Source organism: Vitis riparia, unplaced genomic scaffold (assembly GCF_004353265.1).
Source record: "Vitis riparia cultivar Riparia Gloire de Montpellier isolate 1030 unplaced genomic scaffold, EGFV_Vit.rip_1.0 scaffold615_pilon_pilon, whole genome shotgun sequence".
Taxonomy (NCBI): Eukaryota; Viridiplantae; Streptophyta; class Magnoliopsida; order Vitales; family Vitaceae; genus Vitis; species Vitis riparia.
This window is the reverse complement of record NW_023269712.1, coordinates 23591-167769: the sequence shown is the minus strand read 5'-3', so window position 1 is coordinate 167769 and position 144179 is coordinate 23591. Positions and strand designations below refer to the sequence as shown.

At 32.1% G+C, this 144179-nt stretch overlaps 3 protein-coding genes and 1 long non-coding RNA gene across 4 annotated transcripts; 1 reads left to right on the top strand and 3 right to left on the bottom strand.

Moving 5' to 3' along the window:
* Nucleotides 1-31255: 31255 nt before the first annotated feature.
* Nucleotides 31256-96213, bottom strand: LOC117910128 (disease resistance protein RPV1-like). Its single transcript, XM_034824187.1, has 28 exons — nucleotides 95393-96213; nucleotides 92092-93178; nucleotides 91639-91956; nucleotides 89942-91537; nucleotides 89727-89776; nucleotides 89121-89543; nucleotides 88075-88362; nucleotides 87932-87974; nucleotides 86038-86136; nucleotides 84982-85219; nucleotides 84600-84633; nucleotides 84397-84498; nucleotides 83407-83801; nucleotides 83160-83272; nucleotides 82920-83066; nucleotides 81833-81919; nucleotides 80443-80533; nucleotides 80159-80297; nucleotides 76117-76215; nucleotides 75223-75335; nucleotides 74931-74983; nucleotides 39593-39883; nucleotides 37294-37332; nucleotides 37092-37193; nucleotides 36114-36509; nucleotides 35867-35979; nucleotides 35630-35773; nucleotides 31256-31343 (listed from the first exon to the last, which is right to left on the bottom strand). The coding sequence occupies exons 1-7, from the start codon at nucleotides 96211-96213 to the stop codon at nucleotides 88299-88301; spliced, it is 4359 nt and encodes a 1452-aa protein (XP_034680078.1). The 3' UTR covers nucleotides 31256-31343; nucleotides 35630-35773; nucleotides 35867-35979; nucleotides 36114-36509; nucleotides 37092-37193; nucleotides 37294-37332; nucleotides 39593-39883; nucleotides 74931-74983; nucleotides 75223-75335; nucleotides 76117-76215; nucleotides 80159-80297; nucleotides 80443-80533; nucleotides 81833-81919; nucleotides 82920-83066; nucleotides 83160-83272; nucleotides 83407-83801; nucleotides 84397-84498; nucleotides 84600-84633; nucleotides 84982-85219; nucleotides 86038-86136; nucleotides 87932-87974; nucleotides 88075-88298.
* Nucleotides 50950-58962, bottom strand: LOC117910129 (disease resistance protein RUN1-like). The gene is made up of 2 exons (XM_034824188.1): nucleotides 58362-58962; nucleotides 50950-51062 (listed from the first exon to the last, which is right to left on the bottom strand). The coding sequence occupies exons 1-2, from the start codon at nucleotides 58880-58882 to the stop codon at nucleotides 51032-51034; spliced, it is 552 nt and encodes a 183-aa protein (XP_034680079.1). The 5' UTR covers nucleotides 58883-58962; the 3' UTR covers nucleotides 50950-51031.
* Nucleotides 96214-98007: 1794 nt separating the features above from the next.
* Nucleotides 98008-100161, top strand: LOC117910131 (40S ribosomal protein S12-like). Its single transcript, XM_034824189.1, has one exon. The coding sequence runs from the start codon at nucleotides 98593-98595 to the stop codon at nucleotides 98962-98964; it is 372 nt and encodes a 123-aa protein (XP_034680080.1). The 5' UTR covers nucleotides 98008-98592; the 3' UTR covers nucleotides 98965-100161.
* A 42203-nt stretch (nucleotides 100162-142364) lies between these two features.
* Nucleotides 142365-144069, bottom strand: LOC117910132. Its single transcript, XR_004650547.1, has 5 exons — nucleotides 143723-144069; nucleotides 143520-143621; nucleotides 142738-143020; nucleotides 142556-142636; nucleotides 142365-142421 (listed from the first exon to the last, which is right to left on the bottom strand). It is a non-coding gene; the product is annotated as an uncharacterized LOC117910132 (long non-coding RNA).
* Nucleotides 144070-144179: the final 110 nt, after the last annotated feature.

Here is a 144179-nt window from a genome sequence, read left to right as displayed (position 1 = left end):
AAAGTGTGGGGGTGTTTAGCCAAAGTTCTTTTCCTTGAACCTAAAAAATGAAAATTAGGTCCTAAAACCTTTGATGCAATATTCATTGGCTATGTTGAGAATAGTGAGGCATATAGGTTTCTTGTTACTAAGTCAGAAAACAGTCTTGTAGATGTCAATACCATAATAGAAACAAAGAATGTAGATTTCTTTGAAAACATCTTTGTGAAACCAAGGTTTGGTTAATCTCAGTTTTGATGATAACAAAACAAGGTTTAGAACTAATGATTATATTTCAAGTGTGATTAGGCAAGACGATTTCCAAAGTGGCAATCACAAAGACAAATCAAGCCAAGGAGAAATCATGAAGAAGAAGATCACCTCAAAGATAAGTGTTTTTGAAGACCCAAGCTTCAAAAAATCTCTTTGTAAGGTTGTTGGTGTACTAGGATTTTCATGCATTACATTCTTTACTTATGCACCAAATCATCCAAGAGTTATTTTGTTTTAAATATTTTAAAAATTGGATGATTTCATGTTTTCAACTAAAACCTTGTATCAAATGTCTTTCCAACTTGTTTAAAAGGCTTTAAGTTTAAAAAAAAAACTAGTTTTTTGAGCCAAAAATGGCTCAACTGATTGAATCGGATGAGGTCCGGGTCGACCCTCTGCTTAATCGGTCAAGGGTATGAACAGTAACTGGTCGACTCCCAACTCAACCGGTCAAGGGTATGAACAGTACCGGTCGACCCCCCAACTCAATCAGTCGAGGGTGCAAAAAACTTTCTCTTTCTTCCAGAACGGTTGTTCAACTGGTTGAGGTTTGGTCGAGGTCCAACGGTCACCTGCCAAGCATTAAATGCTAACGGTTAGTTAACCGGTCGACCCTAGCTCACGGTTGAAGCCCCAACGACTAGTTTGGCTTTTTTCTTCTATAAAAATGCTCCAATCTTCATTATTTCAAAAAGATTAACCTTCCCAAACCTTTCTTGAATATATTTAAGCTTTGAACGAGTGTTTTTTAGTGCACCATTGTTCAAAAACTTGCATATCTTTAGTACACCATTCAATCCTAGTTTTCTTGTATCATTTGAGCTTAAAGTTTTTGTACTAGGATTTTGTGAGATCATTTATTTGTAAATCTTTGAGAAGAAGTTTCTCAAGTGTGGGGTATCACTTGAGGGGTTGTTCAAGAGTGGGATATCTCTTGAGAAGTGTAAAGGATGCTTGGAGCCAAAAGTCCAAGAGGGTGAATTGGAACAACAATCCAATTGTATTGCTTGAAGGCTTGGTTTGGAAGCCTTGAATTAGTAGAACCTAAAGCTTGGGATTGAAGTTAGAGGAGAGTGGATGTAGGTAGGGTCGTGCTGAACCACTATAAAATCTTGTGTTTGCATTCTCTCTTCCCTACTCTTTTAATTTATATGCAACTGTCTTTACATTGCTTATTATATACTTGCATATAATTGTCTCTTACATTCACATAGTTTAAATTTGTAAAAAAAAAAAACCATCACCCTATTCACCCCCCTTCTAGGGTGATTACTATAGGTTGGATTAGCCTAATTTTTCTAACAATCTTTCCTATGAAACTAAATGGTGAACAACAAATTCAAAAAACAAGTAGAGACGAGTCTATTGAACCTTCTGAATTTGAACCTAGAAGGAGTTAAAGATATAGGAAACAAACAAACCTTGGAGATGGTTTCTACACATTCCTAATAGATGAGGACCCTAGATCCTAGAAAGAAGCTATAACTTCTCTTGATGCACCATTCTAGAAGGAGACCATTAACAGTGAAATCGAATCAATCATGTATAACGATACATGGGAGTTAATAGATTTACCTCCTAGTGCAAAGACTATTAGTTGTAAGTGGATCTTTAAAAGAAAGTTAAAACAAGATGGGTCCATAGAGAAGTATAAAGCTCGTTTAGTTGCTAAAGGCTTTAAACAAAGGAATGATGTAGATTACTTTGACACCTTTGCCCCTGTGACTAGAATAGCATCAATTAGAGTATTGATTGCTCTAGCTTCCATTCATAATCTAGTGATACACCAAATGGATGTCAAGACTACATTCTTGAATGGGGATTTGGAAGAGGAAATTTATATGGAATATCCTGAGGGTTGTGTAGTTCTAGGGAAGGAAAAAAAGGTGTGTAAGCTAGTTAAATCACTATATGGGTTAAAACAAGCTCCCAAATGGTGGTACAATAAGTTTGATCATGCATTAGTAACTAATCGATATTCCATTAATGATGTTGATAAGTGTATCTACAGCAAGTATGAGGATAACACATGTGTAGTCATCTGCCTTTATGTTGATGACATGATGATCTTTGAACTACCTTAGAGTTGTGTGTGAGATCAAGAAATTCCTAGGTTCTAAGTTTGATATGAAAGACCTAGGAGAGGTAGAGGCAATTCTAGGAATTAAAATAACTAGAACACCCAATGAGCTTAAACTTTCTCAAGAGCACTATGTTGAGAAGATCCTAAGAAAGTTTGAACACTTTGATTGTAAACCAGTGTCAACTCCTTATGATCCCAACTCACAGCTGAAGAAAAATAAAAAACACAGTGTTGCCTAAATAGAGTATGCTCAAATCATAAGGAGCCTAATGTACTTAATGAAATGTATTAGACTTGACATTACTTATGCAGTAGGTAGATTGAGTCGTACACCCAAAGTCCTAATCAGGACCATTGGACTGCTGTTCATAGAGTCCTTAAGTATTTGAGAGGCACCATTAACTATGGTTTGTGCTATAGTGAATTTCCAAGTGTCCTTAAAGGATTTAGTGATGCAAATGATCTCAGATTCAGATGAGATTAAATCCACTAGTGGATATGTTTTCACCCTTGGTGAAAGTGCAGTTTCTTGGAAGTCTGCCAAGAAAACTTGCATTACTCGGTCTACTATGGAGGCTAAGTTTATTGCCTTAGAAAAGGCAAGTTCTGAGGCTAAGTTACTTAGAAACCTCTTAGAAAATATCCCTTTATGGACGAGACCAGCCTCGTTTATGTCTATGCATTGTGATAGCCAAGCTGCAATTACTAAGGCTAAGAGTAAAATATTTAATGGGAAGAACATGTATATATGCCTAAGGCACAATATTGTACGACAACTGCTTGAAATAGGGGTTATATCCTTAGAATTTGTGAGATCGGAGTTGAACTTGGTCGATCTTTTGATCAAACCACTAAATAAGAAACTAGTGGAAGAAACATCGAGGGGGATGAGGCTTATGCCTATTACAAAAGTCAAGAGTGGTGGTAGCCCAACCTATTAGAATGTAAATTCCATGAAGTAGGTTCATAAGGGTAATAACAAATCACTTGTTGACTTGAGGTGCTCTATCAACTTTAATTGTATGAGAGTTTATTCCTATGGTGTAGATAGAGCGCATTTTGCATTTACTAAGGTTGAGTGTTTACTCTTAATGAATACCATATTCCTTATGGATGGTATGTTTAAATGCAAAACATACTTGATGGATTCACCTATATGAGAGTGGAGGTGGGGCCGCTTCCTATGAGAACTTAGGCAAGTTCTCTAGAGCTCTCATGAATATCCAAGTAGGGTGCATGGCTTACTTGTGACAACCTGTTTTGTACAGCTCGTAGTGTAGTTGAGAAAACCAATGTAGATAAAAGTCCTTGGAGTTACATCAAGAAACATTGGTTCATAGAAATTTATTTTCACCGTGTTTTGTGATTCAATACTTATTTGTCCTAAGATTGGTTCATGGCCTTTAGGCACTAGTACTGATGCATTGGATTATCTTTTTCTCCAGTTTTTCTTTCACATATACACTTTGTGGGGGATTGTAGGAAGAGTGTAAATGTGAAAAAGTGTTTTAGCGAACTCAGCTATTTTTTTTTTACGAAATTCAAAATAATATTTTTTTAAAATTTTAATTTTTTTTTCCATTTGACTTAGTATTTTATCTCTAGGAAGAGTCCCATTGGGATTGTGCTAGTAGAGTCCCGTTCTACTTACAAGTAGAATCTTGTTCCACTTACAAGTAGAGTCCTATTCTGATTACAAGTAAAGTCCTATTGGGACTGTGTTACTAGCCTATAAAAGTAGGTCACCTTTCACTCTCTACATACCAATTTTTCAGAGACCCTTTCATACATCTATTTGGAGGAATATTTTAGAACCCGAGCTATACATGTCTTGCTTACAGAGTACACCCAAGGCGAGATTCTCTGGTTGTTGAATCCTGGAGGTAGACCACTGGTACTCTAGTGCATCGAGTTCGTCTTCAAGGAGGGTAGATCTATTTCAAGGATAGTGTTTGTCACACCTTAGCCGATAAGATTCTTTATTATTCATTATGTTCTTTGTTTGTTTGTTTTGGGCTAGTCCTTTGTTTCCATACCCTTAAAAACAACACTATTTGTACCATGTTTTTAATTAACAAAGAGATGTCAGTCTCATTGAACATTTGAGCAAGCTTTTATGATGCTTTGGTCAAATCATATGTGTGTAATTCTGATCACTCTTTGGCTTTTCTAGTGCATATATCATTGCAGAAACATCATTTTAAAAGACACCACGCATAGCATATAAAAGGATACCATAGTTGATTTGTGAAGATGGAGATAAAAAGGTGGCTATTTTATGGGCCACACGTATCCAGAAGAAAAAGATACCACACACAAGAGATTAGAGGCAACAGGATATTGAGTAGGGGGCTTTCTTTGGAAGGAACACAAATTGGTCTTGGATTAATGGAAGAATTCTAATAGGACACACCATACAAAAGGAGATCTTTTTATTCTCCCTAAAGCATCGGGCCGCACCTTTTAAGGATTACACACCATTGAGGACACCAGTTCTTTTTAAAAGGGCACCATCAGTTTCGAAACACAACACGGGTGGGAATTTGGAAATAGCCACAACGCATCACACACCCATCTTTAGGAGGAGCACTCTGCATGAATCAAAAAGGCTGCCACTTTGGAGACTCCACAAAGTAACATGCACAATTGAAAAGAAAGAGCACACACACAGTTGCACCAGGGGATTTTTTTTCTCTATTATGCATGGAATTGATGGCCACTTTGAGAGCATAAGAAATACGCATTGCCTGCATGTGGAGAGCAACCATGGCTGCATTCTTTTGACAAAACGCACACATCCACGAGATTGGAGACTACGCGATCGAATGTGAGTTTTTTTTGCTTTTGGGATATTTGGTTCTGATTTGTTTTTATTTTAATTGCATTTTGGTCCATTAGTTTACGTATTGTTTTTTTATTAGTTGTTAATTCTTGAATGATCTCATGATAGTTTACTTGCTTTAAAAATCTTTAATTGTGAATTTTTGAATTGTTCTTAGGTTAGTTTACTTATTTTAGAATCTTTAAAGTTTAGTTTGATCGATCCCATGTTAAGATATTTATTCTTTTGAATTATTAATTTTAGTTTTGATCCATATCATTTAGTTTATAATTCTTTTATAATTTTAGTTAATTAATTTAGTTGATCTCATGTGACAATTTTTATGTTTCAAGTTTATTAGTTTTAAACTTTGATTTATCAATATTTATTTTGTGTCTTTGGGAATTTTAGTTAATTAATTTAGTTGATCTCATGTTACAATTTTTATGTTTCAAGTTTGTTAGTTTTAGATTTTGATTCCTCAATATTCATTTTGTGTTTTCAAGAATTTTAGTTAATTAGTTTGATAGATTCCATGTTATGGGATTTTAGTTTTAAATTTGTTAAACTTTAGTTTTTTATTCATCTAATTTGGTTTGAATGTTTTGCTTTTAGAATTTTAGTTGATTAATTTGATTGATCCTATTTTATGATGTTCATGTTTTAGAAAGTAGTTAATTTTAGTCGATGATCCATCCTATTCAATTTATATGTTTTTCAAAATGTTAGTTAATTTAGTTTAATTGATCTCATATTATTATTTTCATGTTTTAAGTTTGTTAGTTTTAATTTTCGATTGATGGTAGTTTAGTTCATATGTTATTCAAAATTTTAGTTAATTCTTATGTAGTTTTGCTCAGGTTTTAGAATTGTTAATTTTAGTTTTTGATTAACCCTTAATTAGTTCATGGGTTTGATTAGAATTACATGTTTGTTTTACTATATTCACATTATTATATTCACATGTTTATGTGTATAGTTGGTCTTATGTTAGTTCTCTTTTGACCTTATCTTAGTTTATATGCTTTTAGAATCTTAGTGGTTAGTTCATGAATAGATATTTTGTTAGTTTGTTTAATCTAAAATGCTTTGTTTGCTACTTTAGTGATCCTTCATTTAATTTGATTTTTTTTTTTTTTGAAGCCTCTGAAAAATAATGAAGATTGACCTCTACTCTCACCATATTAGTTTGCTTGGTTGCCAAAAATTTCACTTTATGATTTTAGTTTCTCTTGTAGTGTTTGGTTTTAAATCCTTATGTTTTGTTGTTTGCAAATTCTAAATTTTATTTTCTCTTTTAAGAAGCAAACCTTTTCTCAAAAGATTCTAATTAAAATTAATTTCAAAAACTCACTTAAAATCCTTATGGGAAAAATCTCTTTTTGTAAAGATATGCAACCAAATTTCATTCGATTTTCAATAAAATTTTATTTTTGAATGACACATGAATCCAAGCTTGTGGCCCCAAATAAATGGTATAATTCCTAGCTTTGATGAGTTTATCAATACTCATGCGAGCCTGAGAATGCATAGACTAGATTTGTGTATATCAAATGGGGACTTGGTGAAACCCCTATATAAAATTATTTTCAAAAACCTTTTATTGCTCGCTTGTTGGATTTGTTGCGTCTCTAAATTCAAAATTTGATTTGACTATCTTAGGATGTTTTAAAGCCTTTTTCAAATAAGAGTTATGAATTCATCTTTTGATAGGTTCAATTTTTACCTAATTCTAGACATCTAGGCTATTTCTGTGTTTTAAAATTATTAGATGACCTTGTAAATTTGATTTTATAATTGAAAAATGTAATTTTTCGTTACTGTACTCATTGTATTGTTCTAATTTTGAATAGATGAATTGTTTGTTTGTTTTTAAAATTCATTCTTTTGCTTGCTGATGTTGTCATTTTTTTTCTTGTAAGTCTAACATTCTAAGCATGTTGCATGATTTTTTGTATGATTTTATCATACTTTTGTATTGGTTAAAAATTTTGGTTTATGCATGCTATGACATTTTGTGATATTCTAGACCTTCTTAGATGTTTTTGTAAACTGGAGTTAAATGAGGCCTTAATAATTTATTTGTTTGCTTGGATGATAATAAAAAAACATAAGGAAAGGTTCCCTAAAAATTTTTATAATTAAATTAAAAAATAGTTACCAAATTAGGGTTGTGCATTAGATTCATTAATGAGACTAACAATTTTTAACAATAACTTAAAACTTAAATAGTAATCCAATTAATATAAAAAAATTATGAACAAAAATTGATCTAAAATGACTATATTAGTTCTTTTCTACATAAATCATATTTTGTCGATTTTTTTACTAGGCAAATAAACTCGAATTTAAATAAGATTTATTGTGTTGGATTTATTAATGAGTCTTATAATTTTTAAAAACAATATGAAATGCAAATAGTGAACCCATTAATGTAAAAAAATTATAACTACAAATTGATTCACAATGACGCTATTATTTCTTTTCTACACATAATTATATTCTTATAAATTTTCTTATTAGGGAAATGAACTTCAAATTAATTGAATTTATTAATGAGTTTAACAATTATTAAAAATAATTTGAAACTAAAAAAATAAATATAATCACTACAAAAAATAATAGACCAAACTGATATATTATAAGTCATGATTTAACTATTTCTCCTATACACACAACTATATTTTTTGAATTTTTTCACTAAGTAAATAGATTCTAAATTGAGTAAGACATAATTAATAATTTAAATTCTCTAATGAATCTTTTAATTTTTAAGAGTAATTTAAAATTAAGAAAACCTATCCAATTAATTGCATACTAAATCAAAGCATTCTAGAATATTGTGTTTATAATCAAGAGTACTAAATGTGTGCACATAGTGAAAAACTTGACTCATTTACATATTAAAAATGTTAAACTTTATTCATTATTCATTTTGAGTAAAATATTTTTAATAATTATTATTATTTATTTTTAACAAAAAAAATCAATTATGCTTTTACAAAGATGTTAATATCATATTTTTCTAACATATAAAGTATATTTTCTTATAAAAAAAGCATAATTTATGATTATATATTACTATTCATATTTTACTAAAAACTATTTATTTTTAATTTATTACAAAACTATTTTAATTTTTAATAAGACTTGAATTAAGTTTAATTAATATTATATAAATTCAATTTACATTGTTTTTACAAAATCAAAATAGAAAAATTATTTTAAAAAAAACTTATCTAAACAAGTTTTTTGTTTTTTATTTTGAAAAACTATTTTTAAAAATAATTTTTCAAATATCCTTATTAATATAAAGTAATAAAAAAAATTGTTTTATGTTTTATGTTGTTTAACTTGAAACAAGTATTAAAAAACACGAGGAAACCTTTATATCTTACTACGTGGGGCAGAACATTTCAATTTCAAATATTTTGCTTTGAAATATTTTAAAGGTTGGTATATCTTACTAGTTATTAATTAATTCCAAACAAGTTAAGGATTAAATTATGGCATTGATTTTGCTAACTAAAATTGTTGTTTGAATTAATTCTTTTGTTCAAAAGTTATTACTTTCAAAGAACTAAACATTCTGTTAAACAAGTTTAGTACAAAAAATTGTATAATCTAATGTCTTAGCCTTGAGTTCGATTGATGTCTAGATAAATATCTCAAGTAATTGAAGATGAAAAGCTCAAAACTCGATCAATCAATTCATGCATCCTTATTCATTGAGGCAAGTAAGATGTTTCAAGTAAAATTTAAATTTTGATTAAACCTTTATCAATTTGTACTCACACCCTATTTGATTTTATCAAAAGGAAAGAGAATCTCAAATTAAGAATAAACTATCAAATTCAAGAGGAGAAGTACATCTCAAATACAAAATTTTCCTTTCAAATGTTTTTGTAAGGGGCTATGATTAAGATAAAATTATGATATTGATTTTTCAAGACTAAAACTTTTTAAAATTCATTCTTTAATTCACAAGTTAACAAGAATAGATGTATATATGTTTGTGTGCATATATAATTATTTTAAATTAATCTCTGATCACTTCGTTATTTGACTATTTTGAAAATATGATTATATATATATATATATATATATATATATATATTATGTAAATAAATTATGTTATTATGAAAAAGGACAAATTAATTAACTTATCTATTCATAATATTCAAATTAAGTTAACGAAATTTAAACTATTATCACAAAAGTCAGGATTACATTCACAAAAGTAAGACATCGATAAAAATTGAATTCTTTTAATTTGTAGAGGACCTTGAGGTCTTAACCAATTAAGTAAGATTATGAATGCCTCCTCATCTAGATTTTCTTAGTGTTTTAAAATTTAACCATAAAAAATGTTCTTAGGTTTATTAATTATCATGATCAATCAAATGACAAACTTTATTTCTAGAATTTTTGGTTTTTTTAATGGATGTTTTGTTGTACATGATGTTAATTCTATTTTGGTGTTTAAGTTAATGATTTGCCATTTTTCAATCTCTTGTCAATGTCAATATCTCCAATAGAATGTTCTAATGTAGCTTCTCTTGCTCATGCTTAGTATTCTCCATCAATGGTTAGCTCTCCAAGTTCCTCGTGCCTCCAAAAACCAAGTAGTAGGTCTTCTAGCAACTTCAATATGCAAACGCCTTTTGATTGGCCACCATTTGCCAAGGTCATAAGCATTATCAAACCTTGATGAGTTTATTCTTAGATTTACAAATTTGTTATGTTTTAGTATACTAGCTTGGAGTATAGTATACATTACACTAAATATTATTCATCTAAATGGCCTTAGAAGGAAAGTAAAGAGGTATACAAATTTTGTTATGCTTTATAAAAATTTCTAATAACTCTCTTGTTTTAGTGGCAAGGTATTATGGAAACTTTTTTCTAATAAGGATGCATACATCCAGTTCTATGAGGTTAAAATTCAAAACAATGTAAGTTGGAATGTTGTTTCTGCAATCTACCTTCATTGTGATCTTATTACTTTAGAATTTTTGCGCATTGGTTTGCTATAGTTTGGTATAATATTCCGCTTAAACAAATCAACCCCACCTCTCTTTAATTTCTGGTGTGTGCATGCACGCGACCTTAAATCCAGGGTTTTATCTAAACTTGATAATTGATATCACATGCATATACAATTATTTGACTTTGATGAGAACCCCAATGCCTTTGTAGCAAGATTGGCACCACACATTTCTTTGAATTAGGTTTTCAAATTTTAGTATTATCGAAGAACCTAGTCACAAGGTAGTGAGACCTTGAAGATTGGGTGATTCACAAGTAATAGGCTTTCTTATAGCCATTGAATTAACCATAAATATGTCAAGACCTATGATTGCATGTTTTACATCTCATATTTTATTTAAATGCTATTATGATTATTCTATGCTAATTTCTATTTACTAAAGTTATTATATGATATGTTTTAGAACTATCGTTGACGTAGATTGATCATCTTAACACTTGTGTATCATGACTATTCAATTGATCTTGTAGATTTAATGTTTTACAGGTGAAGACTTTTGTATCCCAATTAAGGTAGTACAATAGTTTCAAAGAGTAAGTCACTTGACATCTAGCTCAATTGATTTCAAAGAGCAAGTCACTAAACATTTAGCTCAATTGATTTCCTTGACAAACCAACATCTAACTCTAATGCTTATCTTGATAGACTCATGGGACATATAGTCTATTTTCATTATGTATTTTAGTTCAATAATTTAGTTGTTTTGAGCATTGTGACTCATCTTGTAAACCTTTGCTTCCGCTAGCAATTTCTCTTTTTATTGATGTTATTGTTATTATATTAGTAGTATTTGGCTATATTACATCTTTTTTCTACTTCAAATTTTTTTTTTTTTTAAGGTGGTGATTCCACTTTAAATTCATATTTTTGTTAGGATGGTGATATGTGGCATATTATAAATGTTGTAATATGTGATGAAGACTTTTTTCAAAAAGTGAATTGGTGTGATAAAATAACTATTGTCATCACCTAATTCATATCTTAATGCCATCCACATTATCATTGTATTTAACATTTGAATTATTCTTTTATAAGAAAGGTCTAAAGTGTAAGAGTCAAGATGGATAAAAGGTTAGATAAATGTCTTACCTAATCACGCCTTTTTGCCTTATTCAATTCAATGATCCTAGGCCTTTTCTTTTTTTACCAAAGATATTGTGTTCAATATATTTTCTAGAAGACTACATCTAACTCTAATATCCTCCCACACCTATAAAATTTTGTAATATCTTTTCATTACTTGTTAAAATATAATGCTAAAGGAATTCACATTAAATAATCAAATCTTAAAATTAATAATTATTGGATTATGAATCTAACTCAGTAAGTTGTTTAATGTCTAAAATATTCTCAATGGTGGATGCAAATTTGATTACATAACCAAACCAAAAAGCATTCAATTCAGCTTCTAAAGAGAAAAACAATAATATGCAACAACCTCAAGCCATTTTGTAAAGCATAAAAACTAAAATAAACGGCTTTTTGAGTAAATGAGAACTAGCAATATTATGCTCACTAGATTATAGGAGTTCATAATCATCACACTATTAATAGTGTTTTCTTGAGTAATCCACACCCTCTCCATGGACAAATTTTACTAAAATAATTATTTTTTTAAGGTAATGGATTTGATTTCTTTAATTAATTAAATGGAATTGATGAATGGAGAAGTTTAATGTGGATAAGAGAAGTTTTTTATAAACTATAATGGACTCTTTTTGAAAATGAAATTATATATCATATATGATGCATATCTCATATGTACAAGTAAAGAAATAAATGTAGGTAAAATATTCAACTTGTTAACATTATTTAATTTGTATAGGAATTTTCACTACATGAAAAGTACATTAATAGCGAACAAAAACAATTGGGAATCAAGTTTTAAGATAATTGGTTTATGAGACTTCCTTATGGCTCTTGTACAAAGTAAAATTTATATATAATATTTGGATGTAAGAATCATTTACTAGAGCTGCACTTAATTTTTTAAAAATGAATTTTTATGTATCACATACAAGTTATAAAGCAATATGGACATCATCATGAAGGAAGAAGAGCTCCTCTTTTAGCTATTTTTTTAAAAATTTATTTTCATTACATATAGAGTCAGTTTTATCATAGGAAGACTATTTTATTATCCCTTATATAATCTAAAAATTAAGTATGAGATTATTAAATTTGAATTTCATTTATTCTAATTTTATTAATAAAAGGATTTTATCAATGTTGGATTAGTATTTTCCAAGATCTAATGTATAGATTTTGGTTATTGAATCAAACCAAACTCCCTTTGGATAAATAAATTGAGTAATCAAATTGATCAAGTCTCAACCATCTCAATACAAGATTAAGAAAATAAAAAAATAAACAATGTATACAAAATTATCGATCCAACACAAAGTAGGTTTTGTGTGTACTTCTAAAAAAATCCACAAATAATAGTAAAAAATTATTACAATGCTTCTTAGAATTTTCATCTTTTGAGAGCATCATTGATCAAAGTTTATATGCTATTAATACTTACAAAAATTAATCAATAAATCAATGTGAAAAATTAAAGCACAAGAACACATGTGATTTTCTTATTGACAATATTTTTTCCATGTCTTTCCCATTACACTTTTCCTATTTTATATAGACTACTAAAGAGAAATAGAAACTTAATCAAATAGAAACTAAATAAAATAAAATATAATCCTAAGAATCCTTTATTCATTACACTAAATAAAAACTAATTAAGAATATAAACTAAATAAAATATAAACTAATCCTAAGGTTCCTTTATTTCCTAAACTACGTAGAAATTAATAAGGAATAGAAACCAAAGATTGAGGGATCCTAGGGATCCTTTATTTGGGTTGTAACATTCTCTTCCCCATCAAAAGAAGCCTTCTCCTCAAGGCTAAATTGTGAAAACTTTTGTTGAATCTTGTAAGCATTTTTCATGTTATGTCTCTTGGAAACAAGTTAGACAGCTGCCCTATTGTTCATTTTCAAGTTTATTTTTCTCATCCCCTTGTATAGAGAAAAGTTGAACTATAGATGTTGGAGATATACGCCTTGAATCCAATATGTTGACACTAACTTCTTGGGACTTTTAGTTGCACCACTCAACATGAATTTCCTTCTATTAACAATAAATTCCATTCTCAAATTCTTGAAATCATATAATATGGGTCTCAATTCAACTAGCCATTGAATTCCCAATACCATGTCACACCCACCCAAAGATATGAGCCTCAAATCTGCCTGCAATTCCTTCCCTTGCATGCTCCATGTAATTGTCGATAAATTACATCACTAGTAATTCTAATTCCGTCCACCACTGCCATCTTCATGGAGTTGGTAGTTTGTATTGAGCATCATGTTCTTTTGGCCACTACAAGATCAAGGAAATTATGGGTGCTTCTTAAGTCAATTAGTATGGTGAGAACCTTTTTCTTGATGTTGCCACAAATTCTCATGGTTTGATGAGATGTTAAACCAAATATTGCATTGATTGAAACCATAAGATCATCCTCCCTGATATTATTTTCAGCTTTGCACGTCGCTTCCACTTCATTTTCATGACCATCTAATAGAAAATTTTGCTTCATTTTACATTTATGACTAGGTTCATACTTCTCATCACAATAATAACAAAGTCTTTTGTCTCGTATCTTTTGCATCTCTACAGTTGAAATCCTCTTAATCGATGGTAATTGGCTATTTTGAGTTCCATAGAGTTCACTGTACTCTCCCCACTTTCGTTAGATTCCTTGACTTCCTTGAGAATTTCCTTCATTATCCCTTCTTGCAACAAGGCTAACCCAATGGTTTGGGTTAGTGTGTTCGATCAAAACATGGTGACTTGATTTTTAATTATCTCTTTCAAGCCACTAATGAAACATTGAACCAAACTTCCTCTGACAATCCACTAGTTCAGACCATCAACACTTCAAACTGCTCTTGGTATGCCCTAACTGTAGAAACCTATTTCAATTGGTTATTTTTCTAATAGGGTTATCATAAACACTAGGGCCAAACCTAAAAACAACATTTAAAGAAAACTGTGTCCGATCGATTTCCTTGTTACTAGCCTCATACCCTTGAAACCATTCCAAGACCCTTCTTTCTAAATGTAAGGAAGCCAATTCTACCTTCTCTTGGTCCCTAATTCCATTAATTTTAAAAGGTCTATCACATTTTTAAATCCACCCACTAGGATTCTCACCTTCAAAATTTGGAAAATTGAGTTTGGAAAACTTGGTTTGAAAGGAGTTTGTGTTGTGTGAGTGATAACCTATCCTACTTCTATTTATTGAAGCATTGTTCCCATTACCTAACTCTTCTATTCTAGAAGTCATATGTTCGAATTTTAGGTTTATTGCTACAACCATTCTTGATAGTTTTGCTAAAGTAGCTACTTGTTTATTCAATGAATCTTGCAACTATGATAAAGTGGATGCTTGTTTATCCGATGAATCCTATAATTGCTTAATAATATCTTCAAGCCTTCATTGTCCTTGCACCCTAGTCCCTTCTTCCATGATTGGTGCCAAGACTGTGCTCTGATACCAATTCTTATAACCTAAGGAGAAGATGCAAAATTTACAAAAAAAAATAAAATAAAATTCTTATTGACAATATTTTTCTATGTCTTTCCTTTACACACTCCCTATTTTATATAAACTACTAAATAGAAATAGAAACTTAATAAAACAGAAAATAAATAAAATAAAAACTAATCCTAAGAATCCTTTATTCCCTAAACTAAATAGAAACTAATTAGGAATAGAAGCTAAATAAAATATAAACTAATCCTAAGGATTGTTTATTTCCTATACTAAATTGAAACTAATAAGAAATAGAAACCAAAGATTGAGGGATTCTAAGAATCCTTTATTCGGGTTGTAACATATTTATAGTGGTTCACTCTTAATGTGAGAGTTACATACACTTGTAGCTACTATAGATTTTCACTATGATGAAAAAAAGAGTACAAGAGAATCCCAAAATGCCTCACCATCTAAGTTTTTCTCATTGTGTTTTTATAATATTTCTCAATACTCTAAAAAAGGCCCTCTCAAAGTTGCCTACCCTAAAAATAATATAAATAGGTTAACTAAAATATAATTAGGCTCTTGAATTAGGCTCCGCACATCTTAACATTTAGATCATTCTCTTGAATCCATGGATGACTTGAGAAGACCAAGAAAGTCTTTGCCTTCTCTCAACAAACCATGTGGTATCCTCTACTAGGTCACATAGAATTGATAAGAACACAATAATAAATAGTAATAATTTAATATGCACAATAATATAAAAGCATATTGAGGATTTAAACTTTCCTAACTTTTCAACACTATCATTTTTTGTATGAAATTTTGAAAAATTTTCATATTTCCTTGCCCCATTAAGATTAAAGTTTTCTTTACCTTTTAGTTATTACTTTGAGCTTTAGTCATCATACTCAAATTTTCCATTCTTTCAATTATTTAGGGTAAATCCTTCATAAAAAGAACTTCAATTAATGAATCAAGTAGAAAAATTTTAAATTTCATGATAGTACTGAAGGAGACCCGATGCAATACTCTCCTTAATTTTAATCTTGTAATAATCTTAAAAGATAAGTATTTAAAAACAAATAAAAGAAAAAAAATATTTCGTAATGATAATTTCATATAATCATTTTAATAACCTATTTATGTAATCCATTTCCTTAAAGAAATTATACCAACTTAGGACATTCACATGTGTAACAATAAATTACTAGAACTTTCTCTTATTATTTGTCAACCCAATTTAGAAATCATGCAAAATAAAGCCTATGCTTACAAGATAGTTCTTGTGAACCCTATCAAAGAAAAACTATAAAATGAAAAGTAATTAAGAAAAATGGCCTAGTCGCAAATAAAAGAGAAGACAAAGAGATATTTTCAATTGTTGAGGATGTGAATTTATGTTTTTATATTTTCTTCTCACTACCAACACTAAAATTATTTTGAAAAATGATAAGAAACCACTCAACTTTTCACTTGTTTATAGGGTAAAATAATATTTTAATATACAGGAACTTGATAAATACCTTTTACCTTAAAAATTAGAAGAATGGATTTGGGTTTACTTAAACATGCGTTTTAACTACATAAGAAAACATTAATATTATTTTAATTTAATAAAAAAAATTGAACTAGTTATAAAAACAATTCTCAATTATTTTTAGAAAAAAATATTCCAAACTCAAATATGAAAAATAATTTTTTTATCTATTATTTATAAAGGTACTCTATATTTATGTACAATACAAAATTTTCTAAAGAATTTTGAATTTTGAATTTTATTTTTATTTTTTATTTAGGAAACCCAACCGAAAGCAATTGAAAGCATATCAAAATTATTCTAAAAAATAACATTTTTTTCAAAACAAATTATGAAGAAATTTTATTTTATTTTTTGGTCAAATTAAACTTGTCAAATACATTTTTTAAGTTAAAAAAATAATTTCTTGTTTCAAGGATAAAAAATGATTTTAAAAAATAATCACAAACACGTCCTTATTTCCTCAATTACTTTAGTAAAACTTTAATAAATAAAGTGAAAAGATTTTAAATTTTATAATTAATAATAAGAAACACATAATTGTATAGTTCTATAAAAATATATTATTACAATAAAGATTGAAAAGATAATTTTCGATCAAATTTAATATAGGGGGAGTTATGTCATTGAGTTAAATTTATTCAAAGGTGGACATGTGGATGAAGCTAGATTGGACTATTTTATTTTTCAAATTTTATTTTTTCCTAGTGTACCCATTTTAATTCTAAATTCATTAGTAGGTGCACATGTGGATCTAGCTAGTTGTGCCATTATGTTTTTTAGTTTAATTTATTGAAATGTGGAGGCTAGCATCTTTAGTTGGATTAGACTACTCTATAGTTCTATAAAAATATATTATTACAATAAAGATTGAAAAGATAATTTTCGATCAAATTTAATATAGGGGGAGTTATGTCATTGAGTTAAATTTATTCAAAGGTGGACATGTGGATAAGCTAGATTGGACTATTTTATTTTTCAAATTTTATTTTTTCCTAGTGTACCCATTTTAATTCTAAATTCATTAGTAGGTGCACATGTGGATCTAGCTAGTTGTGCCATTATGTTTTTTAGTTTAATTTATTGAAATGTGGAGGCTAGCATCTTTAGTTGGATTAGACTACTCTATAGTTCTATAAAAATATATTATTACAATAAAGATTGAAAAGATAATTTTCGATCAAATTTAATATAGGGGGAGTTATGTCATTGAGTTAAATTTATTCAAAGGTGGACATGTGGATCAAGCTAGATTGGACTATTTTATTTTTCAAATTTTATTTTTTCCTAGTGTACCCATTTTAATTCTAAATTCATTAGTAGGTGCACATGTGGATCTAGCTAGTTGTGCCATTATGTTTTTTAGTTTAATTTATTGAAATGTGGAGGCTAGCATCTTTAGTTGGATTAGACTACTCTTTAGTTTCAAATTTTATTTATTTTTTAATCTTTCCCATGAAATTAATATTTTCATTTTACCACTAAGAACCGAATAACTTATTATTTTATTTACATTTATATTTATATTTATACTATAAACAATTTATGATAAAGTTATATCAATATGAGTAAAAATTTGTATCACATGGAAAAAAAGAGTAATGCTATGACAAACTCTCTACTTAAATATAAAACTCATAAAAAAATGTAATTCAAAATAAACAATATATATCACCAAACTTGTAAAAAACAATAATAAAATAATACAAAAAATAATAATAAAGTTATTTATGGACACCTTGAGCCACTTAGATGATTAATTAAAAAAAAAACTGAATTTACTTTTTCAAACAAATGCTCTAATAAAAAAAAACATCACCAATTAATTAATATGCTATGAACTAGTAAACATAAAATCCATATATACTTTCATAATTGTTTTTTTTTCTTATTAAGATGTAAATTTCAGTTTGATGTTTCCATTCTAAATATCCAAATATAGGTTTGAAATCCATGGTATGGTTGCCTAGTAAATGTAAAATGATATTATAGAAGTCCTTGAGGATGCAAGAAAATTGAGAGATCACATATTTGAATGCATTGGGAGAGACCCAATTTGCTTTCTACATGTAAATCCAACCCAACAAATTAATGATATTAAAAACAGAAAGTCAATAGGGAACACCTTGAGGGAGTAAAAGGGTGACTTTAAAATTTTATAATAAAGATTTATATGTATTATCCCCAATTTTTACCCTAAGAGATCCTAGGGATATCCTGTATAACCAAACGAGCTATATTTGAAATCTTTTAGTATAAAAATATGATTTTATCTTCTAACGATTACCTGTAAGATGTTAGGAATAATCAATTCTTTTGTATTATAGGAATAATCATGGTTTTTTTTCCTATTAGCAGTATAACAAGTTGTGTTAATGGCTTTAGCCCAAAAATAGATTAGAGTGTCATGAGTGTGGAGTATCACTCAAGCGATTTCCTGAAAGACATGGGTTCTTTCTCTTAAGCACTCCATTTTGTGGGGAGTTCTAAGGGCAATTCATGTTTTATCTCTTTAAAGTCTTAAAAATGATCTATTTCTACAATATCAAACTCTCTCCCCCTATCATTCCTAATTCTCACAATAGGATGCCTTTTCTCTACTTGAATTCTAGTTCAAAGAATCTTCAACTGCTCTATAGTCTCATATTTTTCTATCAAGAAAAACATAAAGGAATATCTAGAGAAGTCATAAACTACCACTAGAATATATTTTTTTCCATCTTTGCTTTCAATTTGCCTAGGACCCATTAGGTCCATGTGGAGAAGATGAAGTGTTGTTGCCCTGAATCATTTTATGACCCTCTAACTTGCTTACCTTTCATGCATTCACCACAAATGGCATTGGGTTGTCCATTAAACATAGGGATATCTTTAATGAGGTCTTTATTCGCTATGTGAACAAGGTCTCTATAGTTAATGTGTCCTAACCTTCTATGTCATAACCCTAAGACATCAAGTTTGGCCCTACTATAAACTAGAGAGGTATTAGAATCTGAATTAATTGCATAAAAATTATTCATAATTCTATGCCAATGAAAGTGATTTCTCTCTTTCTATTAAACACTTCACACATATCTTGGGAGAATTTAACACTTAGTTCACTATCACCAATTTGACTAGTACTAATTAGATCAGCCTTTAGTCCATAACAAAGAGGACTCTATTTAAATTAGGACATCTAGGAATAGATACACTACCTCCACCTCTCACACAAGCAACACTACCATCACCAAAAGTGGCATTGCCTCCATTGAAATCTTTGAAAGAGGTGAAGAAGGACTTGTCACCTGTCATATGCATTGAGTACCCACTATTAAAGTACCACTCACTAGGGGTTCTATCTCTTAGTGCAATAAAGACCACATTGTACTTAGGCCTATCCTTTCTCAACCACACTTGTTTAACCTTAGATGATGAACTAGAGGAGCTTTTCAAAGTCCTAGGCTTAGTATTGTCTTTCTTTCCATTCTTAATACTCGGAATTTAATTCTTTAGGAATTTTGACTTACTCACTATCCTATTTAAGTGCAACTCATACCTCTTAAATAGTCTACTAAAACATCTACCATGTGAGTGTCCCGATTTCTTACAATAAGTGCATTGGGAAATTATGCTAGAAGAGACCACAAGGCTAAGAGTTTCCTCTTTGCTTTTAACAAAAATTGTTTCTCTACTTAGTCTACTAAAGCATCTACCATATAAGTGTCCTGATTTCTTACAATAAGTGCATTGGGGAGTTATGCTAGAAGACACCATAGGGCTAAGATTTTCCTCTTTGCTTTTAGCAAAAAATATTTCTCTACTTTTAGGAGTCTTAGTCTTGTTAATTTAGCCTAGGCCTCTCTTATCTTCATGGAACTTAACATTACTAATTGCGTCATTTAAAATTTTTGTCCAATGATGAAATACCTCATTTTTTGAAGAAATATATTTTCTTCAATATTTAACTTCTTGAGATAGAGCATTGTTTCTCTCAATGAGAGATTGATGCTCAGTCTCAAGAAATCAAAATTTTTCAATATAGTTCATTTTTTCTTCATTTGGCAAACCGATATCAATTTAGGTGATTCATAGGTAGTGTTGACTTTAATGTGACTTTGTATCAAATGTTGATATTCATTAACCATATTTTCAAGAAAATAAGCATTCTTATCATCATTAAATTCACAGTCACTATCTAAATCATGCTTAGAATCAACATAAGCAATAAATGGAAGGTAATCATTCTGTAGTCCCTAGAATGCCATGGAATCACTCTTATCGGAGTTCATGCCATTCTAAGTAGCCTACATAGACTTTTTAATATCCTTAGGACTAGGATAGTCAGAAGACAAATGTCCTAGTCCTCCACAATTAAAACACTCAATCTTTCTCCCTTTAAAGAATCCCTTATCTATTTCTTTAAAATTATTTTCAAGTCTTTTGCCTTTTCTTGAGTCTTGTTTCCTATTGATCTTTCCATAGAATTTCATAGCTTCTTTGCTTCATTTTGATATTGGGGCAAGTTCCTTTCTTCCTACTTTTTCAGAATTTTCAGGCCATTTCTCCTCATTTTTTGAAGCCTTAAAGTAGGACTCTTTAACCTTTTAAGAATTAGGAAGCGTCATTTTGTAAATATAATGAGAACCAACAAGTTCATTGCCTCTCATGGAATAGATATCCTTGCTTTCCTCTATGACCACTGTTGGGAACCCTAGATCTCTCATTTCCCAAGCCCTAGATCATATAGTTGTATGCAAACTACCCTAGGCCTCTAGATCATATGCAATGGAAGCAAAAAATATTTTTTTTTTAACTTTCTAAGATTAAGAGAAAAGCCATTAGAAAACCTTACCTTTGATTTGGATGTTTCCAAATCAATTCCGCTTAGTGAATATGAAGCCTGAAGAGTTAGAAGGTCTCGTACACCCAAGATCTTCCACCCGATAACTCCAACTACAATCTTGGCACTCCAAAGTGTGAGCTTTGGAAGAGATGAATCCTAAGCTCTCTCTCTTTAGAGGTGGAAGATGACTCTTACACCAAAAAACGATGGAAACCCTAACTCTGAAGGAGTATTTATAAAGTTCCCCTATTGGGTTTAAGTAACTTACGCCCACCAAGGCTTGGATTACTTAATCTAGCCCAAAATGGGTCCTAATTGATTAATTAACTACATAAGGTTATCTAATTAATCAATTAGCCTAATCCGATGAATTTATTCACTATCCCCTATGCAACCTTGCGTAATTACCAAAACACTGTTATGCACAATAGTGAACCTATAGTCAATCCAATCCCTCACAAATCGTGTCATCATGATATATGAGCTCAGAGTGGGGACTGTTAGAACCCATAGGAGTACTGGCTCTCTCAAAATCCAATTCTGAAGTTGATTCAACATTTCACTAAAGAGAATTAATTCCACTCTGGTATGTAAATAACAATGAGACAAAGTTCGGATTCATGACCTATTATCCACTACATGCCAACTTCTCATGAACTGGTGTTCATAATCTAACAAGGTAGTGCTATCACCTATCAAGATTACTTTTCCAATCCTTGAGTTACAGATCCCAATTATTATGCAATCAATTGACATACTCTAACTTAAATGAGCATATGTCAAATTTCCACAAAAGAAAATGTTATGCCCTTAGTCTTCTAAATCATATATCTTTTGGATCACCCAATGGGACTCATTGTCTCAATCCAAGAGAAATCATGGTGCCTCTATTGAGAGTACCCATTGCCACCAACCTTCATCAATAATGACCCAATCTATAAGGATATATGACCACTTTAAGGTCTCACCATTAGATTAAAGCCTCTTATTGACTTAGGCACAGGTTTAATATCTTCTCAAGGTTGAAAGTTCATGCAATATAGTAGCTTGGTGAATCATGACAATTGATAGTCTTATGTCATGATTCACCATAGGTCCTGTCTAATGTGGACTACATATACTAGTGCACTCACTATGAGAAAACCATCCCGATGACCAAGACAAGTCATCCCTCTAATTAGAAAGTAGTGCACTATAGTCTCAAATGTATTGCCCAAATCCAAGAATCAACTGTGGACTACTCATCACTCTACAAGGAACCCATGACTTGGATCTTCTGTGCAATTCCTAATACCCCCAAGTTATGTACAATGTAAGTGATGTGGGGTATGTATGCTCAAATAATTGATTAATGCAAAAAGGGATAATAAATGGGAAAGTAAGAAACATAAAGAAATAAATTTATAAATAGGTTGTTTTTTTTGTATGACCACTTTAGGTTCTCACCCTTAGGCCAAAGTCTTCTATTGACTTTGGCACAAACTCAATATCATCCTTTCAAGGTTGAGAGTCCATTTAGTATAGTATCTTAATGAATTATGAGAATTGATAGCCTTACATCATGATTCACCATAAGTCCTGTCTAGTGTCCATCACATACACTAGTGCACTCACCATGGGAAAACCATTCTGATGACCAAGATAAGTCATCCTTCCAATTAGGAGATAAGGCACTATAGTATCAAATGGATTGCCCAAATCCATGAGGTGGCTATGAACTACTCATTACTCTGCAAGGAATCCATAACTTGGATCTTCTGTGTAACTCCTAATACCCAAGTCATGTAAAATGTAAGTGATGTGAGGCGAGTATGCTCAAATAACTTATTAATGCAAAAAGGGGATAACAAATGGGAAACCAAGAAGTACAAATAAATAAATTTTAAATAAATAATGGAAAGAAATAATAAAAACTACTCAAAAAATACAAATATTTTCAAACCTTAGAATTTTTATTTTTCATTATTGTTGTTATTATTATTATTTCATGTCAAACCTTTCACGGAGGGGAGACACTTCATCAATATCCATCTTCTCAAAACTCTAATCTCCCACCGACTCACTCACCAACCCCACCATTTATGCTTATTTGTTTACTTTTTATTTTTTATTTTTTATTTATCTATTTTAGGCTATATAAAAAATCTCATATTTAATTTATCAATCAAATATAATCAAAATTAATACAAAAAATTAAAAAATTTAAATTATTCAATCTTTATATTTAAAATGAAAAATATATAAGTAAAATGAGTTTGAATGAGAGTGAAAAAATAATTTATTATCTATCAGTCTATTCTTTATTTTTTCTTACTTTTTTTTAGTATTTTTTCAAAAATCAAATTTTCCAACAAGTACAGAATTCATATATTTTCTCTTTGACATATAATAACCATCATGCTACTAGTGCTGATCCAATATCTTTTTTTTTCTTGGATTCTTTTTTTTTTCTTTCCTATATATATACAAACAATAAAAAGAATAAAAAATAAATACAATAAAAAAATTTTCTAAATCTTAATAATTCTTTTAAAAAATGGTATCACCAAATTCATTTATGTTCGAAGAAAAATAGGAATGAAAAAAAAATATTTGTTCTCATTCTTCATTCCCATGTACAAAACATGACCTTACATATGTGTCAATTCCATTTTCTTATATTTTCTATTTATTGTTTTCATTATTTTTTAATTTTTCCAATGAAATTGTGAGATTAATCTTTACTCTCATTGGTTTAATTAATGAAAATTTGTCAAACTCGAGTGATTAAAGTTGAATAAGGATAACATACTACATTTCATAATATATGCATCAATTATATAATTAATGACAATTTTAATTATTTGGTTTTTCTCCTAGACTATGTTTGGTTCCAAAAAAATACTATGGGAGGAAAAAAATCTTTCAAAAATGATTTTCTTATGTTTGGTTTGTCATAAAAAAAATGAAATAAAATTAAATATAATTAAAATTTTATAAAATTTTAAATTATTTAATTTTTATATAAAAAGGGGAAAAAAGGTGAAGTGGGTTTGAAAAAGTATATAAAAAAAGGTGAAGTGGATTTTTTTTCAATGGAGTGAGACAAAAATTGATTAAAAAAAACAATAATACACGTATTAAAATTGCTTTTATAAAAAAAAATGTATGACATAATTTTTTATCCTAAATAACAATAAACAGAACTTAAAAACATATTTTATATTCCTCTATCTAATTTGGATAATTTAATAAAATAAATTAAATATGAATATGACCTTTTATTTAAAAATGTTTTAAATTTTATTTATAAGCTTTTATTTCTTTTATATTTAATTAGCATATAAAAAAATTCAAAATTATGATGATAGTTTTTAAATTGGGAAAAGTGTTTTTGCATATATACGTAAAAAAAAATACAAAATAAGAAGTATTTTTTTTAGTCAAATGTACTACCTTTGAACATTTTAGGTACTCCTCTTTGAGTTGAGAGTGAATAAAATTTGAATAATTTTTAGAGGATTCTCATTTTATGATTTTTTTTTTTTTTTCAAATATGTGTATGAAATCACTTTTTTTTTATTTCATTTTTTATATAAATATAATATTACCATATAAAAATTATATGCTTGAAATTTAAATCATAGGCAGCATAGCCCAAGTGGAAAGGTCAACCATTCCAAACTCAAGTGCATGTGCATGGGATCAAAGCCAACAGCCTAGTCCCCACATCCTTTGATATTGGATAAAAAGACAATCTGACATCTCGCTCAAAACGCGTGGAGTGTGGATTGCAAACCACGTGAAACTAGGGCAGTGTTCATCATGGAGCATGCCGATGCAAGGATAAACCAAAAATTGAGAAAGTATGGACAAAAAATTCGATTTTTTAACAATATTAAAGTAAGTTAATTTTCATTAAATATAATAAAATGAAATAATTTTTATAAAGTAAGACTACACTTTTTTAGGTTAAAATTAAATAGAAATAATTCATTAGAAATGATTTTTGAATAATATTAGCAATTTGTTTTTCAACAAAGATTTTTATTATTTTTACAATTATTTTTCTAATGCACTTATCTTTATTTTTGTTTTTGCTTTTTTTTTTTTTTTTTGCAAACTTACCTTTGTTTATTTATTTATTTATTTATTTTATATAATTAGGATTAATTTATTCCTCTCCTTCTTTATACTAATTAATTTTTATTATATTTTGTTAAATTAATGTATAGAAATACATACAAATCCATGCACATGTAATAGACATGTCTTCACATGCACACACATATTTGTTTATTTATTGAAATATAATGTAATGTATTTCTATATAATCATATTTTTCCCTCTTTTTTTTATTCTTTTCCCAAAATAATCATTAAGAAACTCTTATTATATTAATTTTGTATACAATTTTTTTTTCCAGAATAAACAAAGAATTCCATGACTTTTATTCCACATATAAGTGTTGCAAATCAAGTTAAAATTCTTCTTGCTATATTTCCATAATATTGAAAATTGACACTAACTCATACTTTTTTATGTTTCCATAATATTGGAAACTGGCATGTATGAGTTCTGTGTAAATTTCCAATATTATGAAAACATAGAAAGAAGAAGTTCAATTTGATTTGCAACACTTATATGTGGAACAAAAGTCTTAAAATTCTTTATTGCATTGATATGGAAAAGTAAACCTTTCTTCCTATCATACTCAATAATATACTATTTCGCTAGTCAAACTTTAAGTCATTCAAAGATTAATATCATAAATAAATTTATGAACATAAATATTTATAGAGATTATATGAAATTGATAATTAATTACTTCAAAAAACTTTCATCTCTTTTTATTTAAATAATATATTATTACCAATAATTTTTTTATGATTGAATAATATTAAAAATTTAGGATAAGACGATATTTTTTAAATTCAACTCATTTTTTTGAATGACATTTGCTTGCATAGCTTTATTTGTAATTTTTTTGTTTGTGAATACATTTAAATGACAAGGGTAAGGTTGGAGATGGAGGTGACTTTGTCATCTATGAAGGTGACTATATCATGCTTAAGAATGTAATCTTCTAAAAATGCTTTTGATCACTTCAATATTGTGACTTTCAAGATAAAGATCTTTTGACACGACATTTGCATCATGTGTTATATTTCTAATGGAATCCATTAGTATAAGTTAATTGATATCATTATTGAATACCCAAGTCAAGTGCATCCAAACAAGGTCATTGCCACTAATGAGTTAACTTCACTATTTCACCATTATCTTTCACTTTTTATATCAACAATTTTAACATTTAAAATACAAAAAGTTCTCTCATTGATTCCTTTCATGTAAGAATTAAACTCTCTATTTTATGATTTTTGAAGCCATAATTTTGGAGCTAGAGATAGTTTGCTAGGGCTCTAATAAGATTTGATTTTTTTTTTTTCCCTTCTATTGAGTAATATACTTTCCTATCTCATTTTGGCTTGTTCACAATGGATTCCTCCTACCCCTCATATGTATATACTTCAAAGACCAATCATATGGATACGATATAAATTTTTTTTGTATCCTTCCACATAAAGGCATTACACAAAGGATAGATCCTAACCTAGATCATCATGGGTTAGAGGAAAATGAAAGAGCCCACACAAACATATCTAAAGAATCAAGCCCAAATGAATGTCCTTAGCTCCACTTACCAAAACCTTCATTGGCCAAGTACTGGTGAGCCAATTGATCTAGAGAATGAACCCAACTCTCCAACAAATTGGGCTTACCTTTTCCTTTAAAAGCCTATAAATTTCATTTTTAGTAAAATATTTTACGATGGTGAGAACAAATATATTTTTTTAATGAAAAATGTGAATTTTAGCAAAATCAAAATTACACTTTTTGATATATAATTTCAAATAGAAGCAACTACCTAGAGATGGTTAAAATCATTGTGTTAAATGATTTCTTCTTCAATTCCATCAATTGAAGATGCTAACTCGGTCATCTAGCCTAACATTGTAGCAAATATCCAATCATCCAAGTTGAATGAAAAGTACAAAACATAGTGTTGAGTTTTTATCCAAGTTCCTCAATGAATTGAGATTGAACACCAAGAAGACAAAGAAAACAAAACCATAAATCAAAATAAAATAATATCTAATATCAAAACAAGCCGAATTTACGTGGTTCGGATCCAAGATTGAATCCTACATCCATGGATCAAGATCACCTCCAAAAATCCATTAAAATTGAACCATTTTACACCCTCAAGAATCTTTGAGAATCATCAAGCTCTCGCTACAGTACAGTGCCGCTATAGTACAGTGAAGAAGACTCGCACTCTGAAATCCTCTCACTTCTTTTCTACAATTCAAAAAACTCTTTTTTTTTTCTTCACATTTTTATACACGTGTACATGAAAAAAAAAATGCTAAGCCAACAGGTGTGTCAGCTCACACTTTCAGTTAGTTAATTAACTAACTTTGCTTACGTGGCCAATCAATTTGGACACAATTTTCACACATGGATTTGTAGAAGAAAACACGATGATTGCATGCACTGGTTCATCGATTGCTGATACAGTAAAGAGACTTTCATCCTTTATGGAAATCAGTTTTATATCCTTTCATTACTCACTTGGAGACTTCGGGGGACAAGGCATCTGTTGGCAAGAATAAACCACCATTTAGATATGCATTTGGCAACACACTTGTAGATAAGAAGTATTTCATTACCATAGGAGCAAGATAAAGAAAACGAAAGAACCACAATAACCTAATGGAGTGAGTAAAAACAACCACAAGATCAATTCTTGAACTTGAAAAGAAAATGAAGTATTCACTGTGGCCAAGTACAACTCACTTACCTAGACTAGAATCATTTATGACCACCACAGATGGTAGAGGAATTGACTCCAGCAATATCAAAACCATACCTTAACTAAACCAAGTAGTACTAAATTTCCATGGTATTGCTTTACTTTAGCTATGTTACAATGCAACATTCAGAAGGTGACAATGACACTTGTATTGTCTTGTCTTGATCCTAAAAATAATGTCACTAGTCTGATCAAGGCTTTTGGAGAGATAGCCAGACTAGCAAAAAAGTTTCATTTCAAAGCGCTTTCCCATGATCCAAATAGAATACAAATACAATTTTAACATTGACTCTAAGCTATGTTTCTTGTTGATTTGGTTTTGTTTTTGTAGACATTGATTTTAGGAAACAAAGACGACATAGAAGAAATGTCTAAGAGTAGCTCGGTTTCCCTTACAACAGTGCTTAAGTTCATAGAGAAGTGTGACTTGTGTGGTCAAGTGCCTTATCCAAAGCATCATAGTCCAAAGTTCCAGGAACACATACGTTGGCTACAAAAACTAAAGTGAATTTCATACTCCTTGCAGAATATTCAACACATACATTATGATCCCCCCTCAAAGATTAGTGGGCCATTAACAAAGCTGTAGCAAGTTCTAAGAATTCATATTGATCATGGTCTACCAAAATGTTTAGTATTGATGAAATAGCTAACAGAAAACATACGTCCCATCATCTCTAAGTATCAATGGCCAAATTAGGCTACTTCATGTCGATAGCAAGACCCACAATTAATCAGCCTGGGTCCCTGCTTATGGTTTTCAACACCTAAACCTTTTTGTTATTTTCATTGTGACATACAAACATCTAATGTTACCACTTTTGTGGTGGATTTGCCTCTTGAAATGGGTTTTTATCAACCCGGTTCTTGTGGAGCCATTTGGTCCCAATCTAATCCATTTATTGCCTTATAAGTAGGTACTTATGGTTTACACCCCTTTTTTTGGGTTAGAATATAGTTTATCTATTGTTGCTACAAAAGATAGTGGGCATGGGGATATTATCAAGGTAAATTTTAGATCAATACAATTAGGTGTTAGACTAGCAAGCCCGGTGGATTCTGCTTATTTAGATCTTAGCCCATCGTCATAAGAGTTTATATATTGAACTTTCAATAGTTATTTTCTATAGACCTACTTGTTTTATCTAACAAGGCACATAACAGTTAACTCCTCATTAGACATGACCAAAAAGGCACAGCAAATGCCCTCCTAAACCTCCTTACTGACAATAACTTATGACTTCAGTTCCATAAAAATGGGCTAAAGAACATCCATTAGTTTTCATGGCTAGAACATACTGTAACTACTTACCCATGTTGAGCACCACTGGAACTGCCACCACAACACCCATCTTGGGATCATGCCAACTATTGAAAAACCCATGAGTGACTCCCTAAGGGATGTAGAAGACCTTCTTTTAAAGGTTTCTCTTTATGGATACTTTAAGATTAATTGAGCACTTAATATAGAAACTAACAGAAGGAACTCATTGAAACTCTAACCCACATGGCTTCCTCTAATTGTAATTATAGTGTTAGCCACAATCCTAAAAAAAAACAAGAGTTGTATGTAATAGATTGTTATGATAGCAATAGAGATTGCACTAAGAGATTACTGACAATTATAAAAAATGTGATGAAAGTTATCAACTCTAGCTTAAGTTGAATAAGATTGGTATTGTTGATTGGTTTGAGTTTACAAGAGAATAGTAGAAAATTTAAGATGTTATCAAGTGAACTTAAAAGAATTTGATGCATTGGTTTATAATTGTGGGAGGGAAATTTAATGTCCATTGAGGGATTTTGTAGTTGATTTGTAGTACAAATACTTGTACTGAAAAACAAGTAAGTGTAATTCCTCCTAGACAATAAAATATGTTGACATGAGGAGGAACATATTTACTAGTGCATTTGACCGTATTGCATCAATATGGATCAAATAATCCATTGGGTGCACATTCATAGATGGATAAAATTTCTTCTTTACCCTTATTTTTATGTAAAAGATCTAGTAGGCCCATGTTCAGTATTGATGACCTGCTGAGAATGTTAGATCAATGGTTGACATTGTGGAGTATGACATGTGGGTGGCTGTAGGAGAAACCAAAAGTTAAGGTAAGATTGTTACTAACCACCCTTTGGCAAAAAAGTTGCAGAGACTAGTACCTTGGATATGAACTGATTGATTTTCTAGTACTATATTTCCAATAAGAATTTAAACAAATAAATGATAAACTTAGAGAATTGATGGCCTGTAACAAAAGGATGCAGATAAGAGGCTTCCTTTGTTGCCTTGTCCATATGCAAATTGCATTAAGGTTGAATGTGGTACCCTTATCTGCGTCAAGGGTCTAAGCACCAAGGTAAGATCTCTTCCCTATGCATATAGCACACATAAAAAACACTACCAACTCTTTTACATTTATGTCTTCTGCAGGTATGTCTCAGTCAGGTGGGGAATTGACCTCTTTAAAATGGTGGTGTTTGTTTAGAAAAGATGGGATACAAATTATGAAGACCTAGTTGTTGGCCTCCACAAGGCCATTATTCTAAGAGGTTTAGTGAGGTATGGTGGGGAGAAACTTCTTTGCAATGAAAGACAACTTCAAAAGGGAAAACACGATCCCACAAGATAGCCCTCACATTGCCTTTGTAGAAGAGGGTTATGAAGCTCAGGATATTTCTGCAGCTCTATTGGCCCTGGGGATCAAGTGATTTGCTTCCCACTTTGTATTATATTTTCTCTTTATTTAAGTTTTGATGCATATGGATTTCATATATAATGAAAAAGCCAAAATCTAAGTATCTGATATAAGAAGAATATATGTGTCTAAACTAGAGTATAAAATTAGAGGTTATGCAGAATGACATAATTCTTTATTTCATTCCCTAAACCATAAGACACCCTCAATGAAATATTTATTTTCCAACTGGAGATAATATGAGTTTCAATGTGTGTGCACTCATATATGATGCCTTTCATAATGATGAATCACAAAATTTAACACATCTAATATATTTTAGACTCAGTTAACAAAATTAAGAACCAAATAATGATAGAAAGGTAGCTCTATGTTTGTACTATTTCAATCAATATATGTATAGCATTAGATAAAAGCACTATCAAGCCTAACATGGTTTTCGCAAAAATGCTATGCTGGTTATTCAAATTCTCTCTCAAGTCAATCATGTTTGTTGAGCATCTATTATAGTGTTGACCATCTTGTAAATATTTACCTGTTCAATGTCTCCATATGTTCACGAAATGCATTCCAGAGCTTGCATTTTTCCCAACCTTTGAAGAAGTCTAAGATCATGGAAGTGTTTGGCATTTTTTTTGCACAAAGCTCCAATTCTACCTTGTGTTTAGCACTGCAAGAACATTCAACATGGATTAGTGGGACATTTTAATATGAACACATTAAAATTGGAGAAATGAATGAATTTAAACTTAAAATAGCTTACTCTTTCAATTTTCAATCATTACAAAGCATAATGCTAAATCAATTTGATAAATATTTGTCTAGTTAAGACCTTTGTCCTGGGAATCCAACTATTTTGCCTTCTTCGATTCAATAAACATCTATCTAGTGAACCGGGTAAATACATTTGCCTTTGGTTTCCCAATTTGGCCATGTAGAGAGTGTAAATAGTCAACTTCTCCAGCTTTACCAGATAAGACACTACTACAAAAATAGTTTATGGTGTCACTATTTACGGTGTCACTTTTAAAATAATGACACCATAGGATTTATAATTAATAAAGGTGACACATCATATAAAAAATCTTCAATTGAGGTAGTTAGATGATATTAATTTTATATTTATAGTGTCATTTTTTGGGAAGTGACATCATATAAAATAATTTTTTTTAAGTATTATAACTCATTTTTAGAATTAATAATGATGGATACTATATAAAAATCCCATTGTTACCATATCTCACCCACAATCCAAAAAATCTCAATATATAAATCCTATATATAAAATCGTGATCTTCTTCAACCTTTTCTCTCACCCATAGTCAACACGCTCACAACCGACATTCTTCACTTTGTGGACTCCCAGGTAACCCAAAATCTCTTGGATCTATAATTTTTTTTTCTTTTATTAATGTCATTATATTAATTGTTTCAACATCTTTGTATAATGGTTTTTGTGAATTGTGTATTCTTGAGTTGTAGGGAAGAAAAATTTAGGTTTAATCTTCTAGCATAGAAGAAAAAACTGTAGATTAATTGATTTTTTAATCTAAACCAAACACATGATCAAATCCTTAAAAAAAGTGAAAAAACAGGAAAAAAAAATGAATGATTTTTAATATCTATTTGTATGAGAATGACAGGTACAAATTTTTTTTGAGATAAACTATCACATAATCTTCATCCTTTCTAAAAAACGAGAGAGGAAAAAAAATGATTTTTCTGTTTGTATCTAAGTGGGAATGAGATATAGAATTTCGTTGAGAGTATCCAACCCCAAAAGGACCAATTCGGGAAGGCATGTGTGGTATTGATGGGAGATGATAAGATGGAAATCATAACCATAGCCATGTTCGATCTCTCTATGTCTTTCTATCCTCTTCAATTAATTCATGGGCATAGATATTTTATTTAGTTTCTAAAATCCAATTAGCTAGATATTTTATTTGATTTTATTTTTATATTTAAGTAGTTGAGTTTTGGAAAGTTTTTATATTTTGTTAATAGAAATAGAAATTTTTATATTTTTTATTATTAGGAATTTCTATTTTGTTAAATTGTAAGTATCTATCTCAATAAGAGATTATTAATATTCAAATGAAAGTGATGAAAGAGTAAATATTTTAATGCTCAATTATATTTTAATGTTTTTTTTTTTTTTTACATAAGGGTTTATTTATGTTTTCAATTTTGAAGTTCCCTTTCCAAGTCCATCAACAAAAGTAGTGTCCAACCTTAAAATGGGCATGTGCAGTATTGACGGGAGATGATAAGATGGAAATCATAACCATAGCCATGTTCTCTCTGTGTCTTTCTATCCCCTTCAATTAATTCATGGGCATAGATATTTTATTTAGTTTTTATATTTAGTTTATTTATAGTTTATTTAGTTTCTAAAATCCAATTAGCTAGATATTTTATTTGATTTTGTTTTTATATTTAAGTAGTTGAGTTTTGGAAAGTTTTTATATTTTGTTAATAAAAATAGATATGAGGACTTAAAGGGTTTATATTTAGGTAGTGCTTGAGCCAAGGAAAATGATAGTCCACTATCTTGACCCTATGCATCACAAACCATGTGAGGACTTAAAGGATATCGTAAACATGTAAGTTCTTCCTATTATTTTTCATAGTATTATTTTTAAATAAAAAAAATACATTCACCTCAAACACATTTTTTTATTATTTATATATATTAAAAAATATTACATTTACTTATTTTTAAAATGTACCCATTGAACTTATTTACATAGGACTCTTCGAATATCTGCAAAGAAAACATCTAAGAGGGAGTCATCTTAGCAACTAGTGCAAGTGACATCCAAAAATTTTCTTTACACATTAGCTTATGCATTTGCACCATTTATATATGTGAGTACTAATGTTATTTTATAATTGATCGATTAGTGTCCAAGACAAGAAGGAGGGTTCGAATGTGGCTACTTTGTTATGAGATTCATTAAAGAGATAATTTTTGATCCTACAATTATTGCTTCAAAGGTATTACTTATTTAATGAATTGTACATAGTTTTAGGCTTCCAAATGTTATGCATTTTAATGTTATTTTCTTATTTGATTTCAGTTTTGTGATAAAAAAAACATATTCTCAAGTAGAATTATATTTCCATTTATTCATCAGAAGAAGCGCCCTTTGATGAAATTAGAGGAGAATGAGCTACTTTTGTGCTACAACTAATCATGAATCATGTTAATGCATCATGATCACCATGCATGGTGAGTCCCTTAGCTACTACATGAATTTTTCCATAGGTATTGTATAGTAATGCTTATTCTTTGAATAATGTTTCTATTTGAAAAAAAAATAGTTCTTAGATTTGTTCATTTATGATAACATCGATCCATGTTTATTTTCTTCAATAAAAATCTCTAAAACTCATTAAATTTTGAAATGCAGGTATACACTCTTGGGATGGTGAAATGGAGAATAAAAAGAAAGAAGAAGGCAACAAGATTTTGGGTTTTTAAATGCAACTCTTATGTTATACGTTGTAGGACATAAACGTTACTTTAATTGCAACTGAGAAATTTAGATTTTTAGATGAGACTTTTATGTCATTTTATGGTTAGCCGGTTTTATGCTTAGGAAATGGAGGTATACATGAATCTTGGGATCTTTAACATTTCTAAATCATGTTTTGGTATGTATTCACTCTTCTTTTTTAGTTTTGATGGGTTTGATATGTTGGACGTACTATCCTTTTGTGAACATTTGATAAACAAATATTATTAGATGATCAATGTATTATGAGTTATTCCAGAAACATTACAGAAAAATGAGTTAAATATAATATGATTGTTATATTTATGGACAAAATATAAATAGGTTAATCTTATTAATTCATAAGCATTACAAAAATCAACAACTAAAACCAATCATATCTTCGACAATAATTTACAATGATGTGATACCATAACTTAAAGGTGATGCATTTAATGTGACATCATAACTCAAAGATGATGTATTTAATGTGACACCCTATCATCACTAGAAATATATGGTGTCACTTCTGAATGGGTCACCATTTATCTACTTTGGTGTCACTTCCAAATACGTCACCAATTGGTACCCTCTATGGTGTCAGTGGAGAAGGTGACGCTATGTTATAGTGACACCCTATGTTTATGGTGACTCGTTATAAATGTCACCATATACCTTTTTCCTTGTAGTGAGACAACTTTGTGTTCCTCTTCCATGTTCTTTTGATCCACTATCCTAAGCTCAGGCTATAGTTACACACCCATTAACAATAATACTCCTATGTAGAAAATTATAGGCATATTGCATACATGAATCATATATAAAAGCAACATTAAGATATCCTAGTTTCCAATTTGAACCACATAATTATTAATTCACTAAAATTAACACGATTGGCCAATCCAAATTTTCTTTACACTGTTTTGCTCAATGAAGAAAGAAATATAAATCGGCCTTGTATATTGGAATATAAATTTGTCCTCATTCTACACATAGGTTTTCATTTAATTTGATTTTTTTTTAAATTAAAATTCTATGAACTCCTCCCACGATAATAATACTCACCTAGCATTCAAAATATAGAGGAATTTGTTACATTTTACAAAATAAAACATAAACATTTTTAGACTAATTTTGATGGATAATGCCATTAAACATAAACCGACTATCAGCAGTTGACATTAGCTCAAGAAGGTCAACGTCTTCACAAGAATGAGTTTCAAGCAACGATTTGAGGGTTTTAGCAGCAGTTTTTAAGTTTACAACATAGGGATCAACAGAGCATGGTTTAGCCATACTCTTGAATTTTGCTTTGGATCTCTATGGAGGCCTGTGAGGATACCACATCAGAGTGAAGTGAGTTGAGAAAGCAGATTATGCCATAGCTTTTTGTTACCCAAGTTAAATCAAGTAATCTAAAGGCAATGAATTTTAGTTTGTGAGTTGAGTTTACTACCGGGATATGAGAGTGAGGGTAGCTGTTAAGAGCTTCAATGAGATAGGCGCATTGGCCAGCTAGGGATCCAATCTTTTGGTATTGTTTCTAAGGATGACGAAACCTGAAACGACCATGTCCAGGCTCCTATCTTACAAAATTTGTCTGCAAATTGAGAAATTTAAACAAGTTGTAACTTGATGTAGTCTATGAATTTAGATAATTTTGACATTGAAATAGATCAATCTTTCAACTCACCAAGGAAACTTCAATGATTTTTTAAGTCAAAATACTTTTGTATCCTTGAAGAAATGTTTTGCTATCCTTGGATTCTCCATCTCCTAAGACTCTAAAATATTCCCCTGAAAATCCTGCAAATTCACTTACTTATAAGTCATCAAAATGAGATTAGAAAAATGTAGAAGGTATGGTGCTCTTTGGGTTTATCTCGAGCAATCCACATATTCATTTGGGGTGTAATGCCACCTTTTTATTTTAGGCATACCTTCTAAGAAGTTCCCAAGCTTTTCAACATTGCCAGCAACCAACTTGTGAAGATCATCACCAGCCCACATTGGGCAGATGCCTATGGATACAAACACAGCTGTGGTGCTACTAATGAGGATGGTTGAGGATAGCCTGTTACAGATACCAAACTGAATGTCAATATAAACGTCAGCAAACCATAATCATATCGACACTGCCATTTAGATAATCTTTCAGCAAACATCAGCAAACGCAACTGCATCACAAGTCGACAACTCTATCAATCAGTTAATCTTCAGGCTATTTCAAGAAACTCTTGTAACCATGGTTCTATAAGCAACCACATGTCCTTTCAACAAAAACTCCAGCATGTCCCTGCCAAAACCTCCATCAACCTTAGCTTTTAGATATTGGCCTGAAAAAGAAAATATCACCAACAAATACTCTAATTAGTAGCAGAAGTTGAGTAAAACTGCATGCTCAAACTCTATTTGGTATTTGGTAAAAGTAAGGAAAGGAAAAGACTAGTCAAAAGAAAGAGACATGATGCCATTTAGATTTAAAGAAAACATAAAACCCAATTGCCTCTTAAAACATTCTATAAACACATAGTTGAATTGATCTTCATTTTATCTAATTCAGTCAATTGCCACTTGGGGTATCTTCAACCACCTGAATCTTTGCATTTTTGTTTTTTTTTTCAGATTATTTCTTACAATTTTTGCAAAACAAGTAAAAAAAAAAATATTCATCTTTCAATTCAGTCAAAACCAAAAATTCAACTCAATATGTAGAATGGTACAAGCATGTGTCTAAAACCTGAATGACATTCTCTGAATGCTTCTTAGGTGGCAACCTCTGAACCATCCCTTGTACAATTTAATAGTATTCACAAGGATACTGCTTTAGTTGCCTAGAAATGCATAACAAATCAATGCAAATTTTGGAATCATATTCGATTAAGAATTAAACCCGAGTGAGTAGGGGGAATAATCACCTCATAAAGCTCATATGATAGAATTCCTACTTGATGAGTGTATGCAATTCTTGAATTGAAGTCACTAAAGTGATTTGTTATTGGGTTTCCAATGGTGTATCCCTGAGTCCGATTAAAAGAAGATCAAATGCATTCAAATATAATGTACAAAAGTTAAACCATAAGGCGCAAGTCACTGGAATCATATAATTAGATTACATACTTGAATATTCATTTTTTGGCTCTTTCCCTGCATCATTACCTGCAGCCAAAAAATAAGAAGAAAGGAAACTTCAATTGGACGATTAGGCACCTTATTAGAAATATATGTAGTCTTTTTGGAATCCCAAAGGAAAAATGAAAGCATGGGCTCAGATGGAGCCTAATCCTGAACCATCATGTAGAATTATAGGAAGATTTAATTTGATGATCTGTCAGCAATGTTAGGGGCTAAGATTGAGGTAGTTTTGATTTTTTCTAGGTAAGTTGTAAAGATCCCTAAAATAGATGAGTATTATCATCTATATATATAGAGGGGAATGTAATCAGTATTTTTAATATAATGGAATGTTGAGTTTTTTTTTCTTCCACATCAATATGGTATCAGAGCATTCTCTGAACCCTAATTCCCTCATATGACCAAATACGGCAAACGTGATTCAACTGCTACCGTTTCCCAAATCACCTCCAATCAGGAAGCCATGGCTTCCAGCAACAGTAGTGCAGATAGTAACCTCATGCCCATTACAGGACACAAACCGAATGGGAACAACTATCTCCAATGGTCCCATTCATAATGATGTTCATATGCGGAAAGGGCAAAGACGATTATCTCAATTGAGTTGCTGCCAAACCGAACAAGTCAGATGAAAAGTTCAAAGTCTGGAATGCTGAAAATAATATGGTCATGTCATGGCTCATTAATTCCATGACAAATGACATTGGAGAAAATTTTCTTCTCTATGGAACAGCAAAGGAGATTTGGGACGTTGCCAAGGAAACGTATTCTAACAATGAGAATACGTTGGAATTGTTCGAGGTGGAGAGTGTTCTCCATGACTTCCGCCAAGAAGAATTAACGGTGACTCAGTACTTCAACACACTCAATCGCTACTGGCAGCAGCTGGACTTGTTTGAGGAGCACAATTGGAGCTGTCCGGGTGATGGAATCAGGTACAGACAGATTATTGAACGGAAAAGAATATACAAATTTCTGATTGGATTAAATAAGAATCTCGATGAAGTACGAGGAAGAATCTTAGGATCCAAACCACTACTAAATATCCGGGAAGCATTTTCAGAAGTTCGAAGAAAGGAAAGTCGAAAGAAGATCATGACGAGCTCTCAGGATTCTGTGACAAATCCTAAGAGCTCAGCCCTTGCAGTTAGAGGAAATCCATCCAACAACAATGATCACAGACCAAAGAAAGGGCGACCATGGTGTGATCATTGCCGACGTCCTGGTCACACCAAGGACACATGCTGGAAGATTCATGGCAAACCTGTAGACTGGAAGCCTTCCCGGTTTGCCAATGACAAAGAATCACGGGGCAACCTTGTCTCCATGGATGAAAAACCATCACCTGAACCCACTCCCTTCAGCAAGGAACAGATAGAAGTCTTACAGAAATTGTTCAACCAATCCTTGCCTGCACCTGCCCCCACTGTGGTTGGTACTAGTTCCTTGGCACAAAAAGGTAATTTTTTGAGTGTTCTAAATGTTAAAAAGGAGAAGCTAAGTCCATGGATCATAGACTGGAGATGAGAAGCTTTTTTCCACTTACAATCCATGCTATAAAAATTTAACTGTGAGAATAGCCGATGGTTCACTCTCAAAGGTAGCAACAACTTTAGCACAAGAAGTCTTTCATCAAAACCCTCTTTCTATATTAATAAGTATAAAACTCTGCTCTTATAGAGTATAGTATGGAACCGTCGACTAAAAAGAAAGAAAAAAAAGATCCCTACCGTTCGTTTCTGGAGGTAGCCCAGGTGGATGAGAAAGAAGAGCTGACATTCTTACCAAGGCTCTACCGAGAAAGGTGTTTGATGATCTAAGTTCCAAGCTGGGGTTAATAAATATTCACCACCCAGCTTGAGGGGGAGGAGTGTAGAATTATAGGAAGATTTAATTTGATGATCTGTCAGCAATGTTAGGGGCTAAGATTGAGGTAGTTTTGATTTTTTCTAGGTAAGTTGTAAATATCCCTAAAATAGATGAGTATTATCATCTATATATATAGAGGGGAATGTAATCAGTATTTTTAATATAGTGGAATGTTGAGTTTTTTTTCCTTCCACATCAATACATCATGTCCTTCTTTTCATCTCCATTTACATGTATTATTAGTTCCTCTAAGAGTTGAATTGATTAGTCAATCTTAAAACTCTGTTTGGGTGTTCAAAACAAAAGGAAAATTGAACTTAAGTAATGCAAAATCTTAGGTTAAATAGTGTTTTTATATAACTCATGAAACTATTCTCCTTTCCTCAGCCATATAGAGAAGTCATGATTAACATACCATTGGATATATATTTCTTGAACCACCATGGGGATGATTATGCCTGAATATGAGTCACCACTGATGTAAAGTGGATTTTTCTGAAACTTGGGGTGATTAATAAGCCACTGTGTCACAACAAAAAAAATTGGAGGTATGAACTGTTGAATAACCATTTAACAGGGTTGGGCCTCCTGTAATTGATGCAGAGGATCTTGGATGCTCCATTGATACCAAAGCCAGTTCATTTCTGGTTGAATCCATGCCAAATTTTGCGGGCCAATATCCATCAAGTTGCACCTCCAAAAAAATCTGCACAAGCAGGATGCATATATAGATTGACTACAGACAAATTAAAACAAAGAACTAAACAAAAAATTTGATTGTCTTTTTGAAACTTAAAGGAGAACTACCCAGCCAGAAGAACAAAGTATACGAACTTACATTGCTGCCACAATGTATTTATCTACATAAAAAATTAAAGGACATGTCTTTTTATTATAGAAATCAAAGAAAAAAAATATAATCATAAAAAAAAATTGATATGGAAATCCATGGATAAGGAACAAAAACCCGGAAAAATAAAAATAAAAATAATTCAAAATTTACTTTCCCTTTTCCTCAGTTTTTCAGCAACCAAACCATGGATATCTTATAAAGCAGCTTTTCATCCGTGAATCCATAACATAAAAACTTCACAAACCTTCACTCATGTAAACCATACCTAATGACTGTTTGGAGAAACAATCATTATGTTTGGGTCATTTTCAAGCCTCAGAAATTCAAGAGCCTTGCTACCAGAATCAATTGTAGTCACTGCCACAAAACAAAGAAAAAATAACCATCAATCAGAATCCATTAAAAACAGGACTAAATTTGGAAAGAGAAAACAACCCATTAATGAATCTTCCTATTCTTTCCTCTGGTTTTCTTCTCTGTTTGTTGGCTAAGAAAGTATACAATTTCCTATAAACAATAGCTAGCACATGAAACTGGGACTCTGTTCTATTCTACAAGATGCAAAGAAAAGGAGCTTTGTATACAAATAAGACCTACTAAAATCCACACCCCTCAAAGCAAGATCTGACTAGATTTGATCCAAAATCTTCCAAAATTTCCAAGTTGATTTCAATTATAGGGCAAGCAAAATTTTTATTAATCCCTATCAATTTAAAATCTAATTACAAATGTTTTTACAAATAAACTTCATAGACAAAAATAAATAAACATTAAAATCATCCTTAAATTTTGTCTCTATTTGGTAATACTATTTTAATAATTATATCTTGTTGAACATATTTTATAAGAGATGTCATGTAGACAAGTTTTATAACTTGTTAAAATAGATCCAAACTGGCAAATGTTAAAAACTGGAAGAGGTTTTAGATCATCATGTAGACTAGTCATACTCATTGCAGAATAGAGCCTTATAGTGAATAGCTTTTAGAAGCACTAATCTCATCTTTATATATATCTTGAACAACAAAAGCAATTACATAACAACATGACATATTTTCAAATGCTACTGCAGAAGAATCAAAGTGGACTAACTTCACTTCTATCTGGTGTCCAAAATGCAGAACTATGAGAAGTTAAAGATTGAAAGACTTACAAATCAATCTATGACTTGAGACTAACAGAAACTAGGAGTCCTTTGTATATATGTCCAAGTGAAAGATCTTTTGTATATATGTCCAGAAGGGATCTCAAGCTGTTGAAGAAAACTGAAACATGATTAGTGATGAAAGCATCCGTAGTCTGAAAACAATAAGGCTTGGAATATGAAACTGAGATGCATCAACCTTATAATATCTGCCAAACTTCTTTTTTTTTTTTTCCCTCCTTTTCAAGGCTAAAGTGCAACATACACACTAGCATCCACATTACAATATAAACTTATTTCATATAATTTTATATTCTATGATTGAAAAATGTTGGGAAAATCTCTTGAGAATAGGTTGGATGAGAACAGAAAAATGGAATGGAGAAAGCCAAATACCACTAGTGTTTCAGGATGGGAGAAAGCCAATTTTACATTCATGATGGGAGAAATGGATAACAAACAGTCTCTAAAAAATTTATGAAAATTTCAGGAAGGAAGAGAGCTAAGAAAAACCACCTAGAGAAACATATACTAATATCACTAGTGTTTTTCTCCAAAATCTCCCCACAATTTTGGCCTGTGTGACCATTAGTAAATGAAACACAATTTTTGAACACCAAAGAAATTTTAATTACCCTTTTTAGTGTCAATCTACCCACCTATTTGGTTCTGTACCTAAAGATTTCCATGTATAATATCCTCCATTCAAACCCGCTTTGCACCAGTGGTCTTACCATTAGGAAGAGCCCCCTGTTTTCCCTTTTGGGTGGGAGTGGCTCAAGTTTGACCTATGAAATGGGGGGAAATTGTGAACAGTAGAGTAAACTGATCAGAATTGGGCTTTGAATTACCACTAACCTTTCTTACCACTGATATCCAATCACTACTCACCATATTAAGCCACTTCATATTGAGGCATGGTGCAAAGCCTGATGTCACTAAGTGATTACAACATTTTTTTTTTTTTTTCACACCCAAATGTCCCTATTCTTCTAGAAAAGTATCCTTACCATTTCAGGTGATGTGATTAGGGAGTGGACATTAATAAAAGATCTCACCACTGCAGACATTGTAACATGATAGATATATGCTATTACTAGACATGAAAAATACTCTTTTTTTTCACTGATTATTGGATTAGAGTGAATAAAAGAACATTTTTTTTTTTTTGGAAATGATATTAGATATTTTTTATTTATTTTTTACTCTACTTTATTTTATTCTAATTTAATTGTTTTAAATTCTATACAATTTTTTATTCATGGACATAGACTCAAATAAATCACCCTGCATCCAACCCCAAATACTAAAATCTCCCCACAGTTCTGGTCTCAAGGAAGCATACTGCAATAAAAAATCTCTCCATCAAAAATTTCCCCCAACTGGCATGCAACTCAAGCAGCCCAAGGCAATCTGAAACTTCATCAATTACCCAAACAACATACAAATCACCTGTAGTTCTACTGGGGACAAGTGATGATGCATGGCATCATTTAATTTCCCTCCATAAAAAAATTTCTCATTCTAAAAATCTGATCATTTTACTGGGTACAAATTATATTTGTCTTGTCTTAGAAAGAAGGAATGATGAGAAATCCATCAAAAGAAAACCCAAAGGAAATCAAACCAAAAAAGATATGGGGTCCCAACATAATCATAGAATGTGGAGAAATAAAACCAAAAGATGGAGAAAGATACCCTAGCAAAAAGAAAAAAAACCCTAACAATTGAAACCATATGGTGAATCAGAAAAATAAAATAAAATAAAATGACATGTTTTGGTGAATCAGAAAACTACAAGTCATTTGGTTGAAAGAATAATGAGTGAATCAAAAAAATACCAAGCCTCTTCATCCACACTCCGATTATCTCCATTATTGACTGCTGAGAAATAAAACCAAAAGCATTTTGGTGACTTTCAGTCAGTGAAAAGAAGGTTGTACTGCTCATTATTAGAAGAAGGGAAAGGGAAAGGCATGTTTACCTACAAAATCTCTTCATTTGAGTACTGCTCATTGTTAGAGGAAGGGAACGGGAATGACATCAGCACCGTGAATGGGTTCTGCAGTGGGGGCGAGCAGAAACAAGGGTGAGCAGGAGCCACTAGTCTATATATAGTGATGTTATTGTAGCAGTGAAGGCCCACCACTGGTGCATATATGGTAGTGACTACTTATGTCCCACGGCAACAGGGAATCTTATACGGTAGCAACCACCTTTCTTCCATGGCAATAGGGATTTTATTGCTGCTTTCACTCGAGCCTGCACCCATAGGCCTACCAATTCCTTGTGGTTTGGTTAATCTTGCAACCATAGGCTTCTCGGGAAATTGCTCTATCTGTAGCTCAATTAGCCTCGCAACTATAGTCTTGACACCACTTTCCATTCCCTGCAACCCAAATAGCTATGAGGTTGTAAATGTTCTTTAGTTATGGATTTTACTGACCCTTCCTAAAACCATGTGACCATATCACTGTTCTTGTAGTGAAAGCATCTGTTTGTAAGCATACATGACCATTTAGATATGCTTTTGGCAACACACTTGTGGATAAAACAAAAAAGAGGTATTTCATTAATTAGTATAGGAGCAAGATGAAGAAACGAGAAGGAAGAACCACAATAACCTAATGGAATGAATAAAAACAATCATGAGATCAATTCCCAAACTTGAAAAGAAATGGAAGTATTCATTACTGCCAAGTACAACAGAGAAAGTGACTAAATTTCCTTGGTATTGGGTTACTTCAGCTACGCTACAATGTAAGATTCAGAAGGTGGCCTCAAGTCCATGATTGGCTGCAATACAACTCAAAACAAAAGGCATCTATGTCCAATTTGGTCTGAGGTAGACATTCTTTTCGTTTTGTAGTTTTTTTTAAAAAAATTTTGCATACTGTCTCTTTAACCACTTAAGTTAGGGGAGAAATTATTTAACCGAGTACTATGCACATGATGCAAATATTTGCATTGTCTTGTCCTCATCCCAGGAATAATGTCATCACTCTGCTCAAGGCTTTTGGAGAGTGTCAATACCTTCAAGAGATAACTAACCTGGTAAAAAATTGCATTTCAAAGCACTTTCTCTTGATCCAAACAGAAAACGAATACAACTATAATATTGAGTCCGAGCTAAATTTCTTTTTGATTTGGTCTTGTTTTGACAGACACCTATTTTAGGAAATAAGGACGACATAGAAGAAACGTCTAACAACAGCTCTGTGAGTGCTTATGTTTGGGGTTTAGACTATGGTTTAGGTATTGATGCTACAAAATATGGTGGCTTGTAGATGTTATCAAGGGAAATTTTATACTAGTATGGTTAGGTGTTGGGCTAGCAGGACCAAGGAATAATGCTTGTTCAAATCCTAGCCCATGATCATAAGACTTTCAATGGTTTTTTTTTTTATGTAAACCTGCTTGTTTTATCTAACAAGGAATTTGCAATTATATATACCAGACACTTAACAATGATATTCTCGTTGATCCACATGACCAAAAAGGTATAGCAAGTGTCCTTCTAAAGCTCCTTATTGACAATAACAAATGGCCTTAGTGACGTAAAAATGAGCTAAAGAACACCAGTTTTCGTGGCTAGAACATACACCATAAAAATGTGATGATGTTGATTGATTTGAGTTTACAGGAAATAATAGAAAAGTTAAGAAGTTGGCAATTAAACTTAAAAGTATTTGATATATTGGTTTGTAATAGTGGGTGCAAAATTTACTATCCATGGAGGGATTTTGTGGCTGATTTGGACTATGAAGCCCATGTAGAGTATCGATGGCCTAGTGAGGATGTTGGATCAATGGTGATGAGGCTCCAGAAGAAAGTGGGGCTGATGATGACATTATCTAGTTTGCAATGTGTGTGGTTCTAGGTACTACTTTTAAAGTTTGAAATGTTAGATCAATGCTTCTCATATATGATACTTTTCATAGTGATGAATCACAAAATTTACCACATCTAATATATTTTAGACTCAGTTATCAGAGTTAAGAACCAAATAATGATAGAAAGGTAACTCTCTTATATATACTACTTCAATCAACATATGTATAGCATCAGATAATGGCACAATCAAGCCTAACATGATAAAAATTTACCTGTTCAATGTCTTCATAAGCTCACAAAATGCATTCCAAAGCTTGCTTTTTTTCCCAGCCTTTGAAGAAGGCTAATTTGACATTTTTTTTTATGCACAAAGCTCCAATTCTACCTTGTGTTTAGCACTACAAGAACATTCAAACATTGATCAATGGGACATATTGATCCATAGGGAAATACAAATTAACATTAAGTGTGCACAGTTGTCATTTTTAATATGAACACATTAAAATTGGAGAAATCAATGAATTTAAACTTGATATAGCTTACTATTTCAATTTTCATTGATTCATGGTAATGATTTTTCAATCATTACAAAGCACAATGCTTGTCAATCTTCAAGAGCTACTTGTGCAGTTCCCTACAGATAAAAAACCCAGTTCAAATTACAAGGAAAGTATAAATTTGTAATGGTTCTATAAAAGAATATACTAAATGGGTTAGGATACCTATCAATCTATGGATAAAGATAGAGAACCTGAGATGAAATCATGTTTAAGCGTGTGAATTGCACTAATGTGCATCTGTTCTTTGACTGAGACTTTCACTGCTTCATCCTCAACACCTATGCCATTCAAACAAAAAAAAAATCACAAAAATATTTGAATCGCTCACCATATGAAGTATTTTAGAGAGATAAAAGCCAAACAAAGAGAAATGTACCATTAATTTGAGATTGCAAATACTTTTCCGTCTTCCACACTTCTCAATTTCCTTGAGAAATTTTGAAGAAAACAAGAAACATGTGGCTCAAATTCTTCTTCAAATCCAGGACTTGAAGGAAAATTCTAGAGAGAGAAATGAGAGAGTCGGTATGAATATGAATGAGAAGGATAAAACTGCCATTACATTAATATGACAAGGATAAAGCTGTAATTTTAATTGGTAATCTAAATAAGTTATTTTTAAATAATATATTAAGATATTAAAAAATAATCCAGGAACTTTTTCTCAACTAAAAACATGAAAATCTTAAAAACTTAAATAATTTATCTAATTATTGAAAAATGGATGCATCATCAATTTAAATTTTAGTAAGAGATGTAAAACTTTAACAATTGAATAAATTCTAAAATTTGGGCTCAAGGAGTCCTAGAAAAAGTTGTAAAAAAAACAGCATTTTGCAATGATTCATAAAAATTGTTAATGATTTATAACAATGGAAAAAGATTATCACAAAAAACATTTTTATTTTTAGGCTGGTTTGTTTATTCTAAATTCTATTTTGTTTTTATTTCTAAAAAATAAAATCTAAATGGGATTGCACCCATAATTTAATATGCACATGCCTTATTCACAAAATATATGATAATGAATTTAGTAAAATTTTTATAAAAGAGTTTTGCAAAAAAAGTTATTCCCAAGTCATATTTGTGATATTCACAAGTTATGAGCTAAATAGGATATGACTCCTACAAGTGTAAATTCTTAATTTGTGATATTTACGCTATGTAACAAATAAAATTTTCCATATTTGCAACTTTTTTAAAAAAATAAAAAAAAAAATTTAAAGATATTATAATATGTATAGTGATGTGCTCTAAATCATGAAGTAACGAAGAAGAAAAAGGAAGATGACCTCCTAATAAATTTACATGATAGCTTAAATGAGCAAACTGAAGATGTATAGAGATGGTTAAATATAAATTAAGAAAGTTTTGTTGATGTACCTGCTGGTTGGTGTTTGAGTTTAAAGCTTGAGATGGGTATTGGGTTCTCTCGATCTTTTATGGTGTGGTTCCTCCGCTTGGTTATATTCTGCGTCTTCACGGCTTCTCTTCATAGCTTTTGTTGTTGATATGTTGTCACCAAAATTCTCAAGAAGATTCAACAACATAGGCATATGGTTGTCTTCACCATCTTGGGTGCCAAGAAAATCTACCGACGAGATATGGTTCTGTTGATCGTCTTGAGAGTATATAAGATGGACCCCACAACTTTTGATTTTTGATTCCCAATAATAATATGAACTAAATGAAGCTTGAAGGTGCATATATTGATTGGAGTGGAACTCGTCCCTAAAAGAAATCTTAGGATAGTACACTAGCAACACTTGATCTAATTCACTATCATTAATCTCGTGGCAATGGTAGCATTCACTAGGGAGAATTTCTACTACATTTTTAGCATATTCTCCTTCATCAAATTTCAAAGATAAGGAAAATTTTTTTGATTGATGATGAAGACAGAAAAATCCAAATCCAAGGAAGTGGTCATCTTCATACCAATTCATAGGAAGCTCTATTCTTATTTGCCTTCCCATTTCCTGATGCAGTACCCACCCTGGAATTCCATTACCTCCTAGATTAATACTTCTCCATTTCAAAGGAGGCTGCACAGTTAAAAGTAACATTTCCAGAGGTGGGTCAGCTTAACAAACAAAGTAAATTAGAACTATTAATTGCAAAGAAAATAGGAAATTAAAATAAATATCAATTAATTCACAATTACCTGTAATTAAAAGAGAGAAAAAAAAAAGTTTAAACAAAAATTGTACCTCAACTGTCTTGAACCATTTGAGGAGAAAAGACCAGAGAAGAGTAGATGAATTTGATAGAGTTCCAAAGATCGGGCAATCATGTGCATCTATTTCTCTTAGACTTGATGGAAGCTCTGGAAATTCTTCAAGCATCTTGCAGTGACTGATATTAAGGCGTCTGAGATTACATAGTTGAGTAATAGCAGTAGGTATGTGACGCATATTGTTTTGACTTAGATCTAATTCTTCCAGCAAGGATAGGCACCATATATCACTTGGGGCTACTCCATCCATCATATTCTGAGTTTCTAATAAACCAAGATTTATTAAATTTTCCTTGTCCCCTGTGACTAGGTTTGGACAGTCACTGAAATGAAGTTTTTCAAGGTATTTCAACCTACAAATGCTGCTCGGAAGACTCCTCAAGTTTTCACACTTCACTAACAGCAAATAAGCGAGATGTTTTAGAAACTCAATTGATGATGGAAGCTCTTTTATACACGTTCCACTTAAATTAAGCCACCTTAAGCATTCCATATCCTCCATGATTTCCGGAAAAGTCTCCAAGTTTGAACAACGATAGAGATTAAGATTTGTAAGGTATTTCAACCTACAAATGCTGCTCGGAAGACTCCTCAAGTTTTCACACATCACTAACTGCAAATCAGCGAGATGTTTTAGAAACTCAATTGATGATGGAAGCTCTTTTATATACGTTCCACTTAAATTAAGCCACCTTAAGCATTCCATATCCTCCATGATTTCCGGAAAAGTCTCCAAGTTTGAACAACCAAAGAGATTAAGTTCTTCAAGGTATTTCAACCTACAAATGCTGCTCGGAAGACTCCTCAAGTTTTCACACTTCACTAACCGCAAATTAGCGAGATGTTTTAGAAACTCAATTGATGATGGAAGCCCTTTTATACACGTTCCACTTAAATTAAGCCACGTTAAGCATTCCATATCCTCCATGATTTCCGGAAAAGTCTCCAAGTTTGAACAACCAGAGAGATCAAGTTCTTCAAGGTATTTCAACCTACAAATGCTGCTCGGAAGACTCCTCAAGTTTTCACACTTCACTAACCGCAAAGAAGCGAGATGTTTTGGAAACTCAATTGATGATGGAAGCCCTTTTATACACGTTCCACTTAAATTAAGCCACCTTAAGCATTCCATATCCTCCATGATTTCCGAAAAAGTCTCCAAGTTTGAACAACCAGAGAGATTAAGTTCTTCAAGGTATTTCAACCTACAAATGCTGCTCGGAAGACTTCTCAAGTTTTCACACTTCACTAACCGCAAAAAAGCGAGATCTTTTAGAAACTCAATTGATGATGGAAGCCCTTTTATACACGTTCCACTTAAATTAAGCCACGTTAAGTATTCCATATCCTCCACGATTTCCGGAAAAGTCTCCAAGTTTGAACAACTAGAGAGATTAAGTTCTTCAAGGTATTTCAACCTACAAATGCTGCTCGGAAGACTCCTCAAGTTTTCACACTTCACTAACCACAAAGAAGCGAGATGTTTTAGAAACTCAATTGATAATGGAAGCCCTTCTATACATGTTCCACTTAAATTAAGCCACTTTAAGCATTCCATATCCTCCATGATTTTCGGAAAAGTCTCCAAGTTTGAACAACCAAAGAGATCAAGTTGTTCAAGGTATTTCAACCTACAAATGCTACTCGGAAGACTCCTCAAGTTTTCACACTTCACTAACCGCAAAGAAGCGAGATGTTTTAGAAACTCAATTGATGATGGAAGCCCTTTTATACACGTTCCACTTAAATTAAGCCACTTTAAGCATTCCATATCCTCCATGATTTCCGGAAAAGTCTCCAAGTTTGAACAACCAGAGAGATCAAGTTCTTCAAGGTATTTCAACCTACAAATGTTGCTCGGAAGACTCCTCAAGTTTTCACACTTCACTAACCGCAAAGAAGCGAGATGTTTTAGAAACTCAATTGATGATGGAAGCCTTTTTATACACGTTCCACTTAAATTAAGCCACCTTAAGCATTCCATATCCTCCATGATTTCCGGAAAAGTCTCCAACTTTGAACAACCAGAGAGATTAAGTTCTTCAAGGTATTTCAACCTACAAATGCTGCTCGAAAGACTCCTCAAGTTTTCACACTTCACTAATCGCAAAGAAGCGAGATCTTTTAGAAACTCAATTGATGATGGAAGCCCTTTTATACACGTTCCACTTAAATTAAGCCACGTTAAGTATTCCATATCCTCCACGATTTCCGGAAAAGTCTCCAAGTTTGAACAACCAGAGAGATCAAGTTCTTCAAGGTATTTCAACCTACAAATGCTGCTCGGAAGACTCCTCAAGTTTTCACACTTCACTAACCGCAAATCAGCGAGATCTTTTAGAAACTCAATTGATGATGGAAGCTCTTTTACACACGTTCCACTTAAATCAAGCCAATATAAGCTTTCCATAACCTCCATGATTTCCGGAAAAGTCTCAAAGTTTGAACAACCAAGCAAATTAAGTTCTTCAAGGTATTTCAACCTACAAATGCTACAAGAAAGACTCCTCAAGTTTTTGCATTCACGAATAGATAGCAACTGAAGTGAGGTGAGATGATAGATTGAGGAGGGTAATTCTTCAATAGCAGTACCATCTATATAAAGACTTTTAAGAGAGACCAAGTTTTGAATTGTACTTGGCAAGCTCCTAATCTTTTGGCACCCACTCAAATTCAACAAAGTAAGCTTCTTCAAGAAACCAATAGATGAGTCAACATTATCCAAACTTCCACAACCTTCAACATCTAGTTGCTCCAAATTTGACATATTTGAGAAGTGTGGGATTTCATTGAGTTGCCGAGATTTTGATAAATTCAAGATCTTCAACTCTTCAAGATACTGCAACAAAAGAAATTAATTATTTTATTTTAGCAAATAAATTCTCATGAACTTCAAAATTAATCTAAGGGAAGACACAATATAACTGAGTTTAATACTACCTTTTTCCCTTGCCAAAGGTGTTCTATATTGCTATGCCGCAAGTTGAGTTCAATGAGGTTCTCTCCATCAAAATTTGAAGGCAAGGATTTCAAAGAGTATCGTTCCCAATGAAGATATCTTAAATAATGTGAAGGAAATTCAAAGTCTTCAGGAAGGAGGAGCTTTTGACATTGTTTTCCCATATAATTAAGAAAACTCCATCTCCAGTAAATTTTTAATAATCTAAGTCTCTTCATCCTTTTGAAAGCTTCAGTAGTAAATGAGATCTCTCTTGATGTACACATGTCTAGAAATATCGCTTCAACTGCTTTCGTTCCCTAAAAATTAAAAGTACATGAAAATAAATAAAGAATGAAACATATAAAACCTTAGAAAAACTATAAAGATATATAATTTCTTAAACAAAAATAATGACACTACATATCAACTAAGTTAATGCATTTGATCCATACCATTTTTTTTCTCAATACAAGGGAAATATCCTTAGGGTCCCATAATCTGCTCCATTTCCCAGGCTCTTCGGGATGTTTATGTCGAACAATTTCTCTACCCATTTCTTCTACCAAATCATGCATTGTTATGGTATTACCACAAAGAGTTATGAGGCACTTGTCACTAAGAACTGTTATTCCAATCCTTGCATGCTTTACTAGTCTTGTTACATCATTTTCATTCCATTTCTTGAAGAAGCACGCAATGTCAAGGAATATTTCTTGCTCTTTCTTGTCCAATCCATCAAAGCTTATCTTAAGTACATTTTGGACTTCTATGTTGGGGTTTTCCTTTAGTTTTTGTAATGCACTTTCCCAGTTAGGCACACTTTTATTAAAAAGAAAGGAACCCAAAACTTCAAGAGCTAATGGTAGGTCTTTTACATAATTTACTACATGATATGAGAGGTTTACATAGTCACTTTTAGGAATGTTTTGTTTAAAGGCATGTTGACAGAAAAGTTGAATAGACTCCTTGTCATTTAGTGCCCCAACTTTATATGATGCATCGACTTCATGCACATTTAGACATTGTTGATCTCTAGAGGTTATGATGATTCTACTTCCAAGACCAAACCAACCATGTTCTCCAGCTAAGAATTTTAATTGGTTCAAATTGTCTACATCATCAAGAATAAGAAGAACCTTTTTAGAGTGAAACCTGTTTCTTATCACATTAATCCCTTCATGAACACTACTTATTTCTAGATTTTTTCCCTTCATGACACCATTAAGAAGTTCTTTCTGTAATTGAAGTAGACTTGAGGAGTCCTTGGATCTTTCTCTAACATTTTCAAGAAAAATTTCTACTCTCAAATTGATGTGAGATATTCTTATATACAGCTTTGGCAATTGTGGTCTTACCAATTCCACCAAGCCCATAAATCCCAATCATCCGAACCTCATTTAACCCAATTTTTATCAATGATTTCAATTTTTCCAAATGAAAATTCATTCCAACTATGTTCTTGCTAACATGTAGTAAGAGATTGCAGTTCAATTCTTTGAGGATGACATCAATAATTTCCTTGATAAGTCTTGTCTCATACCTGTCGAGTACAAAGTATATATGGTTAGTTAAAAAAAAAGTTGTAAAAAATAACAAATGTGAAGTAAATTGGCAATACTTAGTATTCTCCACTATGATTGAACTAGTGGCTAATCAAATGTGAACCCCTACCCCCCACCAAAAAAAAAAAGGAAAAAAAATCACCCAATTTACTAATTTAAGTACTTTTTCAGTTAGTGAAGTATAATGCTAATTGAAAAAAAAAAAAAAGGCAAAAAGGGGAAACAAAACTTTCCCTACTTGAGGAGGAGGAAGGGGCGTAATTTTCTTTCTATACTATTTTCTATGTTATTCAAATATAAGGAAATCATTTTTTTTCTCTTAGCCATGGTAAAATAAAAAAAATAAAAAAAGGAAAAAAAAATTAGTATGATATCCAACAAATGGGTAGCTAGAAAACCAATATATTAATTCCATGCTAACACAATAGGAATATGAAAGTATTATGCTTATCAGAAGAAGGAGATCAATAGGAGAAACTAATGGTGACTTTCTTTTCGAGTAATTGATAATTTTTAAGATCACAAAATAAAATTAAGATTACAAAGAAGAGGGGAAAAAAAACATTATCAGTGTGAGGAAATGCTGAATTGAATAGAATTTTCAATTAAAGTGAGCATGAATTTCATGGGCTTAACACACATGGAATAACACTTCAAATTTTTTGTGGAAGTTGTTATGATGGTTCTAATGATTTTTGTCTTTTCAACTATTTGTCTCCATATATTTGATGTAAGAGAAGAAGGAGAGTAGCAATTCAAAAGTAAATATTCCTTGGAGAAAAATTGGAATAAGGTATAATGAGATGAAATATTTGAAAAAATTATGATTAATTTTTCACCTTTTTAGTTGGAAAAGATTAAAATATATTTCGTTTTATAGAAAAAAATAATTTTCTATTATTTTTTATAAAGACTAAAATAATTTTATTTGAACTTTTCATAATTTTCAAAGAAATAATTAATGTAATATAATGTATGTCATTTCAATTTCAAAAATTATAAAAAGAAAAAATAATCTAATATTTTCTCATTTCATTTGTAATAAAAAAAAAGATATAATAAAATTATTTTAAATTTATATATATTTTTAAATTATTTATATGTTCTTTATAAAGTTATAAAAGGCTGAAATTTATATTTTTTTTTATTATTAAAGTTAGTTTGGGCATATTAATACTTTAGTATTTTTTTCAATTATACTTTATTTTTATATTTTATTATTGACAAAATAAAATTTTTAGTGATAACTATTTTTTAATTTTAATTTAATTTATTTTATTTTATAATTTACTTTTATTAATAAATATTTTCGATATTATTGATAGTAGTCAACGAACTCTTTGTTAAACTTTAATATGAAAAGATATGAAATGATAATGGATAAGACATTGGATAATTATTATAATAAGTGTCAATCTAATATTAAATACTTAATCCTTAAGGATTGATTTTCCTGAGGTGATGTATTCCCAATAAAAATTAAATCCTATTGGCTTTCAAAGAAAATTAAAAAAGAAAAACAATTCATCCATGTCATCACCAAAAATAACGTTATCAAAATTATCAAAATAAAAAACAACATTATCATCAAATAAATTTAAGATTCATTGGAAACCAAATAAAAAATAGCAGTTTTAATATCTAATTATCAATTAAATTCAAAAAATAAAATATATTTTAATCTTTTTAGATTGAAAAAAAAAAAGCTATATTCACCTCACCCCAATATTTTCTTTTTCTAATACTATATTTTGTTACAAGAAAGTATTATGATTTCTTGTATTTGATTTACTAAAAAAAATTCCAAAAAAAACAAACTGTAGACCCCCTCTTTTGTTCTTTTTATATACGTATATATATATATGCATATTTATTTTGGGGATTTGCCGCCACCTTTGAGGAGTGGCTGAAGGGGGGGACCCCTTCCTGACACGTGAGACAAGCTGCATGAACGGCATGGAGATGGCAGGGGGCCATGCTGGTGGAAGTCAAGGACGCCATGCTGGCTGATGGGGCAACAGTGGAGTCGGTAGTGGCTTCTAGAGGAAGATAGAAACGGGGGGGAAGCCATGAGAGTGAGGGAGAAGGTATTCGTTCAGCGGTGAGGGGGAGATATTTGGTGAGAGCTTCAGAGAGGATTCCAGGGAGGGGTGCTGCCGTTAGAGATATTTTGAGAAACAGAGAGAGAAAGGAGCTTTTGTTGGGTTTCTTTTGGAGAGAAGGGTTCCAGAGAGTGACTAGAGAGGAAAGAAGAAAAGAAATCAGACGAGGGGGAGATATTTTGTGAGAGCTTCAGAGAGGATTCCAGGGAGGGGTGCTGCCGTTAGAGATATTTTGAGAAACAGAGAGAGAAATGAGCTTTTGTTGGGTTTCTTTTGGAGAGAAGGGTTCCAGAGAGTGACTAGAGAGGAAAGAAGAAAAGAAATCAGACGAGGAGGAGTTTTGGCTAGGATATCCAGGGAGAACAGAGAGCTTGAGAAGCAAGCTAGAGGAGAAAGGTTTTTTAGGGAGTCTCTGCAAGAGCTATTGAGGAGAAGCAACAGATTCACTTACCATCATTTTCCTAGTTCCGGTATGATTTCAACTTGTTTTACACTTCCTACCTTGAACTGTTTTCCTCAGCTTCTTGTTATGCGTGGTTCCTCTTGATGCTTGAAGACCATTTGTGCATCTCCCTGTTCTGGAATGTTTTGAGCATAGATCCATTGCTGTTTTATTTTATTTCTTTTGAGATCATGCCCATGTTTCCTTTTGGTTCCACCTATACCCCTCTCATTGACGTTTATGGAGTGGGATGAGATTTAACAGTTTTCTTTTTATATATATGCATGCTCTGTTTTCTTTTCATCTTTTTCATTTAGTTTTTTTTTTGGGATGTTGAGTATCGCATTTGAACTGGTCATCTGGGTTGAGATGTTTCTGGAAAAGCTCAGGTCCGTTTCATAGATGCAGCTGCATGAGAAATTAAGCAATGGATTCTTATGGAAGCAATAAGCTACAGCCCAGTGTTGCTTGGTATCCAGGGTAAATGTCTCTCGTGTTTATTTATCATTGGGAGTCCTTGGGAGAGGTTGCTCCTAGATGTCACAAGAGGATCCCAGTTCCATGCCTCTGTGAAAGGAACCATTAAATGTGATAATATGGTTAGCATCTGAAACTAAGTGCAGAAGGACTTCCAGAGGACTTGCAGAATTTATGCGAAGCAAGCAAAGCTGCCTTCGAACGACGCCGGCGGCTTGCCGCCGGCGGCGAAACGCCTTCGCCATCACCGGACAGTGATCCCCTCCTGTAGGCAGTCTCAGGCCGTAGTTAACTCTCACATGAGTTCGTCATTTGGGAACTTGTCAAGTTCTATTCCTGGAATGGGGTGTTCTAATCTTGATATCGGTTCAAATATTGGGAACATGAAGATGAACAGAGGAAGGACTCTAGTGAGAGTAAAATACATGGATAGACACAGCTTTGAGGAAGCTGAGCTGAGCAATCCGGGCAAAGAACACACCCTCAAATCTGGTAATGCTGAGGAGGTTGAAGCTGTTCAAACTTTCAAGAATATCTGGACTTTGAGAAAGCCGTTATTGTGGCAACTGGCTGTTGGAGTGGGTCTTTAATACATGGTTTGCTTAGAAATTTAGAAGTTGAGTTGGATGTCCCTGCAAAGTCCCGGAAAGCTCACCTGCTTGTGCTAGAGAAATTCAATTTCCTCCAACTGAAACAAGGTCTGATGGAGGTGGGATGTACTAATCATGTGGTTACAGCTCAGCATACCATCAGTTCAGCATCAGGAGACCAAGGGCAAGCCTTATCTATTTCAATGACCACCACCAGTCCCAGCTGGGCCGGATTCCTGAGAGATCGGCATGCCAGGGCTCAATTGCAGAATGGTGACTGGAGCAAGTCTCGTAGCCGCAGTCGTAGCCTTGAAAGATACAACAAGGCTCCACCTGTACGTGAATGGTCCCCTAGTGCAGTTCTCATAAATCAGCCATGGAGCGGAAGCTTCAGTCATCACCAACGCTCACAGCAACCACGGTTGGCAGAAGGTCACCTATGCCAGGTGCAATCGAAAGTAGCAGTCCAAGAACTCAGATTCCGTTGGGAATTCTGAGAAGGTTTGTGTCAATGGAACGCTCGCCACCAGGGACAAGCCTAACGTGTTCCGATCACTCGAGCAACAGGCGGAGGAGCGGCGCCGGAGGGTCCTGGAAGTTCAGATGGTGGCTGCTGCTGCTGCCTATGATCATCAGATTTGTGAGATTTGCGATACTGAATAAGAACGGAAGAAATTGCTCCAATGTTCCAGTTGCGTCCAACTAGTTCACCCATCATGTTTGGTCCCACCTATGATTGAGTTAATATTTGAGGAATGGTCATCTCACTTGTGCAAAGAAAAGGAAAACTGATGAATATCTTCAAGCAAGGCATGCCTATATAGCCGAACTTTTGAAGAGGCATGAAGCAGCCATGGAGCGTAAGTCTAAGATTTTGGAGATAATTCGTTTTTTGGATCCCCAAACAACCCATTGGATGATATTATTGACTAGCTTGGAGGTCCAGATAATGTTGCAGAAATGGGAGGGAGGCTGCATGCAAGTGTCAAAATGGTGAAGAAAATAAAATCTGATCGTGGGACCCATTCTCTTTCTCTCATGGGATGCATGGCCACCTTTGGTGAGCCATTCTTGAAGCGAATGGATATTTCATTTCCTAATTTCTCCATTTCTACTTCCAAAAATTGATTTTCAAAAATCTGATTTTCAAGTAGTTTTCATTTACTCTTTAACCTTTTCATTATTTTACTTTTATTATTTCATTTATCATTTTATTTTAATTTATTTTACTTATTTTATTTTTATTATTTTTGGTAATCTTAAAGTCAAAAAAATCGTTTTTTTTAATAAAATTTGCTTCCACTTTTTATTCGGTAAGCAATTTTCAAGTCCTTCATGATCTTTTAAAATGTTTTAAAAATAAGCAAGAATTAAATTTTGTAATTCCGAATAATGGAATTCACAAAATTAATTCATGCAAAATAAAACAGGGCTTTTGGTGGGGGCCCGACATATGTGATTTTATAATTGATTGATTAATTGATTGATTGATTTAATTGCCCTGAATGATCGGTTTTATTATACTCTGTGACATATCTCGTGATTGTTATTGCACACTAACCTCCTCTCTTGATAGCGCATGATGGTTCGTTGCCCAGGTACGCGTTCATTCTCACTCTGGTTAATCCATATGCATTTTCTGACTTCCATATGTGCATGATCAATTCGGGTATTCATTGATTTCTTTATTAGATGCCACGATTGCTTCATTTTATTAGTAGAGACCCGTTTTTAGGGACTTAGAGGGGTGCTACGGTCTTTACCGTACCTTCCCGATAAGTAACCTGACCCCCGAACCCGATCCAGTTTTTCGTAGACCAACCTTTTCCAAAACAAGGAGTCACACTTAGGGTTTTTCTTTCTTATTTTGTTTACCCTTTAAAAATAAAACAAAAATAAGTGGCGACTCCAAGTCATTTTTCAAACAATAAATAAAATCAATTTTTCAAATACAAATCGAGCTCGCCATCGAGTGGGAAACGCATGAGCCGAAATGCGGGGTCCACACAAACATAATTAAAATTAGTTAAAAACATATACAATTTCATATTATTTAATATTAATATAAAATAGGAAAAACAATTGAGATGAGTTTCTAGAAGCACATCAAATTTATTTGTTGTTTTGAAATCTATTTTTATTTTCTTTCATTTTTTATTTTTTATTTTATTTTTCCCTTGATTTTCCCTTAAATTTTTAAAGAATCAAATAAATGTTAAAAAAAATATTAAAAAAAAAATTCAATTTTATTTTTTTGAAAAGTAGTTTGGATAAAAAAAAAATTCAGGATTTCTTTTTTTTTTTGGGTAAAGTTGGATGTTTAATTGATAAGGTTTAATTAAAATTTATAACATCTTGACCCAAGTTTAATAAGTAGTACAAAGGTCAACCCAGATTGAAAGAGAAAATGTTGCAATGAAAGATGAGAGGAAATTATAGTTACTGATATTTTTGTAGATCATATCCAGCAAGATTGCCAACTTTTGCCAAGGCACTTCTCCACTTTTGAATCTTCTCCCTTTTCTCCTCATCTGCTTCCTTTTCGTGATCAACAAATGCCTTTTCATAACTCCCTCTTTGCTTCCGCACATGGGATGGATCCACATGATAGAAAATTGGTAGAATCAGTCGCCCCTCCGTTGCCCCACACTCACTGATCTTCACGAGTTCATCTAGACACCACCTAGAGGCAGCATAGTTTTCCGAAAAAATGAAAACAAAAATCTTTGATTCTTCAATAGCTTTCAGCAGCTCAGATGCAATTACTCCTCCTCTCGCCAGTTCTTCATCATCTCTAAAGGTGCGAATTCCACTGGAAATCAAAGCCTCATAAAGATGATCAGTGAAACCATAGCGGGTGTCTTCTCCTCTGAAACTCAAGAAGACTTCATAAGTGAATTGATGGGTTGATTGAGAAGAAGAATAAGGAGAATAAGAGATGATCTGGGTGTTTGTGGAAGTCATGGTTGTTTTGTTCCCCTCTTTCTGTGTCACAACTAGAAGAGATTTCGAAGCGTGATTTCTCAGGGGTAGCTTAGCATTTAAGCTATTTCTTGAGAAAAGTTCGGGGAGGTGAATAGGGAAGAAGGTGGGATGAAATTTCAGAGAAGAAAGGGTAGTATTGAGAGTCAACAGAGAAAAGGGCTGGTCTTGTGGGTGGGAATTTCATGTGAGACCTTTCACATGGGGGAAACTTCATCGATATCTAACTTTTATGTTTGTTTTATCATAAAAGTTATCTAAAAAAATTAAATATAAGTAAAATCAGTTAAAATTTTATAAATTTTTAAATTATTTAATTTTTATATATAAAAAAAAAAAAAAAACGGTGGAGTAAGCTTTTATATAAAACAATTTATTAATTTTAAATCTATTTTTTATCTTCTTTCAAATTTTATTTCCTTTTATTTTTCATCTTAATTTTTTTGTAATTATTTTTTCTTTTAAAATTTTCAAGAACTGAGAATACAATAAAAGTCTATAGGAAAGGATAAAAATTTTAATTACGACAAAAGTATCAGTTTTTTTATTAAGGTAGTGAAACAAAAATTGATAAAAAATTAATTAAGAAAACAATAATTCAAATATTAAAGTTGTTTTTATTAGAAAAATATATATTACATAACTTGTGATGCTTGATAATAATATACAAAATATATATATATATATTTTATATTCCTCTATCTAATTTGAATAATTTAATAAAATAAAATAAATAACAATATAACCTTTTATTTAAAAATATTTTAAATTTTATTGATAAGTTTTTATTTCTTTTATATTTAATTAATATATAAATAATATAAAAAATTTAAAAATCATCAAGATAATTTTTATATTGGGAAAAGTGTTTTTCCATATACATTCTTAAAAAAACACAAAATAAGTACTTTTTAGTTAAAGGTACTATCTTTAACCATTGGTTACTCTTATTTGATTTTAAAATGTATAAAATTTAAATAATTTTTAGAGGTTCTCAATTTATGAATTTTTTTTTCAAATATATATATGAAACCACATGCTTTCTTTTTATATTTTTAAATTTTAAATAAAATTTAAAAATAAAATAATTAATCTATTAAAATTTTTTTCTTCCTCTCATTTTTTTTATAAATATAATATTACTATATAAAAATTATGAGCCGAAATTTAAATCATAGGTAGCATAGCCCAAGTGGGAAGGCCCACCATTCCAAACTCAAGTGCATGTGCATTGGATGCCCCCCACATCCTTGTCTTGGTCAAAAAGCATGCAACGAGGGCAACCACGTGTTTTGCAAACCTCGTGAAACTAGGGTAATGTTTGTCATGGAGCATGATGATACAAGGATAAACCAAAAATTCAGAATGATAATAGTAAAGTAAGTTAATTTTTCATGAAATATAATAAAATTAAATAATTTTGATAAGGTAAGACTATCCATACTTGTTTTAGGTTAAGATTAGATAGAAATAATTCATTAGAAACAATTTTTGAATAATATTAACTATTTTTTTAATGTGCTTATCTTTATTTTTATTTTTTATTTTTTATTTTTGACACAAACTTACCTTTGTTCATTTATTTATTAATTTATATAATTGAAATTAATTTGTTCCTATGCTTTTTCATAATAATTGATTTTTATTATATTAATTAATAGACATATTATAGATCCCAAAATTTGTCTCAATTTTATCTTTATATTAATTTTGAGCCCAATTTTAAATTCCGATTACATGTGTTATTTAAGGCTCATTCACCCTTTAATTTTTAGTTTTCATTATTTTATAAATTATTTTATCTTTTTTTTTTACTTATTAATTTTACTTATTATTATTATTATTATGATTATTATTATTATATTATATTTTTATTTATTATTTTATTTTATTTTTTCTCTCTCCTCTCTCTTCCTTTTTCTCCTCCATCGACCCTCACCCACTCACTTATTCTCTCTCCTCCCATACTTCTCACCATCTTTTCAATTTTCCCTCAATTTTTTTCCCCTCCCACTCTTCTCTCTCTTCCCCAAGACTCCATTTGGCCGGGCCCGCTCCCATTTTTCTTTTTTCCCCCATCTTTCCCTCCTCTCTCGATTCACTCACACGGCCGACACCCCACACGGGCTTCTGGGCATTTTTTTTCTTTTTCTCTTTTCCCTGGAACTCCCACAGTCGCGGCCCCCAGATTTTCTTTTCCTTCCCCATCTTCTTCCTCCTTCACAGCACTCCACCGCACCTTTCTTCCAGCATCACGACCCCAACGCCCACTCCGGCGTCCCTCCATCCTCACTTTTTTTCTCCCATTTTATTTTAATTTTAATTTTTTATTTTATTTTACTTCCCGAAAACCCGTCCACCCTCACTGTCGCCGGTAGGGCCATCGGCCAGTCACCGCCGGCGAGCTACTGCCGGCCGGCGACCCCCTTCCCATCTCATCCATTCCCGATATTATTATTATTATTATTATTATTATTATCATTGTTATTATTGTTATTTTATTTTATTTTAATAGTAATTGTTTTTTATGAAATTTGGATTGTTGAATTAATATGAAATTTGAGGTTAATTTGTTGTTGGTAGATTAATACATAATTTGATTTAATTTATTGTTAGTGAATTAATTTGAAATTTGTTAATTTGGGTTTGTAGGCATATTGTATTTGATGTTTAATTTGAGGATATTTAGATTATATCAATTACATATTATTTATTTGGACATAGGCCTATTGTTAAGTTGTTATTTGTTTGGCTTATTGGATTAGACTTGAAATATTATTTTTCTTGATCATGTAATTTTTTTTATTTTTTATGTGGGCTTGTTAATTGATGTGGATTTTGGGCCCATAATGTGGGTGAGATTTGTTGGATTATTTGAATATTTGATATGGGTTTGACCAATTTGAATTATTTAATTTAGATATGGGACAATTGTGGTGTATATTAAACTAGACTTAAATTATAAAATATTAAATTTAGGTCTAGTAGAATTTATTTTAATATATCCAATTTTAGGTTTGGTTGATTGTATTTGTATTTTTGGTTATTAATTTGGATGTTATGGGTTAAGACCTATAGTAATTTGAGCTCATTTTAAATTGACGAAATTTATGGGACTAATCTGAAATTGGAATTTGGGTTTGAATATTTGTTTGGGATTTTATACATCTCTTGATATTTACATCTGTGCTATTCTTGTTTTTGCATGGAGCTATTCTGCAATCTTGTTGGCTGAGTACGAATTGATGACATGTGGAACTTATTGTAAGTTTATTTGGGTACATATTTTATTTCCCACTCTTATTTGGCTTTATTTCTGTAAATATTTATCTGCGTATATTTACTTGTGTGTACAGAATTGAACATCGAACAAACTAGAAATTTTGTTTAAATGAGAGGAATAATTCAGTAAATGTGTTTTGATAAAATATTATTTTTAATAATTTTTTTATTTATTTATAAAAATTCAGAAAAATGCATTTAAAAAAATCCAAATGAATTGTTTTTAACAGAATTTGAAAAATTATTTTTAATAAAATCGTCCAAAAATTTCTTTGTTTAATAAAAATTGTCCAAAAATTTTTTTGTAAATAAAGTTGTCCCAAAAAAAATAATTTTTAATAAAATTGTCCTAAAAATGTGTTTTTAAATAAATTCTTTTTTCTTAATTAAAATATGATTAAAATTAATTTTTAGAAGTAAGAGATTGAATTTTTTTTTAATTAAAAATTCTTTTGCAAATAAAGTTATTTTTTAAATAATTTGTACAAATTACTTTTCTTAAATAAAAACAAATTGAAATACTTTTATAAATAAAATTGTAAAAATTCATTCTTTTCTATTAAAAGCAAGTAAAAATAATTTTATAGCAAAATTGAAATTTTGTAATAAATTCTTTTAATACAATAAGTGTAAATAGTTTTTTTTTTTTTTAATTGAATACAATTGAAATTGAGAGAATAAATTGTTTCTTTTTATAAGTAAATAAATGGAAATCATTAATTCAAAATCATTTTTAATAAAACCTTTGAAATCTCTTTAAAACATTTTTTTAATATCTTTTATTTATTTAATCCAATAAATCATTTTGCATAATTCTCTTATCATTTATTTTGTGTATTTTTGTAATTAGATTTCATCATTGTTTTTGTGCATATTAATTTTCATTATGACTTGTATATTGATTTTTTTTTTTTTTGTATCCATAATTAATTAATTAATTGCCACAATTTCCTCAATTCGTTTAGTAGAGGTCGTACGTATGCAGGTTTAGAGGGGTGCTACGGCTCACCACCGTACCTTCTTAATAAGTAACCTGACTTCCGAACTTAGACTTGGTTTTTATAGACCCGTTTTTTTTTCCTTTAGAGTCACATTTAGGGTCTTCTTTCTTATTTGGTTTTTCCCTTAAAAAAAATAAAACAAAAATAAGTGGCGACTCCAAGTCTTTTTCTAAAAATCAAATTTTCATCAAATAAAATAAAAAGTAAGTTTCGTCATCGAGTGGGAACGCAACGAGCAAAATGCAAGGTCCACACATATATTTGTTTATTTATTTATCTAAATATAAAATAATAAATGTATTTCTATATAATTTTATTTTTCCCTCCTCTTTTAATTTTTTCCCTAAATAATTACTAAAAACCCCTTATTATATTAATTTTATATATCAATTTTTAAAGGATAGTCCCTCTTCCATGTTGTCATTCTCTAACTATTTAACTAATTAAAAATATTATCATATTTTTAATTCTTGTAATTAATTTTCATAATATTTACATAGCAAGATGCCATAATTATGAATACGAGAAATCTCCTATTAATTCTTTATAAAAAAATTGCATAAATTTAAATCATTACCCTTTTTTTTTAATGTTATATTCGGTTTTTCTCTAAAGAATTCATAGCATAAGAGAAGATATTTTTAAAATTCAACTTATTTTTTAGGACTAGGAAATATAAGCAACATTTTTTTGAATGACATTTGCATGCATAGCTTTGTTTGTAATTTTTTTTTGTTTTCTTTTATATGATTAATATTTATTCATATATTTTGCTTTTCTCATATATTTCCCTTATATTATAAATAATCAATATCTATAAACACATACAGAGAAACATGCATATTTATTTATTTATTTATATATTATTATGTCCTTCTATGTAATTGTATTTATTTCTCTTTATTTTTTAGTCAAAAGAATCTTAGAAGATGTTTTTTTAACGAGTATAAAAAAATTATTTTAAACTATTTCTAGTTTGAGAGTTTTTTTTAAATAAAAATAAATATTATTTTAACTATATATAAGGATATTATTATCATTTTTTTTTTGTCAATTCCCAGTTCCATCCTTACATAACCTTAAAATAAAAATAAATAATAATTTCAACTTACATTTTTAACTACATCCAAACACATGACTTGATATTGCAAAGTTCATTCCTAGTTAAAAAAAAAAAGGAATTGATAGAAAATATTCACTTTCTCAATTTCCATTTATACTGTAATTTAACCTTGAAATAAAAACAAATATTCATTTCAACCTTACGCTACATCCAAACACACAAATTGATATAACCAAATTCATTTTTATTGAAGAAAAAATAAGAATGAAAACAAAATATTTATTTTCACTACTAATTTCCGTATACCAAACATGGTTATGTAAAAATGATATGAAATTAATAATAAATTGAATTTAAAAGTCTCTTCACATAAGTATGGTAAGTCTAGTTAATAAAATAGAGGGTGTAATCCCTATTAAAAAGTTAGGGAAGTAAGTGGCTTCCAGTGACTTTCCTAAGCAATTTTAATCTCGATGGGTAGATAGATAAAAAGAAAAGATGCTGAAATTTCTTGGAAGTGTAGTGTTAAAGAGTCAGGAAAATAGGAAAAGGGTGTGATTCTTATCTCCCCTAATCTTTTTGACATTCAACCATAATGGGTTATACAGAGAGGATGGTAGGTGTGAAGGCATCATGAAATTTCCATAAAGGCTAAATTGGCTAATACAGGTAGGTGTACTCTCTACTAATCATTTTCTCACTTTTCTCTCTTATCTTTCTTCCTTACATTGTTTTTCTTTATCACTTTTTCACTTTTCTTTTGTTTGCTTCTTACTTTTATCTTTTCTTTTTCTTCCGTTTTCTTGGGCTCATTCAATGGCATCCTTGGATCTTTTTTCAAGAAGTGGAATGTGTTTCTTTTCTTATATTTTTGTGCGTCGGTGAGGAAAAGAGGATTTTTCTCAATAGTACGGTAAATTAAAAAAGTTATGCTTAAATTATTGTAGTAGAAGAAGTTATTACAAATATACGATAGTTTTTGCCACATAGGAGAGAGGATTTGCCACTTAGGAAATAGGAGAGAGGAGAGAGGGTGAACGGATAATTTTTTTTTAAAACCAAAATCATCTTTTCAAATTTCAAAAGTCAAAAGGGAAATCGTCTCTTCAAAAGACGAGTTCCATGAAAAAAAAAATTTAATATTTAAAAAAATTCCCCATTTACAAGGGAACTCGTCTCTTCAAGAGACGAGTTCCATGAAAAAAAATATATATTTTTTTTTAAAAATTCCCAAATTATTATTTAAAAAAAAAAAAAACAATTCCTCAAGGGAACTCGTCTCTTCAAGAGACGAAGAGACGAGTTTCATGAAATATATATATATATATATATATATATTAAAAAAAATCCCAAATTATTATTTAAAAAAAAAAAAAAACAATTCCTCAAGGAACTTGTCTCAGACGAGTTCCCATGGGAAAAAAAATTCCCAAAAATTCCTCAACGGAACTCGTCCCTTCAAGAGACGAGTTCCATAAATATATATATATATATATATATATATATATATATATATTAAAAAATTCCCAAATTATTATTTAAAAAAAAAAAACAATTCCTCAAGGGAATCTCTTCAAGAGATGAGAAAATAAAAATATTTTTTTAAAAAAAATTCTCAAATTAAAAAAAAAAAATTGAACTCGTCTCTTCAAGAGACGAGTTCCATAAATATATATATTTTAAAAAAATCCCAAATTACTATTTAAAAAAAAAAAAAAAAAACAATTCCTCAAGGAACTTGTCTCTTGAAGAGACGAGTTCCCATGGAAATTTTTTTTTTTGTTTTAAAAAATATTTTTTTTATAAAAAAAATTCCCAAATTTTAAAAAAAAAAAAACAATTCCACAAGGGAAAGTTCCCATGGGAAATTTTTTTTTTAAAAAAAAATACTCAAATTAAAAAAAAAAAAAAAAAAAAAACAATTCCACAAGGGAACTCGTCTCTTCAAGAGACAAGTTCCCATGGGAAAAAAAAAGTTTTAAAATATTTTTTTTTAAAAAAATACCCAAATTAAAAAAATAAATAAATAAATAAAAACAAACAAACAATTTCTCAATGGAACTCGTCTCGTTCCCATGGGAGAAAAAATATTTTTTAAAAAAAAAAATTTTTTTTTTAAAAAGTTCCCAATTAAAAAAAAAAAGAAAAAAAAAATTCCTCAAGGGAACTCGTCTCTTGAAGAGACGAGTTCCATGAAAAATAAAAAATATATATTTTTTAAAAAAATTCCCAAATTATTATTTAAAAAAAAAAAAAAAAACAATTCCTCAAGGGAACTCGTCTGTTGAAGAGACGAGTTCATATATATATTTTTTAAAAAAGTTCCCAAATTAAAAAAATAAATAAATAAAAATAAATAAATAAAAAACAATTCCTCAAGGGAACTCGTCTTCAAAAGACGAGTTCACATGGAAAAAAAATATATATTTTTTTAAAAAAAGTTCCCACTATATATATATTTTTAAAAAAATTCCCAAATTATTATTTAAAAAAAAAAAAAAACAATTCCTCAAGGGAACTCGTCTCTTGAAGAGACGAGTTCCCATAAAAAAAATATATTTATTTTTTTAAAAAAATCCTAAATTATAAAAAAAAAATATATTAAAAAAAAAATTCCTCAACGTAACTCGTCTCTTGAAGAGACGAGTTCCCATAAAAAAAATAAAAAAAAATTTCCTCAAGGGAACTCGTCTCTTCAAGAGACGAGGTTCCATGAAAAAAATATATATATATATATATTTTTTTTTAAATTCCCAAATTATAAAAAAAAAAAATTCCCAAATTAAAAAAAAAATTCGTCAAGGGAACTCGTCTCTTCACATGAAAAAAAATTAATATATTTTTTTAAAAAATCCCAAATATAAAAAAATTCCAAAAGGGAAATCGTCTCTTAAGAGACGAGTTCCCTTGAGGAATTTTTTTTATGGGAACTCGTCTCTTGAAGAGACGAGTTACGTTGAGGAATTTTTTTTTTAATATATTTTTTTATAATTTGTTATTTTTTTAAAAAAAATAAATATATTTTTTAATAATAATTTGGGAATTGTTTGTTTTTTTTTTTAATAATAATTTGGGAATTTTTCAAAAAAATATATATATAATGGACCCTTGAGGAATTTTTTTTTTTTTTTAAATTTGGGAATTTAAAAAAAAAATTTTTAAAAAAATATATATATATTTTCTCCCATGGGAACTTGAGGAATTGTTGTTTTTTTTTTTTTTTTTTCTCATGGGAACTTGTCTCTTCAAGAGACGAGTTCCCTTGTGGAATTGTTTTTTTTTTTATTTTTTTTTTATTTTTTTAATTTGGGAATTTTTTTATAAAAAGAAATATTTAAATTTTTTTTTCCCATGGGAACGAGTTCCCTTGAGGAATTGTTTTTTTTTTTATTATTATTTAATTTGGGTATTTTTTAAAAAAAAAAAATTTCCCCATGGGAACTCGTCTCTTCAAGAGACGAGTTCCCTTGTGGAATTGGTTTTTTTTCCCATGGGAACTCATCTCTTGAAGAGACGAGTTCCCTTGAGGAATTGTTTTTTTTTTTAAATAATAAATTGGGAATTTTTTTTTTTTAAATATATATATATATTTTCATGGAACTCGTCTCTTGAAGAGACGAGTTCCGTTGAGGAATTTTTGAGAATTTTTTTTCCCATGGGAACTTGTCTGAGACAAGTTCCCTTGAGGAATTGTTTTTTTTTTTTTTTTTTTTTTAAATAATAATTTGGGAATTTTTTTAAAAATATATATATATATATTTTTCATGGAACTCGTCTCTTTAAGAGACGAGTTCCCTTGTAAATGGGGAATTTTTTTAAATACAAAATTTTTTTTTTCATGGAACTCGTCTCTTGAAGATACGATTTCCCTTTTGACTTTTGAAATTTGAAAAGATGATTTTGGTTTTAAAAAAAATTTATCCGTTCACCCTCTCTCCTCTCTCCTCTTTCCTCTCTCCTAAGTGGCAAATCCTCTCTCCTAGGTGGCAAAAACTACCGTATATTTGTAATAACTTCTTCTACTACAATAATTTAAGCATAACTTTTTTAAATTACCGTACTATTGAGAAAAATCCCACTTTTAAGACAAGAAACTTAAAACCCCCATTGTATTTTAGCAATCATGGTGATGGTGGTGGTGCAGTGGGTTTGAGAGGAATCATTGCTTTTGGTGGGGGACTAACACTTTTAAGACAAGAAACTTAAAACCCCCATTGTATTTTAGCAATCATGGTGATGGTGGTGGTACAGTGGGTTTGAGAGGAATCATTGCTTTTGGTGGGGTTCTTTATCTTTAATTATTTTTCATTTATTGGAGGATAGTGGGATTGGAATTGTTCCTTATTTTGGATAATGGTGGGATTGATTTGGTAGGAGTGAAGAGTCAACAATTCTCTTATAACTCTTGGTTTTTTTTTTTTTTTTTTTTTTTCACGTTTCTCTTTTAGATTTTACTTGGTATTAGTGAATTACATATGTGTAGACTCGCATTTTGGCTCGATGCGTTCCCACTCAATGATAAAACTCCTTTTTTATTTATTTAATAAAAAATATGATTTTTTTAGAAAAGATTTGGAGTCGCGACTTATTTTTATTTAATTTTTAAAGGGAAAAACAAAATAAGAAAGAAAAACCTCAAGTGTGACTCCTAAAGGAACAAAACAGGTCTGTGAAAAATCGAATTTGGGTCCGGAGGTTAGGTTAGTTATTGGGAAGATACGATAATGACCGTAACACCTCTCTAAGCCCCTAAAACGGGTCTCTACTAAATAAAATAAAACAAGTATGACAATTGATTGATCAAACATGGATACCAAAATAATATCAATCTAAAAATAATCAAATGAACAATAAAGGTAGAGGTTGTACCTGAATGATGAGTTGATTGTTTCATAGAAAACAAAGATTAATGAACGAACACAAAATAATCGCATACATGTCATAAAGTGAGACAAGTCAATACAACATATCAATCAATCAATCAATTAATGGGAAAATTACACATGTTGGGCCCCACCAAAACCCCATTTGTCTTGCATGAATTGGGCTTACAAATTTCATTATTTCAGAATTATGAAAAATTCATTCTTACTTATGCAAAATCAAGGGAAACAGAAGATTATTTAAAAAAACCAAAGTGGAATTAAAACTATTCAAGAGAAAACTGGATTTTTTAAATTTATTTGAAAATTGGAGTCTTGGGAATTAAACTTAAGAATTTGGATTTTTGGAAATTAAATTTGAAAAAAATTGGAATTTTTTTAAAAATATTATCAATTTTTAAAGGATAGTCCCTCTTCCATGTTGTCATTCTCTAACTATTTAACTAATTAAAAATATTATCATATTTTTAATTCTTGTAATTAATTTTCATAATATTTATATAGCAAGATGCCATAATTATTAATACGAGAAATCTCCTATTAATTCTTTATAAAAAAAATTGCATAAATTCAAATCATTACCCTTTTTTTTAAGTTATATTCAGTTTTTCTCTAAAGAATTCATAGCATAAGAGAAGATATTTTTAAAATTCAACTCATTTTTCAAGACTAGGAAATATAAGCAACATGTTTTTGAATGACATTTGCATTTATAGCTTTGTTTGTAATTTTTGTTGTTTTCTTTTATGTGATTAATATTTATTCATATATTTTACTCTTCTCATATATTTCCCTTATATTATAAATAATCAATATCTATAAACACATACAGAGAAACATGCATATTTATTTATTTATATATTATTATGTCCTTCTATGTAATTGTATTTATTTCTCTTTATTTTTTAGCCAAAAGAATCTTAGAAGATGTTTTTTTTAATGAGTATAAAAAATTATTTTAAACTATTTCTAGTTTGAGAGTTTTTAAAAAATAAAAATAAATATTATTTTAATTATGTATAAGGATATTATTATCATTTTTATTTTGTCAATTCTCATTTCCATCCTTACATAACCTTAAAATAAAAATAAATAATAATTTCAACTTACATTTTTAACTACATCCAAACACACGACTTGATATTGCAAAATTCATTATTGCTTATGAAAAATTCATTCTTACTTATGCAAAATCAAGGGAAATAGAAGATTATTTAAAAAAACCGAAGTGAAATTAAAATTGTTCAAGAGAAAGCTTGATTTTTTAAATTTATTTGAAAATTGGAGTCTTGGGAATTAAACTTAAGAATTTGGATTTTTGGAAATTAAATTTGAAAGAAATTGGAATTTTTTTAAAAAATTATTTGAGAATTAGAGTTTTGAAAATTAAATTAAGGAATTAGAATTTTGAAAATTAAATTTGAAAGAAATTAGAATTTTGAAAATTATTTGAGAATTGGAACTATGAAAATTATATTATAAAAATTGGAACCTTGAAAATTATTTGAAGATGAAAATTTTAAAAATAAAATAATAATAATAATAATAATAATAATAATAATAATAATAATAATAATAAACAAATGTGAAAATTGGAATTATAGAAATTGAAAATTAAATTAGAAATCGGATTTTTGAAGAATTATTTAAAGATGGAATAAAATAATAATAAAAATAATAATAATGATTAAATAAAATAAACAAATGTGAAAGTTGGAATTTAAATAAATAAATAAATATATACATATATATAAAATAATAATAATAACTAAAATAATAATGACTAAATAGATAAACGTGAAAATTGGAATTTTGGAAATTAAATTTGAAAATCGAAATTTTGAAGAATTATTTAAAGATGGAATTTTTAAAAATAAAATTTGAAAATAATTAAAGTTTGGGAAGTCAACATTTTAAAAACTGAATTTTTAAAAATGGGAGTTATTGAAAAATTAAATTAAAATTGGAGCTTTGAGAAATCAAATTAAAACTGGAGTTTACAATTAAAATTTTGAAAATGAAGTTTTGGCATTAAAAGTTGGAGAGAACTAAGAAAATAATAGAAAGAAGAAATGACCTTAGCATGGCCAAAAGTGTACCACATGTCCTTTAAGGAATAAACAAATGAGAAAAAAAAAGGGCACCACAAAGTTTTTTTTTAAAGGACAATATAATGTGCATTTGGATTGTACATACAAACAAATACATATCTATATTCCCATGCGCCAAACAAAAGCGGTGCAACATTGTACACAAGGGTGCATATTAGAAGAGCCAAAGGGGAAAAAAATAGGGACCCTACACTCCTTATAGAAAGTGTCGGTAAAATCTAAGAAAGAGAGGAGCCTGTCAATCATTATAAACTTCCAGACCATGAAAATAGGGAGTTTACACAGCATTTTTCAGTTCCAGCTCTCAAGGCTCCACATGTGAAACAAAATGTTTAATTAAGTACCATGAGATATCCAAAAAGGTTAAAATCATAAATAAGGGCTCAAGCCCCCTCAAATCAAAATAAAAGTATCCAAACCCATTTTGCTTTATCCAAAATCATATATCTACTAAGTAAGAAATAATAGGAAACCATGTTCTTTCTCAACCTTGCTCTCTGTTTTGTTTGGTCTTTTTCATTGTAGTGCATTTATGAAACCTTTCAATACGGAGCAGACACCTCCTTAACATGTAACTTACCTACAACCCAACTAATCACAACCATGTCTTTGACAAACACCAAAAGCCTTGAAATCACTTCTAATATAAGCACAGTTAGCTAGGAAGCATAAACAACTATACAGTGAAAATGTATCATGATTGGAAATTAAATTTTAATGTTAAAACTACCATTCTAACCTAAAAGCCTATAATCAACAAACAATGTATATATCAAGCCAACCAACAATTAGGCTAATATCCTAACATTTTTTCATATGTAGCATCCTATCACACATGAAGGCTTTAATACCAAAATTAAACTACCATTTTAATCCAAAAGCTTAAGCTGTTAAGTAGCTAGCTTCCGCTAAAAGCCTCAAGATATAACTCAACTAGTTCTCCATGTTTCTGATAGCTCCATCACCTCCTGGAGCACATCCCCTTCGATTAGAAAACAAAAGTGATTTCAAATTGGAGATACTGGTTGTTGCCTGAGTGATTCCTCTCGAGCAAAAGTGGCTTGGCTTCCAGCAAGCTCTCCTCTACCTTTTCAATTATGAATATGAGTTGACGATGTTATTCCTTGGGAGTTGGATAAGAAATTTCCTCTATTTTTTCAAGAAATGTAGATCATAATAGGAAATGTGCATGAACCCAAACTACTACGCAAAAGTCAACAACACCGATAACCTTTCACATTGAAATGTTGGATTCAAGTAAACCTTCCTTCCTAAGTTATTGCAATATGAGATATTTTAGTTTCCTCTCTAAGTTTTAATCCCTTGGTATTCAATAACATAATGCCTTTCACAAAAGTAATTTTCTTTGTCATAAATAATTAAAGTGGTGAAAAAGTCCAAACCATTTCAAATATAAGATTACTTTAAAAATTAGATTTTAGTAGTATATTACAAGAACATCTAAGAAGTCACAAATTCTACCAAATTGAGAAATCAAAGAACTTTTCTAAAAATTAGATTTTAGCAGAGTGAAGCTTACACGTAGAATTTAAGGATCCCCATCTTCATATGCTTCTTTGCTAAATATTTTATTGCTCCCCAGACAATGATATCCTTTCCCCATATAACCATGAGATCCAGCTGTGTCTGCTTGCAGAAATCAAAGAACTTTTCTAGCAATACCCATTCATCTAATTATTCATAAGCAATACAAATCCAATTCTAAGTGCTAAAACCTCATGTCAGGGTTTTAAGAATTAACATTCGATTTGTAGCCCAAATAAAGTTTATCAATAGAACAATTGTTGGGTTGCAATGATTATGTGTGTCTCACTAATGCATGTGTATGTATGATAAAATCATCAAGTTCCTAATATGATCAAGCAAAGGGTCAGCATGACTTTTCTTGGACTGTCAGACATGGCTAATTCATATATCCTCAAATTTCCCAATTTCCCACATGGTCAATTTGTATGAAATTGGATTTTCTTCTGCTCCATAAGAACTTCACTGTTTATGGATCTGTCTTAAAGCAACCTGAATGCCATTTATCAATTTTTATGTGATAGAACAGATAAAATCCTTCTCAACCATGTCCCTCATAAGAAAGCCTCTAAGCAAAGAGTCTGAAGCCATGGTCACAAAGTTGCTGATGATTGGGTGCCTAACATTGTGCTTCCCTCTATTATAGTTTGGTAAAATTTCCCTTCTTTTCCTGCACTGTGAACATGGTTTTTCTACCCATCAATTGGGCTGAAGGAGCTAAGCGAGACTTCATCCTCCAAATTCCTGCAATTGGATAAGACAATGATGTCGTATCAGTAGCCAGAATACAATTCATCACATCAAGATTAGAAGTAAAATGGGTTTCATGCAACAAACAAGACCTACAAATGAAATCGATGATCTCTTCCAACAATCCAAATAACCCAGATTCAATTCGAACACATGCCAAGAGTAACCTAAGCCCTCACAAGTAGGGAAAGCCCAAGATTCAGCCAACATGGAAACCATGCATTGTTCCCCTTTCCTTTCTCTTCATCTCTTTCATTCATCAGTTCCCCAACAAATTGAAAAAACTCAAAGACTCAGTTTGCAAATTTCATTCATCATAAAGTTTGCAAATTTTTTGCTTAAAGAAGCACTTCCCAAACACTTCAAAAACCTGAAACATAGGATTCCTGTTTTAGTAACAGAATCGACGAAATTTTGTTTCCGAGAAAAAGAATCCCCTTCTCCCTTTTCTCTTTTCCCTCGCCTGAAAAACCTCAAACGTTCAACTTCATTTTCCATCATATTTGTTACCTTACATAAGAAACGAAAAGGGAGCTAAAAAATGAAGCTCGAATCTCAAAAGATTACCTGACACAGAAACCGTCTTCCGGATTCACAGTCTCCTTATCCATTGGGATCTTCCACTGAGAAAGCAAACAAGCAATACTAAAACTGAGATTGAATGAAAACGTGAAGTAGAAACTGGGAGTTTCTAGGGGTTGAACATGCAAACCCAGTTTCAAGACAAGTGCTTAAGCCCTCTGCTGTTGAGCTCTTGGCAGTCACTGTCTGGACAAGACAGATTTCGATTTCCCATTGGACGATTTTGCCTCCCAGAGGAGCTCGCTGCAACGCGCTTTTCGGCGCCTGCTATTCGATTCCTACTTATGTCATCTTCCTCTGAGTTGGCTCCTACGAGTTCCATGTCATATTCCTCTAGTTGAGTAATATTATGTTATTTGAAAAATCGGTTTTCACGAATGTATATTAACTCGAAATTACGAATACATCGAATGTTATCTAAGATATCGGTTTTTTCAAATATATTAATAATTTGAAATTACGAATACATCCAGATGCATTGAAAAAAATCCATAGATGGAATAAAATTAATCAAAACTTTAAAAATCATTAGGTTCAAGTTGTTTTATTAAACAAATTAATGTATATATATCAAAATTAATGATCTTAAAAAGCCTAAAAGAATATTAATATGAAAATAAAATTTTTATTTCATTACAAGCATATTACATTTGAATATTTAGAAATAAAAAGGCATTATATTTATATTTTTAAAATAATTTGAAAAAAAAATCTGCACAAGCAGGATGCATATATAGATTGACTACAGACAAATCAAAACAAAGAACTAAACAAAAAATTTGATTGTCTTTTTGAAACTTAAAGGAGAACTACCCAGCCAGAAGAACAAAGTATACGAACTTACGTTGCTGCCACAATGTATTTATCTACATAAAAAATTAAAGGAAATGTCTTTTATTATAGAAATCAAAGAAAAAAAAATATAATCATAAAAAAAATTGATATGGAAATCCATGGATAAGGAACAAAAACCCGGAAAAATAAAAATAAAAATAATTCAAAATTTACTTTCCCTTTTCCTCAGTTTTTCAGCAACCAAACCATGGATATCTTATAAAGCAGCTTTTCATCCGTGAATCCATAACAACATAAAAACTTCACAAACCTTCACTCATGTAAACCATACCTAATGACTGTTTGGAGAAACAATCACTGTGTTTGGGTCATTTTCAAGCCTCAGAAATTCAAGAGCCTTGCTACCAGAATCAATTGTAGTCACTGCCATAAAACAAAGAAAAAATAACCATCAATCAGAATCCATTAAAAACAGGACTAAATTTGGAAAGAGAAAACAACCCATTAATGAATCTTCCTATTCTTTCCTCTGGTTTTCTTCTCTGTTTGTTAGCTAAGAAAGTATACAATTTCCTATAAACAATAGCTAGCACATGAAACTGGGACTCTGTTCTATTCTACAAGATGCAAAGAAAAGGAGCTTTGTATACAAATAAGACCTACTAAAATCCACACCCCTCAAAGCAAGATCTGACTAGATTTGATCCAAAATCTTCCAAAATTTCCAAGTTGATTTCAATTATAGGGCAAGCAAAATTTTTATTAATCCCTATCAATTTAAAATCTAATTACAAATGTTTTTACAAATAAACTTCATAGACAAAAATAAAAAAACATTAAAATCATCCTTAAATTTTGTCTCTATTTTGGTAATACTATTTTAATAATTATATCTTGTTGAACCTATTTTATAAGAGATGCCATGTAGACAAGTTTTATAACTTGTTAAAATAGATCCAAACTGGCAAATGTTAAAAACTGGAAGAGGTTTTAGATCATCATGTAGACTAGTCATACTCATTGCAGAATAGAGCCTTGTAGTGAATAGCTTTTAGAAGCACTAATCTCATCTTTATATATATCTTGAACAACAAAAGCAATTACATAACAACATGACATATTTTCAAATGCTACTGCAGTAACTTCACTTCTATCTGGTGTCCAAAATGCAGAACTATGAGAAGTTGAAGATTGAAAGACTTACAAATCAATCTATGACTTGAGACTAACAGAAACTAGGAGTCCTTTGTATATATGTCCAAGTGAAAGATCTGTTGTATATATGTCCAGAAGGGATCTCAAGCTGTTGAAGAAAACTGAAACATGATTAGTGATGAAAGCATCCATAGTCTGAAAACAATAAGGCTTGGAATATGAAACTGAGATGCATCAACCTTATAATATCTGCCAAACTTCTTTTTTTTTTTTTCCCCTCCTTTTCAAGGCCAAAGTGCAGCATACACACTAGCATCCACATTACAATATAAACTTATTTCATATAATTTTATAGTCTATGATTGAAAAATGTTGGGAAAATCTCTTGAGAATAGGTTGGATGAGAACAGAAAAATGGAATGGAGAAAGCCAAATATCACTAGTGTTTCAGGATGGGAGAAAGCCAATTTTACATTCATGATGGGAGAAATGGACAACAAACAGTCTCTAAAAAATTTATGAAAATTTCAGGAAGTGAGGAAGAGAACTAAGAAAAATCACCTAGAGAAACATGTGCTAGCTGGTTATTGGAAGAAAGAAACATATACTAATATCACTAGTGTTTTTCTCCAAAATCTCCCCACAATTTTGGCCTGTGTGACCATTAGTAAATGAAACACAATTTTTGAACACCAAAGAAAATTTTAATTACCCTTTTTAGTGTCAATCTACCCACCTATTTGGTTCTGTACCTAAAGTTTACCATGCATAATATCCTCCATTCAAACCCGCTTTGCACCAATGGTCTTATCATTAGGAATAGCCCCCTGTTTTCCCTTTTGGGTGGGAGTGGCTCAAGTTTGACCTATGAAATGGGGGGAAATTGTGAACAGTAGAGTAAACTGATCAGAATTGGGCTTTGAATTACCACTAACCTTTCTTACCACTGATATCCAATCACTATTCACCATATTAAGCCACTTCATATTGAGGCATGGTGCAAAGCCTGATGACACTAAGTGATTACAACATATATTTTTTTTTTCACACCCAAATGCCCTTATTCTTCTAGAAAAGTATCCTTACCATTTCAGGTGATGTGATTAGGGAGTGGACATTAATAGAAGATCTCACCACTGCAGACATTGTAACATGATAGATATATGCTATTACTAGACATGAAAAATACTCTTTTTGTTCACTGATTTATACTAGAACCTTACACTAACTAAAGCTAGTTGAGGTTGATTATTGGATTAGAGTGAATAAAAGAACATTTTTTTTTTTTTTTGGAAATGATATTAGATATTTTTTATTTATTTTTTACTCTACTTTATTTTCTTCTAATTTAATTGTTTTAAATTCTATACAATTTTTTATTCATGGACATAGACTCAAATAAATCACCCTGCATCCAACCCCAAATACTAAAATCTCCCCACAGTTTTGGTCTCAAGGAAGCATACTGCAATAAAAAATCTCTCCATAAAAAATTTCCCCCAACTGGCATGCAACTTCATCAATCTGAAACTTCATCAATTACCCAAACAACATACAAATCACCTGTAGTTCTACTGGGGACAAGTGATGATGCATGGCATCATTTAATTTCCCTCCATAAAAAAATTTCTCATTCTAAAAATCTGATCATTTTACTGGATACAAATTATATTTGTCTTGTCTTAGAAAGAAGGAATGATGAGAAATCCATCAAAAGAAAACCCAAAGGAAATCAAACCAAAAAAGATATGGGATCCCAACATAATCATAGAATGTGGAGAAATAAAACCAAAAGATGGAGAAAAATACCCTAGCAAAAAGAAAAAAAACCCTAACAATTGAAACCATATGGTGAATCAGAAAAATAAAATAAAATAAAATGACATGTTTTGGTGAATCAGAAAACTACAAGTCATTTGGTTGAAAGAATAATGAGTGGATCAAAAAAATACCAAGCCTCTTCATCCACACTCCGATTATCTCCATTATTGACCACTGAGAAATAAAACCAAAAGCATTTTGGTGACTTTCAGTCAGTGAAAAGAAGGTTGTACTGCTGGATCTCCTCAGGTTTTCCCTTCTAAGTCCGTTTGGAATTCTCAAGTTCCTTTCAAAGTGAAGTCCTTTGTCTGGTTAGTGGCACACAAGAAGGTGAATACTAATGACAAGCTACAAGTGAGAAGACCCTACAAAACCCTTAGTCCTGATATTTGTATTCTGTGCATGAAGTATGGGGAATCGGCAGATCATCTTTTTCTTCATTGTTCCTTTACGATTGGGTTGTGGCACAGGTTATTTCAGTTAGCTAAGATGGATTGGGTCCCCCCGAGGAGCATCTTTGACATGATGTCCATCAAATTTAATGGTTTTGGTACTTCTAAGAGGGGGATAGTTTTGTGGCAAGCTACGAGCATCGCTCTAATTCGGGTTGTGTGGTGGGAAAGAAACGCGAGGATTTTTGAGGATAAAGCAAGGAATTCAGAGTTTCTTTGGGACTCTATTGTTTTCCTTGCTTCTCTTTGGGCTTTCTGTTCCAAGGCGTTTAAGGGGACTCCCCTTAATGTGTTACAACTTGATTGGTTAGCGGAGTGTACTCCATAAGGAATGGTCCTTTATAGAGAGTTCGTTTGTTTTCTGTGTAATTTCCTGTAATTTAGTTTTCTTTGGCGGGAGGATTTCTCATCCTTCTTATTGTACTTCTTTTTTTCTATCAATATATCTCTGTGTCGTTTCCAATAAAAAAAAAAAAAAAAAAAGGTTGTACTGCTCATTATTAGAAGAAGGGAAAGGGAAAGGCATGTTTACCTGCAAAATCTCTTTTCATCTAAGTACTGCTCATTGTTAGAGGAAGGGAATGGGAATGCACATGATGCAAATATTTACATTGTCTTGTCCTCATCCTAGGAATAATGTCATCACTTTGCTCAAGGCTTTTGGAGAGTGTCAATACCTCCAAGAAATAACCAACCTGGTTAAAAATTGCATTTCAAAGCACTTTCTCTTGATCCAAACAGAAAACGAATACAACTATAACATTGAGTTTGAGCTAAATTTCTTTTTGATTTGGTCTTGTTTTGATAGACACCTATTTTAGGAAATAAGGACGACATTGAAGAAACGTCTAACAACAGCTTCGTAAGTGCTTATGTTTGGGTTTATACTATGGTTAAGGTATTGATGCTACAAAATATGGTGGCTTGTAGATGTTATCAAGGGAAATTTTATACTAGTATGGTTAGGTGTTGGGCTAGCAGGCCCAAGGAATAATGCATGTTCAAATCCTAGCCCATGATCATAAGAATTTATATATTGGACTTTCAATGGTTTGTTTTTTCTGTAAACCTGCTTGTTTTATCTAACAAGGAATTCTCAATTATACCAGACACTTAACAGTGATATTCTCGTTGATCCACATGACCAAAAAGGCATAGCAAGTGTCCTTCTAAAGCTCCTTATTGACAATAACAAATGGCCTTAGTGGCATAAAAATGAGCTAAAGAACACCAGTTTTCGTGGCTAGAACATACACCTTAAAATGTGATTTACAGGAAATAATAGAAAAGTTAAGAAGTTGGCAATTAAACTTAAAAGTATTTGATATATTGGTTTGTAATAGTGGGTGCGAAATTTACTAGCCATGGAGGGATTTTGTGGCTGATTTGGACTATGAAGCCCATGTAGAGTATCGATGGCCTAGTGAGGATGTTGGATCAATGGTGATAAGGCTCCAGAAGAAAGTGGGGCTGATGATGACATTATCTAGTTTGCAATGTGTGTGGTTCTAGGTACTACTTTTAAAGTTTGTAATGTTAGATCAATGCTTCTCATATATGATACTTTTCATAGTGATGAATCACAAAATTTACCACATCTAATATATTTTACTCAGTTATCAGAGTTAAGAACCAAATAATGATAGAAAGGTAACTCTCTTGTATATACTACTTCAATCAACATATGTATAACATTAGATAATGGCACAATCGAACCTAACATGGTCTTCACAAAAACACTATGCAGGTTACTCAAATTGTCTCTCAAGTTGTTTGTTGAGCATCTATCATAGTGTTGACCATCATGAAAAAATTCACCTGTTCAATGTCTTCATATGCTCACAAAATGCATTCCAAAGCTTGCTTTTTTTCCCAGCCTTTGAAGAAGGTTAAGATCATGGAACTGTTTGACACTTTTTTTTATGCACAAAGCTCCAATTCTACCTTGTGTTTAGCACTACAAGAACATTCAAACATTGATCAATGGGACATATTGATCCATAGGGAAATACAAATTAACATTAAGTGTGCACCATTGTCATTTTTAATATGAACACATTAAAATTGGAGAAATCAATGAATTTAAACTAGATATAGCTTACTATTTCAATTTTCATTGATTCATGGTAATGATTTTTCAATCATTACAAAGCACAATGCTTATCAATCTTCAAGAGCTAGTTGTGCAGTTCCCTACAGATACAAAACCCAGTTCAAATTACAAGGAAAGCATAAATTAATAATGGTTCTATAAAAGAATATACTAAATGGGTTAGTATACCTATCAATCTTCAAAGCACTAAAATTCAAATTCTAAAATTGTAGTTAACCAAAATCTAAACATTGGAACAGTCTAAACAATATAATATTCAAAGTCATTTTGTATTAACCTTTTAATTTTAGCGGAAGAAAAAGATCCATAGGAAATTTTGAATTGAATTTGACATTAAAATAATGAGAGATCCAATTGGCTTATCACTTTTAAAATATTATGTTGGTTAGTCTTTTATAAAGGGTGAAATATTACTCTTCGACCGCACTCTTTTAACTTAATCATTTAAAGACAACATAAGACAATATGTGCAAGAGAATCCACACAAGTGAAATATAATAAGGAAATGTTCAATAAACAATATTTTACTTCTCTTGGCTTTTAACATCTTGGCTAGTTATAGAGTCCATTACACAAATGATCAATTCTCATTTTTCATTAAAAAGAAAGAAAGTCGAATAAGAAGATACCAAGGCACTATCACTAGCATCTAAGCTAAGTTTGTTAGTATGATGATCCAATCTCTACTTAAACTAGCAAGGAGACCCCTATTTTAACATTATAAATAATGAACATAGAAAAATCAAAATTTTTTAAGCAAACCTCTTATTCTTGTGAGGTTCCATCTATAGTCTATGCAACCTCATTATAGTAAATGATATTGTATTAAATATAATACCGGTCCACTTCCATCATTTTATTTGCATTTGAATCATCCATTCTCAATGAGTTTAGCAGATAAATCAAGTCTTTTTTTATTGAATTTGCTTCAATCTATATGCTAACACATCTAAGTTAGCAATTTTATCAACTTAATACATTTTTTTCTATCAAACTAACATTATCCACATGATACCCTTTATTTACAATCTAATTCTACTATCAAGACACTGTGTGACATTATATATAGACACTTGTACTCTCACATTGATATTTCCTTTACAATGTTGCCAAACTCTATGTTGATATTGAGGATGTGCATCACTAATAGGCCATTAAAGTATGTTTTGTCTATCAGTAAGTCAAGAACAATATATTCTAACAATTCTTTCCAATTCAAGAAGAAAAAAAAAAAGGAAAGAAAAAAAGCTTACTATTTTCCAAAATCAAAATTGCATAATACATAAAATTGATAAAGATGGCCAAATAATTCAAAAGTCTACCATCACTATTTTGCAAATCAAATTTACAGCCTTAATCTACAGATAAAGGTAGAGAACCTGATATGAAATCATGTTTAAGTGTGTGAATTGCAGTAATGTGCATCTGTTCTTTGACTCAGACTTTCACTGCTTCATCCTCAACACCTATGCCATTCAAACAAAAATAAATAAAAATAAATAAATTCACAAAAATATTTGAATCGCTCACCAAATGAATTATTTTAGAGAGATAGAAGCTAAACAAAGAGAAATGTGCCATTAATTTGAGATTGCAAATACTTTTCCGTCTTCCACACTTCTCAATTTCCTTGAGAAATTTTGAAGAAAACAAGAAACATGTGGCTCAAATTCTTCTTCAAATCCAGGACTTGAAGGAAAATTCTAGAGAGAGAAATGAGAGAGTCGGTATGAATATGAATGAGAAAGATAAAACTGAAATTTAGACCACATAATTATCAGTTCACTAAAATTAACACGATTAGCCAATCCAAATTTTCATTACACTGTTTTGCTCAATGAAGAAAGAAATATAAATCACCCTTGTATATTGGAATATAAATGTGTCCTTATTCTACATATAGGTTTTCATTTGATTTTTTTTTTTTTTTTTGGATTATCAAATAACAAAGAAGAATGTTTAAAAAAAAAATTAAAATTCTATGAACTCCTTGCACGATAATAATACTCACTTAGCATTCAAAATATAGAAGAATTTGTTGCATTCCAAACAAAATCAAACATAAACATTTTCAAATTAACTTTGATGGATAATGCCATCAAACATAAACCTACTACAGCAGTTGACATTAGCTCAAGAAGGTCAACGTCTTCACAAGAATGAGTTTCGAGCAACGATTTGAGGGTTTCAACAGTAGTTTTTGAGTTTCAAATATGGGGATCAATAGAGCATGGTTTAATCATCCTTTTGATTGCAGATGCTAATTCCTTCAAAGCTTTTTTGGATTTCGTACTCATCTTTGTGCAAGCCTCTTGAATTTTGTTTTGGATCTGTGGGGGCCTATGAGAATATCATAGCAGAATGAAGTTTGTTGAGAAAACAGCTTATGCTATGGTTTTTTGTTAGCCAAGTTAAATCAAGTAATCTGAAGGCAATGAATTTTAGTTTGTGAGTTGAGTTTACTACCGGGATATGAGAGTGAGGGTAGCTACTGCTAAGAGCTTCAATACGATAGGCGCATTGGCCAGCTAGGGATCCAATCTTTTGGTATTGTTTCTAAGGACGACGAAACCTGAAACGACCATGACCAGGCTCCCATTTTGCAAAATTCGTCTGCAAGTTGAGAAATTTAAACAAGTTGTAACTTGATGTAGTCTATGAATTTAGATAATTTTGACAGTGAAATAGACCAATCAGTCAACTCACCAAGGAATCTTCAGTGATTTTTGAAGTCAAAATACTTTTGTATCCTTGAAGAATTGTTTTGCTATCCTTGGATTCTCCATCTCCTGAGACTCTAAAATATTTCCCTGAAAATCCTGCAAACTCACTTACTTGTAAGTTATCAAAATTACATTAAAAAAATGTAAAAGGTATGGTTCTCTTTGGGTTTATCTTGAGCAATCTACAGATTCATTTGGGGTGTAATGCCACCTTTCTATTTTAGGCATACCTTCTAAGAAGTTCCCAAGCTTTTCAACATTGCCAGCAACCAGATTGTAAAGATCGTCACCAGCCCACATTGGGTAGATGCCTATGGATACAAACACGGCTGTGGCACTACCAATGAGGATGGTTGAGGATAGCCCATTACAGATACCAAACTGAATGTCAATATAAACATCAACAAACCATAATCGTATTGCGCCTTCATTTTAGGGAAAAATTGTATAAATGACACTGCTGCAGCTGCATCACAAGTCGACAACTCTATCAATCAGTTAATCTTCAGGCTATTTCAAGACACTCTGGTAGCCATGGTTCTATAAGCAACCACATCTCCTTTCAGCAAAAACTCCAGCATGTCCCTGCCAAAACCTCCATCAACCTTAGCTTTTAGATATTGGCCTGAAAAAGAAAATATCACCAACAGATACTCTAATTAGTAGCACAAGTTGAGCAAGACCACATGCTCAAACTCCATTTGGTATCTGGTAAAAGTAAGGAAAGGAAAAGACTAGTCAAAATAAAGAAACATGATGCCATTTAGATTCAAAGAAAACATAAAACCCAATTGCCTCTTAAAACATTCTATAAACACATAATTGAATTGGTCTTTATTTTATCTTATTCAGTCAATTGCCACTTGGGGTATCTTCAACCACCTGAATCTTTGCATATTTGTGTTTTTAGGATTATTTCTTGCAATTTTTGCAAAACAAGTAAAAAAAAAAAAAAAAAAAAAAAAACTCCACTTTTCAATTCAGTCAAAACCAAAAATTCAACTCAATATGTAGAGTGGTACAAGCATATGAGTCTAAAATCTGAATGACATTCTCTGAATACTTTTTAGGTGGCAACCCCTGAACCATCCTTGTATAGTTTAGTAGTATTCACAGGAGGATACTGCTTTGGTTGCCTAGAAATGCATAACAAATCAATGCAAATTTTGGAATCATATCCGATTAAGTATTAAACCCGAGTGGGTGGGGGGAATAATCACCTCATAGAGCTCATCTGATAGAATCCCTACTTGATGAGTGTATGCAATTCTTGAATTGAAGTCACTAAAGTGATCTGTTATTGGGTTTCCAATGGTGTATCCCTGAGTCCAATTAAAAGAAGATCAAATGGATTCAAATGTAATGTACAAAAGTTAAAACCATAAGGTGCAAGTCACTGGAATCATATAATTAGATTACATACTTAAATATTCATTTTTCTTTCCCTGTATCATTACCTGCAACCAAAAAATAAGGAGAAATGAAATTTCAATTGGACGATTAGGCACGTTATTAGACATATATATATAGTCTTTTTGGAATCCTAAAGGAAAAATGAAAGCATGGGCTCAGATGGAGCCTAATCCTGAACCATCATGACTTGCTTTTCATCTCCATTTACATGAATTATTAGCTCCTCCAAGAGTTGAATTGATTAGTCAATCTTAAAACTCTGTCTGGGTGTTCAAAGCAAAAAGAAAACTGAACTTAAGAAATGCAAAATCTTAGGTTAAATAGTGTTTTTATATAACTAATGAAAATATTCTTCTTTTCTCAGCCATATAGAGAAGTCATGATAAACATACCATTGGATATATATTTCCTGAACCACCATGGGGATGATTATGCCTGACTACGAGTCATCACTGTGTCACAACACAAAAATTTATGAACTGTTGAATGACCATTTAACAGGGTTGGGCCTCCTGTAATTGATACAGAGGATCTTGGATGTTCCATTGATACCAAAGCCAATTCATTTCCAGTTGAATCCATGCCAAATTCTGCAGGCCAATATCCATCAAGTTGTACCTCCAAAAAAATCTGCACAAGGAGGATGCATAAATAGGCTGACGACAGACAAATCAAAACAAAGAACTAAACAAAATATTTGATTATCTTTTTGAAACTTCAAGGAGAACTACCCAGCCAGAAGAACAAAGTATACTAACTTACGTTGCTGCCACAATGTATTTATCTACAAAAAAAATAAAGAAAGGACATGTCTTTTCTTATAGAAACTAGGACTCTGTTCTATTCTACAAGATGCAAAGAAGAGGAGCTTTGTATACAAACATGACCTACTAAAATCCACACCCCATAAAGCAAGATCTGACCAGATTTGATCCAAAATTTCCAACAATAACAGCACAAGCAAATTTTTTATTAATCCCTATCAATTTAAAATCTAATTACAAACGTTTTTACAAATAAACTTCATAAACATAAAAATAAGTAAACATTAAAAACATCCTTAAATTTTGTCTCTATTTTGGTAATACTATTTTAATAATCATATCTTGTTGAACCTATTTTATAAGAGATGTCATGTAGACAAGTTTTATAACTTGTTAAAATAGATCCAAACTGGCAAATGTTAAAAACTGGTCATCAAAACCTATTTTAATACATGATGTTAGATCATCATGTAGACTAGTCATACTCATTGCAGAACAGAGCCTTGTAGTGAATAGCTTTTAGAAGCACTAATCTCATCTTTATATATATCTTGAACAACAAAAGCAATTACATAACGTGACATTTTTCAAATGCTACTGCAGAAGAATCAAAGTGGAATAACTTCACTTCTATCTGGTGTCCAAAATGTAGAACTATGAGAAGTTAAAGATTGAAAGACTTACAGATCAATCAATGACTTGAGACTAATAAGAACTAGTAGTCCTTTGTATATATGTCCAAGTGAAAGATCTGTTGTATATATGTCCAGAAGGGATCTCAAGCTGTTGAAGAAAACTGAAACATGATTAGTGATGAAAGCATCCATAGTCTGAAAACTAAAAGGCTTGGAATATGAAACTGAGATGCATCAACCTTATAAAATTTGCCAAACTTTTTCTTTTGCCCCCTTTTCAAGGCCAAAGTGTAGCATACACACTAGCATCGACATTACAATATAAACGTATTTCATATAATTTTATATTCTAAGATTGAAAAATGTTGGGAAAATCTCTTGAGAATAGGTTGGATGAGAACAGAAAAATGGAATGAAGAAAGCCAAATATCACTAGTGTTTCAAGATAGGAGAAAGCCAATTTTACATTCATGATGGGAGAAATGGACAACAAACAGTCCCTAAAAAAGTTATGAAAATTTCAGGAAGGAAGAGGGCTAAGAAAAATCACCCAGAGAAACGTGTGCTAGCTGGTTATTGGAAGGGAGAAACTTATACTAATATCACTGGTGTTTTTCTCCAAAATCTCCCCACAATTTTGGCCTGTGTGACCATTGGTAAATGAAACACAATTTTTGAACACCAAAGAAAATTTCAATTACCCTTTTTAGTGTCTATTTAGTATTTACCCACCTATTTGGTTTTGTACCTAAAGATTACGATGTATAATATTCAAACCCACTTCGCCCCAATGGTCTTACCATCAGGAAGAGCCCCCTGTTTTCCCTTTTGGGTGAGAGTGGCTCAAGTCTAACCTATGAAATGGGGGAAAATTGTGAACAATAGAGAGTAAACTGATCAGAATTGGGCTTTGAATTACCACTGACCTTTCCTACCAATGATATCCAATCATCACTCACCAAATTAAGCCACTTCATATTGAGGCATGGAGCAAAGCCTGATGTCACTAAGTGATTACAACATTTTTTTTTTTTCACACCCAAATGTCCATGTTCTTCCAGAAAAATATCCTTACCATTTTAGGTGATGTGATTAGGGAGTGGACATTAATAAAAGATCTCACCACTGCAGATCTTGTAACATGATAGAGATATGCTATTACTAGACATGAAAAATACTCTTTTTGTTCACTGATTTATACTGGAACCTTACACCAACTAAAGCTAGTTGATGTTGATTATGGGATTTGAGTGAATAAAAGAACATTTTATTCTTTTTTGTAAATGATATTAGATATTTTTTTTTTAAAACTACTTTATTTTCTTCTAATTTAATTGTTTTAAATTCTATACAATTTTTTATTCATGGACATAGACTCAAATAAATCACCCCGCATCTAACCCCAAATACTGAAATCTCCCCATAGTTTTGGTCTCAAGGAAGCATACTGCAATAAAAAATCTCTCCATCAAAAATTCCCCCCAACTGGCATGCAACTCAAGTAGCCCAAGGCAATCTGAAACTTCACCAATTACCCAAACAACATACAAATCACCTGTAGTTCTACTAGGGACAAATGATGATGCATGGCATCATTTAATTTCTCTCCATAAAAAATTTCTCATTCTGAAGATCTAATAAACATTATCTTACCAGGTACGAATTATATTTGTCTTGTCTTAGAAAGAAGGAATGATGAGAAATCCATCAAAAGAAAACCCAGAGGAAATCAAACCAAAAAAGATATGGGATCCCAACATAATCATAGAATGTGGAGAAATAAAACCAAAAGATGGAGAAGAATACCCTAGAAAAAAAAACCCTAAAAATTGAAACCATATGGTGAATCAGAAAAATAAAGTAAAATAAAATGACATGTTTTGGTGAATCAGAAAACTAAAAGTCATTTGGTTGAAAGAATAATGAGTGAATAAAAAAAATACCAAGACTCTTCATCCACACTCCAATAATCTTCATTATTGACCACTGAGAAATAAAACCAAAAAAGTTTTGGTGACTTTCAGTCAGTGAAAAGAAGGTTGTACTGCTCATTGTTAGAAGAAAGGAAAGGGAAAGGCACGTTTACCTGCAAAATTTCTTTTCGTCTGAATACTTCTCATTGTTAGAGGAAGGGAATGGGAATGGCATCAACACCGTGAATGGGTTTTGCAGTGGGGGTGAGCGGGAGCCACTGGTCTATATATAGTGATGTTATTGTAGCGGTGAAGGCCCGCCACTGGTGCATATATGTCAGCAGCTACACGGTAGCAACCACTTTTCTTCCATGGCAAATGTGGCTCAAATTCTTCTTCAAATCCAGGACTTGAAGGAAAATTCTAGATTGAGAAATGACAGAATCCGTCTCAGGAGAGTCCTTGAATCAATGTGGAGAGTAAACAAAGTTAAAAACTTAAATAATTAAGATATTTAAAAATAATCGGGGAACTTTTTTTCAAATAAAATCATGAAAATCTTAAAAACTTAAATAATTTATCTAATTATTGAAAAATGGATGCACATCAATTTAAATTTTAATGAGAGATGTAAAACTTTGACAATCGATTAAATTCTATAAGTTTGGGCTCAAAGAGTCCTTGAAAAAGTTTTTTTAAAAAAATAACATTTTGCAATGATTCATAAAAATTATTAAATGATTTATAACAATGGAAAAAAATTATAATAAAATATATTTTTATTTTTAGGTTGTCTTGTTTATTCGAAATTTTATTTTATTTTTATTTCTAAAAAATAAAATCTAAATGGGGTTGCACCCATAATTTATTATGCACATGCCTTAATCACAAAATACATGATAGTTAATTCATTAAAATTTTTATAAAAGAGTTTCACAAAAAAAGTTATTCACAAAAAATTTTAGAACTAAAAATTAAGTGTAGGGCATTTGACTTATTAGCTAAATAGGATATATATTTTTATTTTTTAAAATATAGATATTAAAATATATAGTGCTACACAAGCCACATATATGATAATGATGTGCTCTAAATCATGAAGTAATGAGGAAGAAAAAGGAAGATGACTTCCTAATAAATTTTCATGATAGCTTAAATGAGCAAACTGAAGACGTATAGAGATGATTAAATGTAAATTAAGAAAGTTTTGTTGATGTACCTGCTGGTTGGTGTTTGAGTTTGAAGCTTGAGATGGGTGTTGGGTTCTCTCAATCTTTTATGGTGTGGTTCCTCTGCTTGGTTATGTTCTGCGCCATCACGACTTCTCTTGATAGATTTTGTTGTTGATCTGTTGTCACCAAAATTCTCAATATTCAACAACATAGGCTTATGGTTGTCTTCATCATCTTGGGTGCCAAGAAAATCTATCGACGAGATATGGTTCTGTTGACCGTCTTGAGAGTATATAAGATGAACCCCACAACTTTTGATTTCGCCGCCCCAACTACACTCATAAAATGAAGCCTGAAGAAAATCTAATTTACTTTCTTTTAGGGATAGTGTACTATCCCTAAAAGAAATCTTAGGATAGTACACTAGCAACACTTGATCTGATTCACTATCATTAATCTCGAGGTAGTCCCTACAGAAAATTGATTCTCCAACGTAAGCATACTCTCTTTCATCAAATTCCAAACATAAATTCATTTTTTTTGATTGATGATGAAGACAGAAAAATCCAAATCCTAGGAAGTGGTCATCTTCATACCAATTCATAGGAAGCTCTATTCTTATTTGGCTTCCCATTTCCTGATGATGTACCCACCTTGGAATTCCATTACCTCCTAGATTAATACTTCTCCATTTCAAAGTAGGCTGCACAATTAAAAGTAACATTTCCAGAGGTGGGTCAGCTTAACAAACAAAGTAAATTAGAACTATTAATTGCAGAGAAAATAGGAAATTAAAATAAATATCAATTAATTCACAAGTACTTGTAATTAAAAGAGAGAAAAAAAAAAGTTTAAACAAAAATTGTACCTCAACTGTCTTGAACCATTTGAGGAGAAAAGACCAAAGAAGAGTAGATGGATTTGATAGAGTTCCAAAGATCGGGCAATCATGTGCATTTATTTCTCTTAGACTTGATGGAACCTCTAGAATTTCTTCAAGCATCTTGCAATGACTGATATTAAGGCGTCTTAGATTACATAGTTGAGTAATAGCAGCAGGTATGTGACACATATTGTTTTGACTTAGATCTAATTCTTCCAGCGAGGATAGGCACCATAAATCACTTGGGGCTACTCCATCCATCATATTCTGAGTTTCTAATAAACCAAGATTTATTAAATTTTCGTCCATGATTTCCGGAAAAGTCTCCAAGTTTGAACAACCAGAGAGAATAAGTTCTTTAAGGTATTTCAACCTACAAATGCTGCTCGGAAGACTCCTCAAGTTTTCACACTTCACTAACAGCAAATAAGCAAGATGTTTTAGAAACTCAATTGATGATGGAAGCTCTTTTATATACGTTCCACTTAAATTAAGCCACCTTAAGCATTCCATATCCTCCATGATTTCCGGAAAAGTCTCCAAGTTTGAACAACCAAAGAGATCAAGTTCTTCAAGGTATTGTAACCTACAAATGCTGCTCGGAAGACTCCTCAAGTTTTCACACTTCACTAACTGCAAAGAAACGAGATGTTTTAGAAACTCAATTGATGACGGAAGCTCTTTTATACACGTTCCACTTAAATCAAGCAACTCTAAGCATTCCATAACCTCCATGATTTCCGGAAAAGTCTCCAAGTTTGAACAATAAAAGAGATTAAGTTTTTCAAGGTATTTCAACCTACAAATGCTGCTCGGAAGACTCCTCAAGTTTTCACACTTCACTAACCGCAAAGAAACGAGATGTTTTAGAAACTCAATTGATGACGGAAGCTCTTTTATACACGTTCCACTTAAATCAAGCAACTTTAAGCATTCCATATCCTCCATGATTTCCGGAAAAGTCTCCAAGTTTGAACAACCAGAGAGATTAAGTTCTTTAAGGTATTTCAACCTACAAATGCTGCTCGGAAGACTCCTCAAGTTTTTACAACTCTCTAAGTGCAAATTAGCGAGATGTTTTAGAAACTCAATTGATGATGGAAGCTCTTTTATACACGTTCCACTTAAATCAAGCGACTTTAAGCATTCCATATCCTCCATGATTTCCGGAAAAGTCTCCAAGTTTGAACAACCAGAGAGATTAAGTTTTTTAAGGTATTTCAACCTACAAATGCTGCTCGGAAGACTCCTCAAGTTTTTGCATTTACAAATAGATAGCAACTGAAGTGAGGTGAGATGACAGATTAAGGAGGGTAATTCTTCAATAGCAGTACCATCTATATAAAGACTTTTAAGAGAGACCAAGTTTTGAATTGTACTTGGCAAGCTCCTAATCTTTTGGCACCCTCTCAAATTCAACAAAGTAAGCTTCTTCAAGAAACCAATAGATGAGTCAACATTATCCAAACTTCTACAACCTTCAACATCTAGTTGCTCCAGATTTGACATATTTAAGAAGTGTGGGATTTCATTCAGCTGCTGAGATTTTGATAAATTCAAGATCTTCAACTCTTTAAGATACTGCAACAAAAGAAATTAATTATTTTATTTTAGCAAATAAATTCTCATGAACTTCAAAATTAATCTAAGGGAAGACATAATATAACTAAGTTTAATACTACCTTTTTCCCTTGCCAAAGGTGTTCTATATTGCTATGCTGCAAGTTGAGTTCAATGAGGTTCTCTCCATCAAAATTTGAAGGCAAGGATTTCAAAGAGTATCCTTTCCAATGAAGATATCTTAAATAATATGAAGGAAATTGAAAGTCTTCAGGAAGGAGGAGCTTTTGACACCGTTTTCCCATATAATCAAGAAAACCCCAACTCCAGTAAATTTTTAATAATCTAAGTCTCTCCATCCTTTTGAAAGCTTCAGTAGTAAATGAGATCTCTCTTGATGTACGCATGTCTAGAAATATCGCTTCAACTGCTTTCGTTCCCTAAAAATTAAAAGTACATGAAGATAAATAAAGCATGAAACATATAAAACCTTTGAAAAACTTTAAAGATATATAATTCCTTAAACAAAAATAATGACACTATATATAAAGTAAGTTAATGCATTTGATCCATACCATTTCTTTTTTCAATACAAGGGAAATATCCTTGGGGTCCCACAATCTGCTCCGTTCCCCAGGCTCTTTAGGATGTTCATGTCGAACAATTTCTCTACCCATTTCTTCTACCAAATCATGCATCCTTATGGTATTACCAAAAAGAGTTATGAGGCACTTGTCACTAAGAACTCTTATTACAATCCTTCCATGCTCTACTAGTCTTGTTACATCATTTTCATTCCATCCCTTGAAGAAGCACGCAATGTCAAGGAATGTTTCTTGCTCTTTCTTGTCCAATCCATCAAAGCTTATCTTAAGTACATTTTGGACTTCAATGTTGGGATTTTCCTTTAGTTTTTGTAACGCACTTTCCCAATCAGACCCACTTTTATTAAAAAGAAAAGAACCCAAAACTTCAAGAGCTAATGGTAGGCCTTTCACATAATTTACTACACGATTTGAGAGGTCTACATAGTCACTTTTAGGAATGTTTTGTTTAAAAGCATGTTGACAGAAAAGTTGAATAGACTCCTTGTAATTTAGTGCCTCAACTTCATATGATGCATCGACTTCATGCACATTTAAACACTGTTGATCTCTAGAGGTTATGATGATTCTACTTCCAGGACCAAACCAACCATGTTCTCCAGCTAAGAATTTTAATTGCTTCAAATTGTCTACATCATCAAGAATAAGAAGAACCTTTTTAGAGTGAAACCTGTTTCTTATCACATTAATCCCTTCATGAACACTACTTATTTTTTTATTTTTTCCCTTCACGACACCATTAAGAAGTTCTTTCTGTAATTGAAGTAGACTTGAGAAGTCCTTGGATCTTTCTCTAACATTTTCAAGAAAAATTCTACTCTCAAATTGATGTGAGATATTATTATATACAGCTTTGGCAATTGTGGTCTTACCAATTCCACCAAGCCCATAAATCCCAATCATGCGAACCTCATTTGACTCAAGTTTTATCAATGATTTCAATTCTTCCAAATGAAAATTCATTCCAACTATGTTCTTGCTAACATGTAGTAAGAGCTTGGAGTTCAATTCTTTGAGGATGACATCAATAATTTTCTTGATAAGTCTTGTCTCATATCTGTCAATTACAAAGTATATATGCTAAGTTAAAATAAGTTGTAAAAATAAAAAAATGTGAAGTAAATTAGCAATACTTAGATTCTCCACTATGATTGAACTAGTGGCTAATCAAATGTGAACCCCTACCCCCCACCAAAAAAAAAAGGAAAAAAAATCACCCAATTTACTAATTTAAGTACTTTTTCAGTTAGTGAAGTATAATGCTAATTGAAAAAAAAAAAAAGGCCAAAAGGGGAAACAAAACTTTCCCTACTTGAGGAGGAGGAAGGGGTGTAATTTTCTTTCTATACTATTTTCTATGTTATTCAAATATAAGGAAATCATTTTTTTTTTTTCTCTTAGCCATAGTAAAAAGTTAGGCTTCTCGGGTTTTTATGAAAATTTGTTAATAATTTCATTCATTATGACAGATTTGTTTTTTAAAAAAAAAGGAAAAAAAAATTAGTATGATATCTAACAAATGGGTAGCTAGAAAACCAATATATTAATTCCATGCTAATACAATAGGAATATGAAAGTATTATGCTTATCGGAAGAAGGAGATCAACAGGAGAAACTAATTGTGACTTTCGTTTGGAGCAATAGATAATTTTTAAGATCATAAAATAAAATTAAGATCACAAAGAAGAGGGGGAAAAAAGCATTATCAATGTGAGGAAATGCTGAGTTGAATAGAATTTTCAATTAATTCATGGGCTTAACATGCATGGAATAACACTTCAAATTTTTTGTGGAAGTTGTTACGATGGTTCTAATGATTTTTGTTTTTCAACTATTTGTCTCCATTTATATAAGAGAAGAAAGAGAGTAGCAATTCAAAAGTAAATATTCCTTGGAGAAAAAATGGAATAAGGTATAATGAGATGAAATATTTGAAAAAATTATGATTAATTTTTCACCTTTTTAGTTGGAAAAGATTAAAATATATTTCATTTTATAGAAAAAGATTAATTACTATTATTTTTTATAAAGACTAAAATAACTTTATTTGAATTTTCATAATTTTCAAAGAAATAATTAATGTAATATAATGTATGTCATTTCAATTTCAAAAATTATAAAAAAGAAAAAATAATATAATATTTTCTCATTTCATTTGTAATAAAAAAAAGATATAATAATATTATTTTAAATTTATATATATATTTTTAAATTATTTATATGTTCTTTATAAAGTTAATAAAGTTATAAAAGACTGAAATTTTTTTTTTCATTGGTAATTTTTCTATTTTTTTTATTATTAAAGTTGGTTTGGGCATATTAATACTTTAATATTTTTTCAATTCTACTTTATTTTTGTATTTTATTATTAACAAAATAAAATTTTTAGCATAACTATTTTTTACTTTACTTTTATTCTTATTCAACTATTTTATTATTATAATAAGTGTCAATCTAATATTAAATACTTAATCCTTAAGTGATCTATTCCCAATAAAAATTAAATCCTATTAGCTTTCAAAGAAAATTAAAAAAGAAAAACAATTCATCCATGTCATCACCAAAAACAACGATTATCAAAATTATCAAAATAAAAAACAACATTATCATCAAATAAAGTTAAGATTCATTGGAAACCAAATAAAAAATAGCAGTTTTAATATCTAATTATCAATTAAATTCAAAAAATAAAATATATTTTAATCTTTTTAGATTGAAAAAAAAAAAAAAAGAAGTTATATTTACCTCGCCCCAATATTTTCTTTTTCTAATACTATATTTTGTTACAAGAAAGTATTATGATTTCTTGTATTTGATTTACTAAAAAAATTCCAAAAAAAACTAACATAATTAAAATTAGTTAAAAACATATACAATTTCATATTATTTCATATTAATTTAAATAGAAAAAACAATTGAGATGAGTTTCTGGAAGCATATCAAATTTATTTGTTGTCTTGAAATCCATTTTTATTTTCTTCAATTTTTTATTTTTTATTTTTCCCTTGATTTTCCCTTACATTTTTAAAGAATCAAATAAATGTTTTAAAAAAAAATTCAATGTAACTTTTTTGAAAAGTAGTTTGGATAAAAAAAAATTCAGAATTTCTTTTTTTTTTGTTTTGGGTAAAGTTGGATGTACTATATGTGAAAGTTATAATTCATAAGGTTTAATTAAATTTTATAACAACTTGGCCTAAGTAGATAAAGGTCAACCCAGATTGAAAGAGAAAATGTTGCAATGAAAAAGATGAGAGGAAATTATAGTTACTGATATTTTTGTAGATCATATCCAGCAAGATTGCCAACTTTTGCCAAGGCACTTCTCCACTTTTGAATCTTCTCCCTTTTCTCCTCATCTGCTTCCTTTTCGTGTTCAACAAATGCCTTTTCATAACTCCCGCTTTGCTTCCGCACATGGGCTGGATCCACATGATAGAAAATTGGTAGAATCAGTCGCCCCTCGGTTGCCCCACACTCACTGATCTTCACGAGTTCATCTAGACACCACCTAGAGGCACCATAGTTTTCCGAAAAAATGATAACAAAAATCTTTGATTCTTCAATAGCTTTCAGCAGGTCAGATGCAATGACTCCTCCTCTCGCCAGTTCTTCATCATCTCTAAAGGTGCGAATTCCACTGGAAATCAAAGCCTCATAAAGATGATCTGTGAAACCATGGCGGGTGTCTTCTCCTCTGAAACTCAAGAAGACTTCATAAGTGAATTGATGGGTTGATTTAGAAGAAGAAGAAGGAGAATAAGAGATGATCTGGGTGTTTGTGGAAGTCATGGTTGTTTTCTTCTCCTCTTTCTGTGTCACAACTAGAAGAGATTTCGAAGCTTGATTTCTCTTCAGGCTAGGAGACAGGGGTAGCTTAGCATTTAAGCTATTTCTTGAGAAAAGTTCGGGGAGGTGAATAGGGAAGAAGTTAGGAGGAAGGTGGGCTGAAATTTCAGGGAAGAAATGGTAGCATTGAGAGTCAACAGATAAAAGATCTGATCTCTGGATGCTTTGGTCCGGGTAGGTGAGAATTTCAGACCTTTCACATGGGAAAGACTTCATCAATATCCATCTTCTCATAACTCTCATCTCCCACAATTTATGATTATTTGGTTACTTTTATTTATTTATTTATCTATTTGAGGCTATATCCTGTAGGAAAATGCTTTAAAAAAGAGAAAAAAATTCTCATATTTAATCTACCAATAAAATATAATCAAAATTAATAATAAAAAAAATTAAAATTTTAAATTATTTAATCTTTATGAATATAAAGAAAAATACATATAAGTGAAATGAGCTTGAATGAGGGTGAAAAAATAATTTTTTATCTACAAATTAATTTTCCATTTTTACTTTTTTTTTCTATGTTCTTTTTTTAATTTTTTCTATCAAAAACCAAAAGTTTCAACAACCAAACATATATACTTTTTTCTTTAACATATAATAACCATGATGCTGATAGTGTGTTGAAAACAATCTCATTTACTTAATTGGATATATTCCAAAACTTCAATCAATATTGCATTCAAGCAATGAAGTATATTTTAATTATCAAATTACTTGAATTTAGGAGATTAATCTAAAAAATAAAGGTAAAAAATAAAAAAAAGTAAATAAATAAAATATTAAATTCGGCACAACTTTTTTATGTACCAAACATGGAAATAGAAGAAATATAGGAATGAAAAAAAATATCCATTATCATATATGTGTCAATTTTATTTTCTTATATTTTTTATTTATTCCTTTCATTAATTTTGAATTTTTCCAGTGAGGTTATGAGATTAATATTTAATCTTATTTGTTTAATTAATGACAATTTGTCAAACAGGAGTGATTAAAATTTAATAAGGATATCATGCTATATGTCATAATTTATTCAAATACGTGTATGAAAGCATACATTTTTCTTTTAGATTTTTAATTTTTAAATAAAATTTAAAAGTATAGCCCAAGTGGGGAGACCCACAATTCCAAACTAAGTGCATGTGCATAGGATCAAACCCAACAGTCCAGCCCACATCCTTTGACTTTGGATAACAAGACAATTTAACATCCTAATCAAAACTCGTGCAGCGTGGGTTGCAAACCGCGTGAAACAAGGGCAACCACGCGTTTTGCAAACCGCATGAAACTAGGGCACCGTTTGTCATGGAGCATGCCGATGCAAGGATAAACCTAAAATTCATAAAATATGGACAAAAAAAACCCGATTTTTCGACAATATTAAAGTAAGTTAATTTTTCATGAAGTATAATAAAATTAAATAATTTTGATAAGGTAAGACTATACTTGTTTTAGGTTAAGATTAAATAGAAATAATTTATTAGAAACTATTTTTGAATAATATTAACTATTTTTTTAATTTGCTTATCTTTGTTTTTGTATTTTTATTTTTGACACAAACTTACCATTTATTTATTTATTTAATTAGAATTAATTTGTTTGTATATTTTTTTCATAATAATTGATTTTTATAATATTAATTAATAGACATGTTTTGACATTCATAAATATATTTGTTTATTTATCCATCTAAAAATAAAATAATATCATGTTGTAGACCCCTCCTTCCAAGACCAAGGTGTTATTTTTTAATTACGCTGCCACCACCCTAGAGAAGGGAGCTTTTCTTTCTTTGGTAGGATGGGGGGCCCCTTTTCTGAAAAGAGAACAGCTTCATAGACACGGCAAGAGACGTGGGCGGCCATGGTGGTTGAGAAGCCATGCTCGCTGACGGGTGAATAGGAGAGCCGGTAATGGCTTGCTGAGGAAGACACGAACAGAGGAATAAAAAAAAAAAAAAAAAAGCTAGATATCTGGGGCGGGAGAAGAACAGAGGGGAGGAACAGAGGAGAAGAACAGAGGAGGGAAGTGGCGACTTGCTGAGAACCAAAACGACTTTGGATCGAGAGGATCGCTCAGGTTTAGCTATTTTTACACCTTAAGTTCTCCATTATTTCAGTCATTCGATGTTTCTTCCTAACACTTGGATGCTTATGTTGGTTGTCTAACGTGTTGAACCCATTTCTCAGTTTCCGTTCGCTTAGACTCTGTTTTCTCCGGTATGTGTTGCGTTAAGATTCTGCTACTTGTTTGTGTGTTAAAATCTGTTAAGAACCTCCCACCGGTTCTTGGCTCTCAGTGATTTTCATGGAAGAGAGCTAGATTTAGTCGCCTTATTTCTTCTTTTATATGCTCTGTTTTCCTCCATTGTGACTTTCGCTTCTGATGTGTTCAGCGTAAGTATCATGTTTGGGGTTTAGTTGCTTGCATTGGGGCATCTTTGAAAAAGATCAGTTGCAAGGCTTCCGGGATTCATGCGCTTTACTGCCCATTCCTTGAGTTAGAGTTCCCCTAGTCAGGGAAGTGCCATGACTATCACTCCGCTGAAGTTTTTATGGCATCTTGTTTGAGAGCTTAGTTTAATGTTTGAACTGAGACTCTAATGTATTGGTTGATATCATGTTTGGGAGATATTCGGGCGGGCTTGCATACCAGGATCATCTAGGGAGGACGCTTCTCATCTGTGAACTTACACTGAGAAAAATGTCTGGAGATGAAGCTGTTGGAGATGAGGCTGCTAGTGCCCCTCTAGGTGAGACCTTGGACCTCATGACAGCTTTGCAGCTTGTCCTGAGGAAATCATTGGCTCATGGTGGACTTGTACGAGGCCACCATGAAGGTGCTAAGGTGATTGAGAGGCATGCTGCCCAGCTCTGTGTACTGGCAGATGACTGCAACCAGCCTGACCATTTTAAACTTGTCACAGCGCTTCGTGCTGACCATAATGTCAGCCTTAAATCAGTGCCTAGTGCTAAAACTCTTGGTGAATAGGCTGACCTGCTTTACGTGTTGTTTCCTTACCCATTCTATCATTTCATTATTCCCCATTCACATCCATCCCTTCATACCCCAAACTTCCAAATACCCACGCTGCCACCTTTTCTCTCTCTATCCCCCACTGCCACATACCCATTTTTCCTCTTACGCCCACTTCCATACCCATCATCGTTATCTTCGTATCCATCAGACCCTCCACTGTCTTCAGCATTATATCCTAACTTCAGGCACTTTCCGACATAGAAAAGGACACCCACCTGAAACCTGCAATAAATCTCAATGAAGTTGGCGTTTTCAATATGCTCCGTCTCGTACCGAATTCAAGACCTCAACCAAACCCTCCCGTTCTGCTGATTATCTGACGTCTTCAATGTCGATGATGTCGCCATCAAGAAGCAACACCGACATGTTGACGTTCGGGACAGGACCTCCACTTCATCTTTCACTTCGCGTGATCTACATGTATCCTCTTCTTCCGCCGCCCTAGTTAATGCTATTCCGGTGGTTATTGTCGTCATCTCCAACGTACTTCATGCCTAACTCATCTCCGGCACTGTGGTCTCTATCTCTAACCCGAAGTGATCCGTGACGATGAAGAGGATAAGCCCCTTGAACCCAGCAAATGTTTCTGCTGTGGCAACGGTGCACAGTCGGCATCTTGGAGTGGTGCTCCAAGCAGCTTCCGAGCTCACGGTGGCTGCTAACTACCCCGCAACCCATTCACAACCATCATTGCCGACGCCCATGCCGGTGACGCCGCGAGGAGGAGCACGAGATGGAGGGAGTTCATTCTCCCGGAAGCACTTTTTTTTTTATGGCGAGGATCGGGATTCGAGACCCCAACGGCGCCCATGGACTGCCGTTTGTTGTTGTCCGGGATGACGTGGACGCGCCCTCAACTTAGAAAGCTACGGAGTGGAAGTATGAAGACAGGGCTGCTAAGGAAAGTGCATGCATGCATACGCTGCCTTTATCCTTTATTTTTATTTATTTATTTATTTTTTTGCTTCCTATTTACGTACTTAGTTTATTCTTCTTGCCTGTTATTTTTTTTTGGGGGGTTGCCAGGAAGCCTAAGGTCCATGGACATCACCTGAAGGGCTTTCTCCTCCTTGGGCCTACCTTTGAGTGCATCTCACTTAGTATGGACATCTTGATATACAAGCCCATTGGACACTTGTTTTCCTTTTCCTTTTGTTGTTCTTGTTTTTTTGTCTTGATTCCCGCTATTTAAATGCGCCCCTAAAACCTGATTATACCTGATTATTCAACTAGCTATAACAGTGTCAATTCTTAAATAATTCCCAATTCCAACTTTCACGTTATTATTGTCATCTCATTTGTTTCTTTATCTATTTCTCTTCATTTTTATTTCACTTTATTTTATATTATCTTTTATTTTTCTTAACAAAAATCCTATTCTTAAATAATTCTTTAAATTTTCAATATCAAAACTTCCACTATTCAATTTCATTCGTTTAAATATTACGCTTGTTAATTATTATTATTATCTCTCATGTATCTTTTTATCCTCTTTTAAAAATCTCAAACCTTAAAGCCCAATTCCTCAATGATCTAATGTCTTAATTTAATTTTTCAATCTCAAAATTTCCACTATTCAATTTCATTCGCTTAAAATATTATGTTTGTTAATTATTATTATTATTTCCCATATATCTATTCATCATCTTTTAAAAATCTCATTTATTAAAGTTAAAATTCTAATTCTTCAAAAATCCCATATCCTAATCTAATCTTTCAATAGTTCGTTTAAATCTTATGTTCATCAATGAGAATTATTATCCTATACATTCATCTATTTATCTATACCAATCCTTCAAAAATCTCATGCTTTAATTCAATTCTTCAAATACTTGTTTAAATCTTATTTTCATAAATCAAATCATCATCCCGTATTATTAGTTGTTCGAATTCAATCCATTAAGAAAATCCCATATCCTAATCTAATCTTTCAATAGTTCGTTTAAATCTTATGTTCATCAATGAGAATTATTATCCTATACATTCATCTATTTATCTATACCAATCCTTCAAAAATCTCATGCTTCAATTCAATTCTTCAAATACTTGTTTAAATCTTATTTTCATAAATTAAATCATCATCCCGTATTATTAGTTGTTCGAATTCTAATCCATTAAGAAAATCCCATATCCTAATCTAATCTTTCAATAGTTCGTTTAAATCTTATGTTCATCAATGGGAATTATTATCCTATACATTCATCTATTTATCTATAACAATCCTTCAAAAATCTCATGCTTTAATTCAATTCTTCAAATACTTGTTTAAATCTTATTTTCATAAATCGAATCATCATCCCGTATTATTAGTTGTTCGAATTCTAATCCATTAAGAAAATCCCATGCCGTAATTTAATTCTTCAAATACTCGTTTAAATCTTATGTTCATCAATGAGAATTATTATCCTATATATTCATCTATTTATCTATACCAATCCTTCAGAAATCTCATGCTTTAATTTAATTCTTCGAATGCTTGTTTAAATCTTATTTTCGTAAATCGAATCATCATCCCGTATTATTAGTTGTTCGAAGTCTAATCCGTTAAGAAAATCCCATGTCGTAATTTAATTCTTCAAATACTTGTTTAAATCTTATATTCATCAATTGGAATTATCATCCTATACATTCATTTATTTATCTAGCCTAATCCTTCAAAAATCCCATGTTTTTAATTTAATTCTTCAAATACTTGTTTAAATTATATTTTCATAAATCGAATTATTATCCCATGTTTATTTAGTATTTAAAATCTAATCCTTCAAAAATCCCCTGTCTTAATTTAGTTTCTCAGTAATTCGTTTAAATCTTATTTTCGTCAATTAGGATTATTATCTCATATTCGTCTATTTATTTAAAACCTAATTCTTCAAAAATCTCTTATCTTAACTCAATTTTTCAATCCTAAAAATTCTACAGTTCATCTAAATTTTATCCTCATCAATTAGAATCATTATTCCATTCAAAGTCCAATCTTCTGAAAACCCCATGCCTTAGTTAAAACTTCAATCCCAAAAATTCTACTATCCATTTTTATTCGCCTAAATATTATTCTCGTTAATTAGTATTATAATCTCATACCCACCTATTTATTCAAAGTCATATCCTTTAAAAATCCAACGCCCCAATTCAAATTCTCAATTAGAAAAATTCCACTATTCTCTTTTTTATTTTGTTAATTAGTATCATCATTCCGTGTTTATTTATTTATTTATTTCAATCATTAAAATTCAATTCTTCGAAATCGGGTTTCCAAATTTAACCTTGAGACTAAAAAATTCCACCATTCACTTTTATTCATTCAAATATCATCTTTGTTATCATTGTTATAAATTTCAGGTTTACTTATTTCTTTCTTCTAAAAATTCCAATAATTAAAGTCCAATTATTCAAAGATCCGACTTCCAAACTTAATTTTCAAAATCTCACTATTCACTTTCATCCGTTCAAATGTCATTTTTCGTCAAAATCCGATTTTCCAATTTAATTTTTAATCTCATAGACCCCACTATTCACTATTCATCCATCCAAATATCGTTTTGATTAATTAATAACTTTATTCCATATTTACCCATTTATTTCTCTTAAAAATCTCAATCATTAAAGTCTAATTCTTCAAAATTCCGATTATAAATTTAGCTATCTAAAATTCCAAGTGTCCTATCTCCGAACCTAATTTTCAGTTCCTAATGTTCCGATTACCGTATTTACCCAGTTGCTCATTTGTTACCATCATTATTTTTTATTACCATTTTATTTGTTCATTTCTAAAAAGTCCGCCTTCAAATGATTTTCGAGATTTCCAATTTTCATAAATCAACTTTCATAATTTCTACTTCTCAAATAACTTACGATTCTGATATCTTTCAAAATTCAACTCTCATAATCCCAATTTTCGTAACTTAATCTTTTTTTTTTTAAGATCCCGAACCCTCAAATCATTTTCAAAATTCCAACCTCTTTCAAATTCAATTTCTAAAATTCACATTCTCACATTCAACCTCTAAGAGTCTGATCTTCAAATAAACTCTAAAACTCCAATTTTCTAGTGATCTTCGAGATTCCATTTTTTTTCAATTAAATTTCAAAAGTCTAATTTTCTCTCAAATAGTTTTAATTTCGCTCTGGTTTTCAAACGATCTTCCGCTCCTCTTGATTTTAATAAGCGTGAACAAATTTTTCATAATTCCAAAATAAGGGAATCTGTGACATTAAGTCATGCTAAATAAACGGACTTTGGTGGGGGCCCAACATGGGTGACTTCGTGATTGATTGATTGATCGCTTGCTTTGATTATCATACGTGATTGATTTATCCTACTTTCTGACATACATGCGATTATTCCTAATTGTGCACTAACCCTCTCTATTGATAGCGCATGGCGGCTCGTTGCCCAGGTATGTACCCATTTTCCTTCTAATCATTGCCTATGCACGTCTCGACTCTTATGTGTGCATGATCGTTCAGGATATTCATTGATTTACTCGTAAATTGCCACGTCGGCTTCATTTTATTAGTAGAGACCTGACTTTAGGGACTTAGAGGGGTGCTACGGTCTCCACCGTACCTTCCCAATAAGTAACCTGACCCTCGAATCTAGACTTGGTTTTTCACAGACCCGTTTTTTTTTTTCCTTAAGGAGTCACACTTAGGGTTTTCTTTCTTATTTGGTTTTTCCCTTTAAAAAATAAAACAAAAATAAGTGGTGACTCCAAGTCATTTTTTTTATAAATAAAATCATTTTCAAATAAAATTGAGCTCATCATCGAGTGGAAGATGCATGAGCTGAAATACGGGGTCCACTATTAGTCTTATATTTTTGGGAAGAGTCCTATTGGGATTGTGTTAGTGGAGTCCCATTCTTTTTATAAGTAGAATCCCCTTCCACTTTGAGTCATGTTTGGATTACAAGTAGAGTCCCATTAGGACTATATTAGTGGCCTATAAAAGCAGGTTACCCCTCACTCTCTAAATACGAATACCAATTTTTCACAAAATTTTTCAGAGAATTTTTAAAGAGTTTTTCCATGACTACCACTTGTGGATTAATGACTTAGCTATTGAAGACATTAAATTTCCTGAACCTTTTGTGGCTGGTTATTTAGTAGAGACTCTTCTAGAGTCTTAGAAAGACTAAAAAAATAACATGAAAAATAAAAGGAAACAAATATCCCTAGAGGATGTCATAATCCATATTAGGATTGAGGAACAAAACCGAAATAGGGACAATATTGAGAAACCTAAGGAGTTGTCTTCTAAGGCTAATGTTGTAGAAGAAAAACCTAAACCCAAAAACAATAGGTCCAAGAAACAAAACTCTAGGACCAAACCCAATGCATCAAACAAGGTCCAAAACTTAACTATTAAAAAATGGGGTAATTGCTTTGTCTATAGCAAGTCTGGACACTATGCAGCTCAATGTCGCCACAAGAAGAGAATTGAGAAGTCCAATTCAAAGGCAAATCTGGCAGAGGCAGAGGTGATCACAATAGTAATCTCCTCTAAGGTGAGCATGGTCACCAATACGAAGGACTAGGTGGTATATTCTGAGGCTACCAAGCAGATATGTGGGAATAAAAGTGCATTTACTTCCTATACCGTAATAAAGGAAGAAAAGGAACAAGTGTTCATGGGTGATTGTAGATCTACTCCAGTGATTGGCAAAGGGAAAGTTCTCCTCAAGCTAACCTTTGGAAAAATGCTTGCCCTCAATGATGTTCTTCATGTGCCAGATATCCGCTGGAACTTAGCGTCAGTATCTCTGCTTGGGAAAGCAGGAGTGAGGATCTAGTTTGACTTTGATAAAATAGTTTTAACCAAGAATGATGCATTTGTGGGAAAAAAACTATTGTAATGAGAGTTTATTTATATTGAATGTTTATGATATTATCAATAATAATGCATCTTCTTCTTCTGCTTGCATAGTTGACTCTTATGATATTTGGCATGGTAGACTAGGACATGTGAACTTTTCGTATATGAAGAAAATGGTTGAATTGAGTTTAATCCCTAAACTGTCCTTAGAAAACCATGGAAAATGTAAATCTTGTGTAGAATCTAAAACCACAAAGAAATCTTGCAAATCATTTGAAAGAGAATCAGATCTACTAAGTTTAATACATAGTGACTTAGGAGACCTAAAAAATACGATGACTAAAGGTGGTAAATGATTCTACATAATTTTCATAGATGACTACTCAAGGTATACAAGGGTATATCTTTTGAGTAACAAAGATGAAGCAAGAGATGTTTTCATCAAGTACAAAAATGAAGTGGAAAATCAACTAAGAAAATTAAAAGGTTTAGAACTGATAAGGGAGGAGAGTATGAGTCCAACCCCTTTAATTCTTTTTGTGAAGATCATGGGATCATTCACGAAACTCCTCTTCCTTATTCCCCCGAGTCTAATGGAGTAGTAGAAAGGAAAAATAGGACCTTAAAAGAAATGATGAATGCAATGTTGGTAAGTTCAAGAGCACCCTTAAACTTGTGGGGGGAAGCTATCCTATCCGCTTGTCATATTCAAAATAGAATACCTTAAAAGAAAACTGGTAAAACACCTTATGAGTTGTGGAAGGGTTATGCACCTAATATAGCATACTTGAAAGTGTGGGGGTGTTTAACTAAAGTTCTTCTCCCTAAACCTAAAAGATGAAAACTAGGTCCTAAAACCTTTGATGCAATGTTCATTGCCTATGTTGAGAATAGTACGACATATAGGTTTCTTGTTACTAAGTCAGAAAACAGTCTTGTAGATGTTAATACTATAATAGAAACAAAGAATGCAGATTTCTTTGAAAACATCTTTCCTATGAAACTAAATGGTGAACAACAAGTTCAGAAAACAAGTAGAGACAAGTCTATTGAACCTTCTGAATTTGGATTTAGAAGAAGTAAAAGATATAGGAAAGAAACAAACCTTGGAAATGGTTTCTACACCTTCCTAATGGATGACGACCCTAGATCCTACAAAGAAGCTATAACTTCTCCTGATGCACCATTCTAGAAGGAGGTCATTAATAGTGAAATTGAATCAATCATGTATAACCATACATGGGAGTTAGTAAATTTACCTCTTGGTGCAAGACTATTGGTTGTAAGTGGATCTTTAAAAAAAAGTTAAAACAAGATGGGTCCATAGAGAAGTATAAAGCTCGTTTAGTTGCCAAAGGCTTTAAACAAAGGAATGATGTAGATTACTTTGACACCTTTGCCCCTGTGACTAGAATAGCATCAATTAGAGTATTGATCGCTCTAGCTTCCATTCATAATTTGGTGATACACCAAATGGATGTAAGACTACATTCTTGAATGGGGATTTGGAAGAGGAAATTTATATGGAATAACTTGAGGGTTGTGTAATTCCAGGGAAGGAGAAAAAGGTGTGTAAGTTGGTTAAATCACTATATGGGTTAAAACAAGCTCCCAAACAGTGGCACAACAAGTTTGATCATGTGTTAGTAACTGATGGATATTCCATTAATGATGCTGATAAGTGTATCTACAACAAGTATAAGGATAACTGATTACTACTCAAAAAGTGCTATTTGATAGCTTGTAATTAACTCTTTTAAACACTTTTGAGTAGTAGTTATCACCTTTTAACCCAATTAACATATTAAGGACCTTTGCAATCATTTCTAATCACTTTGTGTAAGTTTTGGTGTTCTTGTTAGTAATTTGATCACCAAAGCAATCCAAGATTGAGGAGAGTTCTTTGGAATCCATGGCAAAGCAAATGGAAAGCTCAGAAACATGAAGAACCGAAGCTTTAAAGTCCTTTGCCATAAGCAAATCCGAAATGCAAGGAGGGGAAGCAAAGAGAAATCTAACATGAAGCATTCTTGATGACAGTAATTTTGGCCACTTTTGGAGCACTTTCTGAAGTCCAATTTATGCATGCTATATGTCTTTTCGAAGCTTAAGAAGTCAAAAATCCAATGCTTTAAATGGTTCGTGATTCGTACCTGGAAGTAGGTCACATGGGTGATTCCATGCATACATATGGCTAATTTCATTTAACACCTTCTCATAAATATTCTACCAATCATGGTTAGAACGACTAACCATACCTAGAATCTCATGAATTTCATCTTCAAGTTCGATGATAAATTCTTTCACTTTCTTTTTCTCCATGTCCTCTACTACCAACACTACATAATAAATTAAAAATAATATTATTTTGTAATTCTAATCCATAATTTAAGGACATTAAAATATTATACAGTGTAATACTAGTGTAACTTAGAATTATAGAATTTAAAAAGGCGAATTTAAAAATTATTGTACTCTCCAAATTTTACATTCTTCCCCAATTTTAGTAATTTTTTTTTTCAAAATACTATAAAGTAAATTAATAATATAATATTAATTTATAATTTTTAACTATTAGAAAAATTAGGCTAATCCATTCTAAGGTAATCATTGTAGAGAGAGGGTTGTTGAAATCCATGCAACGATTAATGGCGAAAAATTGAAAAATGAGAAAGAAGAACACGCAGATTTAATGTAGTTCGACTAATTGCCTACATCCACGGGAACAGGTAAGAGGATATTCACTATATTAAAATTAGAGTTACATCAAAAGGGTATTTATACTAACTCTTGGGTAATGAAATTCCAAAAATACCCCTGAACTGTACCGCAGGGGGCGTCACCTCCCGCACCCCCCAACCTATCATTTGCCCACAACAATAGAAGTATAAGCTTGAATGGCAAATGTTGTCACTTCATTCCGTTCCGTTCCACCCCACTTTTCTTTGACATTTACCCCTTTTTCTCCATATGCCTTTCGCTCAAATATGAGCCACATACTACAATAGGGGTGAATAGAGTGATGGTCTTTTTTGTAAATTTTTATTATGTGAATGCAATAAACAATTATATACAAATGTATGATAAAAATAATATAAAAACAATTGCATATAAAGTAATGGAAGTAGGGAAAAGAAAATGAAAACACAAGATTTTATAGTGGTTTAGTGTAACCCGCCTTACACCTACTCTTCTTTAGCTTTAATCTTAAGCTTGAGGTTCCACTAATTCAAGGCTTCCAATACAAGCTTTCAAACAATACAATTGGATTATGGATCCAATCAATCCTCTTGGACTTTTGGCTCTAAGCACCCTTTACAATCCCAAGAGATACCTCATTCTTGAACAACCCCTCAAGTGATACCCCATACTTGAAAATCCCTAAGTGATACCTCACACTTCGATTCTTCCTCTCAAAGATTTACAAATGAAGATAATAAATGATCTCACTAAATCCTAATACAAAACTTAGGCTCAAATGATACAAGAAAAAGTAGGATTGAAAGGTGCACTAATAATATGCAAGTTTTAGAACAATGGTTTATTAAAAAATATTCTCCCAAGGCTTAAATATATTCAAAAAAGGTTTAAGAAAGTTAAGCTTTTGAAATAATGAAGATTGAAGTCTTTTTATAAAGGAAAAATGCCAAACTAACCGTTAGGGGTTTGACTAGTCAAGCTGGGGTTTGACCGATTGACTAGCCATTAGCATTTAATGCTTGGTAGGTGACCGTTGGACCTCAACCATCTCTTGACTGGACTTCGACCGGTTGAGGTTTAACCTTGACCAATTGAACAAACGTTTTGGAAGAGAAAAAAGATTTTTGCATCCCTCAACTAGTTGAGCTAGGTGTCGACTAGTTCCTCATTTGGTTCAACCGGTTGATCCATTTTTGGCTTAACAACCATCATTTTCAACTTAAAATCTTTTAAACAAGTTTGGAAAACATTTGACACAAGGTTTTAGTTGAAAACAAGAAATCATCCAATTTTAAAAGATTTAAAACAAAATAACTCTTGGATGATGTTGGTGCATAAATAAAGAGCGTAATGCATAAAAAACATAATGCACCAACAACCTTACAAAGAGATCCTATGAAGCTTAGGTCTTGAAAAACACTTCTCTTTGGGGTCTTCTTCTTATTAATTTCTCTTTGACTTGATTTTGTCTTTGTGATTGTCACTTTGAAAATCTTTTTACCAAATCACACTTGAAATATAATCATTAATTTCAAACCTTGTTTTGTTATCATCAAAACTGAGATTAACCAAACCTTGGTTTCACATTAACAATATTAATTTGTTAAAAATAAAATAGCAACTTTAATTTCTCCATGTTTCTACAATATGAGGATTGTTTTTTAATTTATGAATTATTTGTTCACTTCAAATTATTGATTGAAATTTTGTGAATAAATTATAAGATTATAAATGATTGTTTGGACATTGGTTTGCTACAGTTTGGTATAATATTCCGTTTAAACAAATCGACCCCAATTCTCTCTCTAATTTGTGTGTGTGTGTGTGCACACATGTGCCCTTTAAGCTAGGGGTTTTATCTAAACTTGATAATTGATATCACATGCATACACAATTGTTTGCCTTTGATGAGAACCCCAACGCCTTTGTATCAAGATTGGTACCACACATTTCTTTGAATTAGGTTTTCGAACTTTTAGTATTATCTAAAAACCTAGTCACAAGGTAGTGAGACTCTGAGGATTAGGTGATTCACAAGGAATAGGCTTTCTTATCGCCATTGAATTAACTATAGATATGTCAAGACCTATGATTACATCTCATATTTTCTTTAAATGCTATTATGACAATTCTATACTAATTTCTATTTACTAAATTTATTATATGATATGTTTTAGAACTATCTAGGATGTAGATTGATCATCTTAACACTTCTATATCATGACTATTCAATTGATTTTGTAGATTTAATGTTTTTCAGGTGAAGACTTTAGTACAATAGTTTCAAAGAGCAAATCACTATACATCTTGCTCAATTGATTTCCTTAATAGACCTTTATTTAGCTCTTGCTTTTCTTGATAGACTCGTGGGACATATAGTCTATTTCTATGATGTATTTTAGTTCAATAATTTAGATGTTTTGAGCCTTGTGACTCATCTTGTAAACATTTGCTTCCACTAGCAATTTCTCTTGTTATTGATGTTGTTGTTATTATTATTATATTAGTAGCTTTACCTATATTACATCTTTTTTCTACTTTGGATTTATTTTTGTTAAGATGGTGATTCCACTTTAAATTCATATTTTTGTTAAGATGATGATATATGACATATTTATAAATGTTGTAATATATGATGAACAATACTTTTTTCAAAAAGCGAATTGGTGTGATAAAATAACTATTGTCATCACCTAATTCATATCTTAATGTCATCCACATTATCATTGTATTTAACATTTCAATTATTCTTTTATAAGAGAGGTTCAAAGAGTAGAGTCAAGATGGATAAAAGGTTAGACAAATGTCCTACCTAATCATATCTTTTTGCTTTATTCAATTCAATGATCCTAGGCCTTTTCTTTTTTGACCAAAGATATTGTGTTCCATATATTTTCTAGAAGAATTACATCCAACTCTAATATCCTCCCACACCTATATAATTATGTAATATATTTTCATTCACTTGTTAAAATATGATGCAAAAGGAATTCACATTAAATAATCAAATCTTAAAATGAATAATTATTGGATTATGAACCTAACTTAGTAAGTTGTTTAGTGTTTAAAATATTCTCAATGATGGATGCAAATTTGATTATATAACCAAACTAGAAAGCATTCAATTCAGCTTCTTAAGAAAAAATCAATAATATGCAACAACCTCAATCCATTTTGTAAATCATAAAAACTAAAATAAATGGCTTTTTGAGTAAATGAGAACTAGCAATATTATTCTAACTAGATTATAGGAGTTCATAATCATCACACAATTAATAATGTTTTCTTGAGCAATCCACACCCTCTCTATGGATTAATTTTACTAAAATAATTGTTTGTTTAAGGTAATGGATATGATTTGTTTGTTTAATTAAATGAAATTGATGAATGGAGAAGTTTAATGTGGATGAGAGAAGTTTTTTTATGAGCTCTAATGGACTCTTTTGAAAATGAAATTTGTATATCGTATATGATGCATATCACATATGTATAAGTGAAGAAATAAATATAGGTAAAATATTCAACAACTTGTTAACATTATTTAATTTGTGTAAGACTTTTCACTGCATGAAAGGTCTACTAACAGTGAAGGAAAATGATTAGGAATAAGTTTTAAAATAATTGGTTTATGAGACCTCCTTATGGCTCTTTTACAAAGTAAAATTTATATATGATATTTGGATGTAAGAAATCATTTACTAGAGTTGCATTTAATTTTTTTAAAAAGAATTTTTATGTATCATATACAGGTTAAAGCAATATGGACATCATCATGAAGGAAGAAAATCATCTTCTACCTATTTTTTTGAAATTTATTTTCATTACATATAGTCAGTTTTATAATAGAAAGACTATTTTCTTATCCTTTACATAACCTAAAAATTAATTATGAGAGTATTAAATTTGAATTTTATTTATTCTAATTTTGTTAATAAAAGGATTTTATCAATGTTGGATTAGTATTTTCCAAGATTTAATTTATAGATTTTGGTTATTGAATCAAACCAAACTCCATCAAGTCTTCACCATCTCAATACAAGATTAAGAAAAGAAAAAAACAATGTATACAAAATTATCGATCCAACACAAAGTAGGTTTTGTGTGTACTTCTAAAAAAATCCACAAATAATAGAAAAAAAATTATTACAAAACTTCTTCTTAGAGTTTTCTTCTTTTGAAAGCATCATTGATCAAAGTTTATATGCTATCAATACTTCCAAAAATTAATCATAAGAAATCTAAAGAGTAAATAAAATTAAGTCTTAAAACTTAGATAATTCTCATAAGTTTTTTGTTAAATTTAGTATTGATTTGGGGTAATGAATTAGTTCTCATTCTTATTTGATGGTTAAACACTAAAATACTACCGGATCTTTAATTAAAAATAAAAAATAACTATGTTTGCTTCAATATTGACGTTTCTTTTTATGATTTACCTTGGGAATTCATAAGCCACAAACTTTCTTTTAATTTTCAAAATATATTAATCTTATCAAATTTTTGTGTGTAGCCTTTTTTGGAAGAAGATTTGTTTATTCCTTTCAAGATTAATTAATTATAAAGTCATAATTAATTTTCATTGTCACCTAATTTACATGTTAATACCATCCATATAAGCACTATGTTTTATGAATTATTTTAATTATTTTCTTATAAAAAAGGTTTAACAAGTCTAAAAGCCAACATGAATAAAAGATTAGAGAAATGTCTTAGTCATATGTGGTATTGTCTAATTCAACATTCCTCAATTAAATTAATTTTCATTAGTAAAAAACACATAGTTTTATCTTCCCGTAAGATCAAGTCATACATTTCACTTTAAATGGCAGGAGTATGAGCTTATTAGAAAAGTAAAGTTATTATACAAGAAAAAGTCTTTTAATAAGCTAACTCAAGTTGCTTTCAAACTTCGACTTTGTGTGTTATATTATAACGCATCTATTTAAATCCGAGCCTAAATTGGGTTTTCAAATACATTAACTCTCCTTTCAAACCTTATATTAAATCATTTCCAATAAGGTACAAGAACATAAACGTATAATATTATGTTAGATTATAGGTGTCCATCACATGAAAGTAATTGGACCACAACTACGTAATAGTTATCCAAGGTGTGGTTTGCATACACTTCTCATTTTTTATTTTTAAAAATAAAAATAATAGTAACTTTTATATAAAATGTAAAAACTTATTCCAAATTACCTTACACAGATAATGATCTTTAAAAATTATTTAAAAACCCTGATCCATTAAAAGTTTTAAAGTGAATCCATACTTTTTAAGAAAAATATTATTATATATAAAAATTACTAATATTTTCTATTTATAAATGTATTCAAGTGAGCTAGCTTTTCATGTAATTCTTCTTTTCTTAAGGTAGAATTATGAAGATGAATTGATGACTCATGTGTTCATCATCCAATAATTTAACTCATTATAAATTAGTTTGAAATAATTAATTATATCATTACATATTATTGTGGACCCCGCATTTCGGCTCAATGCGTTTCCCACTCAAAGGCGAGCTCGATTTTGATTTCGAAAAATGGATTTTTATTTGATTAAGAAAACTGACTTGGAGTCGCCACTTATTTTTGTTTTATTTTTAAAGGGTAAACAAAATAAGAAAGAAAAACCCTAAGTGTGACTCCTTATTTTGGAAAAGGTGGTCTGTGAAAAACCGGATCGGGTTCGGGGGTCAGGTTACTTATCGGGAAGGTACGGTAAAGACCGTAGCACCCCTCTAAGTCCCTAAAGTTGGGTCTCTACTAATAAAATGAAGCTGACATGACAATCAGTAGGAAAAATCAATGGATACTCAAATTGATCATGCACATATGAGAATCAAAACACCCAATAAAGAACGATCAAAGTGGGAGCGGGGTGTACCTTGGCATCAAACGATCAATGCGCTATCAAGAGAGCGGGTTAGTACACAATTAAGAAACAATCTCATGCATGTCAGAGAGCAAGATGTATGATAATCCAATCAAACAATCAATCAATCAATTGTAAAGTCACCCAAGTGGGGCTCCTACCAAAGCCCCTTTATTTTCGTGTGAATTAATCCCATGAATTTCCATTATTTGGGATTGCGAGAATAAATTCATTCTTATTTTAAAACATTTTTAAAATCATGGGGGTTGTGAAAATTGCTTGTCAGAAGAAAAAGTGGTGGCAAAATTTAATTGAAAATGAGATTTTGAGTGATTCTAAGAATTCTAAGGGTAAAAATTTGAGAAAATAAAGTTATTTGAAGAATTTGAGAAATTGAATAACTATTTGAAAACAGGAATTTAGAGGGTTATTTTAAGATCAAGGAAAGTGAAAAAAAGTAAAAATAAATAAATAAATAAATAAATAAAATAAAAAAAGGAAAGAGAAGACATGCGGCCCCAAAGGTGGCCATGCAGAACATGTAAGAATGGGTTCAGAATCCGAGTACTGAGGTTGGGTGTGAGACAACCAATGCAAATGAAGTAACCAAACTTCTCAATGGGACCTTATTCTTGTAAGATCAAGCGCCTCGGGAATGAAAATTGGACCATTGTCAAAATCAGACAGCACCACAAGACCATAAGAGAAAGACCCCACTCCATGCGTCATGCAATACCGTACAGCTGTCAATAGCCCTTGACCTAGGCTTTAACCTAGAAGATTTTTCAATGCAATTCTCGACTTGGCCTCTGATCTCAAAATGCCGGCAGGTGGGGGTGTCATTTCTATAAGACTTGGAGTCCACAAATTCCCTTACAAAGGATAAAGCTGGTTGACTCCTTTACTCTTGGGCCAATGAAGAGTCCACACATAAAAGTGTGTGCCTTATGTTTAGTACCACTAAGGATCAACGTCAAACGCCTCAAATTCGGTTTCCTCCATATCTGAAAATATTGACACTACAGTCTCAAGCTTTCTTGATTTGGCATGAGATTCAACAACCATTATATACCATACATAGCTGGGCCTAAACCCTGCTTTCTTCACCTCATCCCAAATCTTAAGAGCTATCTCTGATTTCCCAGCCTTGACAAATGATTCAATCAAGGAAACATACCCAGTAGCAGATGGCATGGGCTCAAAACTCCGCATAGTGTACACACGTACCTTCATTGACGTGTCTAGCTACCCAGATTTCCCCATGGAATCAACAAGAGGAGCAAACACCAAGTAGCATGACCACAAATCGTTCTCTTCCATCACTGCAGACAACTTCTCCATGTCCTCTCTTACCTTGCCATCATCGCCTTTCCCCAACTTCGATTTTTGAGTCCAACATCTTCTCATTTTACATAGGTGAAGCAATCCTTCTTTCAACAACTGGGGTACGTTCATCTGGATTCACATACATGCATCATTATGGTCTCTGGAGCCACTCTCCACTCAAAACGACAGTTTCCGTGGACATGGCTTAATCCATCTTCTCGAAGACGGGTTTCTTATCTGCACATATTCAGAACCATGAAGAATGTCCATTACGTGGAAGTGTTCCAATATCTGGTCACCCACGTATTTGCTGATCACCCAAAGCAGAGAAACCGCAACTATTGAGGATGGTAGAAAATTCAATTGATCCGTCACTCGGCAGGAGGCGAGAATGAGATCCGAAACATCGCTGGAACTGTAAAACGGGGAAAAGAAACGAGACTATTTTGAAATGAAGTAAGAAACAAAACTGAATGGGGTAACGATTCTCAATCACCATTTGAGGACGGCCATGACCAGGGGCTCCGTTTGTTGGCCTGTCCTGGCTGTGAAGAGGAAACCGGGTTCCATCACCTACAAGTCTAATGGAAGTGGAGCACTCATTCCCTCCATTTTTACAGCTAAGGCTATGCATGGCACTGATAGCAGCTGCACGGACCATTCTTTCCTAGGAAGATCATAAGTGTGGAGGAAGCGGTCCAGATGGGTCACGGATAGATAAGCCGTTTCGGGTCTGAAATTGTGGTAAGAATGCACCTTCAACGTCCCGTTGACAGCATCTTGGCGAGCTCGGACACCCTCTAGAAGAACCATGTTAATCGAATGAGCCAACTGGCAGTGGGTATGGTGAGTGAGGAATGATTAGGTGGGTTTTGCAAGGGAACTCAAGTCCATGGAGAATGGAAGGATGAGAATTGCATGGTGACGAGTTAGAACCTTTTCTACCCGAATCGGGAGGCCTTGGTTCAGATCCTGGTGATGGTGTGAATTTTTATTTTCCATGTTATTAGGAGTGACATGAAGAATATGGTCCGGACCAAAGTACCCTTAGTGCTCGTGTTGTGGCGTCTTGTCATCAACTCCAATCCCAATGGCAACACCTGTCTCATAGCACCAGAAACAAGCAACATTTCTGAGGGTATAATCACCACCACCCGACAGCAATAGTGGCACGTTAAATGATTTCGTATATCGGTCGCACTCCGCATGGCTTTTGATTGGAAAAAATTGAGACATCTCGTCCCTTCCCCGGATGATGATCCAGCACCCTATTGAACCATATCCCCGTTCCAAACTCTACAATCAGTTGGGTATCGCATGTATCATCAGCACCACTGCCAATATCCAGGCTATCACAAGCGTTTTCCTCTGGTCATGCATGGGAGAGGAAGATGGTTTATTGACGTAAGATTCTCGCGTACGGGGGTGAATAAGAGCTTGGGCTCTTAAAGGAAGGCTTTGAGGGGAATTTTGAGTGGTTATGCAGTGAGATTTGGGTGGATGGGTGGAAGGGTAGGTGATATGGGAGATGGCTATGGTGGATGGCAATGGGTATGAATAAATCTAGAGAGAGAAATGGGTTTGTATGGGGTGACTTGGTGAGGAATAGAAATGGCCACGCATGGGGTTCGGTGAATGACCAATGCATGCATGGTTCATGCACGTGACATAGGGAAAGTGGCGAGAGAGAATGGTCTTGCTTTCAAATCTTGCAACAACGGCTTATTTAGATGAATATGTCCAACAACGCTTTTCTGGATATTTTGTGTGACCTCCCTAGAATGGAAGGAGAATCCCCCCAAGCTGGCACTGAAACCCTCTGAAAATAAACTTTCCATGCACAAAGGCTGCAAAGAAACAAAGAACTTCGAGACCTCATTGGGACCTCTCTCAGAGGAAATGGATATAACAACTTCATTGTTCAAAGATTGTAAGACATCTCTGTTATGATCAACTTTCAATATAGCACTTTTGCCAATCCGGTGCTTCTCTCCAACACAGCCAAAATGGGGAAGCGAAACAACCTGTATCTATGGAAGGGACCTGAGTTTTCCCATAAGCGCCTCAACCCAGATGACCAGTATGAGGTGCGGCATTCCACGTTTCAAAAAAAAGAAGAGTCTTGGCAGGAAAATAGGAGCAAGAAAAAAAAAAAAAAAACAGAGCAGGTACATATATGCAAAGGAAAACTGCCAAGTCTCACCCCATTCCACAGATGTCAAAGGGAGGGGTTTGGGTGGAACCAAAAGGAAACACGGGCATGATATCTAAAAATAAAAACAGATGCAATGATGAATCCCAACTCAGGGCATCCCAAAACAGAAAAACAGAGTGCACAAGCTGTCATCAAATGCCAAAGGTATCCACAAGTGATCAGAAACAGGGGGGCAGTTCAAAACAGGGGAAGCAAAACAAACTAAAAATAAATAAATAAAAACATACCTGGACCAAAAGCCTCCGGCTGAATGATCTTCAAATCTTTTCCAGCTTACTCCCCCTCCTCTGCTCTCGATCCCTAGCTTGAAGCCAAAAACCTCCTTTTTATCTCATCCTGTTTCCATCTTCCACAGTAAGCCACTACCTGCCTCCTCCTGCTCCCCTCGTCAGCAAGGATGGCGTCCCTGACCATGAGCATGGCCGTCCCTGTCTCCGCAGCTGATTTTCCGGGTGTGGAGAAAAGGGGGTCCCCCCCACCCCCACCCCCCCCACCCCCCCCCACCCCCCCCCCACCCCCACCCCCCCACTTTATCTCTGGTGCTGCCCGGCTCCTCTAATGTTATATTAAAAAACTAAGATCTCCCAAATGGGGGTCTACAATTATATAATTGTTATTCTTATTAACATTGTGCAAAATATAATATATACGTATATAAAGATTTCAAAGTTTTTTTATAATTTTGTAAGATATACTAGTTTTTTTTCAATACAAACAAATAGTAGCACAAGAAGCTTTATTTTTCTCTCCTTATTATATAAAGACTAAAAAAAATTATATTTTTCAACCAAACATTTTTTTAGTGTTAGGATTAAAAACTTTAATCCTATTTTTTGAAAGCGATAATAAACCAATGCAAAAAATTAAAGCACAAGAACACACAAGATTTTCTTATGAGTTAAGGAGAAGATGCAAAATTGAGAAAACAAATTTTTCTTATGGACAATATTTTTCCATGTTTTTCCAATTACACATTTGCTATTTTATATAGACTACCAAACAAAAATATAAACTGAATAAAATAGAAACTAAATAAAATAAAATCTAATCTTAAGAAACTAAAAAAATAGAAACTAAATAAACTATAAACTAATCCTCAGGATCCTTTATTTCCTAACTATATAGAAACTAATAAGGAATAGAAACCAAAGATTGAGGGATCCTAGGGATCCTTTATTCAAGTTGTAACATTCCCTCCCCCATCAGAAGCCTTGTCCTTAAGGTTAAAATTGAGGAAACTTTTGTTGAATCTTGTAAGCATCTTTCTATGTTGTGTCTCTTGGAAACAAGTTGGACAACTGCCCTATCATACATTTTCAACTTTATTTTCCCCATCCCCTTGTATAGAGAAAATTTGAACTATAGATGCTAGAGATATACGCCTTGAATCTTTTTGAATCCGATCTGTTGACACTAACTTCTTGGGATCTGTAGTTGCACCTCTCAACACAAATTTCCTTCCATCAACAATAAATTCCATTCTCAAGTTCTTCAAATCCTATAATATGAGTCCCAATTGAACTAGCCATTTAATTTCCAATGCCTTATCACACCCACCCAAATGTATGAACCTCAAATCTGCCTAAAATTCCTTCCCTTGGAGGCTCCATGTCAATTGCTGACAAATTCCATCACTAGTAATTCTAGTTCCGTCCACCACTACCACCTTCATGGGGTTGGTAGTTTGTATTGAGCATCCTGTTCTTTTGGCCATTATAAGATCAAGGAAATTATGGATGCTTCCTGAGTCAAATAGTATGGTGACGACCTTCTTCTTGATGTTGCCACAGATTCTCATGGTTTAATGAGATGTTGAACCAAATATTGCATTGATTGAAACCACAAGATCATCCTCCCTAATATTATTTTCAACTTCACATGTCACTTCCACTTCTTTTTCATAACCATCTAATAGAAAAATTTACTTCCTTTTACATTTATGATGAGGTTCATACTTCTCATCACAATAATAACAAAGTCTTGTCCCGTTTCTCTTGCATTTTTGCAGCTAAAATCCTCTTAATAGATGGTAATCGGTTATTTTGATTCATTTTGATTCCCATAGAGTTCATTGTACTCTCCCCACTTTCATTAGAGTCCTTTACTTCCTTGAGAATTGCTTCCATTGTCCCTTCTTGCAACAAGGCTAACCCAATGGTTTGGGTTAGTGTGTTCCATCAAAACATGGTGACTTGATTTTTAATTGTTTCTTTCAAGCCACTAATGAAACATTGAATAAAAAATTCCTCTGATAACCCACTAGTTCTGACCATCAACACTTCACATTGCTCGTGGTATGCGCTAATTGTAGAAACCTATTTCAATTGGTTATTTTCCTAATAGGGTTATCATAAACACTAGGGTCAAACCTAGAAACAACATTTATAGAAAACTGTGTCCAATCGATTTCCTTGTTAGCCTCATACCCTTGAAACCATTCTAAGACCCTTCCTTCTAAATGTAAGGAATCCAATCTTACATTCTTTTTGTCCCCAATTCCATTAATTTTAAAAAATCTGTCTCATTTTTAAATCTACCCACTAGGATTCTCAATTCAGAATTTGGAAATTTGAGTTTGGAAAACCTAGTTTGAAAGGAGTTTGTACCATGTGAGTGATAGTCTATCCCGCTTCTATTGATTCAAGCACTATCCCCATTACCTAACTCTTCTATTCTAGGAGTCAGATGTTCGAATTTCAGGTTTATTCCTACAACGATTCTCAATAGTTTTGATAAAGTAGTTGCTTGTTTATTTGATGAATCTTGCAATTGTGATAAAGTGGTTGCTTGTTTATCCAATGAATCCTACAACTGCTTAATAGTATCTTCGAGTCTTCATTGTCCTTGCGCTCTAGTCCTTTCTGACATGATTGGTTCCAAGACTGTGCTCTAATACCAATTCTTATGACTTAAAGAGAAGATGCAAAAATGAAATAACAAATTTTTCTTATTGACAATATTTTTTTATGTCTTTCCATTACACTCTCCCTAATTTATATAGACTACTAAATAAAAATAGAAACTGAATAAAATAAAAACTAAATAAATCCTAAGAATCCTTTATTCCCTAAACTAAATAAAAACTAATAAGGAATAAAAGCTAAATCAAATATAAATTAATCCTAAGGATCCCTTATTCCCTAAACTAAATAAAAACTAATTAGGAATAGAAGCTAAATAAAATATAAATTAATCCTAAGGATCCTTTATTTCCTATACTAAATAAAAACTAATAAGGAATAGAAACCAAAGATTGAGGGATTCTAGGGATCTTTTATTCGGTTGTAACATATTTATAATGGTTTACTCTCAATGTGAGAGTTACGTCCACTTGTAGTTGCTGCAAATTTTCATTATGATGAAAAAAATTGAAAACAAGAGAATCCCAAAACACCTCACCATCCAAGTTTTTCTCTTTGTGTTTTTATAATCTTTCTCAATACTTTAAAAAAGACCCTCTCAAAGTTGTCTACCCTTGCATAATATAAATAGGGTAACTAAATCACATGTGCAAAATCTCCAAAATAGCCCAACTTAAAATATCCTTACTGATAAAATAATAATTAGACTCCACACAACTTAACATTTAGATCATTCTTTTGAATCCATGGATGACTTGAGAAGACCAAGAAAGTCTTTGTCTTCTCTCAACAAACCATGCGGTATCCTCTATTGGGTCACATGGAATTGATAACACAATAAAAAATAATAATAATATGCATAATAACATAAAAGCATATCGACGATTTAAACTTTCCTAACTTTTCAACACTATCATTTTTCATATGAAATTTTGAAAAATATTTCATATGTCCTTGCTCCATTAAGATTAAAGTTTTCTTTGCCTTTTAGTTGTTACTTTGAGCTTTAGTCATCATACTCATTTTTTCCATTCTTTCAATTATTTAGGGTAAATCCTTCATAAAAAAACTTCAATTAATGAAGCAAGTAGAAAAAAATTTAAATTTCAGATAGTGAAGGAGACCTAATGCAATACCCTCCTTAGTTTTAATCTTGTAATAATCTTTATTTAAAAACAAAGAAAAGAAAAAAAATATTTCCGTAATGATAATTTCATATAATCATTTTAATAACCTATTTATGTAATCCATTTCCTTAAAGAAATTATACCAACTTAGGACATTCACATGTGTAACAATAAATTAGTAGAACTTTCTCTTATTATTTGTCAACACAATTTAGAAATCAAGCAAAATAAAGCCTATGCTTACAAGACAATTCTTGTAAACCCTATCAAAGAAAAAATATAAAATGCAAAGTAATTAAGAAAAATGTTCTAGTCGCAAATAAAAGAGAAGACGAGAGATATTTTCTACTTTTGAGGTGTGAATTTATGTTTCTCTATTTTCTTCCTACTAGCAACACTAAAATTGTTTTGAAAAATGATAAGAAACCACTCAACTCTTCACTTGTTTTTTATCGTAAAATAATATTTTTAATATACAAAAACTTGATAAATACCTTTTACCTTGAATATTAGAAGAATAAATTTGGGTTTACTTAAATATGCATTTTAACTCCATAATATTTTTTTAATATAATAAATAAACAAAAATTTAGAACCAGTTTTAAAAACAATTCTCAATTATTTTTAGAAAAAAATATTTCAACCTCAAATATGAAAAATAATTTTTTTTGACCTATTATTTATAAAGGTACTCTATATTTATGTACAATACAAAATTTTCTAAAGTATTTTGAATCTTTCATTTTTTATTTATTTAGGAAACTCAACCAAAAGCAATTGAAAACATATCAAATTTATTATAAAAAATAATATTTTCTCAAAACAAATTATGAAGAAATTTTATTTTATTTTATTTTTTATTTTTTGGTCAAAACTTGTCAAATAAATTTTTTAAGTTAAAAAACTAATTTCTTGTTTCAAGGATAAATAAATTATTTTAAAAAAATAATCGCAAACACATCCTTATTTCCTCGATTACTTTAGTAAAGCTTTAATAAATAAAGTGAAAAGATTTTAAATTTTATAATTAATAAAAAAACACATAATTGTATAGTTCTATAAAAATATATTATTACAATAAAGATTGAAAAGGTAATTTTTGATCAAATTTAATATAAATGAATGAAGTTATGTTGTTGAGTTAAATTTATTTGAAGGTGGACATGTGGATAAAGTTGGATTGGACTATTTTCTTTTTCAAATTTTATTTTTTCCTAGTGTACCCATTTTAATTCAAAATTCATTAATAGGTGCACATGTGGATCTAGTTGGATTGCACAATTATATTTTTTAGTTTAATTTATTGAAAGGTGGATGTTAGTACCTTTAGTTAGATTGGACAACTCTTTAGTTTCAAATTGTATTTATTCTTTAATCTTTCCTATGATATTAGTATCTTCATTTTACCACTAAGAACCAAAGAACTTATTCTTTTATTTACATTTATATTTATATTTATACTCTAAACAATTTATGATAAAGTTATATCAATGAGTAAAAATTTGTATTACATGGGAAAAATAGAGTGATGCTATGACAAACTCTCTACTTAAATATAAAACTCATAAAAAATGTAATTCAAAATAAACAATATATCTCACTAAACTTGTAAAAAACAATAATAAAATCATACAAAAAATAATAATAAAGTTATTTATGTACACCTTGAGCCACTTAGATGATTAATAAAAATAAAAAAAGAAGATGAATTTACTTTTTCAAACAAATGCTCAAATAAAAAAACATCATCAATTAATTAATATGCAATGAACTAGTAAACATAAAAACCATATATACTCTCATAACCGTTTTTATTTTATTTTTTATTATTAAAAAGGAAATTTTAGTTTGATGTTGCCATTCTAAATATTCAAATATAGGTTTGAAATCCATGGTATGGTTGCCTAGTAAATGTAAAATGATATTATAGAAGTCCTTGAGGAGGAAAGAAAATTGAGAAATCACATGTTTGAATGCATTGGGAGAGACCCAATTTGCTTTCTGGATGTAAATCCAACCCAATAAAATGATGATACTGAAAAACTAAAAGTTCAATAGGAATAATCATGGTTTTTGCCTATTAGCAGTATAACAAGTTGTGTTAGTGGCTTTAACTAAAAAAATAGATTGGAGCAATTCATGAGTGTGGAACATCACTCAAGCACTTTCTTGAAAGACATGGTTCTTTCTCTTAGACACTCTATTTTGTTGGGAAGTTTTAGGGGGCAATTCATGTTTTATCATTTTAAAGTCATAAAAATGATTGATTTCTACAATGTCAAACTCTCTCCCCCTATCACTCCTAATCCTCACAATAGGATGCCCTTTCTCTACTTGAATTCTAGTTCAAAGAATCTCCAATTGCTCTATAGCCTCATATTTCTTTCTCAAGAAAGACAAAGGAATATCTAGATAAGTCATAAACTACCATTAAAATATATTTCTTTCAATTTTGCTTTCAGTTTGCATAAGACCCATATGGTCTATATGGAGAAGATCTAGGGGCCTAGAAGTGTTGTTACCCTAAATCCTTTTGTGACCCCCTAACTTGCTTACCTTTCACGCATTCACCACAAATGGCATTGGTTTGTCCACTAAACATTGGGATGCCTTTAATGAGGTCTTTATTCGCTATGTGAACAAGGTCCTTATAGTTAATGTGTCATAACCTTCTATGCCATAACTCTGAGACATCAAGGTTGGCCCTACTATAAACTAGAGAGGTATTAGAACTCGAATTAATTGCATAGCAATCATTCATAATTCTATGCCTAGTGAAAGTGATTTCTCCCTCTTTGCTAAACACTTCACACATATCTTAGGAGAATTTAACACTTAGTTTACTATCACAAATTTGACTAATACTAATTAGATTAGCCTTTAGTCCATCAACAAAGAGGACTCTATTTAAATTAGGACATCTAGGAATAGATACACTATTGTCTCTCACACGGGCAATGTTATCATCACCAAAATTAGCATTGCTTCCATTAAAATCTTCGAAAGAAGTGAAGAAGGACTTGTCACCTATCACATGCCTAGAGTACCCACTATTAAAGTACTATTCACTAGGGTTTCTTCTCTTAGTGCAATAAAGACCACATTGCACTTAGGCTTATCATTTCTCAACCACACTTGTTTAACCTTAGATGATGAACTAGAGGAGTGTTTCAAAGTGCTAAGCTTAGTGGTGTCTTTCTTTCCATTCTTAATACTCAAAATTTAATTTTTTAAGAATTTTGATTTACTCACTATCTTATTTAATTGTGACTCATACCTCTTAAACAGTCTACTAAAGCATCTACCATGTAAGTGTTGTCTTGATTTCTTACAATAAGTGCATTGGGGAGTTATGCTAGAAGACACCATAGGGCTAAGAGTTCCTATTTGCTTTTAACAAAAAATATTTCTCTACTTTTAGGAGTCTCAGTCTTGTTAATGTAGCTTAGGCCTCTCTTATCTCCATGGAAGTTAACCTTATTAATTACGTCATTTAAAATTTTTGTCCAATGATGAAATACCTCATTTTTTGAAGAAATATATTTTCTTTAATATTTAATTTCTCAAGTTAAAGCATTGTTTCTCTCAATGAGAGATTGATGCTCAGTCTCAAGAAATCAAAAAATTTTCAATATAGTTCATTTTTTCTTCATTTGGCATACCAATCTCAAATTTAGGTGATTCATAGGTAGTGTTGACTTCAAGAAAATAAGCATTCTCATCATCATTAAATTCACACTCACTATCTAAATCATGTTCAGAATCAATAGAAGCAATAAATGCAAGGTAATCATTTTGATCATACTATAGTCCTTAGAAAGCCATGGAATCACTCTTATCGGAGTTCATGCCATTCTATGTAGCCTACATAGACTTTTTAATATCCTTGGGACTAGGATAGTCAGAAGATAGATGTCTTAGTCTTCCACAATTAAAACACTCAATCTTTTTACCTTTAGAGAATCCCTCATCTATTTCTTTAAAATTATTTTCAAGTCTTTTGCCATTTCCTGAGTCTTGTTTCCTATTGATCTTTCTGTAGAATTTCATAGCTTCTTTGCTTCATTTTGATATTGGGGCAAGTTCCACCCTTCCTAACTTTTTTTAGAATTTTCAGGCCATTTCTCTTCATTCTTTGAAGCCTTAAAATAGGACTCTTTAAGCTGTTAAGAATTAGGAAGCGTCATCTTGTAAATATGACAAGAACCAACAAGTTCATTGCCTCTCATGGAATAGATATCCTTGCTTTCCTCTATGACCACTGTTGGGAACCCTAGATCTCTCATTTCCCAAACCCTAGATCATATAGGTGTATGTAAACTACCCTAGGCCTCTAGATCCTATGTAATGGAAACAAAAAATATATATTTTTTTTTTAACATTCTAAGCACCAAAGAAAAGCCATTAGAAAACTTTACCTTTGACTTGAATGTTTCCAAATCAATTCCGCTCGGTGAAGATGAAACCTGAAGAGTTAGAAGGTCTCGTACACCCAAGATCTTCCACCTGATAACTCCAACTACAATTTTGGTACTTCAAAGTGTGAGCTATGGAAGAGATGAATCCTAGGCCCTCTCTCTCTATAGGTGGAAGACGACTCTTACACCAAAAAACAATGGAAGCCTTAACTCTTAAGGAGTATTTATGAGGTTCCCCTATTGGGTTTAAGTAACTTACGCCCACCAAGGCTTGGATTACTTAATCTAGCTCAAAACGGGTCCTAATTGATTAATTAACTACATAGGGTCATCTAATTAATCAATTAGCCCAATCCAAAGAATTTGTTCACTATCCCCTATGCAACCTTGCGTAATTACTAAAACACCTTTATGCATAATAGTGAACCTAGAGCCAATCCAACCCTTATAAATCATGTCATCATGATATATGTGCTCAGAGTGGGGGCTGTTAAAACCCATAGGAGTACCGGCTCTCTCAAAATCCAATTCTGAAGTTGATTCAACATTCCACTAAAGACAATGAATTCCACTCTGGTATCCTATGTAAATAATAATGAGATAAAGTTCGGATTCATGACCTATTACCCACTACATGCAAACTTCCTATGAACTAGTGTCCGTAATCTAACAAGGTAGTGTTATCACCTATGAAGATTACTTTTCCAATCCTTGAGTTACAGATCCCAATTATTATACAACCAATTGACATACTCTAACTCAAATGAGCATATGTCAAATTTATGCCCATAGTATTCTAGATCATAAATCTTTTGGATCACCCAATGGGACACATTGTCTCAATCCATGAGAAATCATGGTGTCTTTATTGAGAGTACCCGTTGCCACTAGCCTCCATCAATAGTGACCCAATCTGTAAGGCTATATAACCACTTTAAGGTCTCACCCTTAAATTAAAGCCTCCTATTGAATTTGACACAGGTTCAATATCCTCTCAAGGTTGAAAGTGCATGAAATATAGTAGCTTAGTGAATCATGATAATTGATAGCCTATGTCATGATTCACCATAGGTCCTATTTAATGTGGATTGCATACACTAGTGCACTCACTATGGAAAAACCATCCCGACGACCAAGACAAGTCATCCCTCTAATTAGAAAGTAGTGCACTATTGTCTCAAATGTATTGCCTAAATCCATGAATCAACTGTGGACTACTCATCACTCTACAAGGAACCCATGACTTGGATCTTCTGTGCAATTCCTAATACCCCTAAGTCATGTACAATGTAAGTGATGTGGGGGGTGTATGCTCAGATAATTGATTAATGCAAAAAGGGATAATAAATAGGAAACCAAGAAACATAAAGAAATAAATTTATAGATAAGTTGTTTTTTTTTGTATGACCACTTTAGGTTCTCACCCTAAGGCCAAAGCCTTTTGTTGACTTTGTCACAAACTCAATATCCTTTCAAGGTTGAGAGTCCATTTAGTATAGTATCTTGGTGAATCATGAGAATCGATAATCTTACGTCATGATTCACTGTAGGTCCTGTCCAGTGTGCATCACATACACTAGTGCACTCACCATGGGAAAACCATTTTGATGACCAAGATAAGTCTTCCCTCCAATTAGGAGATAATGCACTACAGTCTCAAATGGATTGCCCAAATCCATGAGATGACTATAGACTACTCATTACTCTGCAAGGAATCCATAACTTGGATCTTCTGTACAACTCCTAATACCTAAGTCATGTACAATGTAAGTGATGTGAGGCAAGTATGCTCAAATATTTTATTAATGCAAAAAGGAATAACAAATGGGAAACCAAGAAACATAAACAAATAATGGAAAGAAGTCATAAAACTACTCAAAAAGATGCAAATATTTTCAGACCTTAGAATTTTTATTTTTCATTATTGTTGTTATTATTATTATTTCATATCGAACCTTTCACGGAGGGGAAACACTTCATCAATATCCATCTTCTCAAAACTCTCATCTCCCATCAACTCACTCACCAACCCCACCATTTATGCTTATTTGTTTACTTTTTATTTTTTTATATCTATTTTAGGCTATATAAAAAAAATCTCATATTTAATTTATCAATAAAATATAATTAAAATTAATACAAAAAATTAAAAATTTTAAATTATTTAATCTTTATATTTAAAATGAAAAATATATAAGTAAAATGAGTTTGAATGAGTGAAAAAATAATTTATTATCTATCAATCTATTCTTTATTTTTTTTCTTACTTTTTTTAGTATGTTTTCCAAAATCAAATTTTCCAACAAGCACAGAATTCATATATTTTCTCTTTGACATATAATAACCATCATGCTACTAGTGCTGATCCGATATCTTCTTTTCTTCTTGGATTCTTTTCTTTCTTCTCTTTCTCTTTTTTTTTCCTCTTTCTCTTTCCTATATATATACAAACAATGAAAAGAATAAATAAATAAATACAATAAAACAAAATTTTTAAATCTTAATAATTCTTTTAAAAAATGGTATCACCAAATTCATTTTCGTTTGAAGAAAAATATGAATGAAAAAAAAAAAATTCATTCTCATTCTTCATTCCCATGTACAAAACATGACCTTACATATGTGTCAATTCCATTTTCTTACATTTTCTATTTATTGTTTTCATTATTTTTTAATTTTTCCAATGAAATTGTGAGATTAATCTTTAATCTCATTGGTTTAATTAATGACAATTTGTCAAACTCGAGTGATTAAAGTTGAATAAGGATAACATACTACATTTCATAATATATGCATCAATTATATAGTTAATGACAATTTTAATTATTTGGTTTTTCTCCTAGACTATGTTTGGTTCCAAAAAATACCATGAGAGGAAAAAATCTTTCAAAAATGATTTTCCAAAAATGATTTTCTTATGTTTGGTTTGTCATAAAAAAGAAAGAAAGAAAATTAAATATAATTAAAATTTTATAAAATTTCAAATTATTTAATTTTTATATAAAAAAAGGAAAAAAAAAGTGAAGTGAGCTTGAAAAAGTATATAAAAATAATTTATTAATTTTAAATCTATTTTCTATTTTCTTTCCATTTTTCTTTCCTTTTATTTTTCACCTCAATTTTTTTTCAGTCACATTTTTTTTTCTAATTTTCCTAGAACCAAGCATACAATAAGAGATCATAGGTAAGGATAAAAATAGTAGTTTCTACACAAGCATCAGTGATTGGATTTTTTTTCAATGGAGTGAGACAAAATTGATTAACAAAACAATAATACACGTATTAAAGTTGTTTTTACATATATAAAAAAAATGTATGACATAATTTTTTATACTAATAACAATAAACATAACTTAAAAACATATTTTATATTCCTCTATTTAATTTGGATAATTTAATAAAATAAAATAAATATGAATATTACCTTTTATTTCAAAATGTTTTAAATTTTATTTATAAGCTTTTATTTCTTTTATACTTAATTAGTATATAAAATATATAAAAAAAATTCAAAAATTATGATGATAATATTTAAATTGGGAAAAGTGTTTTTGCATATACACATAAAAAAAAAAAGAATAAAAAATAAGAAGTATTTTTTAGTCAAATATACTACCTTTGAACATTTCTGATACTCCTCTTTGAGTTGAGAGTGAATAAAATTTGAATAATTTTTAGAGGGTTCTCATTTTATGATTTTTTTTTTTTTAAATATATGTATGAAATCACACTTTTTCTTTTCCATTTTTTATTTTTAAATAAAATTTAAAAATAAAATAATTAATCTATTTTTTTTTTATACTTTCATTTTTTATATAAACATAATGTTACCATATAAAAATTATATGCTTGAAATTTAAATCATAGGCTGCATAGCCCAAGTGGGGAGGTCGACCATTCCAAACTAAGTGCTTGTGCATGGGATCAAAGCCAACAACCCAACCCCCACATCATTTGACTTTGGATAAATAGACAATCTAACATCTCGCTCAAAAACGCGTGGAGCGTGGATTGCAAATCATGTGAAACTAGGGCAATGTTCGTCATGAAGCATGCCGATCCAAGGATAACCAAAAATTCAGAAAATATGGACAAAAAATCCGATTTTTCAACAATATTAAAGTAAGTTAATTTTCATGAAATATAATAAAATGAAATAATTTTGATAAGGTAAGACTATACTTCTTTTGGGTTAAGATTAAATAGAAACAATTCATTAGAAACGATTTTTGAATAATATTAACAATTTGTTTTTCAACAAAGATTTTTATTATTTTTACAATTATTTTTCTAATGCACTTATCTTTATTTTTGTTCTCACTTTTTTTTTGTATGCAAACTTACCTTTGTTCATTTATTTATTTTATATAATTAGGATTAACTTATTCCTCTCCTTCTTTATACTAATTAATTTTTATTATATTTTGTTAAATTAATAAATAGAAATACATACAAATCCATGCACATGTAATAGACATGTCTTCACATGCACACACATATTTGTTTATTTATTGAAATATAATATAATGTATTTCTATATAATTATATTTTCCTTTTTTTTTATTCTTTTCCCAAAATAATCATTAAGAAACTCTTATTATATTAATTTTGTATATAATTTTTTTTTTTCAAAATAAACAAAGAATTCATGACTTTTATTCCACGTATAAGTGTTGCAAATCAAGTTAAACTTCTTCTTGCTATATTTCCATAATATTGGAAATTGACACTAACTCATACTTTTTAAGTTTCCATAATATTGGAAACTGACATGTATGAATTCTGTGTCAATTTCCAATATTATGAAAACATAGAAAGAAGAAGTTCAATTTTATTTGCAACACTTATATGTGGAACAAAAGTCTTAGAATTCTTTATTGCATTCATATGGAAAGTAAACCTTTCTTCCTATCATACTCGATAATATACTATTCCGCTAGTCAAACTTTAAATCATTCAAAGATTAATATCATAAATAATTTTATGAACATAAATATTTATAGAGATTATATGAAATTGATAATTAATTACTTCAAAAAACTTTCATCTCTTTTTATTTAAATAATATATTATTACCATTAATTTTTTTTTCTTTTTATGATTGGATAATATTAAAAATTTAGGATAGGACGATATTTTTTAAATTCAACTCATTTTTTTGGAATAGGAAATATCAATGTCATTTTTTTGAATGGCATTTGCTTGCATAGCTTTATTTGTAATTTTTTTGTTTGTGAATACATTTAAATGACAAGGGTAAGGTTGAGATGGAGGTTACTATATCATGCTTAAGAATGTAATCTTCTAAAAATGCTTTTGATCACTTCAATAATGCGACTTTCAAGATAAAGATCTTTTGACATGACATTTGCATCATGTGTTATATTTCTTACGGAAGCCATTAGTATAAGTTAATTGATATCATTATTGAATACCCAAGTCAAGTGCATCCAAACAAGGTCATTGCCACTAATGAGTTAACTTCACTATTTCACCATAATCATTCACTTTTTATATCAACAATTTTAACATTTAAAATACAAAAAGTTCTCTCATTGATTCCTTTCATGTAAGAATTAAACTCTCTATTTTATGATTTTTGAAGCCATAATTTTGGAGCTAGAGATAGTTTGCTAGGGCTCTAATAAGATTTTTTTTTTTTTTTTTTCTATTGAGTAATATACTTTCCTATCTCATTTTGGCTTGTTAACAATGGATTCCTCCTACCCCTCATATGTATATACTTCAAAGACCAATCATATGGATACGATATAAAAAAAAATTGTATCCTTCCACATAAAAGCATTACACAAAGGACAGATCCTTACCAAGATCATCATGGGCTAGAGGAAAATGAAAGAGCCCACACAAGCATATCTAAAGAATCAAGCCCAAATGAATGTACTTAGCTCCACTTACCAAAACCTTCATTGGCCAAGTGCGGGTGAGCCAATTGATCTAGAGAATGAACCTAACTCTCCATCAAGTTGGGCTTACCTTTTCCTTTAAAAGCCTATAAATTTCCTTTTTTAGTAAAATATTTTATGATGGTGAGAACAAATATATGAATAAATTTATTAATAAAGGTAATAATTGATCACAACTTCAGTATTTCTTATTCTATCACTATATATTTTTTTAATGAAAATTTTGAACTTTAGCAAAATCAAAATTACATTTTTTTTTATATATAATTTCAAATAGAAGCAAGTACTTGGAGATGGTTAAAATCATTGTGTTATATGATTTCTTCTTCAATTCCATCAATTGAAGACGCTAACTTGGTCATCTAGCCTAACATTGCAGCAAAAAAAGTATACTATAATAAACAGGAGTCCGTAAATCCAATCATCCAAGTAAAAGAAAAGTACAAAACATAGTGTTGAGTTTTTATCCAAAGTCCTCAATGAATTGAGATAGAAGACAAAGAAAAAGATACTAGAAATCAAAACAGAACAAAACAAGCAGGATTTACGTGGTTCGGATCCAAGATTGAATCCTACATCCACGGATCAAGATCACCTCCAAAATCCATTAAGATTGAACCATTTTACACCCTTAAGAATCTCCGAGAAGCACCAAGCTCTCACTACAGTGTAGTGAATCACTTCTTTCTACAATTCAGAAAACTCTTCTTTTTTTTTTTTTTTTACTCACACTTTTATACATGAGCACATGAAAAAAAAATAAAAACTCTAATCAAACAAGTGTGCCAATTCACACTTTTAGTTAGTTAATCAACTAACTTTGCTTAGGTGGCCAATCAATTTTGGATAAACAATTTCCACACATAGATTTGTAGAAGAAAGCACGATGATTGCATGCACTGGTTCATCAGTTCATGGAAATCAATTTTATATCCTTTCATTGCTCACTTGGAGACTTCTGGGGACAAAGCATCTGTTTGCAAGCATAAACCACCATTCAGATATGCATTTGGCAACACACTTGTAGATAAGAAGAAGTATTTCATTACTACAGGAGCAAGGTAAAGAAAATGATATGAAAGAACCACAATAACCTAATGGAGTGAGTAAAAACAACCACAAGATCAATTCTTGAACTTGAAAGAAAAATGAAGTATTCATTGTGGCCAAGTACAACTTACTTACCTACACTAGAATCATTTATGACCAGCCACGGATAGTAGAGGAATTGACTCCAGCAATATCAAAACCATAGCTTCACTAAACCAAGTAGTACTAAATTTCCATGGTATTGCTTTACTTTAGTTATATTACAATGCAATATTCAGAAGGTGACAATGATAATTGCATTGTCTTGTCTTGATCCTGAGAATAATGTCACTAGTCTGCTCAAGACTTTTGGCGAGATAGCCAGACTAGTAAAAAAAGTTTCATTCCAAAGCGCTTTCCCATGATCCAAATAGAAAACAAATATAAATTTAACATTGACTCTAAGCTATGTTTCTTGTTGAGTTGGTCTTGTTTTTGTAGACATTGATTTTAGGAAACAAAGACGACATAGAAGAAATGTCTAACAGTAGCTCAATTACCCTTAAACAGTGCTGAAGTTCATAGAGAAGTGTGACTTGTGTGGTCAAGTGCCTGATCCCAAGCATCATATTCTAAAGTTCCTGGAACACATACATTGGCTACTAAAGCAGAATATTCAACACATACATTATGAACCCCTATCAAAGATTAGTGAGCCCTTAACAAAGTCATAGCAAGTTCTAAGAATTCATATTCATCATGGCCTACCAAAATTTTTAGTATTGTGATAGGTATCTAATGGAGAATTATTATTGAATTTCAAGAATTTCAAGAAACAAGAGTCCAATCTGGACCTCAAATCCCTACCAGATCTACAACAATTTTCCTACCCTGTAATTCCCCCTCTTTTTCTATTTAAACCTTCCCCTCAGCCCGTATCCAACTGTGCCCTAACCTCCACTCATGCTGTTACAACTAATTGCCAGGTGGCAGTATATTCCTCTTCCCTTTTCTATTATACACATATCATATAGGAGGCCTATCATTACCCCCCTCAAAGAGAGACACCTTGTCCTCAAGGTGGAAGTCAGGAAAGTGCTCTTTAATTGTGTCAACTGATTCCCATGAAGCTTCAAACTGAGGAAGTCCTTTCCACTGAATAAGTACTTCAATACCAAGCTGATTGTTATTGGAAGATTGGCGAATATCTAAGACTTGATCAGGCTCCACAAGCCATTCCAAATCCTCAGAAAGAATAGGGGGAAGTGGCTGACACAAATCAGCTGAACCAAGAGCCCGCTTGAGCTGGGAAACATGAAACACTGGATGAATAGTTGTCGAAGAAGGAAGCTCTAACCTGTACGCCACTGGACCAATTTGCTGCACTACTTTGTAAGGGCCAAAATATCGTGGGGAGAGCTTCTCATTTGGTCGCTTGGCAAGGGAACGAAGACGATACGGACGAAGCTTTATATAGACAAAATCCCCAACTTCAAATTGGACTGCACGTCGATGAGCATCTGCAGATGCCTTCATTTTGGATTGGGCACAGCAGAGATGATCCTTTAATTCATTCAAAATTAGATCACGCTCTTGCAATAACTGATCCACGGCCAGAACAGAGGTGGAATCTGATCCAAAACGTATCAATGGTGGTGGGTCTCGCCCGTAAACTGCTCGAAATGGTGTTGTATTAGTGGAGGAGTGGAATGTGGTATTATACCAGTATTCTGCCCAAGAAATCCATGTAGACCAACGTCTAGGCTTGCTATATGAAAAACATCGAAGGTATGTCTCCACACAACGGTTGACCACTTCCGTTTGTCCATCCGTTTGCGGATGATATGCGGTACTATGGCGGAGAGAAGTACCCTGCAACCGAAATAGCTCTGTCCAAAATCGGCTAAGAAATACTTTGTCACGATCACTAATAATGGAACGAGGAAATCCATGTAATTTGACAACATCTCGAACAAAGATAGCAGCCACCGTTTGAGCTGTGAAAGGATGCTTGAGCAGTGAGAAGTGAGCATATTTGCTCAATCGATCCACAACGACTAAAATGGAGTTATAACCCTCAGACTTAGGAAGCCCCTCAATGAAGTCCATTGTCACATCGTCCCATATTTTGTCTGGAATAGGCAGTGGTTGTAGTAATCCAGCAGGCGACAAAGTTAGGGTCTTATTTTGTTGACATACTAGACATTTCTCCACAAACTCTTTGATATCATTTTTCATGCCAACCCAAAAGAAATCTCTTGTGAGTCGTTTGTAAGTCCGCAAGAACCCGGAATGCCCTCCAACCACGCTAGCATGGCCCTCTTGAAGAAGTGCTGGGACAAGGGGTGAGGCCTTGGGAAGGACTAGGCGCCCCTTGTAAAGGAGAATGCCATGGTCCAAGGAATACCTAGGGTAAGCATCCTGATCATCCAGCAGCCTCTGTTTAATCTTAGCAAGGTGCGGGTCAGCTTCAACTTGTGAACTGATCAATGAAGTGTCTATGCGACTGGGAACCATGAGGGCAGCTAACTCCATAGAAATGGGGATGCGAGATAATGCATCAGCTGCTTTATTCTCTATTCCCGGCCGAAACTGAATTTCAAAATCATACCCAAACAGCTTTGCGACCCACTTTTGGTACGACTCATTCACTATTCTTTGCTCTAGTAGAAACTTCAAGCTACTTTGATCCGTTCGCACAATAAAGTGGCGACCAAGCAGGTAATGGCGCCACTTCTGAACTGCTAAGACAATAGCCATCAACTCTCTTTCATATATGGACTTTTGTCGTTCCCTTGCTGTGAGAACTTGGCTAAAATAAGCTACTGGTCTATGACTTTGCATCAAAACGGCACCCAAACCATACCCCGAGGCATCCGTCTCTACAATGAAGAGTTGGCTGAAGTTGGGCAAAGCTAAAACCGGTATTGTTGTCATAGCTGTTTTCAATTTTTGGAAGGCTACCTCAGCCTCTAGGTTCCAATTAAAAGCATCTTTTTTGAGTTGCTGAGTGAGAGGCCAAGAAATAGCTCCATATCCCTCTACAAATCGTCGGTAGTATCCAGTCAATCCGAGAAATCCTCGTAGTTCTTTAAGGGATTTGGGTGTGGGCCACTCTACCATGGCTGAAATCTTGTTGGGATCAGCAGCAACCCCCTTGGCAGAAACCAAATGGCCCAGGTATTCCAATTGTGGTTTAGCAAAGAGACATTTCTTTCCATTGACGTGTAGTTGGTGGTTCGCCAGAATGGACAGCACACTTTGCAAATGGTCACAATGCTCCTTCAAGTCTTTGCTGTAGACCAATATGTCATCAAAAAATACGAGCACAAATTTCCGAAGGTGTGGCCGAAATATACGGTTCATTAACGATTGGAAAGTCGCTGGTGCATTGGTTAGCCCAAAAGGCATCACCAAAAACTCGTAGTGACCTTCATGGGTGCGAAATGCCGTTTTGGGGATGTCTTGTTGCCGGACTCGAATCTGGTGGTAACTTGATTTGAGATCTAGTTTGGAAAAAATGGTCGCGCCATGAAGTTCGTCAAGTAGCTCATCAATCACCGGAATGGGGAACCGATCCGGGACTGTAACTTTGTTGAGGGCGCGGTAATCTATACAAAACCTCCATCCTCCATTTTTTTTTTTCACCAACAACACTGGACTAGAAAATGGGCTTACGCTAGGCCGAATAATTCCTGCCTCCAGCATCTCTTGCACCAATCTCTCTATTTCATTCTTTAGAATATGTGGATACCGGTAGGGTCGGACATTAACCGGAGATGCTCCCAGAATTAATTGAATGGCATGATCAATATCACGACTTGGTGGTAACCCTGTTATCTGCTCAAAAATTTGCTGATGTTGAGCTAATACTTCTTTAACTGTTTTCGGGACCTCTTGTACTCCTTCACTCAAATCAGAAGTGGTGGAAGTCTGACAGAGTTCCACCCATACCCCTTGGCTATGGTGCTGCAGTGCTCTAGCCATTGCTTTAAGAGATACCTCAGTCCGACTAAGGCTTGGGTCTCCCTTTAACACTAACACTGCCTTCCCCATTTTGATCTTCATTGTCAGCATCTTCCAATTTACCTTCACGTCTCCTAAGGTCCCCAACCAAGGCATTCCTAGAATCACATCAGTGTTGCCTAATTCAAGTGGAAGAAAATCTTCCACTACGGTGAGCCCCTGCATTGAAATACAAACTCCTCTACAAATGCCCTTACCTTTCACAGATATCCCGGTTCTCATCATCACCCCGTAACTCGTGGTTGTAGTTAATGGAAGTGCTAATTCTTGAACCAATTCAAGGGATAAAAAATTATGGGTAGCCCCACTGTCTACAAGGATGATTACCTCTTTTGACCCGATCGTCCCTTTGATCTTCATAGTTCCCGGCGTCGTTAAACCGACCACGAAATTTAGAGATAATTCCACAGCGTCTTTCAGCTCAATAAGTGCAGGTTCGTCGGTTACTCTATCGTCAAACTGGTTATCGTCTTCCTCCTCATCTTCGTGCACCAACAACACCCGTAATTCTTTCTTACAGCGATGACCAGGGGAGAACTTTTCTTCACACTTAAAACAGAGCCCCTTCTCTCTACGGGCTTGAAGCTCTGATTCCGTCAGTCTCTTTATCGGAATCTCACGTCGCTGGCTCATCGTCTTCTCGCCGACAGCCACTGCCCTAGTCTGAAAAATTTCCCCAATCTTCCACTCACCTCGATTTGCAGATGACCACATTTTGGTGCTCTTTGGGCCATTTGGGCCATTTGGCTCACGGGCTGCTCTCATGGCTAAATTCCTATCTTCAACTCTTTGGGCCATTTCCATCAAGTGGCCCAGCCCATATGGTTGCAGTAGACGTAGCTCAGCCCGGATCTCAGGAAGCAGCCCATTCATAAATGTGCTTTCCATTACCTCCTCTGAAATCCCTTTCAATGGAGTCGCCAGAATCTCGAATTCCCGCCGGTATGCTGCCACTGTCCCTTGTTGTCGCACCGCCAAAAACTGCTCACAAAGGCTCCCTTCTTGAGTCGGACGAAAGCGAAGCAACAACCGCCTCTTCAAATTTTCCCAACTCCCAAACACCTCCCTCGAATCAGTCCACTGGTACCAAGAGAGTGTGTCCTCATCTAAACTCATCGCGGCGGCGACTAATTTCTCTTCTTCCGTGAGTCCGTACGTTGCGAAGTATCAATCGGCCCGGAAGATCCAGCCGTCCGGGTTCTCTCCCGTAAATACAGGCATCTCCACCCGTCGGCTGCCGCGCCATTCTCCATTTCCGCCCCGCCTCGTCTCATCCGACGCCATTCCCCCTCCCCCCCCCCCCCCCCCCAACTGGGTTCCCCAACTCCAGGGATCCATCCTGCCCGATCTTCTCGTTGAGCAGCAGTCGTCGTGTTCCGCCTAATGACAACGCCGCCACTGCCTTCTGTGTCTCTTCCAGCGACTGCAGCACTCGCATTACGTTCTGAGCAGGTCCATCACCGTCTTTTCCATTCCTGGTAAGCGCTGCATCTCCTCTCTGATTTCTCCAACTTCCTTCTCCAGACAGTCCACGCGACCTTCATTCCTCTTCTGAGCCATCTGGATCGATGCTCTGATACCAAATTGATAGGTATCTAATGGAGAATTATTATTGAATTTCAAGAATTTCAAGAAACAAGAGTCCAATCTGGACCTCAAATCCCTACCAGATCTACAACAATTTTCCTACCCTGTAATTCCCCCTTTTTTCTATTTAAACCTTCCCCTCAGCCCGTATCCAACTGTGCCCTAACCTCCACTCATGCTGTTACAACTAATTGCCAGGTGGCAGTATATTCCTCTTCCCTTTTCTATTATACACATATCGTATAGGAGGCCTATCATATTGATGAAATTACTAACAGAAAACCTAAGTCTCATCATCTTTAGGTATCAATGGCCAAATTAGGCTACTTCATGTCGATAGCAAGACCCACAATTAATTTGTCTGGGTCCCTACTTATGGTTTTCAACACCTAAACCTTTTTGTTCTTTTCATTGTGACATACAAACATCTAATGTTACCACTTTTGTGGTGGATTTGTCTCTTGAAGTGGGTTTTTATCAACCTAGCTCTTGTGGAGCCATTTGGTCCTAATCTAATCTATTTATTGCCTTATAAGTAGGCCTTATAGTTTACACCCTTTTTTGGGTTAGATTATGGTTTATCTATTGTTGCTACAAAAAATGGTGGGCATGTGGATATTATGAAGGTAAATTTTAGACCAAACAATTAGGTGTTGGACTAGGAAGCCCTGTGGATTTTGCTTATTTAGATCCTAGCCCAACGTCATAAGAGTTTATGTATTGAACTTTCAATAGTTATTTTCTATAGACCTACTTGTTTTTATCTAACAAAGCACATAACAGTTAACTCCTCATTAGACATGACCAAAAAGGCATAGCAAATGCCCTCGTAAACCTCCTTGCTAACAATAACTTATGACTTTAGTTCCATAAAAATGGGCTAAAGAACATCCATTAGTTTTCATGGCTAGAACATTTTGTAACTACTTACCCATGTTGAGCACCACTAGAACTGCTACCACAACACCCATCTTGGGATCATGCTAACTATTGAAAAACCCACAAGTGACTCCCTAAGGGATGTAGAAGACCTTTTAAAGGTTTCTCTTTATGGATACTTCAAGATTAATGGAACACTTGATGCAAAAACTAATAGAAGGAACTCATTGAAACTCTAACCCACAGGGCTTCCTCTAATTGCAATTATAGTGTTAGCCACAATCTTGGAAGAAGGCAAGAGTTGTATGTAATAGATTGCTATAATAGCAATAGAGATTGCATAGAGAGATTACCGACAATTATAAAAAATGTGATGAAAGCTATCAACTCTAGCTTAAGTTGAATAAGATTTATATTGTTGAGTGGTTTGAGTTTATAGGAGAATAGTAGAAAATTTAAGATGTTATCAAGTGAACTTAAAAGAATTTGATGCATTGACTTATAATCATGGGAGGGAAATTGAATACCCATAGAGGGATTTTGTAGCTGATTTGTACTACAAATACTTGTACTAAAAAACAAGTGTAATTCCTCCTAGACAATAAATATGTAGACATGAAGAGGAACATATTTACTAGTGCATTTGACCACATTGCATCAATATGGATCAAATAATCCATTGGGTGCACATTCATAGATGGATAAAATTTCTTCTTTACCCTTATTTTTATGTAAAAGATCTAGTAGGCCCATATCGAGTATTGATGACCTGCTAAGAATGTTAGATCAATGGTTGACATTGTGGAGTATGCGATGTGTGTGGTTGCAAGTGAAACCAACAATTAAGGTAAGATTGTTACTAACCACCCTTTGGGAAAAAAGTTGTAGAGACTAGTACCTTGGATATGAACTGATTGATGCTCTAGTACTATATTTCCAATAAGAACTTAAACAAATGAATGATAGACTTAGAGAATTGATGTCCTGCAACAAAAGAATGCAGATAAGAGGCTTCCATTGTTGCCTTATCCATATGCAAATTGCATCAGGGTTGAATGTGATACCCTTATATGCATCAAGGGTCCAAGCACTAAGGTAAGATCTTTTCCTTATGCATATAGCACACATAAAAAACACTACCAACTCTTTAACATTTATGTCTTCTACAAGTATCTCTCAATCAGATGGGGAATTGACCTCTCTAAAATGGTGGTGTTTGTTTGGAAAATCTGGGATACAAATTATGAAGACCTACTTGTTTGCCTCCACAAGGCCATTATTCTAAGAGGCTTGGTGAAGTATGGTGGGTAGAAACTTCTTTGCAGTGAAAGACACTTCAAAAGGGAAGACACGAACCCACAAGATAGCCCTCGCATTGCTTGTGTAGAAGAGGGTTATGAAGCTTAAGATATTTCTGCAGCTCTGTTAGCCCTAGGGATCAAGTGATTTGCTTCCCACTTTATATTATATTTTCTCTTTCTTCAAGTTTTGATGAATATGGATTTCATATATAACGTAAAAGCCAAAATCTAAGTATCTGATATAAGAAGAATATATATCTAAACTAATGTATAAAATTAGAGGTTATGCATAATGACATAATTCTTTACTTCATTCCTTAAACCATAAGGCACCCTAAATGAAATATTTATTTTCCAATTGGAGATAATATGAGCTTCAACGTGTGTGCAATCATATATGATGCTTTTCATAATGATGAATCATAAAATTCAACACATCTAATATATTTTAGACTCGGTTAACATAATTAAGAACCAAATAATGATGGAAAGGTAGCTCTATGTCTGTACTATTTCAATCAACGTATGTATAGCATTAGATAAAAGCATTATCAAGCCTAACATGGTTTTCGCAAGAACGCTATGCTAGTTACTCAAATTCTCTCTCAAGTCTATCATGTTTGTTGAGCATCTATTGTAGTGTAAACCATCTTGTAAAAATTCACCTGTTCAATGTCTCCATATGTTCACGAAATGCATTCCAAAGCTTGCTTTTTTCCCAACCTTTGAAGAAGTCTAAGATCATGGAAGTGTTTGGCATTTTTTTATGCACAAAGCTCCAATTCTACCTTGTGTTTAGCACTACAAGAACATTCAACATGGATCAGTGGGATGTTTTAATATGAACACATTAAAATTGGAGAAATCAATGAATTTAAACGTAAAATAACTTACTTTTTCAATTTTCAATCATTACAAAGCATAATGCTAAATCAATTTGATAAATATTTGTTTAGTTAAGACCTTTGTCCTGGGAATCCAACTATTTTGCCTTCTTCAATTCTATAAACATCTGTCTAGTGAACTAGGTAAATACATTTGCCTTTGGTTTCCCAATTTGGCCATGTAGAAAGTGTAAATAGTCAAATTCTCCAACTTTACCAGATAAGACAACTTTGTGTTCCTCTTCCATGTTCTTTTCATCCACTATCCTAAGCTTAGGCTACAGTTACACACCCATCAACAATAATACTCCTATGTAGAAAATTATAGCATATTACATACATACATCATATATAAAAGCAACATTATGATATCCTAGTTTGCAATTTGGACCACATAATTATCAATTCACTAAAATTAACACGATTGGCCATCCAAATTTTCATTACACTGTTTTGCTCAATGAAGAAAGAAATATAAATCGACCTTGTATATTGGAATATAAATTTGTCCTCATTCTACATATAGGTTTTCATTTGATTTTTTTTTTTTTTTTTTTTGGATTATCAAATAAAAAAACAGATTTTTTTTTTTAAATTAAAATTCTAAGAACTCCTCCACGATAATAATACTCACCTAGCATTCAAAATATAGAGGAATTGTTGCATTCCAAAAAAAAAAATCAAATATAAACATTTTCAGATTAATTTTGATGGATAATGCCATCAAACATAAACCTACTACAGCAGTTGACATTACCTCAATAAGGTCAACGTCTTCACAAGAATGAGCTTCAAGCAACGATTTGAGGGTTTTAGCAGCAGTTTTTGAGTTTACAATATGGGGATCAATAGAGCATGGTTTAGTCATACTTTTGATTGCAGATGCTAATTCCTTCAAAGCTTTTCTGGATTCCATACTCATCTTTGTGCAAGCCTCTTGAATTTTGCTTTGGATCTCTGTGGGGCCCGTGAGGATATCATAGCAAAGTGAAGTTAGTTGAGAAAGCAACTTATGCTATGATTTTTGTTAGCCAAGTTAAATCAAGTAATTTGAAGGCAATGAATTTTAGTTTGTGAGTTGAGTTTACTACTGGGATATGAGAGTGAGGGTAGCTGCTAAGAGCTTCAATGCGATAGGCGCATTGGCCAGCTAGGGATCTAATCTTTTGGTATTGTTTCTAAGGATGACGAAACCTAAAACGACCATGACCAGGCTCCCATCTTGCAAAATTCGTTTGCAAATTGAGAAATGTAAACAAGTTGTAACTTGATGTAGTCTATGAATTTAGATAATTTTGACATGAAATAGACCAATCTTTCAACTCACCAAGAATCTTTAGTGATTTTTGAAGTCAAAATACTTTGTATCCTTGAAGAATTGTTTTGCTATCCTTGGATTCTCCATCTCCTGAGACTCTAAAATATTCCCCTGAAAATCCTACAAATTCACTAACTTATAAGTCATCAAAATTAGATTAAAAAAATGTAAAAGGTATGGTTCTCTTTGGATTTATATTGAGCAATCTACACATTCATTTGGGGTGTAATGCCACATTTTTATTTTAGGCATACCTTTTAAGAAGTTCCCAAGCTTTTCAACATTGCTAGCAACCAGTTTGTAAAGATCATCACCAGCCCACATTGGGTAGATGCCTATAGATACATACAAACAATGAGGATGGTTGAGGATAGCCTGTTACGGATACCAAACTGAATGTCAATATAAACATCAGCAAACCATAATCGTATCGTACCTTCATTTTAGGGAAAGATCGTATAAATGACACTGCCGTAGCTGCATTACAAGTCGACAACTCTATCAATCAGTTAATCTTCAGGCTATTTCAAGACACTCTTGTAGCCATGGTTCTATAAGCAACCACATCTCCTTTCAACAAAAACTCCAGCACGTCCTTGCCAAAACCTCCATCAACCTTAGCTTTTAGATATTGGCATGAAAAAGAAAATATCACCAACAAATACTCTAATTAGTAGCACAAGTTGAGTAAGACTGCATGCTCAAACTCCATTTGGTATCTGGTAAAAGTAAGGAAAGGAAAAGACTAGTCAAAAGAAAGAGACATGATGCCATTAGATTAAAAAAAACATAAAACCCAATTGCCTTTTAAAACATTCTATAAACACATAATTGAATTGGTCTTCATTTATCTTATTCAATCAATTGCCACTCGGGGTATCTTCAACCACCTGAATCTTTGCATATTTGTGTTTTTAGGATTATTTCTTGCAATTTTTGCAAAACAAGTAAAAAAAAAAAAATCTTCATCTTTCAATTCAGTCAAAACCAAAAATTCTACCTCAATATGTAGAATGGTACAAGCATGTGTGTCTAAAACCTGAATGACATTCTCTGAATACTTTTTAGGTGGCAACCCCTGAACCATCCTTGTATAGTTTAATAGTATTCACATGAGGATACTGCTTTGGTTGCCTAGAAATGCCTAACAAATCAATGTAAATTTTGGAATCATATCCGATTAAGAATTAAACCCAAGTGGTTGGGGGGAATAATCACCTCATAGAGCTCATCTGATAGAAGTCCTACTTGATGAGCGTATGCAATTCTTGAATTGAAGTCACTAAAGTGATCTATTATTAGGTTTCCAATGGTGTATCCCTGAGTCCAATTAAAAGAAGATCAAATGGATTCAAATGTAATGTACAAAAGTTAAAACCATAAGGTGCAAGTCACTGGAATCATATAATTAGATTACATACTTGAATATTCATTTTTGGCTCTTTCCCTGGATCATTACCTGCAACCAAAAAATAAAGAGAAAGGAAATTTCAATTGGATGATTAGGCACCTTATTAGAAATATATGTAGTCTTTTTGGAATCCTAAAGGAAAAATGAAAGCACGGGCTCAGATGGAGCCCAATCCTGAACCATCATGACCATCTTTTCATTTCCATTTACATGTATTATTAGTTCTTCCAAGAGTTGAATTGATTAATCAATCTTAAAACTCTGTTTGGGTGTTCAAAACAAAAAGAAAATTGAACTTAAGAAATGCAAAATCTTAGGTTAAATAGTGTTTTTGTATAACTCATGAAAATATTCTCCTTTCCTAGCCATATAGAGAAGTCATGATTAACATACCATTGATATATATTTCCTGAACCACTATGGGATGATTCTGATAGTCAACTATGTAAATGGATTTTCTGAAACTT

Excerpts from the sequence above, each read along its gene's own strand:
- LOC117910129 (XM_034824188.1), bottom strand. The coding sequence starts at position 58,882 with ATGACTTCCACAAACACCCAGATCATCTCTTATTCTCCTTATTCTTCT. Across the intron at positions 51,063-58,361 it reads TATGATCTACAAAAATATCA|GGAACGAAAGCAGTTGAAGC; the intron begins GTAACTATAATT and ends TTTAATTTTTAG.
- LOC117910128 (XM_034824187.1), bottom strand. The coding sequence starts at position 96,213 with ATGAGAGTTATGAGAAGATGGATATTGATGAAGTCTTTCCCATGTGAA. Across the intron at positions 91,957-92,091 it reads TTGTATTGAAAAAAGAAATG|GGAACGAAAGCAGTTGAAGC; the intron begins GTATGGATCAAA and ends TTTAATTTTTAG. Across the intron at positions 91,538-91,638 it reads ACCTTTGGCAAGGGAAAAAG|TATCTTAAAGAGTTGAAGAT; the intron begins GTAGTATTAAAC and ends CTTTTGTTGCAG.
- LOC117910131 (XM_034824189.1), top strand. The coding sequence starts at position 98,593 with ATGTTTGGGAGATATTCGGGCGGGCTTGCATACCAGGATCATCTAGGG.